This window comes from Antedon bifida, chromosome 11, assembly GCF_963402885.1.
Source record: "Antedon bifida chromosome 11, ecAntBifi1.1, whole genome shotgun sequence".
Classification (NCBI taxonomy): Eukaryota; Metazoa; Echinodermata; class Crinoidea; order Comatulida; family Antedonidae; genus Antedon; species Antedon bifida.
Genome location: NC_136236.1, coordinates 6,523,252 through 6,640,349, shown reverse-complemented (window position 1 = coordinate 6,640,349; position 117,098 = coordinate 6,523,252). Strand labels below are relative to the sequence as shown.

The following is a 117,098-nucleotide window of genomic DNA, read 5'->3' as shown; positions in this document are numbered from 1 at the left end:
TAGGCGTGGTGTGTTACCACAATATGTTCTTAACATTTTTAGTAAGCATGACAACAATTATCACAATCTTAGACACAAATATGCAATGAATGTACCTTTCTCAAGACTAACTTGCGGCCAACACTTTATTCATATAAATGGACCTAAACTTTGGAATTATTTCTGTAATAAAATTCCAAGCATGGTGCATAAGCATGGCAAAAGTTTAAAAAGGTCCATTAAAGAATATCTTTTTATTAAAGGATACCTCAGATGGTTACCTAATTAATTAAGATACTGTATTCTTTTTTTTATATACTGATATAATGTACGTAACGGCTAATTAAGATTAGCTTAAGTGTTGTATTATTATTATTTTGTACTTGTATAATGTAAAGAGGGACTACAGCGACAGGTACATCGGGCCTTTTGTAGTCTCTCGACTATATATATTATATGCCAACCATTGTTAATGTTATGTTATAATATTTTTGGTCAATAAATGTTTCTTGAATTGAAATGTATTGAAAAAGAGACCCCAGATTACTTTAGTAAAATTATTACAAATTGGTTTACAAAAACTCGGGCAATAGTACAAGTTTTGCACTAGGTCTAAAAAAGATAATAGTGGAGAAGAACAAATAGACAATTAAGTTAATTAGTTACAAAAAAAAATAATTATTTAAGAGTATTAGGCCTACAGTGTAGTTTTAAAAACTATAGTATTAGGCCTATACCATAATCTTATTTTCGAAAACAATGACGTGTATGTTATTACATACAGTGGTGTAATATATGCATTTATGTATGCGACATTTATAACATTTTGTCAAACTATTACAATTATAAACTGTAGGCCTAGGCCATAGTGAGTAAAAGAAGTAGCATTTGTCCCAAGTAGGGCCTACTTTGTTTCTGATATTGTATAATATTGCAAACATTCGATAAAAAAGGTGTTCAGTGTATAAACAGACCAAGATACTTTTATTCTAAACAATATAATCCACACATTCCTACATAGTTAAACTACCTATTGCGCATGCGCGCTTCAAAAATAATCTGTATCAGACTACATCCTTGTTGTACCAGGGAAGAGTTAACTCTTCCCTGCTTGTACAAACACCATTGTTGGTTATGATGTAGTGAATTGAAAGAGATGATTATTGATTACGCACTGTATCTAAGGTAACTTAAATTGTTTATTTAACGGTATCTTAGTTACAATGTACAACTTAATTAAACGCTTAAATAAAGTTGTCGAAAAAGCATTGTAGGTGCAATTGTTTTATATTATGTACATACATAATACACACACATGCGCGTACATATTTTAGTCTTTAACAACAAAACTGACATGGCTATAAAAACATGAAGCTGTAGATGTTTTTGTGAGCGAACACCATAAAAAATATGTTAATACGCCTAAAACGACAACTTTATTGAAAATAAACAATAACGTTGTCGGAAAACATTGTAGGCGTATTTTCATATTATGTACATATATAATACACATACATGTGCGTACATATTTTATTCTTTAACAAAAAAACTGACATGGCTATACAACATGAAGCTGTAGATGTTTATGTAAGCTGACGTTATAAAAAGTATTGCTTGGCAAAATGCAGAGAGAGTGACAGAGGGCGTGTTATTTAATATTTCCGGCCTAAACTAACAAACGTTACGTGACAAAAAAAGTGATGTGCCCAAATATGGAAATGATGATCTCATATCACTATAATAATGGGCATATCACTACTATATTTGGACACATCACAATTTGTTGTCAAACTAGTTTGATAGTGTTGACAGAGCTTATGAATATAATAAGATATTAACGTCACCGATATATCGATTTTTAATATATCAATATGAATGTTTTGTTTGTATATAAGTGCAATGCAAATGATTTGACCAATGACGACGCGTCGATTCGAAATACCATCTCAGGAGGCCAATGATCTGGGTATCGAAAATTGTATTTGTCGAGTAAGTTTCCGAGTCGACACAAAGCAATCTGGAGACACATTAGGCTGGATATCATGGAATGAAGCTAAAGCAAAAGCAAGAACTGGTTGAAGAGAATCTTGTAGCCTTATGGGACAATCTGTACAAAAAGGATATTGTTAAAGATGTATTGTCCCCCAAAACATGAAAAAAAGACTAATAAAATCTTTGGATTGGCCATTTTACAGTTTTAATAAAGTTATAAATCAAAAAAAAAAATTATTTCACTTATAAAAAGACAAAAGAAACGAATAATTTTTAATAAAATTCAGAAAAATATAATCTCGACTATATATATTATATGCCAACCATTGTTAATGTTATGCTATAATATTTTTGGTCAATAAATGTTTCTTGAATTGAAATGTATTGAAAAAGAGACCCCAGATTACTTTAGTAAAATTATTACAAATTGGTTTACAAAAACTCGGGCAATAGTACAAGTTTTGCAGTAGGTCTAAAAAAGATAATAGCGGAGAAGAACAAATAGACAATTAAGCTAATTAGTTACAAAAAAAAATAATTATTTAAGAGTATTAGGCCTACAGTGTAGTTTTAAAAACTATAGTATTAGGCCTATACCATAATCTTATTTTCGAAAACAATGACGTGTATGTTATTACATACAGTAGTGTAATATATGCATTTTTGTATGCGACATTTATAACATTTTGTCAAACTATTACAATTATAAACTGTAGGCCTAGGCCATAGTGAGTGAAAGAAGTAGCATTTGTCCCAAGTAGGGCCTACATATTGTTTTTGATATTGTATAATATTGCAAACATTCGATAAAAAAGGTGTTCAGTGTAACAGACCAAGACACTTTTATTCTAAACAATATAATCCACACATTCCTACATAGTTAAAGTCACCTATTGCGCATGCGCGCTTCAAAAATAATCTGTATCAGACTACATCCTTGTTGTACCAGGGAAGAGTTGTACAAACACCATTGTTGGTTATGATGTAGTGAATTGAAAGAGATGATTATTGATTACGCACTGTATCTAAGGTAACTTAAATTGTTTATTTAACGGTATCTTAGTTACAATGTACAACTTAATTAAACGCTTAAATAAAGTTGTCGAAAAAGCATTGTAGGTGCAATTGTTTTATATTATGTACATACATAATACACACACATGCGCGTACATATTTTAGTCTTTAACAACAAAACTGACATGGCTATAAAAACATGAAGCTGTTAGATGTTTTTGTGAGCGAACACCATAAAAAATATTTTAATACGCCTAAAACGACAACTTTATTGAAAATAAACAATAAAGTTGTCGGAAAACATTGTAGGCGCATTTTCATATTATGTACATATATAATACACATACATGTGCGTACATATTTTATTCTTTAACAAAAAAAAACTGACATGGCTATAAAACATGAAGCTGTAGATGTTTATGTAAGCAATGTTACAAAAATATTGCTTAAAAAAATGCAGAGAAAGTGACAGAGGGCGTGTTATTTAATATTTCCGGGCTAAACTAACAAACTTTACGTGACAAAAAAAGTGATGTGCCCAAATATGGAAATGATGATCTTATATCACTATAATGATGGGCATATCTATAGCATATACTATACTTGGACACATCACAATTTGTTGTCAAACTAGTTTGATAGTGTTGACAGAGCTTATGAATATAATAAGATATTAACGTCACCGATATATCGATTTTTAATATATCAATATGAATGTTTTGTTTGTATATAAGTGCAATGCAAATGATTTGACCAATGACGACGCGTCGATTCGAAATACCATCTCAGGCCAATGATCTGGGTATCGAAAATTGTATTTGTCGAGTAAGTTTCCGAGTCGACACAAAGCAATCTGGAGACACATTAGGCTGGATATCATGGAATGAAGCTAAAGCAAAAGCAAGAACTGGTTGAAAAGAACATCTTGTAGCCTTATGGGACAATCTGTACAAAAAGGATATTGTTAAAGATGTATTGTCCCCCAAAACATGAAAAAAAGACTAATGAAATCTTTGGATTGGCCATTTTACAGTTTTAATAAAGTTATAAATCAAAAAAAAAAAATATTTCACTTAGGCCTATAAAAAGACAAAAGAAACGAATAATTTTTAATAAAATTCAGAAAAATATAATCGCGACTATATATATTATATGCCAACCATTGTTAATGTTATGCTATAATATTTTTGGTCAATAAATGTTTCTTGAATTGAAATGTATTGAAAAAGAGACCCCAGATTACTTTAGTAAAATTATTACAAATTGGTTTACAAAAACTCGGGCAATAGTACAAGTTTTGCACTAGGTCTAAAAAAGATAATAGTGGAGAAGAACAAATAGACAATTAAGTTAATTAGTTACAAAAAAAAATAATTATTTAAGAGTATTAGGCCTACAGTGTAGTTTTAAAAACTATAGTATTAGGCCTATACCATAATCTTATTTTCGAAAACAATGACGTGTATGTTATTACATACAGTAGTATGCATATTGTGTATGCGACATTTATAACATTTTGTCAAACTATTACAATTATAAACTGTAGGCCTAGGCCATAGTGAGTAAAAGAAGTAGCATTTGTCGCAAGTAGGGCCTACATATTGTTTTTGATATTGTATAATATTGCAAACATTCGATAAAAAAAGGTGTTCAGTGTAACAGACCAAGACACCTTTATTCTAAACAATATAATCCACACATTCCTACATAGTTAAAGTCACCTATTGCGCATGCGCGCTTCAAAAATATTCTGTATCGGACTACATCCTTGTTGTACCAGGGAAGAGTTAACTCTTCCCTGCTTGTACAAACACCATTGTTGGTTATGATGTAGTGAATTAAAAGAGATGATTATTGATTACGCACTGTATCTAAGGTAACTTAAATTGTTTATTTAACGGTATCTTAGTTACAATGTACAACTTAATTAAACGCTTAAATAAAGTTGTCGAAAAAGCATTGTAGGTGCAATTGTTTTATATTATGTACATACATAATACACACACATGCGCGTACATATTTTAGTCTTTAACAACAAAACTGACATGGCTATAAAAACCTGAAGCTGTAGATGTTTTTGTGAGCGAACACCATAACAAATATTTTAATACGCATAAAACGACAACTTTATTGAAAATAAACAATAAAGTTGTCGGAAAACATTTTAGGCGTATTTTTATATTATGTACATATAATACACATACATGTGCGTACATATTTTATTCTTTAACAAAAAAACTGACATGGCTATAAAACATGAAGCTGTAGATGTTTATGTAAGCAATGTTATAAAAATATTGCTTGAAAAAATGCAGAGAGAGTGACAGAGGGCGTGTTATTTAATATTTCCGGCCTAAACTAACAAACGTTAAAGATGTATTGTCCCCCAAAACATGAAAAAAAGACTAATGAAATCTTTGGATTGGCCATTTTACAGTTTTAATAAAGTTATAAAAAGACAAAAGAAACGAATAATTTTTAATAAAATTCAGAAAAATATGTATATCTTTTTCGATCCAGTTTGTCAACTATTATGTGACATTAAAATGGCATACTCAACAAAAAATATTTAAAAAACACCGACATAAATGATCAAATCCAGTGATATTGATGGTACTCGATATTGGTACGTCTAGATCTATATGTTTATTTGTGTTTTTTTTTCATTCTCCTAAAATTTTGAGTAAAATGCTAAAAGTATAATTGACCAGCAATTGGCCGTCGTCGCGTGACTCCTTCAATTCAGTTTGGTATTGAATTTTGTTAATGTAGCTAATGATTTTCAAATTGCTTACATATACAGTAGGATATTTTGTTGGTCTTCTAAAATGTGTTTAAAGCGGCCTGCTTAACGATTTGTTGTCCCCCTAAAACATGAAAAATGATCTGAAGATTAATTAAATCACACTTTGAATAGGTTATTTTGTAGTTTCAATAAAGTTGATCATTTTCGTAGAAAAAAAAACAAAAAGTAAAGTTTTCACTAATAAAATGACAAAATAAATGGTTAAATTCAACCAAAAATTGGCTAGCAGCCAATTTGACCATTTTTTGTTGGCTTTAAATTACATTTTTTTTTAAAGTAAATAATTTTGTTTTGCTCCAATTTTTGGTCAAAGTGAATAACTATTGTGACATTAAAATGGAGTATTCAACAAACAATTTTATAAGAATTATTTTTTCGGGAGACAATACATCTTTAATAAATAAGCTCTAAACTTATCCAGTAATAGGCCTAAGGTAAGTTTATTAAGTTATTGATTCTGTATTTTTTGAAGACAATAAAATACTATAAAGTTTACTTGTGTGTGTTATCAAATACAAGTACAATTCTGTTGTGTTTATGTGCATATAAAGTACTTTTAAATTAGTCCGCCAATATAAAATTAATTTTAATACTAGCGTTATTGCTATTTTTTACCTAGAAATGAATACAAAATAAATTCATAACTCATTGTTATTTTCCTATTATTCCCCCGTTTCATGCACGTACATATTTTATTATTTATAAAAACTGTTATGGCTAAATAAAGTTAAAGATGCATGAGTCGAGTGAACGTCAAATGTACAATTGTGTTGTATTTATGTGCATATAAAGTACTTAATTAGTCTGCTAATGTATGAAATAAATGCGTTATTGCTATTTTAACCTAGAAATGAATAAAAATAAATTCATAACTCATTGTTATTTTCCTATTATGCACACATACATGCACGTACATATTTTATTATTTATAAAAACTGTCATGGCTAAAAAAGTTGAAGATGCATCCGAGTCGAGTGAACGCCATAAAAATTAACTCTTGGCAAAACATTTCCTTCCACGAAGATAATGTAAGAAAGACTATTATAATTTTTTTATTACGTCACCGATATATCGATTTTCATGAAAAGCAATATGAATGGTCTCTATGTATCTATATATATTAAATAATAATAATATAAAATAAAATATTGTCTTAAAAGTAATTTTATTGTGTTTATGTGAATATAAAGTATATTATTGTCAGTCTTAAATATGTATTAGATTAATTTGAATAATATAGCGTTATTAATAAACAAATCGCAACAAGATAGCGTTAGTTATAATATTGCGACCGTGTGATATACAGCATATTCGTTTTTGACGACGTAATTGAACATTGTTTATTAACAGACTGTGAAGTTAGATTGTTTCTAAAAATGGCCTGTTGGAAATTCGTCTGTTTTTTTCTGTCTGTACTTCTACATTTATGTAAAGGTATGTTAATAATATATTTTAGTATTTACCAATGCTGTAAATGTAAAGGGTATCTCCGACTAACTGCTTCTAAATTTAGGAAGAAACTTGGTGTTTTTTTTTGTTCTCTTTTGTGGCGTAAACACCACTTTATTCACATTCATATTATCTTTCATGTCATCACATAAAATCACAATTAATTAATGTCATCACAATTTGATAAACTTTATCAATAACATTTTTAAATCTTTGTATTCCGTTTTTCCTCCCTTTTTCATTAATTCCCTTATATTTTGCTATAGTAGGACCTACACTTTTTAAGAATTTTAAAAAGTTAATACAAAGACGTTTGGTCTAAATAACCTTGAAGTTTATGCTCTTCAAAGTAGGCTACTGTGTATTGTACGAATTAAATATGAATTACTTCGTTACTGTTATTATTTTAAACAAGGTTTTCCGGAATAGAGTATTATAACATTATTAAACATTTTTAATAATCACAATTTATTTACAACATTGAACTTAAAATTTCCTTGTTCTTGTTATTCGTTCACACACGGGTGACGGTAAATAAAACAAATATATCGGTAACTAGATATGATATTAAATATTTTTTCCTGAAGCATTTACATCTACCACATGTACGCATATCGAGTAAAAATATTGGCACGTCACGAGCCGCGCAAGGTGCGTCGTGAATACGAAACATTGAGAGGTGATTTCCAGGTGTGAAAGACACTTAAGGCATAACTATTATGTAGTTGATCGCGTTTGTCTGTTTGTTTGTTAGCAGTATTACTCAAAAAGTAATTACAAGATCTTTACCAAAATGAAAATACAGGTAGATATGTGGTCAAGGACCATTTCATTAAATTTTGGGACCACGGTCCCATTTCTGGACCACTTTTTAGTATACTTTTCAGACCTGCTAGTGTTAAAAGATAGGACAGAATTTGTCAAAAGCCGGCGAGCAGTCTTAAAGTAACAAGTAAACTGAAGTTGCATTTTCTCGAGAACTACTTGTCCAAAAAACTTCATTTTTGTACAAGAGGCAAGAGTTATAATTTTTGATTTGTAATTTTAAAACATAATTTGTTTTTTTATACGAGTAGTTTTAAAAAAACTTATTTCTTTTAAAATTCACCCGTTTGTTTTTGGTGTTGCTGTTCTATTGTTAGTGATTGACTGACTGATACTAGTTGAAAGACTGGTTACATAACCATTACACCAAATTCGCATACACATGCTTGTAGTGAAATTAGCCTAAATCATGCCCAACATTAAGACACACACAACCTAAGGCCAAATAGTATCCTTTAGAGGCCTTTAAAATAATATAAACATCGATTATACTTAACTTTGTTAAACTCTATACAATATAACATTCAATAAAAAAATACAATACAATATATTTTTAAAACTTAAATTTAAAGGAATTGAATGACTCGTTTAAAACAGATGGTAATACATAATATAAATGTGTCGCAAAATAACTACAAGAACGACGGAAACATCCCAATGTTAATTTCGGTACATGTAAGTCGCCTCTTAAAGCAGCTTTAGTCCTTTGGAACTTTGCAAATTCGCTTTTGTTTTTGTGCATAGGTATTGTATTTGATTTGCTCATGCGTTTATTTATGGAACAGCAAACAATTTTAACCCATTAATTAATGTTTAATAGAATAATAATTAGGACGTTAATGTTTAATTTTGTTACACTTATTGTTTATTTAGGTTATATATTCAAGTAAGCGTTTTTTTTATATTTTAATAATACAGGTGATGTTATGTTTGTAGTAAACCAGGATCCTCCTGGAATATATATGACAAACATTAGTTTCAGTGACAACGCAACTTTAATTTTTGAAGCAGTTATTCAGAATGTCGGATTAACTGAACCCTACGCTGTCGAGTATGATACCAGCACATTAACGCTGTATTGGTCTGATAACAGCAAGGACACCATTGAACGGTTTTCACTTGTCACTAACCAACATGAAGTGTTTTTGTCTTTGGGATCAACTGCTGGTAATATTCTATTCATTTTTATATGTTTTATTAGGAAAAATAAGCATCATGCATTTTTAGAGCATTTGTTTGAATTTCATTAACTTTTAATTCAAAATGTATGCAAAAGAAATGTATTTTTGCTATGTTAATTTATTTTTTAAGAATATGCCTAATTATTTGGTAGAAAGTGTATCATCATCATCATCATCATCATGTAGTCCAAATAGACCAACTCTTCAGAGTTATTTCAAGGTTGAACCAAACGTTGTTGAACTAAACGCTGTTGTTTAGGCCTAATAATCATAATTAAATGTTTGAGGATACTAAAGTAACATAATGTCGTTAGGACATTTACGTTTAACCTCTTTTTGCATAGGATGTTATAGTATAAGCACCATTTATCAATTCGTCTGATTTTTCAGAAATTGTAGATAACGGGATCGGATTTAGGATTTCTGAATCGAAAGATTTCAGTAAGCGTTGATAACAGATGTATAGGTTAGGAAAGATAGCGCCTAGTCCAAATGCGTACAGTAGCAGAAGTTAAACCATTTTACAGCATATTTATAATTTGTATAGGCAAATCTTTTATTTCCCGCTTTCGCAAAAAAAATCTTTCTTTTGTCGTTTCCTCTACATACAAGAACTAAAAAACCTGGGATAATAAAGGGTATACTATAATCAATAAATACTAGAAATCAAAACACCGAACATAATTAATAATAAAACCTACAGAAATACACGTACAAGATTATTATGAAGATCATAAACATAAACAATAAAAGTAACTATTAAAAACAACATGGAATACAATCAATATATCATGCTCTGTAAAAATAAAGACATTATCTAATTATTTTTAAATAAATTGCCACGAAATATAATTACTACTTTACTGCAATAGGATCAATGTTCTTGTAAAACCCAAGCTATATCTTGCAATGTCACTCACTAATATCTAAGGAATCCCACAAAAGCTTGTTTGTACCTAAACCTCAAAAGAGATTCTTGAAATTTATAATCTAAAATAGTGCCGGTCTTGACGACGAAATTGAAATCTTTTTTAGACCTCCGAACTTATAGGCCTATAATGTTTCCATCATAAAATGTCCAACTTTTCGAAAAGAAATTAACGTACGGTTCAATTATTATACTGCCTTGCTTTTTTAAGATACGCCTTAAATTATATATATAATAATTTTTTTCTTTATACGTGAGCAAGCATTACGAAAAAATATAATTAGTTGCGTCGAGAACCTTATTTCTGAAAAATAGCGACGTGAAAAACGTTAACCAAAGGGTATCGGAACATGGAAGATCATTACATTGCTGCAGAATAATTAAGAAAACAAAATGATAAATTTAAAGTTATGTTTTTAATTAAGTCAAACAATAAGATTTGTTCACAATATGCTATTTCTCAGCTGATTATAGGTAGGGCTAATTCTCTCAGCGGCCCAAGGCAATTGTTTTTTAATGCGAGCGGCGTATGTTGCATGCGCGATACATGCGTTGCGTTTAAATCAAAGTATGTTAAAACACCTACCGAACGCACAAATTATATAATGTTACCATCATTAAAATGTCCAACTTTTCATTTAAAATAAATATCGTACGGTTCAATTGTTATACTGCCTTGCTTTTTTAAGATACGCCTTAAATTATATATATAGGCCTAACATACTTTTTTTCTGTCTACGTGAGCAAGCATTACGAAACAATATAGTTAATTGTGTAGAAAACCTTATTTCTGAAACATAGGGACGTAAAAAACGTTAACCAAATGGTATCGAAACATTAAAGATCATTCAATAATTAAGGAAACAAAATGGTAAATTTAATTATTTTATTTTAAAAAAATAAATTGTTTTATGTTTATAAGTAAGTCAAACAATAATATTTGTTCATCGCAATATGCTATTTATCAGCTAATAATAATTATGCTAGTTAAAATGCCCAGCTAGATAGGGATAATTCTCTTGTCGGCCCAAGGCAATTATTTTGATGCGAGCGGCGTATGTTGCGTGCGCGACACATGCGTTGCGTTCAAATCAAATTTACAAACAAGTACGTTAAAACGCAACTGTTTGCTGAATTATGAACTACACTGTTATGCAAATGAGTAGTTTGACGTCATCCGTTAAAGTAAACGTTTTCGTCCTCGTGCTAAAGTTTAGTATAATATAATACATAACCTAGTAGAGGGTTGAGAATCATTATGTGTTAACACAGTTTTAGTCTTTAGCATATAAAGTAAATTTCATAGGTTGGGATTGCAGTAATTGTTTAATTGTCATCATTATTTAAGTTGTGCGTGGTTTAGCCGTTGATGGAGCTGGAAAAAAACTTTATTGGACAGATTATGGCAAAGGACTAATTGAAGTAATCAATCTGGATGGAACAAGCAGAACAATTCTGTTTAACACAGGATTACGGTGGCCATATGCAATTGAGATAGATACAGCTAACGGGTATGTCACTCTCTCTTATCGTACATCTATATATATTTTTTTACTCATCCAAAGGAGATGAACTTTGTGATCACATCGCGGTTGAACTGTATATTATTATTAATGCATCTAAACCATACATTTAAATTCGTTAAAATTTAATAATAAGAATGTTTAAAAAGAATACTTGCCTTTACGTTTAAAACATTCAATCATAATATCTCAACTTTAGTAGTTTCTATATAATCTGTCCAGTATAGGCCAATTCTATAAATACATTGCCACATGTTTCACGTGGCGTCTGTACTATGCTATGGTTAAAGTTAGGGTAGGCTTATGCAAGTGTCACATGTTATAACGTACTGTATTACACTGTATTACAGATTATACTTACCCCCCCCCCCCCTTTTTGTAATATATATATATATATTATGCACCCATTTACATACGATTTTATCAACGATTTTACAGGAAATCAACATTAAAAATCGTTAAAACCTTCAATTTTCTTTTTAAGTTGAACCGAGTTCAACTTCAACGTTACGATCTGATCTGACCAATCAATAGGCCTAGTTCATAAATTACGTCATCATAGTTTGTGAAAAAATACGTACGCGCTGACAGTTCTTGATTTTTTACAAGGCGACGATGTTTTTTGTACTCTTTTAAAGTCTGATATTTCAAAATAACAAGTGTAAAACTAAATTTTAATATAATTAAAATAATTGAATTTAATGTTTGTCTTAGTGTAAAGCCGAGATTAATATATCAGCGAAATCATGTCTTATGCGCCGGCTGGGTTGAAGCATCAAAACCCGTAACATTTTCAATTTTCACACGGGCCCGGCTGGCTGCGCGTGAACGGCCTTGGCTTTGCAAAACTTCACGTCCATGTGTACAGCAACATCGAAAAAACCAAGAAACCATTAACGATCGCGTAAAAAATTGCGGTCCGGCTCGATCATCGTTATCGTTAATTTCTTTTCAACGTTAACGATTTGAAAATTTAATGCAAGTCCTAGTCGTAACGCTTCGTCGACGGGAAAACAGGCTTTAGGCTATTGGCGCAAAAAAAAAGGCCTATATTAATGGTCTATAAAACCCACTATATTCAGATAATTATAAGAATCGACTGACCAAAACGCCTCAGATGCTATCTCCGGGCGTCTAGAAAAAAATGTTTCCGGGGTCCCCCTCTTTATCAAAATCCTACATCCGCTCCTGCCACTTGTAACATAATTTAAATTAGTAAAAGACTGGCCGCATTAAAGTAATACATCTAGATTGAACGTACAGAACAATTCTTATTAGTTATGTTTGATATATCTAACGTGTAATGTCACAGTAAACCTCTTTTCACGTTGGAGGAATATCAACTATGAACTTCACATTCCATTCTTATTCTTACTTTTTGATTTGTAAGCAAAAACGTAATAATATTACATTAATACCACTCAATAAAGGAAGTAATAAAGATTTGTTAACATTTCTTTTCACATATTCGTAAATCACTTATCTGCTTCAGTAATTTCGTAAGTTTCAATATATTTTTTATCCGTGGAAGGGATGTGAACTACTTGTAACGGAACGTTAATGTAGTAACATATATTATACTTATACTTAGATACCTGTACTGGACTGATATAGGAAACGATAGGATAGAGCGAGCGAAGTTAAATGACTTGAGTACAAGGACCGTGTTAGTAACAAGTGTACCAGACGCAGCAGGACTTGTTTTAGCAGTTCCCGGTAAGTTACTCTATGACCATGAATGCATGTACGTTATAAAATATACTACCGTATGTAATATGCGTAGACTATTACTAACTATAGCTAATGCTGATTGTTTATGCCTGTACATAAAGTCGCTTACTATAGACAACATTTCGGGCCACGTTGCTTATTTATACCTGCAACATAAGTCACTGTGTAGACTATAGTCAGACCTAGAAAATAAATGTGTACCAACTTTTGAGCCTGCAGAGCTTAATGAAAAACAAAATTATGCTTTAAGTATCGTGGCTGATATTTATGCTATACATACAAGATACAAGATGGCTTTATTGTCAAAACATTTATAATTTGAAATTCTTCCTCAAGGCAAAAACAGCATAAACAGCATCTTAGAATAAATTTTAAAAGTTATATAAAAATATACATTATGTAGTGTAAAAAATTCATATAAAACTACAGATATATAAAAAAAATAGTATAAAATACAGATATAAAAAGGTACAACAGTAAAATTAAAGGAAATATTGTCATCCACGTACCTATAATAAGGCATGGCGGTGGTTGATAAGTGCTATGGATGTTACACAATATATTCTTTATAAGTGAAACTATTGGTACCAACTAATCCCTTCTAAGTACATTTTAACATCATTTTTTTGTTGATGAAGTTTCTTTTTTAGTCGCGTGCAACGCGATTCTACAGTTCACTATGTCGGTCGGTCGGTCGGTAAACACTAACTTGTATATGGCTTTGTCTTGATATCACTTTCATTTAGCTAAGTCAATTTTTCACAGTATATTCCTTATGGCCAGGAAAGGATGTGGTTATGTTTTCACGGTGCGCAATCAAAAATTACGCAGTCTACTCACGATTTAACGAAATCACGTTTGTAATCATATCTTCACCAGCATGAATCACAATTAAATAAAATTTGGTACTCATAAATTTCAGGGCATTAATCATCATATGGCAATACAATTACGTGCGTAGCGCATGTAACGCATGCGTACGCGAGCTTAAATTTTCACAATTTATTTTCGATGAAATAAGAGTACGTTTCATACAATTTTAAGCGTTTAAAAAATTGCCATGAGTGCGCAGATTTTTGCACGCGCACTGCGCGGTAAATGTTAATATGCACTCTTTTGGCACGATTTCTGTTTTACAACCATTCTTTAATAATATCATCATTTTTATTCACTTTTCAACTCGAAATTACGTTATACAAGTGACAGGCTACGCACGTACGTGTAAGTTAACAAAATGGTGAAAATATGCTAAATTTTAAAATTAATCGTCAATGCTCGGGAACACCTATTTTGCATTTCATTTTCTTAGTGTATCATAATAATGTATGATTTATTATGAAATTAAGAGAACAAAAGTTGATTAAGTCATCACTAATTGCATATTACATTTTTTTTAAATAATTTCGACAATCAAACAAATTATGACATTTTCATAGGCCGAAATAACAAACTTTCTTCCTTAAAATGTTTATATATTACATTTAATAGTATATAGTTTGACAGTGCATCATTTTTTTTTATTTTTAAAGATTTCATCATAGTAAAAAGTTATAATTTGCAATCTGCACCAAAGTGGTTACTGCATAGTAAATACACGGAGGTTTTAGTCAGTTGTGTATGGCTCGGTGGTACCGAGATCGAGTCTCAACTTGTTAAAACTGAATAGGCGTATTCAAGTACAGTATTCAATCGTATACGTCTCTCTCTCTCTCATTTTCGTATTTCATTATTCTCAAGATGGAAAGATGTATTGGTGTGATTCCAGCAGTAGGTTAATTGAGGAAGCTAACCTCGACGGAACTAACAGAAGAACGATTATAACTGGGCTGAATCGCCCGTGGAGGATTGATATCTATGGAAGCTATCTGTACTGGACAGACAGGCACGGTGGTGTATATAGAGTTGATGGAACAACTGGAGTGTCATCAATGGAAAGTAGCGATAGTCGACTTAATAACCCACGCGGATTATATATTTTAACAAGTAAATATTCTATTTTAATATTCAAATGAAATTGCTAACTCAAATTGTAGTTAAAGATGCAAATGGCACACATTGCATTAGCGTTGCTTTATATTTCTATTTCAGTATAGGCCTAGTTAATAGTGTAAAGTATATTTGTGGTCTACAAGCCTATTTTTAGTAAAATGTACTAATAAAAACACTTATAGAACAAAACAATGTAAGACGAAATTGGACGCGATGTTCACTCAGTTCCCGAAATAATTTTAAATCGACGAAATATTTCCGTGTTGTGATTCAAAAGCATATGTGAGGATTGGAGAGTAACATATTTAACTATGAGCTGATAGAAATAAAAGATCTATTAACCTCATTATAATATTATTGGACGAAAGTTGTTTAATTTTTGGGCGAACAAGAGTTCCATCGAGTACATTTTGATAAAAGACGCATTCCCTATTATATATTGTGTATGGTTTATTTTAAAATCACAGACTACATTATTTTTGGTAAAAATGAACCCTAAATGGGCCTATATTGCGATCATTTTTGGTTTATAAACTGGTAGAAATCTGAAAAAAAGTCGAATATATTAATTTAAGCGGCTAGCATTAAATACCGGCATGCATTGCGCGCAGATTGTTTCGTTTTGCTTTTCAATGATAAACCCAAAATAGAGGCGATTGTGAATAAATTTACCGGAGCTTCCCCATTCTGTAGTAATGGATTGTGCCAAAAAATGAAAGACAACGAGAGGATGTATTTTTCTAATGGGAACCAAGCTTTAAATTAATAATGAATAATTGTTTAAAACAATCTGATTCAGATTTAAACAACTGTATTTACACATTATTGCCAACAAACTATTAGGTTGGACACAACGAAATAATTATGCAAACAAAATTAATCATTATCCTTTAGATGAGGCATTTAACTATTAAAAAACGATATAAATGTAATTGATAAATAATTAAATAATCTGATAGCAGACCATCGTATAGATACATTTATAATACACCTGATTGTATTCTTGCAATTTTATTGGTCAATTATGCCTCGTTAAATAATGCAGTCAGTTTTCCAACGAATAAACATTAATTATTTGTATAATAATTGTTCTTAATTTTATTGTTATCTAATCTAATCTATCTAATTGTTTATTGATATCGGCAACTTATACTTTCAGCTCCCATCATCATCATGGAATGAATCAATATCATCCTTTAGATGAGGCATTTAACTATCAAAAAACGCTATAAAATGTAATTGATTACAAATAATTGAAATAATCTAACAGCAGACCATCGTATAGATAAATTTATAATACACCTGCAATTTTATTGGTCAATTATGCCTCGTTAATTATAGTGTAGTCAATTTTTCAACGAATAAAGATAAATTATTTGCATAATTCTTATTATTATCTAATTGTATATTTTTACCGGCAACGTATACTTTCAGTTCCCATTATGGATGCGAGCGCAACCGTAAAAGATTCGACCTATTACGGAATTGGAGATGAAGTGATGACGGACCTCTTGGTGAACACTACTGGATTGACATTAGGAACAGTCTTTAACGTCACCCTTACAGCAGAGAATATGGAGGTAATTAACTAAAAAGATACACACATAGTATACACAGTGTTTCTGACCATGCCAATAATTTATATTTCATCAAATGTCTAGGCATATATATATATTTTTGGTTATTCTTAATTTAAGTCGGCGGCTATAGGGTGTTTATTTGGCCGTAATGGTTTCCATTTCGTTGTTTTTTGGTGGTACTGTATTCATGCAATACTTGCATGCACTTACAGCATCGGAAATAACGATTATTAGTGTTCCCAAATTTGCACATTTGTTGACCTGTGCGTCGATGATTCTCAGTTGAGAATGCATATGAATGGTATAATGAGTTATGGAATAAGTAGAATGGGAAAAACTCCGTAGTCGCATATAATGGGTGAAATTTGCATACGTCACAATGTGTGCGGGTAGTGTGACGTTAGCCGCGCGTGAGCCGGATTTTCTGTGCATTTTGCATGGATTGAATTTTACACGTTAACTATACCTTTGAGATTTAATTGTTGAAAATACATTTCTATATCATATTTCATCAGTGACACTGGTAGGTTATGAGTTATCATAAACATAAACTATTAACAAGAGAAAAAAATGTTAATTAAAGCAACAAAGAACTAAAAAAATGTTGGCCAGACGATAAAATCCACCGTAAGCCTACTGAGAACAACGGATCACATGCCTGTCCTACCGACGGACGTAAAATGAATTTGGCCTAATGAAACAAGCTACGAATTCATGTGTCGTGTGTCGACATGGATACATAGGCCTATACGTATACGTTAGTTTATCCAAGAAATAACACACGCGGAACATAATGTATATAGTACTAAATACCGGTTGGGTGTAATTATTACCCGATTCTCAGTGCTGTATCTTCCAGATATAGTTTCCAAGTATCAGAGGAATATTTGATTATGATATGACCAGGAGAAACATGTGAAACACATGTAATTTTGTATTACCAACTATTCCTATGATACTGGGAAAATATAGATACATCATCTGTAATCGGCTGGTAATTATAGTAAACATCTTTTTCAGTTCGACCTGTCTGCAGATTCTTTTATATGGACTTTAACAGGAAACGGAGACACCGACCCAACCATGACGGTATGGTTCTTTTTTATATTTTCCTAATATACGGTATTGGTTAATTTTGAGTAATGCTGTGATCATAACAAAATAAGTGTGACGTGTGATTTTAGCAGTGAAATAATTAAATATAACTTAATGTAATGGTATGTCAAACCATAGATATAGGTCTTTTCTCTATAATATAATTGGGCGTGCGGAAAAAATGAAGCAGAACATCCGACTTTAATCTCGGAGATTCTATTTACATTACTGCTTAAGATATTTACCTATTGCTGGGTTTCTTCTTCATTTGACCGATCTATTGTGTTTTGTTTTTAAGTAAGATTTGCTATGAGATGTTGTTACGGATTCATTGTATTTTTTAGAGCGACTTCACGGTCATCCGAGTCTCCGCATCAGACATTACTTTGTCTTTTAGTAATAATGATTACTTTTTATCTGACATTCAATTTGAAGGGACCATCAATTCTACTGTTAATGGTATTACTGAAATCGGTTTTTTTTTACTTAAATAAACCACAATAAATGTTGACACTCTACTCAAAACTCAAACAGATTGGTGTCGCCACCATTTAAGTGCAGATATTACCGTATCACTAGCAGTAACCGTGTTCTTTTTCTGCCTTAATATGTGGTTATATACTAATTCGCATGGGATGAGTAAGTATATTAAAAGCGCATGGATGAAAGTTACTCTGACAAATTATTAAAAAAAGAAAAACAAACTGTCAAGAATAAAATTCGGAACTATTTACGGCCACTGATTTTGTTATACACGAAGTATTCCTTCCTGTTCTTTTTTGCCCATTAGTGTGCCAAATGCGAACACGTATCATTCAGCGGTTTCGGATGAGATACGTAAACTTACGCGACCAGTTTAGTAGCATTAATATAGATTGTTGCTAACGCCACGAAATAAGCGATCAGTTTTATTTAAACTTGCCCTTATTGCATTAATTTTCTAATTTTTTTTTTAAACTACTTATTTTTAAAAAGTTTTTTTCAACGTATTTTTTTTCGAAATCATTTATAGCCAATGTGAAACCTGGAACTATTTTACGTGTAACCATTAATGCTGAGATCAATGACGCCGGTTTAGTCACGGCAGAGGGAACTACCGACGCAGTTTTCAGTAAACTACCGCATTTCGTGATGAACATCACTGAGCAGTCTGCAGATGGTAATGTTTATGTTAACGTTGGTCAAAAGGTGCATATGAACCTTATTGTTGAGTTTCCAAAAGGTACCGCTGATCCTACAATTGAAGTCACACTACCATACAACTTCACGACTAACAAGACAAGCGAGCAGTGGAGTATCAACAAAGTGTCCGTTTCGTATGTCAGTGACTCCTTATCCTGTACGTATTCGACAGAGTTCTGCTACTACGCTCCTCAGACGCAGTACATTGCTAACGATGATGATTTCGGCATCCTTAAAGACTGGTCAGTGACACAGTTTGACGGATTTATTGAAGTGAACGACCCAGATGCTTCCAATAACATATTGGCGTTAGAGGTTGAAATTGTCCTAGACGATACAGACGCGGTGGTCAATGGATCTGAGCACTGGTTAGGACTTGGAATGCAGATTGGCGACGGAGCTCACATCTGGGTTGGAGAAGTACCAGTTTATACGCTGATTAATGAAGTCCCGAAGCCTAAGATGTCGTTCAAGATAACATACGAAACTAATTCCTTTTATAAAGGGTAAGTTTGGTATCGGATACAAGCAATGTAAGAGTAATAGTTCTTATTATTCTAGAATTGTATGAATGAAAAAGGATAAATTAGAATGGTTCAAGTTGACACTAGCGAACACTATCAGAAATTGGCAAACAATTGCATTCGTCGTATTTGATCGTTTGCAATCATTGTTCATGTTTGAAGATTTTTAAATGTAACCAATTTTATACATAAGCGTTTGACATTTGGGTTGCGGCATTTGGCATTTGACGTTTTGACAAAATCAGATAACGGTATGATGAATATATAATGAGGCAGATTAATACTTTCAAGAGAAAAGCCTTTTTACAAATTACCTAATCTAAATTGCATTTATAATTTATTTCAACTAAAGTTACTAAATGTTTTGGTAAATTTTGATAAAAAATCAAACAAAAAAACTGCAAAAGTGCCCTGTTTTCGAAGTATTTCTCGCAATTATTAATTACAAATAATTTGGAAAAGGCTTTATCTGCAATTTGACCCCCAAATAAAAAAGTAATAATTGAATATTATGTCAGATATTTTTCAATAATGTACTTTGAAATATATTCATTTGAAAATAAAATATTACATGAACTTTTGTAATGAAAAACAAAAACACGTTTTAGTCAATTACTCAAAAGTAGCTCTTTGTAGATAAGCCTTTTTCTCAAAGTACGGCAGAGATGTTCACATAATCACTCTTGACATCCTATAAAGTATTGGGATATAGTGATTGTGGTACCACTCTAATTTGATTTCGATAATAGTATTTGTTGGTTGTTATTTTCAGTGATGATGTAATAATACTGATTAGTATTTGGCACGATGACGATTCAACGGGAAAAGCAGTAGATGTAACTTTCACAATATTGAAGTCGAAAAATGTGCAATATATTAAACTTGAATCAGAATACACAGAGCTGTTGCAGTCACCAGCGGTAAACCCAAGCATGCCTGGACCATCTCCTGTTCGATTTAATGTAAGTTATTCTACAATCAACCATATTCAATAATGTTTGGAAGAGTACTTTTAAGTATGTTAGGCAGGCCCGTAGCCAGGGGGGGTTTTTATGGTTCGGGCGAACCCCCCCTTTACAGCGAACCCCCCTTAACCGACTGCGAACCCCCATCCCCGACATGCCCAATACCTCACCCTCATCTCCAAAAATCCTCCAAATACGTGCCCCACACAGTACAAAAAGTTGTTCGTAAATTGAAAATTCGTAAACTCGTTCGGAATAACTCATACAGTACCTTCTTCCCTGTATGAGCGTACTTCGAGGGATACGTGTCTGTAAATTTCTAAGAGTTGCAAATGAATTGCCGATTTTAACCTGAAAAATAAATGTTTGGTCCCTGCATGTAACATGATATTGACGCGTCTCACAGCGAGCTGGGGGACGAACGATTCGTACAAAGGACACCGCCAGACAACTGCGTACCAATTGTTTAGATCATCACTGGCAGTCAGGCAGCATGCATAAAGTATATAGCCTTCCAACATACATCAGTATTTATGTGTGGCTATGAAGTATAATGTATCATAGAGGATTTTATATAACACCTAAATAAATTCCTGTCATTTGATTGGACAATTGTGGGTCACATGGCGTGCAATAGTACGCACTATTAAACGATCGTTTAATAGTACTTTTTTAAACATTTGTGTACGAAAAAAAAAAACGTTTCGCGGATGAAAAAAAATTTAGAATACAAAAATTACATTGAAATACAACAGCGCCACCTGTCGTCCTGCCTCTGTTTGTAAACACCACCGCGAGATATGCAAAAGCAGCAGATTTTTGTGTACGATTTGGAGATATATATGTACTAATGTCATTCAAAAAGGCATTTAAATTAGCTTTAGATCATTTTTAGGATTTTGATTACTTAATGGGGACATCCCTACAAGACGTGGAATCGTTGGAAAAACCATAATTAGTCAAGATAAGTTCCAATTGTCTGTCGAAGTTTTGCCTTTCAGCCAATCTAGTACTACTACAAGCCTAGCTAGGCCTGTTAGTATTACTAGGCTGGGCCTAGCCTAGGAGTTTTAGCCTTGCTAAGTATAGGATTATTTGGTTGTTTGTTGACATAATTAACACTAAAGTAGGTGTGTTTATAAAATCCATATAAATATAACATTAACATTTAATATTATAATATTACTGTTTTAATCAATCTGAATGAAATGTAGGCCTCTTGGCTAGGGCTACCTTATATTTGATTCAAATGACAGGAATCTATTTAGATGTTATATAAAACAAATAATGAATGTTTAATATTCGTGTAATGGTACAAATAATGGCATTTGGTGAATGATGAAAGGTTACATCAACTCGGCGTTGCCTCGTTGATATAACCTTTCATCATTCACCTCATGCCATTATTTGTACCATTACACTCATAAACATTCATTATTTGTATAATAGTGAATATTAATATTTTACACTCTATGGTATCATGTACTGTAGTTCACATTATGGCATCCGATTATTTTTTTCTAGACCACCAGCCGATACGTACTTAAATGTATCAATATCACCTATTTACATTGGAATATTTAATTTCCTCAACAAATTGCTGTAAATAAATATTATAGATAGAGCTATAATAAGAATTGCATTTGCCTTCACCCAGTGTGCTTTTTTCGGGGCTTCTCTTAGACGTACGTTCGCATTGAACTTATTGAACAAAACAAAATACCTAGTAAATGATAAAACAATCGGCGGTTCCGCACAGAGAGCACGCGCATCTAACATACGGAAACAAATGTTATCGTCCTTTAAATATTCCACGAGTCCAAATACGATCGTTTTGCACATTGGTAGCATGCTGCATGAGAGTGTCTTTTCCGGCCATCTAGGGGTGTCATTAACAAAATTCGCTTCGCCTCAGGCCCCACCCCCCCACAAAATTCGCTTCGCCCCAGGCCCCCCCCCCCCCCCGGGGGGGGGGGGGTGTTGTGGGAGTGGACCCAAATACTTAGTGTCCGAACCCCCCCTTGACAAATCCTGGCTACGGCCCTGTTAGGTGTTTACCTACAGCGCTGATACATTTTGAAAGATTAGGAAACGGGTGAATGGCCAGTGTAGTACCGTCAGTGTAACAAGTTCAGAATACATTAATATACCTATTAATGAAGTGTAACGTATGTCTCCAACAGGATAACAAATTCCATCTTGGCTGGGTGCGATTTTTTCAGTCTTTAGATTTGTTATCAAAGGTTTACAATTATTACAGCCCTTATTTCACTGGGTGGTGTGTTTAACTTTCTCTGTTTTAATGACTTATGACGTAAGTCGACAGGGGTTTTCTAAGTGAAATCAGACAAGCGTAGTACCATTTCTCATGTATTTCACAGCTTGGAACCATTCAGATTGCCGCAAAACCAACTTTCCGTGTACGCCTAGGAATCGACAAAAACAGAAAAACTGCTTCGGGCACTCGTCGCTTTGTTGGCGTGGCTGATTTGCTGTGGTTCTCGACTGTTAATAGCGCTAAAGTTCTTTCTTGCACAAAATCTTTTCAATTTATGTATTCGGACAGACCAGATGTTGGTGGTGGTGGTAAGTGTACGATAGTGTTTAGTTCAGTTTAATCTGAAAGAGTTATACATTGTCTGCATATATTCTAACCATGTTCAAATGAATATTAGGCGCATCTCACCAGGTTGTGAGGATTGCATGTGCCGTATTGTAACTGCTGTTTTTAAACATAAGGCACCTACAAAATTGACAATGTTTCTTTCACAACATTAAGCCATTCTTATCAAATCTGAATTATGTTTATTATGATTGTGATATCGGTAAACTATCAACAATTTGTCCTGTAACATAGAGAAGTTGTAAAGAGTGTGTCTATGATTCTTAGAAACATGAATCGGCTGATTATAATTACTCTATAACTCTTACACTGTACTTCTAGATTTATGTCGGTCTGGTTACACACCTTACAAAGAAACGTGTTACAAAGTGTTCAACGACACGCTAGAAACTTGGGATGCAGCAAAGGCGGCCTGTGAAGCAGACAATGCGCAATTAGTCATGATTGAAGATACGTGTGAACAGCAATTTCTTCGCGACCTCGTTCCAGCACTCTCGCCATACAAATACTGGATTGGGCTGAAAGACGTTGGGGTGAGTATGGCTATCAGACCCCGTTTCACTCGTAATCGCCGTAATGAACTGGCCATGCTAAACTACACGAGAAAGGGGACGTAACTTTGACAGGGCAAGTCTATGATTAATCACATGACATGCCGTTCATTATACTCCTTATGACTTCAACAATGTATATGTTCTAGGGTACTGATACTTTCAAGTGGACAAACGGGTCATCGGCGTCTTTTACAAAATGGCTACCAAACAGACCAGGAACAAGTGTGACTGAAGACTGCGGAGCAGCGGCTTTTGTAGATGTTTACGATACAAGGGATGTCAGTACTGATCTTGGTGACTGGGACATAATGGACTGTACCGCTATCCTACCAGCTATATGCGAGTATCATATGTTAGATTTTGAATGCGGTACGCTAAATCCATGGTTATTACGTACTGCACAAGACCGTTTTTATGCAGCCAAACATTAACCGATAAACCTTAACCGATAATCTTAACCGATAATTCACCGATAAAGTTCATGTGGAAACGGGGTTTAACTGATTCCGCTCCATGGAAACCACTAAAAGACCTCTGCAATTTTGTAATAAATAAACGCACAAATTTTCTATTAGAAAGAGGGTTTCAGCAAAATAAGTAAGGTTGTCCATTGTTTTAGTACGTTTTTTTTCTTCAGAAACTTCAGTACTAAGGTATGCAAAAGAAGCTGTGATGAGGTACAGCAAATGGACCGAATCTCAGACAGGCGTCTGCCATTATGACGAGGGATCTAGCCAGTGCGATGGTTGCGTGGCTGGTGCTCATAAGTGTGAAAACGGAAAACATACTGTGTGTGTCAGTGATCCTAGTAAATGCCCAGTTCCAGGTAAGTTTGGAAAAAAAGAATTCTCTATAGTATAGCTAATATTGCACAAGAAGTTCCGTCGCATCATTAGAAAAACTGTAAGAGCTTAAATATATATAATACTTCTCAATCTACAATACATGTCTCAGTAATGTTAAAACATATCTAAATTAGTCTAAACGAATATCCCCGAGCACGAATCGTTCCTATTTAACATGGTTTTATCCGTGTGACTTTTAGGAACTTGTCGAAGAATCAACCCTTAAGATAATTATTTTTCACACAATACAATCTATCGATTTTTAAAAATTATTTCAACAGATTATTATGACCGGGGTTTTGTCATTACTAAGAAGTTGGACAATCCGGATAACGACGTCATTTTTGCTTGTAACCCTTCAGTTAGACGTCTATCAGACAAGGTTGTTCCGTCGTGCTATGTACAAGATAATCCACCAGATGGACGCTGGAAAGGTAAAACAATGAGGATTGTTTTCGTAATGTCCCTCCAAGAATAGCACTGACCTGAGGCTGGCTGATATATCAAAACCTTCCATACTTAGAGCCTAACTACCACGGGTCATCATACACATCGATATGGACAGCAAGAGGAATCTCTAACTTGATAAATCAATAAGTAATAGGCCTAACACTGACATTTTCTCCCGGAGATTTTTGGATTTGCAGGCGACTATCAATGAATGGTTAGGCGTAGTGCCTACATTTCTTTTGTTAATACATCCTTCCTTGAATGCTTAATGCCCACACAACAATGACTTTCCTTTTTTTCACTTTTTTCGATATAAAAAAAAGGCACATAAACAGAACATTGCATATATTAATATTTTTCTTATGTCAAAATGAAAAATATATCCCTATACTATTATCATTATAATATGTATAAAAATATAAATATTCTTCAATAGCTCTACCAATGAACCTACACAATGTCATTGGATCTGACCAGCTCACAGGACTTATCTATGGCATTCACATGGACATGCGCAGTTACATGCGCAGTAAAGATCAAGGCGCAACGTGGGTGTTTATCAGTAAAGACGCCTGGGACTCTTTGACAAAAAGTTTGCCGGACTTCAAGACGGCTGGAACTAGTGAGGGCAACTGGCTGTGTGAGTTTATATCATTATTTAGCTCCCACTAAGGTGTCACTGTCATGTACGTCCAATGTGAGTAATTTGACGCCTCATCTGAACTGTCGCTTGTGATTGGTCAAACTTGAGCTACCTATCTTTGCTTTACACTACAGTGTGTTTTTTTAAGTGCCACAATCTTAAAGGCCCATTTACACTAAGGCGATAACGATCGACGAAAAAGATAAATATGCATTTTTCATACCTAAAACAAAAGAATTTTAAAAAGTTTTCATCCTAGAACTATAGAATTATCATCTATGATGCCTTTGATGACAATAGTATTTCCACACGTCCAATCAAATGACGTCATGATTAGTAAGAGCAATAATATCGTTACAATACAACGATTTTATTGCTTTTATTAATCATGACGTCATTTGATTAGATTTAAAAAAAATGTTTTTATCAAATACAGCATAAATGATTATCCTATAGTTCTAGAACGAAAACCCTAATTTCTTTTATTAAAGAAAAATGTATGTTTACCTATTTATCGTCGATCGTTACCACCCTAGTGTAAATGGGCCGTAAATGTTAAAAATGGGCTGATCATTGAATAGAACGAAATAACCAGTTCTACGTCATACGAAATCTACTAATCAACTGGCAAGAGTGTACTTTTGTGATAATGATTATTATGTTTTATGCCACTGTGCTTATTTAACACATTTCTATCTTTTCAACAGATGATGACAGTGGCCTGAAGTATAATGGAGTTTTGAAAATGAAAAAGGACTGCTGCTAAATCATGACATTTCAGCGGCCCGATTCTAAGTCATATTCAACTTTCGCAAATATTATGTAATTAGGCCTATAGATTTCCGTCCTATTATAGTTTTTAAATTCAATCGAAAATGTAACGAAATTTACATAGAAAATATTTTCAATTCATACTTAATTGTTTAATTGTAATATGTTTGCATTGCGTATCAGAAAGTATTGCTATAAATTATTCAAAATTCAATTTTGTTTTCTAATGAGTAAATCATTTTTTATTGTTTTTAAATATTTTGAATGTTTCGACCTAGTGTAGTACTATTAATGGCGATTCGGCCTGATAATAATAAAATAATATTTTTTGTCACGCATGACGTTTCATACATATATAAAATCTTGTTACAAAATGCCCGGGCCACTGGTGGCTCTGCGTAAAAATAATAAGAATTATATCAATTAAGAATATTTATATTTGTAGCTAGATTTTGTACATACTTAATATTTATTATTATTGTAATACTTACAGTACAGCTATTGTTATTTATCTTACGTATAATGACATTTAATAATTCGTATTTTTAATTCCTAAAAATGTATTACAATTGTAATTGCATAATTGTTTTTACTAATTATAATTTTCTTAATATTGTATATCATTCGAATGAAATATGGTTATCAGTGTAGCAGACCAAAGCACTTTTATTCTAAAAACCCCGATAATCCACACGTTCCTGCATAGTTAAAATCACGTATTGCGCATGCGCGTATCAAACTGTAATATGTATCTGTATCACTTGACGTACACCTTGATAGTTACCGCGTACGTTGGTCAGGGGTCAGGTGCAAGAAGATCAATTTTTAGCAAAGAGCGCTTTTCAACTTCAATGATGTTCAATTCATTCTTCTTAATCATGATAGGCATACGTCCGATATGTGCTCAGTCTGGCACTGATATAATTGTTTAAACAATATAACATGCAAATTGCTTAAATTTCCTCACGTTATGTTTAATAATGTTCGGTAAGAATTTGAGAGAAGAAGAATATTTTATTCTTGCTAATTGTTGTTATTGGTGCAGTGAATCGAAGGAGATGATTATTGATTACGCACTGTATCTAGGTAACTGAAATTGTTTATTTCAACGGTATCTTAACTACAATGTAAACGTAATTTAACGTTCAAATAAAGTTGTCGAAAAAACAGTCATTGTAGTCGTATTTTCATAATATATGTACATATATAATAAACATACATGCGCGTTCATATGTTGTTCTTTAACAAAAACCTGACATGGCTATAAAACATGAAGCTGTAGATGTTTATGTAAACTAACGTTATAAAAAGTATTGCTTGGCAAAATGCAGAGAGAGCGACAGAGGGCGTGTTATTTAATATATCCGCCCTACACTATCAAACTTTATGTGACAAAAAAAAGGTGATGTGCCCAAATATAGACATGATAATCTCATATCACTATAATGATTGAGATTATCACTACTATAATCATTTGGGCACATCACAATTTGTTGTCAAACTAGTTTGATAGTGTTGATAGAGCTTATGACTATAATAAGCTTTTATGACGTCACCGATATATCGATTTTCCTGGCAATCAATATGCAGTTCTGTTTGTATATAAGTGTAATGCAAATAATTTGACCAATGACGACTCGCCGATTCGAAATAGCAACTCAGACCATTGATCTGGGGATCGAAAATTGCATTTCTCGAGTAAGTTTTCGAGTCGACACAAAGCAATCTGGAGACGCACGGTGGAGAAAGAAAGAGATTAGGCTAGATATCATGGAATGAAGCTAAAGCAAAAGCTAGAAAAAAGAACTGGTTGAAAAGAACATCTTGTAGCCTTATGGGACAATCTGTCCAAAAAGGATATTGTTAAGTTAAAGATGTATTGTCCCCCAAAACATGAAAAAAGACTAATAAAATCTTTGGATTGGCCATTTTACAGTTTTAATAAAGTTATAAATAAAAAAAAAATTATTTCACTTATAAAAAGACAAAAGAAACGAATAATTTTTAATAAAATTCACAAAAATATGTATATCTTTTTCGATCCAGTTTGGTCAACTATTATGTGACATTAAAATGGCATATTCAACAAAAAATATTTTTAAAAACAGACATTTTTAGGGGACAAAAATGAGCAAATCTAGTGATATTGATGGTACTCGATATTGGTACCTCTAGATCTATATTTTTATTTGTGTTTTTTTTTTCATTCTCCTAAAATTAGAAGTAAAATGCTAAAAGTATAATTAACCAGCAGTTGGACGTCGTCGCGTGACTCCTTAAATTCAGTCTGGTATTGAATTTTGTTAACGTAGCTAATTATTTTCAAATTGCTTAGACAGTATGATATTGTGTTGGTCTTCTAAAATGTGTTTAAAGCGGCCTGCTTAACGATTCGTTGTCTATCAAAAAAAACATGAAAATGAAGATTAATTAAATCAGACTTTGAATAGGTTATTTTGTAGTTTCAATAAAGTTGATCATTTTCGTAGAAAAAAAACAAAAAAGTTATGTTATCACTAATAAAATGACAAAATAAATGGTTACATTCAACCAAAAATTGGCTGGCAGCCAATTTGACCATTTTTTGGCTTTAAATTACATTTTGTTTTCAAGTAAATGATCTTTTTTCGCTCCAATTTTTGGTCAAAGTAAATAACTATTAAAATGGAATATTTAGCAAACAATTTTTAAGAATTATTTTTTCAGGGGATAATACATCTTTAATTAAATTAGCTCTAAACTTATCCAGTATAAGGTAGGTTTATTAAGTTATTGATTATGTCTTTGTTTAAGGTAATAAAATACTATAAAGTTTACCTGTGTGTGTTATTAAATAAAAGTACAGTTTCGTTGTGCTTATGTTCATGCTCGGTAAAACATAAGATCGTTAAAATTATTCTTTTGACTACCAAAATTTAAGTTTCAATATCAACCACCATTTAAGCTGTTTTTTTAGTTTCATTCCAAAATTGTTTATATCTCTACCAAGCTACCTTAAATAGGTATAGTAGCTCACAGTGTTAACATATCGCTGATTTAATGTAATCGTAACCTTCATTATCAATGTGCGCTAGTATAATACAGCCAAAATGGGTATAGCGCGCGCACAGTGCTAAACCAAATCCTGTTTATTATCACTGTGCCCAAGTACAACCAAAATGGGTACAGTAGCGCACATCAGTGCAAAAACTAAACCCTATTTATTGTCATTGTGCTCAATTACAACCAGAATGGGTTTAGTTGCGTACAGTGCTAAACTAAATCCTATTTATTATCACTGTGCTCAAATACAACCAAAATGGGTAGGCCAATACTATAGGGCACAGTGCTAAACTAAATCCTATTTATTATCACTGTGCTCAAATACAACCAAAATGGGTAGGCCAATACTAGGGCACAGTGCTAATCTATATCCTATTTATTATCACTGTGCTCAAATACAACCAAAATAGGTAGGCCTACAGTACCCCACAGTGCTAAATCCGATTTATTATCACTGTGCAAATGATTTGACCAATGACGACGCGTCGATTCGAAATACCATCTCAGGCCATTGATCAGGGTATCGAAAATTGTATTTCTCAAGTTTCCGAGTCGACACAAAGCAATCTGGAGACGCACGATGGAGAAAGAAAGAGATTAGGCTGGATATCAGGGAATGAAGCTAAAGCAAAAGCAAGAAAAAAGAACTGGTTGAAAAGAACATCTTATAGCCTTATGGGACAATCTGTCCAAAAAGGATATTGTTAAAGATGTATTGTCCCCCAAAAACCTGAAAATTAAAGACTAATAAAATCTTTGGATTGGCCATTTTACAGTTTTAATAAAGTTACAAATCAACAAAAATAATTATATCACGTATGAAAAGACAAAAGAAACGGTTAATTTTTAATAACATTCAGAAAATATATATATATCTTTTCCGATCCAGTTTGGTCAACTATTATGTGACATTAAAATGGCATATTCAACAAAAAATATAAACAAGAAATATTTCTTACAAAAAACGCTGCTCGCTTGTTGACGTAACAGCTTTAAAGACATATTTTATTTCAAATTTGTTTTTGAATGTGCCATTTTATTGTCACATAATAGTTATTCACATTAACCAAACAATTATTTACCTGAAAAAAATGTAATTTAAACAAAAAATACTTAAATTGTCTGTCAGACAATGGTTTTGGGGTTATAATTAAACGTTTCTTTTCTGTTTTCATGAATAAATATTTTTTGTTTGTTACAGAAGTGAATAACTTTTGTATTTGAAGTAAAATACAACAAGAATTCATACTTTGATAAGTCATAATTGTGCAATTGAAAAACAAAAAAATACTGAATCTGTAAAAGATGATGTGCTTATTAAATAATTTAAATAAAAATGATGTCTAAATAATATTACTTTAATATACTAAACAGACTCAATTTCTGTCAGTTTCGTTTATTTTATTGTTAAGGGTCACTTCATCAAGCTTCAAGTGTTAACAAATTGTATCCTATTACAACCAAAAACTTTACTATTACTTCGTATGGACTGTTTTGATAATAATTCAATGATTATCTGACAGCGAATTACAGTTAATATATATATATCGGTCTAGATTGACAGTCAAATGGGACTCATTGTAAATACCAGAAATAATGTTTTGATTATTTGACCGTGTGAATTATTATAATACTGGCCTATGTTGACAGACTCTCTATTCTCCTAGCTTTGGGGTTTGTAATTTTAGCATGACCCGTCCTAGTTTACAAAGTACCAAACACGTCGGCCTCTGGAACTATAACTGCTGCTTGCTTTAGCTTCTGAATGAGTAGTCCTCTTGGGACGTACCTGGCTAAAGCAGCAGCGTGAAAAGCAAACATTTTTAGGGAACAATATATCTTTAAGTAAGGTAATTTCCGTGCAGGAACTGGTGTTTCGAGACAAATACACAAATCTAGTGATACTGCTGGTACTAGATATTGAGACGTCTACTGTAGATCTTATATTTCTTTTTTTTTCATTCTCCTAAAATTTTAAGTAAAATGCTAAAAGTATAATTAACCAGCAGTTGGCCGTCGTCGCGTGACTCCATAAATTCACTCTGGTATTGTCATTTTCAAATTGCTTACACAGTCTGATATTTTTTCAGTGGGATAATACATATTTAATAAATAAGTTCTAAACTTATCCAGTATAATGTAGGTTTATTAAGTTATTGATTATGTCTTTTCTTTAAGGTAATAAAATACTATAACGTTCACTTGTGTGTGTTATTAAATAAAAGTACAGGTTTTGTTGTGCTTGTGCATATAACGTATTTAATTAGTCAGGCCAATGTGTATGAAATTATTTTTAATACTAGCGTTCTTGCTAATTTAACCTAGAAATTAATTAAAAATAAATTAATAACTCATTGTTATTATCCATTATCATATACATGCACGTACATATTATATTCTTTATAAAAACGGTTATTGCTAAGAAAAGTTAAAGATGCATCCGAGTTGAGTGAACGCCATAAAAATTAATGCTTGGCGAAACGACAGAGGACGTGTTATTTAAAATATTTCCGTCCACGAAGATAAAGATACTGATAATAATAAACTCATCCACTTTTAAGTTATTGATTATGTCTTCGTTTAAGAGAGTCATATTAATAAAGATCGGTGTGTATGTTACTTTTTTATTGTGCTTATCATGTGCATATAAAGTACCTAACATGTCAGTCTTAATTATTAATTAATTTGAATAATATAGCGTTATTAATAAACAATTCGCAACAAGATAGCGTTAGTTATAATATTGCGACCGTGTGATATACAGCATATTCGTTTTCGACGACGTAATTGAACATTGTTGATTAACAGACTGTGAAGTTAGATTGTTTTTTAAAATGGCCTGTTTGAAATTCGTCTGTTTTTTTCTTTCCGTACTTCTACACTTAATTCAAGGTATGTTATTAATATATATATTTTAGTATTTACCAATGCTGTAAATGTAAATAGTATCTGAGAGTAACTGCTTCTACATTTAGGAAGAAACTTGATGTTTTTTTGTGCTCTTTTTGTTTCTCTAAACACCACTTTTATTCACATTCATTATTATCTTTCATGTCATCACAAAAAATCACAATCATTTATCACATTATTGTTAATTCTTAATGTCATCACAATTTGATAAACTTCATCAATAACATTTTTAAATCTTGGTATTCCGTATTACCTCGTTTTTTCATTAATTCCCTTATATTTTGCTATAGTAGGACCTACACTTTTTAAGAATTTTAAAAAGTTAATACAAAGACGTTTGGTCTAAATAACCTTGAAGTTTATGCTCTTCAAAGTAGGTTACAGTGTATTGTACGAATTTAATATGAATTACTTCGTTACTGTTATTATTTTAAACAATGTTTTCCGGAATTGAGTATTATAACATTATTAAACATTTTTAATAATCACAATTTATTTACAACATTGAACTTAAAATTTCCTTGTTCTTGTTATTCGTTCACACACGGGTGACGGTAAATTAAACAAATATATCGGTAACTAGATATGATATTAAATATTTTTTCCTGAAGCATTTACATTACCACATGTACGCATATCGAGTAACAATATTGGCACGTCACGAGCCGCGCAAGGTGCGTCGTGAAGACGAAACATTGAGAGGTGATTTCCAGGTGTGAAAGACACTTAAAGGCATAACTATTGTGTAGTTGATCGCGTTTGTCTGTTTGTTTGTTAGCAGTATTACTCAAAAAGTAATTACAAGATCTTTACCAAAATGAAAATACAGGTAGATATGTGGTCAAGGACCATTTCATTAAATTTTGGGACCACGGTCCCATTTCTGGACCACTTTTTAGTATACTTTTCAGACCTGCTAGTGTTAAAAGATAGGACAGAATTTGTCAAAAGCCGGCGAGCAGTCTTAAAGTAACAAGTAAACTGAAATTGCATTTTCTCGAGAACTACGTGTCCAAAAAACTTCATTTTTATACAAGAGACAAGAGTTATAATTTTTGATTTGTAATTTTAAAACATAATTTGTTTTTTTTATACGAGTAGTTTTAAAAAAACTTATTTCTTTTAAAATTCACCCGTTTGTTTTTGGTGTTGCTGTTCTATTGTTAGTGATTGACTGACTGATACTAGTTGAAAGACTGGTTACATAACCATTACACCAAATTCGCATACACATGCTTGTAGTGAAATTAGCCTAAATCACGCCCAACATTAAGACACACACAAATAATTATATTCCCGCCCCGGAGAAATCTTATGTAGGAGAATTTTACAGTAGGCGGAGGTATGCACTCTCGGAATGGCTTTCTTGTTTTAATATTGTGATAGTGGAACTAAACAATGCTTACAAGAAACCTGATAATATAACTGTGGAGTGAATGCTTTTAATAATTTCCTAGAGATCGGAATTGATGTTTTTCTTTTTATTTATATATTTTCACTTTAGTTAAAGAGGGTAACTCTTCTAGCTGAATCCTCAGGCCAACTAGTATCCGGAGGCCTTTAAATAATATAAACATCTATTATACTTAACTCTATACAATATAACATTCAATAAAAAAAATACTATACAATATATTTTTTAAATTTAAATTTAAAGGAATTGAAAGATTCGTTTAAAACAGATGGTAATACAAAAAATAACTACAAGAACGACGGAAACATCACAATGTTAATTTCGGTACATGTAAGTCGCCTCTTGAAGCAGCTTTTGTCCTCTGGAACAAAATCGCTTTTGTTTTTGTGCATAGGTATTATATTTGATTTGCTCATGCATTTATTTATGAATCAGCAAATAATTTTATCCCAATAATTAATGTTTAATAGAATAATAATTAGTGTGTAAATGTATATTATTATTCTTATTGTTTATTTAGGTGCTATATTCAAGTAAACGTTTTTTTTTAATATTTTAATAATACAGGTGATGTTATGTTTGTTGTTAACTGGTATCCTCCTGGAATATATATGACCAACATTAGTTCCAGTGACAACGCAACTTTAATTTTTGAAGCAGTTATTCAGAATGTCGGAATAACTCAACCCTACGCTGTCGATTGTGATACCAGGACATTAACACTGTATTGGTCTGATTTCAGCAAGGACACCATTGAACGGTTTTCACTTGTCACTAACCAACATGAAGTGTTTTTGTCTTTGGAATCAACTGCTAGTAATATTCTATTTATTTTTATATGTTTTATTAGGAAAAATAAGCATCATGCATTTTTAGAGCATTTGTTTGAATTTCATTAACTTTTAATTCAAAATGTATGCAAAAGAAATGTATTTTTGCTATGTTAATTTACTTTTTAAGAATATATGCCTAATTATTTGGTAGAAAGTGTATCATCATCATCATCATCATAGTCCAAATAGACCAACTCTTCAGAGTTATTTCAAGGTTGAACCAAACGTTGTTGAACTAAACGCTGTTGAATAGGCCTAATAATCATAATTAAATGTTTGAGGATACTAAAGTAACATAATGTCGTTAGGACATTTACGTTTAACCTCTTTTTGCATAGGATGTTATAGTATAAGCACCATTTATCAATTCTGATTTTTCAGAAATTGTAGATAACGGGATCGGATTTAGGATTTCTGAATCGAAAGATTTCAGTAAGCGTTGATAACAGATGTATAGGTTAGGAAAGATAGCGCCTAGTCCAAATGCGTACAGTAGCAGAAGTTAAACCATTTTACAGCATATTTATAATTTGTATAGGCAAATCTTTTATTTCCCGCTTTCGCAAAAAAAATCTTTCTTTTGTCGTTTCCTCTACATACAAGAACTAAAAAACCTGGGATAATAAAGGGTATAATATAATCAATAAATACTAGAAATCAAAACACCGAACATAATTAATAATAAAACCTACAGAAATACACGTACAAGATTATTATGAATATCATAAACATAAACAATAAAAGTAACTATTAAAAACAACATGGAATACAATCAATATATCATGCTCTGTAAAAATAAAGACATTATCTAATTATTTTTAAATAAATTGCCACGAAATATAATTACTACTTTACTGCAATAGGATCAATGTTCTTGTAAAACCCAAGCTATCTATTGCAATGTCACTCACTAATATCTAAGGAATCCCACAAAAGCTTGTTTGTACCTAAACCTCAAAAGAGATTCTTGAAATTTATAATCTAAAATAGTGCCGGTCTTGACGATGAAATTAAATCTTTTTTAGACCTCCGAACTTATAGGCCTATAATGTTTCCACTTTTTTTTCGAAAAGAAATTAACGTACGGTTCAATTATTATACTGCCTTGCTTTTTTAAGATACGCCTTAAATTATATATATAATAATTCTTTTCTTTATACGTGAGCAAGCATTACGAAAAAATATAATTAGTTGAATTTCTAAAAAATAGCGACGTGAAAAACGTTAACCAAAGGGTATCGGAACATAGAAGATCATTACATTGCTGCAGAATAATTAAGAAAACAAAATGATAAATTTAAAGTTATGTTTTTAATTTAGTCAAACAATAAGATTTGTTCACAATATGCTATTTCTCAGCTGATAATAGGTAGGGCTAATTCTCTCAGTGGCCCAAGGCAATTGTTTTTTAATGCGAGCGGCGTGTGTTGCATGCGCGATACATGCGTTGCGTTTAAATCAAAGTATGTTAAAACACCTACCGAACGCACAAATTATATAATGTTACCATCATTAAAATGTCCAACTTTTCATTTAAAATAAATATCGTACGGTTCAATTGTTATACTGCCTTGCTTTTTTAAGATACGCCTTAAACTATATATATAGGCCTAACATACTTTTTTTCTGTCTACGTGAGCAAGCATTACGAAACAATATAGTTAATTGTGTAGAAAACCTTATTTCTGAAACATAGGGACGTAAAAAACGTTAACCAAATGGTATCGAAACATGAAAGATCATTCAATAATTAAGGAAACAAAATGGTAAATTTAATTATTTTAATTTAAAAAAATAAATTGTTTTATGTTTATAAGTAAGTCAAACAATAATATTTGTTCATCGCAATATGCTATTTATCAGCTAATAATAATTATGCTAGTTAAAATGCCCAGCTAGATAGGGATAATTCTCTTGTCGGCCCAAGGCAATTATTTTGATGCGAGCGGCGTATGTTGCGTGCGCGACACATGCGTTGCGTTCAAATCAAATTTACAAACAAGTACGTTAAAACGCAACTGTTCGCTGAATTATGAACTACACTGTTATGTAAATGAGTAGTTTGACGTCATCCGTTAAAGTAAACGTTTTCGTCCTCGTGCTAAAGTTTAGTATAATATAATACATAACCCTAGTAGAGTGTTGAGCATCAATTGAAATGTGTTAACACAGTTATAGTCTTTAGCGTAATTTATAAAGTAAATTAGATGGTTGAGATTGCCGTAATTGTTTAATTGTCATCATTATTTAAGGTGTGTATGGTTTAGCCGTTGATGGAGCTGGAAAAAAACTTTATTGGACAGATGCTGGCGAAGACCGAATTGAAGTAATCAATCTGGATGGAACAAACAGAACAATTCTGTTTGACACAGGATTACCCTATCCATTTGCAATTGAGATAGATGCAGCTAACGGGTATGTCACTCTCTCTCGTACATCTATCTATTTTGTTTTACTCATCCAAAGGAGATGAACTGTGTGATCACATCGCGGTTGAACTGTATATTATTATTAATGCATCTAAACCATACATTTAAATTCGTTAAAATTTAATAATAAGAATGTTTAAAAAAGAATTATTGCCTTTACGTTTAAAACATTCAATGGATTGAATTTCATTCATAATATCTCAGCTTTAGTAGTTTCTATATAATCTGTCCAGTATAGGCCAATTCTATAAATACATTGCCACATGTTTCACGTGGCGTCTGTACTATGCTATGGTTAAAGTTAGGGTAGGCTTATACAGGTGTCACATGACACTGTATTACAGATTATATACGATTTTACAGGAAATCAACATTAAAAATCGTTAAAATCTTCAATTTTCTTTTTAAGTTGAACCGAGTTCAACTTCAACGTTACGATCAGTAAAACTGACTGACCAATCAAATAGGCCTAGTTCATAAATTACGTCATCATAGTTTGAGAAAAAATACGTACGCGCTGACAATTCTTGATTTTTTACAAAGCGACGATGTTTTTTGTACTCTTTTAAAGTCTGATATTTCAAAATAACAAGTGTAAAACTAAATTTTAATTAATTTGTAATATAATTAAAATAATTGAATTTAATGTTTGTCTTAGTGTAAAGCCGAGATTAATATATCAGCGAAATCATGTCTTATGCGCCGGCTGGGTTGAAGCATCAAAACCCGTAACATTTTCAATTTTCACACGGGCCTGGCTGGCTGCGCGTGAACGGCCTTGGCTTTGCAAAACTTCACCTCCATGTGTACAGCAACATCGAAAAAACCAAGAAACCATTAACTATCGCGTAAAAATTTGCGGTCCGGCTCGATCATCGTTATCGTTAATTTATTTTCAACTTGAACGATTTGAAAATTTAATGCAAGTCCTAGTCGTAACGCTTCGTCGACAAGAAAACAGGCTTTAGGCTATTGGCGCAAAAAAGGCCTATATTAAATATGGTCTATAAAACCCACTATATTCAGATAATTATATGACAAGAATCGACTGGCCAAAACGCCTCATATGCTATCTCCGGGCGTCTAGAAAAATTTTTTCCGGGGGCCCCCTCTTTATCAAAATCCTACATCCGCTCCTGCCACTTGTAACATAATTTAAATTAGTAAAAGACTGGCCGCATTAAAGTAATACATCTGGATGGAACGTACAGAACAATTCTTATTAGTTATGTTTGATATATCTAACGTGTAATGTCACAGTAAACCTCTTTTCACGTTGGAGGAATATCAACTATGAACTTCACATTCCATTCTTATTCTTACTTTTTGATTTGTAAGCAAAAACGTAATAATATTACATTAATACCACTCAATAAAGGAAGTAATAAAGATTTATTAACATTTCTTTTCACATATTCGTAAATCACTTATCTGCTTCAGTAATTTTGTAAGTTTCAATATATTTTTTTTATCTATGACAGGGCTGTGAACTACTTGTAACAGAACGTTAATGTAGTAACATATATTATACTTATACTTAGATACCTGTACTGGACTGATATAAGCAACAGAAGGATAGAGCGAGCGAAGTTAAATGACTTGAGTACAAGGACCGTGTTAGTAACAAGCGTAATAGACGCAAGAGGACTTGTTTTAGCAGTTCCCGGTAAGTTACTGTATGATCATGAATGCATGTAAGTTATATAATAGTACTACCGCATGTAATATATGTAGACTATTACTAACTATAGCTAATGCTGATTGTTGATGCCTGTACATAAAGTCGCTTACTATAGACGACATTTCGGGCCACGTTGCTTATTTATACCTGCAACATGAGTCACTGTGTAGACTATAGTCAGACCTAGAAAATAAATGTGTACCAACTTTTGAGCCTGCAGAGCTTAATGAAAAACAAAAATTATGCTTTAAGTATCGTGGCTGATATTTATGCTATACATACAAGATACAAGATAACTTTATTGTCAAACATTTATAATTTGAAATTCTTCCTCAAGGCAAAAACAGCATAAACAGCATCTTAGAATAAGTTTTAAAAGTTATATAAAAATATACATTATGTAGTGTAAAAAATTCATATAAAACTACTGATATATAAAAAAATAGTATAAAATACAGATATAAAAAGGTACAACAGCAAAATTAAAGGAAATATTGTCATCCACGTACCTATAATAATTAGGCATGGCGGTGGTTGATAAGTGCTATGGATGTTACACAATATATTCTTTATAAGTGAAACTATTGGTACCAACTAATCCCTTCTAAGTACATTTTATTTTTTTGAGATGAAGTTTCTTTTTTAGTCGCGTGCAACGCGATTCTACAGTTCACTATGTCGGTCGGTCGGTCGGTAAACACTAACTTGTATATGGCTTTGTCTTGATATCACCTTCATCTAGCTAAGTCAATTTTTCAAAGTATATTCCATATGGCCAGGAAAGGATGTGGTTATGTTTTCACGGTGCGTAATCAAAAATTACGCGGTCTACACACGATTTAACGAAATCACGTTTGTAATCATATCTTCACCAGCATGAATCACAATTAAATAAAATGTGGTACTTATAAATTTCAGGGCATTAATCATCATATGGCAATACAATTACGTGCGTAGCGCATGTAACGCATGCGTACGCGCGCTTAAAATTTTCAAAATTTATTTTCGATGAAATAAGAGTACGTTTCATACAATTTTAAGCGTTTAAAAAATTGCCATGAGTGCGCAGATTTTTGCACGCGCACTGCGCGGTAAATGTTAATATGCACTTTTACAACCATAATAATATCATCATTTTGATTCACTTTTCAACTCGAAATTACGTTATACAAGTGACAGGCTACGCACGTACGTGTAAGTTAACAAAATGGTAAAAATATGCTAAATTTTAAAATTAATCGTCAATGCTCGGGAACACCTATTTTGCATTTCATTTTCTTAGTGTATCATATGTATGATTTATTATGAAATTAAGAGAACAAAAGTTGATTAAGTCATCACTAATTGCATATTAAATTTAAAAAAAATAATTTCGACAATCAAACAAATTATGACATTTTTTTTTTTTTTTTTATTGACATGACATATTACATTTAATAGTATATAGTTTGACATTGCATCATTTTTTTATATTTTTAAAGATTTCATCATAGTAAAAAGTTATAATTCATTGCGGTATATAATAATCTATCTGCACCAAAGTGGTTAGGCCCTACTGCATAGTAAATACACGGAGGTTTTAGTCCGTTGTGTATGGCTCGGTGGTACCGAGATCGAGTCTCAACTTGTTAAAACTTAATAGGCGTATTCAAGTACAGTATTCAATCGTATACGTCTCTCTCTCTCTCTCATTTTCGTTTTTCATTATTCTCAAGATGGAAAGATGTATTGGTATGATTACAGCAGTAGGTTAATTGAGGAAGCTAACCTTAACGGAACTAACAGAAGAACGATTACAACTGTGCTGAATCGCCCAAGGGGGATAGATATTTATGGAAGCTATCTGTACTGGACATCGGGTGGTATATATCGAGTGCATAGAACAACTGGAGTATCATCAAAGGAAAGTAGCGATAGTCGACTTAATAACGCATACGGATTATATATTTTAACAAGTAAATATTCTATTTTAATATTCAAATGAAATTGCTAACTCAAATTGTAGTTAAAGATGCAAATGGCACACATTGCATTAGCGTTGCTTTTATATTTCTATTTCAGTATAGGCCTAGTATAATAGTAAAGTATATTTGTGGTCAACAAGCTCCTTTTTAATTTACCTTTTTTAAGTACCTACATTCATAATTAAGTCAAATGTGCTAGTAAAAACACTCTTTGGAACAAAACAAGGTAAGACGAAATTGGACGCGATGTTCAGTTCCCGAAATAATTTTAAGTCGATGAAATATTTTCGTGTTGTGATTCATAAGCATAAGTTGGGATCCCATGTGAAAGATAGCCGAAGTACTTCTTAAATATAACTAAACCTAACCCTCTAAATAATCTCTCTCTCACGATAAAGTAAAAGAAGTAGCTCATGGGAGTCGAACCCCATACATCGACATGTAAAGTCCATAGTCTTATCCACTCGACTACACAGACGGCTCGACAGAAATCGTTTGCATTAACGAATTGTAGTTAGCTCAATTCTTACGTCACACCTTATAATAATAATAATATTTATTTCCACAAATAATAAAGCAAAATACAAAGTAGCATAATAAGTATACAACTGATAATGAACATAAATAATATAATGCAAGAAAAGAAGTTGGTAAGTGGAAAAGGACACCACAGCCTTATGGATATGACTAATGAATATTCATGTTTATTTTGAGACGTTTCACGAGGGGTCCCCAACGAAAAGAAATATCGCGTAAAGGATTGGAGAGTAACATATTAAACTTTGACCTGATAGAAATAAGATATGTTTACCTTATCATAATATTATGGGGCGAAAGTTGTTTAATTTTTGGCGAACAAGGGTTCCATCAAGTACATTTTGATAAAAGACGCATTCCCTATATATATGGTTTATTTTAAAATCACAGACTAAATAGGCCTTACCTATATTGCGCGATCATTTTTGTTGTCTTTAAACGGGTAGAAATCTGAAAAAGAAGTCGGTTATAATAATTTAAGCAGCTAGCTTTAAATACCGGAATGCATTGCGCGCAGATTCGCGTTTCAATAATAAACCCAAAATAGAGGCGATTGTGAATAAATTTACCGGATCTTCCCCGTTTCTGCCAACAAATAAAAGAAAACGCGAGGATGTATTTTTCTAATGGGAATCAAGCTTTAAATTGATAATGAATAATTGTTTAAAACAATATGATTTAGATTCAAACAACTGTATTTACACATTATTGCCAACAAACTATTAGGTTGGACACAACGAAATAATTATGCAAACAAAATTAATCAATATCATCTTTTAGATTAGGTATTTAACTATCAAAAAAAGCTATAAAATGTAATTGATTACAAATAATTGAAATAATCTAATAGCAGACCATCGTATAGATAAATTTATAATACACCTGCAATTTTATTGGTCAATTATGCCTCGTTATATACAGTGTAGTCAATTTTTCAACGAATAAAGATAAATTATTTGCATAATTCTTATTATTATCTAATTGTATATTAATACCGGCAACGTATACTTTCAGTTCCCATTATGGATGCGAGCGCAACCGTAGAAGATTCGACCTATTACGGAATTGGAGATGAAGTGATGACGGACCTCTTGGTGAACACTACTGGATTGACATTAGGAACAGGCTTTAAAGTCACCCTTACAGCTGAGAATATGGAGGTAATTAACTAAAAAGATACACACATAGTATACACAGTGTTTCTGACCATGCCAATAATTTATATTTCATCAAATGTCTAGGCATAGGCCTATATATATATATATTTGGTTATTCTTAATTTAAGTCGGCGGCTATAGGGTGTTTATTTGGCCGTAATGGTTTCCATTTCGTTGTTTTTTGGTGGTACTGTATTCATGCAATACTTGCATACAGCATCGGAAATAACGATTATTAGTGTTCCAAAACTTGCACATTATTTTGTTGACCTGTGCGTCGATGATTCTCAGTTGAGAATGCATATGAATGGTATAATGAGTTATGGAATAAGTAGAATGGGAAAAACTCCGTAGTCGCATATAATGGGTGAAATTTGCATACGTCACAATGTGTGCGGGTAGTGTGACGTTAGCCGCGCGTGAGCCGGATTTTCTGTGCATTTTGTATGGATTGAATTTTACACGTTAACTATAGCTTTGAGATTTAATTGTTGAAAATACATTTCTATATCATATTTCATCAGTGACACTGGTAGGTTATGAGTTATCATAAACATAAACTATTAACAAGAGAAAAAAATGTTAATTAAAGCAACAACGCCTCCTCTGCCTTCAGTTCACATTCACGTGCTTTATGACTAAAATGGCTGGAAAAACTATTAAATAAATCTTGGAATCTATAGGACGTAAAGCACGTGCGGTGTAGTAGTACGATTGGTGTGTACTGCATGACGATTGGTGTGTACTGCATGATAAATGTGAACTGAAGGCAGAGGAGGCGTTCCATATAAGCCTACTGAGAACAACGGATCACATGTCTGTACTCTGTACTACCGACGGACGTAAAATGAATTTGGCCTAATGAAACAAGCTACGAATTCATGTGTCGTGTGTCGACATGGTACGGTGGCCTATAAGTGTCACGGCAACTTTCAAAAAATATCACGGCAATTTTTTCAAAAAAAGCCACGGCAATTTGAAAAAAGCCACGGCAATTTGAAAAAAGCCACGGCAATTTGAAAAAAGCCACGGCAATTTGAAAAAAGCCACGGCAAATTAAAAATAAAACATCACGGCAAATTAAAAATAAAACATCGCGGCAATTTAACAAAAATACCACGGCAACTTAAAAATGAAACACCACGGCAAATTAGTATTGAAACACCACGGCAAATTAATAATGGAACACCACGGCAAATTACAGAATGCCACGGCGGAAGTGAGTTACCACGGCGGAAGTGAAACCTTTGGAATCTTCGATTTTTTCTGAGGTAAGTAATTATTTGTGCATTGATGTAAATATTATATTTATTTATTTAACTGCAGCAGTTTACGTGTTTATTGCACTCTTCTTGAACTTTCTAGCGGGCTAGACCATAGGCCTTATTACAAGGTAGGCCTAGGCCCTATAACATTCTACAATGTTTTAATATATTTACAGTAATCTGTTTTTTATATAACAAGTTTTTTTTACAGTAGACCTAGCTACTACTGTAGGCCTAAGGCTTAGGCCTTAGGCTAGTAGTGGGCATAGCTAGGCCTAGTGCAATAAACACGTAAATGCTGCAGTTAAATAAATTAATATAATAATATTTACTTCAATGCACAAATAATTACTTACCTCAGAAAAAATCGAAGATTCTAAAGGTTTCACTTCCGCCGTGGTAACTCACTTCCGCCGTGGCATTCTGTAATTTGCCGTGGTGTTTCATTACTAATTTGCCGTGGTGTTTCAATACTAATTTGCCGTGGTGTTTTATTTTTAAGTTGCCGTGGTATTTTTGTTAAATTGCCGCGATGTTTTATTTTTAATTTGCCGTGATGTTTTATTTTTAATTTGCCGTGGCTTTTTTCAAATTGCCGTGGCTTTTTTCAAATTGCCGTGGCTTTTTTTGAAAGTTGCCGTGATATTTTTTGAAAGTTGCCGTGACACTTATAGGCCACCGTAACATGGATACATAGGCCTATACGTATACGTTAGTTTATCCAAGAAATAACACACGCGGAACATAATGTATATAGTACTAAATACCGGTTGGGTGTAATTATTACCCGATTCTTAGTGCTGTATCTTCGAGATATAGTTTCCAAGTATCAGAGGAATATTTGATTATGATATGACCAGGAGAAACATGTGAAACACATGTGATGTTGTATTACCAACTATTCCTATGATACTGTGAAAATATATATACAGTCATCATCTTTAATCGGCTGGTAATTATAGTAAACATCTTTTTCAGTTCGACCTGTCTGCAGATCCTTTTATATGGACTTTAACAGGAAACGGAGACACCGACTCAACCATGACGGTATGGTTCTTTTTTATATTTTCCTAATATACGGTATTGGTTAATTTTGAGTAATGCTGTGATCATAACAAAAATAAGTGTGACGTGTGATTTTAGCAGTGAAATAATTAAATATAACTTAATGTAATGGTATGTCAAACAATATTTTCTCTTGGGCGTGCGGAAAAAATGAAGCAGAACATCCGACTTTAATCTCAGAGATTCTATTTACATTACCGCTTAAGATATTTACCTATTGCTGTGTTTCTTCTTGATTTGACCGATCTATTGTGTTTTGTTTTTAAGTAAGATTTTCTATCAGACGTTGCTACGGATTTATTGTATTTTTCAGAGCGACTTCACGGTCATCCGAGTCTCCGCATCAGACATTACTTTGTCTTTTAGTAATAATGATTACTTTTCATCTGACATTGAATTTGAAGGGACCATCAATTCTACTGTTAATGGTATTACTGAAATCGTTTTTTTTTACTTAAATAAACCACAATAAATGTTGACACTCTACTCAAAACTCAAACAGATTGGTGTCGCCACCATTTAAGTGCAGATATAACCGTATCACTAGCAGTAACCATGTTCTTTTTCTGCCTTAATATGTGGCTATATACTAATTCGCATGGGATGAGTAAGTATAATAAAAGCGCATGGATGAAAGTTACTCTGAAAAATTATTAAAAAAAGAAAAACAAACTGTCAAGAATAAATTTCGGAACTATTTACGGCCATTGATTTTGTTATACACGAATTGTATTCCTTCCTGTTCTTTTTTGCCCATTAGTGTGCCAAATGCGAACACGTATCATTCAGCGGTTTCGGATGAGATACGTAAACTTACGCGACCAGTTTAGTAGCATTAATATAGATTGTTGCTAACGCCACGAAATAATCGATCAGTTTTATTTAAACTTGCCCTTATTGCATTAATTTTCTAATTTTTTTTTTAAACTACTTATTTTTGAAAAGTTTTTTCAACGTATTTTTTTTCGAAATCATTTATAGCCAATGTGAAACCTGGAACTATTTTACGTGTAACCATTAATGCTGAGATCAATGACGCCGGTTTAGTCACGGCAGAGGGAACTACCGACGCAGTTTTCAGTAAACTACCGCATTTCGTGATGAACATCACTGAGCAGTCTGCAGATGGTAAAGTTTATGTTAACGTTGGTCAAAAGGTGCATATGAACCTTATTGTTGAGTTTCCAAAAGGTACCGCTGATCCTACAATTGAAGTCACACTACCATACAACTTTACGACTAACAAGACAAGCGAGCAGTGGAGTATCAACAAAGTGTCGGTTTCGTATGTCAGTGACTCCTTATCCTGTACGTATTCGACAGAGTTCTGCTACTACGCTCCTCAGACGCAGTACATTGCTAGCGATGATGATTTCGGCATCCTTAAAGACTGGTCGGTGACACAGTTCGACGGATTTATTGAAGTGAAAGACCCAGATGCTACCAATAACATCTTAGTGTTAGAAGTTGAAGTTGTCCTAGACGATACAGACGCGGTGGTCAATGGATCTGAGCACTGGTTAGGACTTGGAATGCAGATTGGCGACGGAGCTCACATCTGGGTTGGAGAAGTACCAGTTTATACGCTGATTAATGAAGTCCCGAAGCCTAAGATGTCGTTCAAGATAACATACGAAACTAATTCCTTTTATAAAGGGTAAGTTTGGTATCGGATACAAGCAATGTAAGAGTAATAGTTCTTATTATTCTAGAATTGTATGAATGAAAAAGGATAAATTAGAATGGTTCAAGTTGACACTAGCGAACACTGTCAGAAATTGGCAAACAATTGCATTCGTCGTATTTGATCGTTTGCAATCATTGTTCATTTTTGACGATTTTTAAATGTAACCAATTTTATACATAAGCGTTTGACATTTGGGTTGCGGCATTTGGCATTTGACGTTTTGACAAAATCAGATAACGGTATGATGAATATATAATGAGGCAGATTAATACTTTAAGAGAAAAGCCTATTTACAAATTACCTAATCTAAATTGCATTTATAATTTATTTAAACTAAAGTTACTAAATGTTTTGGTAAATTTTGATAAATAATCAAACAAAATAACTGCAAAAGTGCCCTGTTTTCGAAGTATTTCTCGCAATTATTAATTACAAATAATTTGGAAAAGGCTTTATCTGCAATTTGACCCCCAAATAAAAAAGTAATAATTGAATATTATGTCAGATATTTTTCAATAATGTACTTTGAAATATATTCATTTGAAAATAAAATATTACATGAACTTTTGTAATGAAAAACAAAAACACGTTTTAGTCAATTACTCAAAAGTAGCTCTTTGTAGATAAGCCTTTTTCTCAAAGTACGGCAGAGATGTTCACATAATCACTCTTGACATCCTATAAAGTATTGGGATATAGTGATTGTGGTACCACTCTAATTTGATTTCGATAATAGTATTTGTTGGTTGTTATTTTCAGTGATGATGTAATAATACTGATTAGTATTTGGCACGATGACGATTCAACGGGAAAAGCAGTAGATGTAACTTTCACAATATTGAAGTCGAAAAATGTGCAATATATTAAACTTGAATCAGAATACACAGAGCTGTTGCAGTCACCAGCGGTAAACCCAAGCATGCCTGGACCATCTCCTGTTCGATTTAATGTAAGTTATTCTACAATCAACCATATTCAATAATGTTTGGAAGAGTACTTGTAAGTATGTTAGGTGTTTACCTACAGCGCTGATACATTTTGAAAGATTAGGAAACGGGTGGATGGCCAGTGTAGTACCTTCAGTAACAAGTTCAGAATACATTAATATACCTATTAATGAAGTGTAACGTATGTCTCCATCAGGATAAAAAATTCCATCTTGGCTGGGTGCGATTTTTTCAGTCTTTAGATTTGTTATTAAAGGTTTACAATTATTACAGCCTTTATTTCACTGGGTGGTGTGTTTAACTTTCTCTGTTTTAATGACTTATGACGTAAGTCGACAGGGGTTTTCTAAGTGAAATCAGACAAGCGTAGTACCATTTCTCATGTATTTCACAGCTTGGAACCATTCAGATTGCCGCAAAACCAACTTTCCGTGTACGCCTAGGAATCGACAAAAACAGAAAAACTGCTCCGGGCACTCGTCGCTTTGTTGGCGTGGCTGATTTGTTGTGGTTCTCGACTGTTAATAGCGCTAAAGTTCTTTCTTGCACAAAATCTTTTCAATTTATGTATTCGGACAGACCAGATGTTGGTGGTGGTGGTAAGTGTACGATAGTGTGTCAGTTTAATCTGAAAGAGTTATACATTGTCTGCATATATTCTAACCATGTTTAAATGAATATTAGGCGCATCTCACCAGGTTGTGAGGATTGCATGTGCCGTATTGTAACTGCTGTTTTTAAACATAAGGCACCTAAAAAATTGACAATGTTTCTTTCACAACATTAAGCCATTCTTATCAAATCTGAATTATGTTTATTATGATTGTGATATCGGTAAAGTATCAAAAATTTGTCCTGTAACATAGAGAACTTAGAAACATGAATCGGCTGATTATAATTACTCTATAACTCTTACACTGTACTTCTAGATTTATGTCGGTCTGGTTACACACCTTACAAAGAAACGTGTTACAAAGTGTTCAACGACACGCTAGAAACTTGGGATGCAGCAAAGGCGGCCTGTGAAGCAGACAATGCGCAATTAGTCATGATTGAAGATACGTGTGAACAGCAATTTCTTCGCGACCTCGTTCCAGCACTCTCACCATACAAATACTGGATTGGGCTGAAAGACGTTGGGGTGAGTATGGCTATCAGACCCCGTTTCACTCGTAATCGCCGTAATGAACTGGCCATGCTAAACTACACGAGAAAGGGGATGTAACTTTGACAGGGCAAGTCTATGATTAATCACATGACATGCCGTTTATTATACTCCTTATGACTTCAATTATAACAATGTATATGTTCTAGGGTACTGATACTTTCAAGTGGACAAACGGGTCATCGGCGTCTTTTACAAAATGGCTACCAAACAGACCCGGAACAAGTGTGACTGAAGACTGCGGAGCAGCGGCTTTTGTAGATGTCTACGATACAAGGGATGTCAGTACTGATCTTGGTGACTGGGACATAATGGACTGCACCGCTATCCTACCAGCTATATGCGAGTATCATATGTTAGATTTTGAACACGGTACGCTAATTCCATGGTTCTTACGTACTGCACAAGACCGTGTTTCTGCCGCCAAACATTACCCGATAAAACTTAACCGATAATTCACCGATAAAGTTCATGTAAATGGGGTTTAACTGATTCTGCTCTAGAAAAATGAATCGATAATTATCTCATTCAAATCGGATAATTATCGGATAAATGCAATAATGTTTGAAACTTTGACCTAAAGACAACATAATGACTACATACTATCATAAACTTGATCGCCACAATAAACCTCTAGAGTAGTTACAACTGCAATTTTGTAATAAAGTAGCACACAAATATTGTCTATTAGAAAAAGAGTTTCAGCAAAATAAGTAAGAATTTCCATTATTATATACTTTTTTCCTCAGATGAGGGAACACCAGAACCAGTATTTTATTCAGATGAGGGTACTCCAGAACCAGTACTAGGACCTGCAAAAGAAGCTGTGATGAGGTACAGCAAATGGACTAAATCTCAGACAGACGTCTGCCATTATGATGGGGGATCTAGCCAGTGTGATGCTTGCGTGGCTGGTGCTCATAAGTGTGAAAACGGGAAGCATACTGTGTGTGTCAGTGATCCTAGTAAATGCCCAGTTCCGGGTAAGTTTGAAATAAAGAGTCCTGACGGTATAGCTAATATATCACAAGAAGTTTCGTTGCTTATGAACTCAAATTACATTGTCAACACTGACGCGTAACCTATATAAAAAAGAGACACTCCTCATTCCTATTTTATCATCTTAACATGGTTTGGTTTCTATCCATGTGACTTTATCAATTTTTATCAACACGATATCAACAAGATATTTTCCACACAATGTAATTGATCGATGAATAAGGCCTCGTGGACCGCATTTGCTTTTAATTTATTGATGTGTTTTTATTATTATTCCGACAGATTATTATGACCAGGGTTTTGTCATAACTAAGAAGTTGGATGATCCGGATAAAGACGTCATTTTTGCTTGTAACCCTTCAGTTGGACGTCTATCAGACAAGATTGTTCCGTCCTGCTATGTACAAGATAATCCACCAGATGGACGCTGGAAAGGTAAAACAATGAGGATTGTTTTCGTAATGTCCCTCCAAGAATAGCACTGACCTGAGGCTGGCTGATATATCAAAACCTTCCATACTTAGAGCCTAACTACCACGGGTCATCATACACATCGATATAGACAGCAAGAGGAATCTCTAACTTGATAAATCAATAAGTAATAGGCCTAACACTGACACTTTCTCCCGGAGATTTTTGGATTTGCAGACAACTATCAGTGAATGGTTAGGCGTAGTGCCTACATTTCTTTTGTCAATACATCCTACCTTGAATGCTTAGCGTCCACACAGTAATGTTCGATTTATAAAAAAGGCACATAAACAGAACATTGCATATATTAATATTTTTCTTATGTCAAAATGAACAATATATCCCTATACTATTATCATTATAATATGTATAAAAATATAAATGTTCTTCAATAGCTCTACCAATGAACCTACACAATGTCATTGGATCTGACCAGCTCACAGGACTTATCTATGGCATTCACATGGACATGCGCAGTTACATGCGCAGTAAAGATCATGGTGCAACGTGGGTGTTTATCAGTAAAGACGCCTGGGACTCTTTGACAAAAAGTTTGCCGGACTTCAAGACGGCTGGAACTAGTGAAGGCAACTGGCTGTGTGAGTTTATATCATTATTTAGCTCCCACTAAGGTATCACTGTCATGTACGTCCAATGCGAGTAATTTGACGCCTCATCTGAACTGCCGCTTGTGATTGGTCAAACTTGAGCTACCTATCTTTGCTTTACTATATAGTGTGTTTTTTTAAGTGCCACAATCTTAAAGGCCCATTTACACTAAGGCGATAACGATGTAAAAGATAAATATGCATTTTTCATACCTAAAACAAAAGAATTTAAAAAAGTTTTAATCCTAAAACTATAGAATTATCATCTATGCTGCCTTTGATGACAATAATATTTCCACACGTCCAATAAAATGACGTCATGATTAGTAAGAGCAATAATATCGTGACAATACAACGATTTTATTGTTTTTATTGATCATGACGTCATTTGATTAGATTTAAAAAAATGTTTTTATCAAATACAGCATAAATGATTATCCTTTAGTTCTAGAACGAAAACCCTAATTTCTTTTGTTTTATTAAAGAAAAATGTATGTTTACCTATTTATCGTCGATCGTTATCACCCTAGTGTAAATGGGCCTTAAATGTTAAAAATGGGCTGACCATTGAATAGAACGAAATAACCAGTTCTACGTCATACGAAATCAATTAATCAACTGGCAAGAGTGTACTTTTGTGATAATGATGATTATGTTTTATGCCACTATGCTCATTTAACACATTTCTATCTTTTCAACAGATGATGACAGTGGCCTGAAGTATAATGGAGTTTTGAAAATGAAAAAAGACTGCTGCTAAATCATGACATTTCAGCAGCCCGATTCTAAGTCATTTTCAACTTTCGCAAATATTATGCAATTTTAGATTTCCGTCCTATTGTGGTTTTTAAATTCAATCGAAAATGTAACTTTGAAATTTACATACATTAATTCATACTTAATTGTTTAATTGTAATGTGTTTGCATTGCGTATCAGAAAGTATTGCTATAAATTATTCAAAATTCAATTTTTTTTTCACATGAGTAAATCATTTTAGATTTTTTTTTAAATATGTTGGATGTTTCGACCTAGTGTAGTACTATTAATGGCGATTCGGCCTAATAATAATAAAAACATGACGTTTCATACATATATTTGTTGTCACGCATGACGTTTCATACATATATAAAATCGTGTTACAAAATGCAGGGCCACTGGTGGCGCTGCGTAAAAATAATAAGAATTATATCAATTAAGAATATTTATATTTGTCGCTAGATTTTGTACATACTTAATATTTGTTATTATTGTAATAATTACAGTACAGCTATTGTTATTTATCTTACGTATAATGAAATTTAATAATTCCTATGGTTATATCCTAAAAATGTATTTATAATTGTAATTGCATAATTGTTTTTACTAAAATAATTATAATTTTCTTAATATTGTATATCATTCGAATGAAATATGGTTATCAGTAAACACTTTTATTCTAAAAACCAAGATAATCTACACGTTCCTACATAGTTAAAGTCACTTATTACGCATGCGCGTATCAAACTGTAATATGTATCTGCATTAGACTGTATCCTTGACGTACAAACACCATTGTTAGTTATCGTATACGTTGGTATATGCATGCAAATGGCTTAAATTATTTATTTCACGTTTTGTCTTATGATGTTCGGTAAGAATTTGCACAATCCAGCGTATGGTTGAATTGAGTGAATTTTAGCCCTACGTATAGTAGATATAAAGCATTCTTTGATCGAGTACAGGTCAAACTCGGTGCTTTCTGAGTGGGACGAAGGCTAAGCCTGTAATAGTGCAACTTGCCTGTTATTGAGAAACGTCAGCAACACTACATGGGCTTTGTGAATTATGCGGATTAAACACTACAGGCTTATTAAAGTGCACAGCCTATATTTTAGTAACGTCCCTACAGTAGTTCACATATTAGAAACATATTGAGGGCGGCCACGTGTTCCGTGACCTAACGTGCTACGGTCGGAATTTGAGTTCCCGGGAAAACATAAAAAGTTACCGTGTTTAAATAAGTATCTTATTATTGCTAATTGTAAATGGTGTAGTGAATTGAAGGAGATGATCATTGATTACGCACTGTATCTAGGTAACTTAAATTTTTTATTTCAACTGTATCTTAGTTACAATATAAATGTAATTTAACGCTTAAATAAAGTTGTCGAAAAAACAGTCATTGTATGCGTATTTTCCTATTGTGTACATACATAATACACATACATGCGCCAGGTTTCCAATACGACTCGACACAAAGAAATAAATAATTTGACCAATGACGACGCGTGGATTTGATACCATCTAATGACCACTGATCCGGACGTCGAAAATGTCATTTATCGAGTAACAAAACAATGTGGAGGCGCACAGTGGAGAAAGAAAGAGATCATGCTGGAGATGAAAAAAAAGTACTGAATGCACGGATGGCGGATCATTTTGCAACACGTGTTTTTTGCACTATACTATTTCCCCTCAATATGGCGTCTTAACTCTTAATGCACCTTTTGTAGGTAATATTTTTTATTTGTCGAGTAATAACCTGTTTAATAAAGCTGAATAGAACTAAAGATTCTGCGTAATCGCTATAATTTGTAATATTGTAATAATATACGAAGATAAAAAGCTACTGAATGCACGGATGGCGCATCATACGTTCAAGCGCCCTCATTTTGCAACACGTGTTTTTTTACACTAGCCTATATTACGTCTCAACTCAATGCACATTTTGTAGGTAATCTATTTTATTTGTCGAGTAATCAACTGTTTAATAAAGCTGAATAGGACTAAAGATTCTGCCTAAGCGCTATAATTTAATTATACCTCTAGGCTTAGAGTCTAGGCTAGGCCTAGAGTAGGGCTAGGCCTAGCCTCTAGGCTAGGCCTAGTAGTACTACTAGCCTAGTAGTACTGTAGGTAACCTACCACGCACACCAGACCGAGCAGTCAGAGAGGGCTAGGCCTAGTTAGCTAGGGCTAGGTCTAGAGCCCTACTACTAGTAGGCGCACCATGGAGGGCATAGGCCTAGGTAATATATAGTAGGCCTCTATCTATGGATGCTAGTCAAGTCGCCCCATCGCAAAGTCGCCCCTTACACAGTCGCCCCATCGCAAAGTCGCCCCAAAACAAAGTCGCCCATCGCAAAGTCGCCCCATCGCAAAGTCGCCCCAACGTAAAGTCGCCCCATCGCAAAGTCGCCCCAAAACGTTAAAATAGTTTACAAGTGCGTATTAACCCATTGACCCCCAAGTTTATTTTGCTCCCCGGGGACCCAAAAAGCATATGTCACATAATTAACCCTAACTTTTTTTCTAAACACAGACATTAAAAAAATTAAAAAAGAAAAATAATGGAAAGGACATTTTATTTCCAAATATGTTATCAAATTTGTGTTACAACTTATTTTTGCGGAGTATAGATTATGCAAATTTTAGAAATATTTTAGGAAAATTATTAAAAATTTGTAATTTATCTTTGACTACCAAATGCACAAAAAATATTAAATATTTCATAATAAAACTCATCTCTTCATCAGAACCTATTTCTTCTCTTCAAAATAAGACCAAACTTGACCATTATGAATGACCGGTTTCGAAATTATAAAGAAATTAGTAGACCGACTCATCCGAGGTTGACCATATGGGGCCTAGGCCTATCGGGAGCCGCCCCGAGAGCGTCGTCGGCGCTGTTTGTTCACCGAGAATGTTAAAAATAACATCCCGAAAGCGACTTGGAATTCGCGATTCTCACGCGCACCGGCATCCCTCGGGAGCTTAGTCCGCTATTTTAGATGTGTAGCTTGCAGAAAATTAGACGAAAATGCGTCGAAAAACAAGTTTGGTATCAAAATGTTTGTCAAAAGTTATGCTTCAATAAACTGACCTTTGCGCAGAGTTTGAACAAATATTTCATGCCCATAATGCATCTGACATGTCAGGGTTCATATTACATTCAAAGGTAAACAATATGGCGCGGCCCTCGTGAGGACATGGTCACGACTTTTCTCCGGTAGAAAAATCACATTTTTACATGGAAATATGACGATTTAGACACTGTAACTGATACATAATCTTTATTTATTATACATTTATTGTATACATGCTTCAAAATAGTGATTATTACAAATAAAGATGGATTTTAGACGATTTTATGTTGTATGTTTAGGCCTAGATTCATTCGAACAGCGTGATTCGAAAAACGGTTATATTTTCGAATTTTATTTTCAAACTAACTTCAACAATTGTTTTTATATATTTAGAAGCATATTTAAAAAAAAAAAGTTGTGAGTATTTTGTATAATTTGTTGTCACGCAAACTGCGCATGTAAATTCAATTTACTTTTTTTTTTGTTGATAATTTGTTTACAATGACCTTGAATTTTAACCTCATGAGCGCTTTAAGCGCTTATCGTGGTGAATCGGTTAAATGTCGCAATGATACACAAAATAACACGGAACGTGTAGGCATAAAATGGGAAGCCCCGCCATGTAGTCTCAGGTCACACGATCGGCACGCTCCCCCATCATCAGAGAGGAAGCCCCCGACTAATCACTCCGCGGTCGCACTAACGTGCTACCTCACCAGAGGGAAACCCCCGTAATTACTCCGCCGTTGTCGCACTACAACGCACCATCTGAAGATGGGGAAACCCCGCCGGAGTTTTACGATATCAGTCGCGTTTGAAATCGGTCGCGTTTAATTTTGGTCACGATAAAATGATGTTACGATCTAGATTATTTTTACTTTGGTCGATGAATATTTATTATTATTATTAGGGCTATATTAATAATTGATTTGTTTTTATTTTACAGGTTTATGATGAGAAAGATGTGTGCCTTAAAAAATGACAATTTGTAAACATAGTTTAAGATTATAGTATTATTCGGCATAATGTCATTTAACAGTACATAATTATTTAAATGTGAAATATTTTATAGGGAACGTAGGCTACGTCTGTACTGTGTCTTATTTTATATGCAACAAATTACGTAAAACAATTTATTTATAAACATTCAGTTTACTATTAGTATTACAATTAACATTGATTATAATCACCCGATATGAGGATATTTATTAGGCATGATAATTAGAATGTTCTACAACCAAAAGGGTTGAAAAGAATTTCTTCAGTAAAATGATCATTGTGCTGTTGAATAAAAGGCGACTCGCAATCTGAAACCAATCGGAGCTGCGCCTTCTGGTATCTGTTTCCTCACAGCTGCTACGTCTTTTTGCTGACCGTCGGGGATTCCCCTTTTTAAAAAACACGCACACGATACTGTACGATGGTTTTTCCATGGTCAAAATGTAGCGTTTTAATTTTGCTAAAATACCTGCATGTAAAAACGATCATATCGGCGATGAAATCCTTTGTTTTTTAGTATTTTTTATTTCTTCATTTTGAAAAGTCATAATAAAATTAAATAACAATAGACACATAACTTGTCAATAAATGCAAAATGATCAATAAGTAGCCTATAACACTCATTGTCTTACACAACGCTGTTATTGTTTTAACTAATAGTATACGAAGGCCTACTACACATTTATACATTTATTATATTATCCTAAAAAATGAGCTGGTATCCACGCGTAGGTTGAAGAAGGATTCGTAATTGTGGCTCTGGTAATTACCTGTAATTTTAAAATCATATTAAATTAAATTTTCGAAACTATAAATCAGGGAAAATCTTTTTAGAACTTTCAAACAAGGATTATTTTATTAATGATTTTTAAAAAGCACATCACTCCATTAAAACCTGTAAAATAAAAATTAAAACACAAATTATGTATATAATAGGATAAACATTATAATGTATACGACATTTAGCGCGATCAAAGTAACAACGCGATCGATATCAAACGCAATAACCGATATGATTAAAACAGCGTACTACTACTACTAGCGGCGGCGCTTCATAGTCATACCGAAATAAAACCATGGGCGACTTTGCGATGGGGCGACTTTGCGATGGGGCGAATTTGCGATGGGTCGACTTTGCAATGGGGCGACTTTGCGATGGGGCGACTGTGCCGGGGCGACTTTGCGATGGGGCGACTTTGTATGGGGCGACTTTGCGATGGGGCGACTTGACTGGATCCCCTATCTATGGCCTAGCTATTATAGTATTATAATAGCACTCCACTAGGCCTAGGTCTATCTAGGCTAGAGGGCGCTAGTTCCGTTTCGCACCTGTCATTTATTTTGACTCAAAATTTGTTAAATAACTTTATCGTGAGTACCACACCTTAGAATTGGGCCTCAAAAATACTTTTATGAAGGAGATCACACAAAAAGTAACAAATAAATGCTTTAAATTGATGAATTTACAGACGTGTTTCTTGCACATCGTTTCGTCAATTTCGCATACGCCATGTCCAATGTTGTCTATGGAGCGCCAAAAGAGCAATCATAATAGAGGGCTAAAAACTCAATATAATGCGTATATTTAATGCATTTATTGGTGAAAATTACGTTCAATTTTAATATATTTTGTCAATGTCAATGCAACAAAACCCTAGGCCTAAATCAGCATCACTACCACCTAGCCTAGGCCTAAGACTAAGAGGAATATTATTTAGATCATTGAGGTATAAAAACTACAGTACATGTAATATGATGATGAACTTGTCGATTTTCATTCTTAAAAGTTAACGAAAACCATGTACAGCATCAACAGTAACATTTTTGTTGCGCTCCATAGGAACAACAACATTGAACATGGCGTATGCGAAATTGACGAACCGATGTGCGCGAAACACGTCTGTAAATTCATCAATGTAAAAGCATTTATTTGTCATTTTTTGTGTGATCTCCTTCGTAAAAGTATTTTTGAAGCCTAATTCTAAGGTGTGGTAATCACGATAAAGTTTCTTAACAAATTTTGAGTCGAAATAAATGACAGGTGCGAAACGGAACTAGCGCCGGCTAGAGGCCAATGTTATGCCAGCAGGGGAGGTAACTAGTTAAGTTAGTCTAGCTCCTAGCCTAGTAGTAGTAGCCTATCTATTTGGTGAGAGATAAAATTGGTCGTGTATTAAAATAATAAGCAACGACGTTTTAATTTGATCGCAATAATGACTAATGTAATAAATAAAAGAACACTATTTATACACTATTTATCATGACATTAGTTGTAGTTGATATGAGTCTATAAAATATATATTAATTACTTTTAATTAATGTGAACATAAATATGCGTAATTTATTTATAATCAGACAGCGGTGGCGGCAGGATCTTCCCGACGCGGGGCTACATTCCCCGACGAGGGGGCTATGCGAGCGAAGCGAGCATCACTAGGCCCCGGTGGGGGTCACGGGGGCGAAGCCCCCGGAAGCAACGCGTTCTAAAATCATTTGAGGTCATTTTAATCAGATTTAGGGTAGCCATTTTTTCCATTTTTTATAATGCATAAATAAAATACTGCATGCAAAAAAACAATGCGCGATGACTGTTTCAATCCATATTTTTCAATTTAAAAAATAAATGTTCAAAGAAATTAGAAAAATAGAGTTGGAGGTCCCGGAAATTGGACTTATTATACTTCAAAACATGAAACAAAATATATAAGTCCCTATCATGGTTGTGACTGAGCTAAGAAATGTTTGAAAAATAGAGATGTTAGGTCCCGGAAAATGCACTTCTTGTACTTCGAAATATGACCAGCTTTATTGTTGGGGCTGAGCTAAGAAAATGTTTAAAACTAGAGCTGCAGGTCTTCAAACAATTGCATTTTATACTTTGGAAACATCAGGCCTAGAGGCTTAAAAAACGCAAGCGTAGACCTTTTTCAGTCGGGGAAATAAGTTTATTCCTCCCAAGTGTATGTGTGCGTACCATCTGGACTTCCGAGTGGTGAGAAATTTATGACATACAGGACATTGACAATTTAATAATTTAGCTATAATAAGATGTTGGCTAAGCGAAAATGGCATGTTTTTTTGTTTAGTAATGGATGAAATATTTATTTTAGGTGCCCCACGGTACAGAAGGTTACTTGTAAATTAAAAAATTGGTGAACATACGAACAATTAACATAATTCGCTTTTGCTGTAGTGTAGCGTACATCGACACAGTACACGACGTAACTGTCGGTAAACTTCGCCTGGAAAATAACTACAGTACACATTTTGGTCCCTGGATGGAACATGATATCACGCGTCTCGACCCAACGGTGAACGATTCGTACAAAGGGATACCGCCAAGCAAGTGCGTACCTAGCTATTGTTTAGTAGTTAGATCGCTGGCAATAATGAATGCATAAAAGTGCATAATAGCCCTCTCACGTACTCTCACGGTCAATGGAACGTCATGGTTTTCTAGGCGCTGAAGCTATATGAAGTGAAAGCGAACGTTTTTTACTGTATATTATATTACCCGACAAAAAGTGCCTGTTTTCCCCGACGGGGGGGCTAGGCTCCCCGACGAGGGGGGCTAGAGCCCCCGTAGCCCCCCCGCTGGCGCCACCACTGTAATCAGATAACAATGTTTACAAATTTAAAACCCTAAAAACACACATGTACATCTCCAAGACCTGTAAAATAACAACAAATTAGAATACGCTTAAACTCATAAACAACGAAAATGTATATTGTGCCCCATACAACTATTGATATCAAAAGTCTATTGGCCTGTCATACAAAATGCAGGAAGCTGAATTTATCGCGACCAAAATTAAAGCTCATGTTTGTGAATAAGTTCTTGTTTTTTAATTAGTTCATGTTTGTGAATTACTTTAGTTCATGTAGTTCTGAATTGATGTTTGTGAATAAGTTGATGTTTGTGAATTAGTTGATGTTTGTGAATAAGTTCATGTTTGTGAATAAGTTCATGTTTGAGAATAAGTTCATGTTTGTGAATAAGTTCATGTTTGTGAATAAGTTCATGTTTGTGAATAAGTTCATGTTTGTGAGTGAGTTCATGTTTGTGAGTGAGTTTACGTTTGTGAATGAGTTCACGTTTGTGAATGCGTGCACGTTTGTGAATAAGTTCACGTTTGTGAATGAGTTCACGTTTTTGAGTAAGTTCATGTTTTTGAATAAGTTCATGTTTTTGAATAAGCTCATGTTTGTGAATTAGTTCATGTTTGTGAATTAGTTCATATATTTGAGTAAGTTCTTGTTTTTGAGTAAGTTCATGTTTTTGAGTAAGTTCATGTTTTGAGTAAGTAATGTTTGTGAATTAGTTCATGTTATGAATACAATCATGTTAATTGTTATGAATGAATTAATTCATGTTTGTGAATTAGTTCATATATTTGAGTAAGTTCTTGTTTTTGAGTAAGTTCATGTTTTTGAGTAAGTTCATGTTTTGAGTAAGTAATGTTTGTGAATTAGTTCATGTTATGAATACAATCATGTTAATTGTTATGAATGAATTAAAAAACTAAACAACATTAATATTTTTTAATTGCTGCAGTTTGTCTGGAATTAAGTGATGGGTGCAGTGGAACAACGCCGTCTGTTTATTGGCGGACTTTTTAAAGGAATAACACAAAATGAATTGAAGGAACGATTTAACCGATACGGAGAAGTTTCGTCTGTTGAAGTCATTGTAAGATTAGATGAAAATGGTATGTGTAAGACAGTGTAGCCAATGACATCTTATCTTTTTTAACAATTATGACCAATGACATCTTATCTTTTTTAACAATAGGATCAAAAGCAGTTATTTTATACTTAACATGTAACTAAGTTATGTTCAACCCGAGGTACCAAACAATAAATATATTTTCTGTACTGTTATTGTATTGAACATGAGAAAGAAAACCTTCTTATTTGTTGTCCTAACTTGGAAAAGTGAAATATTGGAAGCAGTTATGATAGCATGGCCAAACAACAGAGGGTGCTATCAAATTGTTAAACTGCATCAAACTATAGAGGGTGATATTCAAAATACTCTTTTAGCGTTGACCGTAAGTAGTCTACAATCTTCTAGAGATATATTCACCAATGTAGTTGATGAATTAACAAAAAATATTCAATACTTTTAATTTATTAAAGATTAAAGTCCCCCAAAAACATGAAAAATGAAGATTAATTATATCAGACTTTTAATATGTTATTTTGTAGTTTTAATAAAATTAATCACTTCCATAGAAAAAAAAATGAAAAAAAATAATGTTTTCACCTATAGATTGAGAAAATAAATGGTTAAATTCAACCAAAAACCCACTGACTGGCAGCTCCAATTTGGCCATTTTTTGCTTTAAATTACAGTTTTTTATGGTAAATACATTTTTTTTCGATCCAATTTTTGTGGATGACTATTATGTTACATTAAAATGGCATATTCGACAAAAATGTTGTTAAGAATTATTTTTTCAGGGGGACAATACAGTACATCTTTAAATGTATATTTTATTTATTGGAGAAGTCTTATTGTAAATTAGGATGGGTAGACTACCAATTTCAACCCGTCTTTCCCCACACTTGTGCTACAGGCCCACGGAAATATATAGGTACCTTATAAATGTGGCATCTTCCTGTATGGAATTTAAGAGTGATCCCCCGGGATAATAACATTTACAATATTTTGGTTTATTATTTTAGGTGAAGTATACAAAACGTTTGGATATGTTGACATAAAAGCAGATGATACCAATGTTAAGAAATGTGAGTATTACATTATATAGCTTATGATATTCACTCCCCTATTTTGTTCAAAGCTCCTCTTCAATACAATTAAACAGAGATCTAAAGGCTACTTTCGTGAAATTCTTAGATTGAGAGAAATTTAATTTGCTATGTATGTTTATTATGTTTAATTAAGTGTGGTTTTCTTCTTTTTTCTGTAATATTTGTTAGGACCACAATGGAATTATAAGTTTGCCGTCTCGGTACTTTATTGTGTTTTTATCCTAAGATTTTATGTCAGATAAAGAAATAAATAAAATGTTATCACAATCACATGACCACCACTCTGAGGATCGAAAATAACATATGTTGATGTATAATTAAACACACCTTGCATCATATATTATAATGCATAGTTAACTGAAACTTTGCTCCCTAAAGACCTTTTTAAAGTTGCACAATGCATTGAAATGCAACACAAAAAATACATTTAAAAAAAATGATAAAATAAATATAATAAATAAAATAATATATAATAAATGACAAGCAAGATATTTCCATCATAAAAATAATATTCTTTTTTCATTTATAAAGGTCTTAACACTTACAATGGAAGTAAATGGAAGGGACATTGTTTGACAATACAAACTGCTAAGGAAAGTTTTCAACAAAGGTAAAGATCTTTTAAGATGATCCCTGTCAAGTGTCAGTTTAAATTGTTATTAAACGCACTAATTAGATCTGTTTTCTGGGGCAAAAATGTTTTCATCGTTGAAGGCGCTGTGTACACACGTTGTCTCTTTGCTGACATCATAGCCCAGCAACATTGTTGTTTTAATCAGAAAGTCAGAGTCGAATGTGCGTAAAATTAGCATACCTCCATGACTGGACTCACAGTCTCATGCGAAAGAATCTATATACATAATATGAGTATTTGATTCTACTATTCAGTGTGAGGCTCTCCTGTCATGGGGACAATAGGACTAAACAATGATTTATAATATTATATGAACTAACTTTTATTAATCAGACTTACTTTCATTATGGACTTATTTGGAAGATGGATGTTTTATTTTATTTTATTCAATCGAAGCCAACAACGATAATTACCGCCACTAACAAGTTTGATACAAACAAAGCCAGGACTGTTTAAAGTACCTTGATTGATCCTAACATTGATCAAGTTCTTCTCTCGTCCAGTGCCCACCTTCACCAGAGGAAAGGCAGATACTAGATGCAGGGGTTGCCATAAGAGTCAGCAATGCTGATTTCAAATGTCTAACGAGACCCCAGCTCCATATACAGCACCCGATTGATATTCCCAGATGGTTTCCCATCCAAGCTCTAACCAGGCCCAACGTCGCTTAACTTCGGTGATCTGACAAGAACCGGTGTTTCAACGTGGTAAAGCTGTACATTTATAGACTCGACAAAGCCAGATCTGTGCACTGGACCTCCTGTTTTAAGTCAGAAATACTTACAACCAGAACTGTGGTCAAGTGTATGCCAACCTATTGGCTATATATGGTTTGCGACGCCTGTTTTAACTTCCCAGCCACTCAATGTGACAAATTGAGGAAGAATAATTTTCAGTTGGATATTATATTTTATAAATTATTTTTTTGTTTCAGGCTGAAAAGAGAAAAGGAAGAGGCAAAACATAAAGAAACTCTTGTAAAAAGATCCAAGAAAACCAAAAGCGCGAAAGAGAGGTTACAAGAAAGTTTTTCAAAAGCTGGTGTGAAGGATTTCGATATCAGAAATGCTGTTCCTGGAACAGAGATCACTGGAGAAAAGGTGGACTTAGATTAAAGTTCTTGATTTTGATGGAATTTGTAATAAGTTAAGAATTAGAATTATTAAACGCACTAATTAGATCTGTTTTCTGGGGTGAAACTGTTAACATCATTGAGAGTATAGTGTACGCACATCCTCTCTTTGTTGTCATCGTAGCCCAGCAACATTGTTGTTTTAATCAGAAAGTCAGAGTCGAATGTGCGTAACATTAACATACCTCCATGACTGGACCCACAGTCTTGCATGAAAGAATCTAATATGTATATAGGTTGAGAGATTTTTATATTCAGTGCAAGGCTCTCCTGTCATGTGGATAATATGACAATTACTGTATAATTAATTATACTTCTTTTGTACTATAGATGTTATACACACATTTTTTTCACTTTGTGTTACAATTCAGTGTACAAATATGAACAAATTGTTAACAATTAATTTTTTTTTGCTTTTACAGAATTGGACTGTAACTAAATTTGGCAGAGTCGTTCCTATTGTGTACATTCGTAGCAAAACGAAAAGAAAAGTGAATAAAATAGACCCAAGCAAATACTCTCATTCTCTCAAAAGAATTAAAGATGAGAATGACAGTGGAAACGATGGATGCTCTCTGACATGGGAAATGGAGGCTGCCGAAGATAAAGTGCAGTACCAAAAAAGAATTGGAGCTTATAGCACCCCAATCAAAAAGAAAAAAAGGAAACTAAGTCAATCTGTGTATGAGGATGAATTTGAGGATGATGTTTCTAAATTTGTACCAAATCTGACAAAAGGAAATGCAATTTCTTATCAGTATGAAGATGAGAAAAATGATGATGACTTTGAAGTTGTCTCAGAAAAATTTGATTCAAAGAATTTGACGGCACATAATCTTCAACAGAAAGTTACTTGTAAGGTTTACAATTCATCAGATGATGAAGAAGAAGATGGTGACAATGTTTTGTTGCTTCCTAAATTAATACAGAAATCTAAACTTAGCTCTACATCAAAGAAAAGGCAAAGAGAAAAATTAACCTCAACGTCACAGAAAAATGTTTCTAAAAATGAAAACATTACTGAAAGAACTACTGAACTGAAAGCGGTTTCATCAAGAGTTGATAGTGAAAAACAGAAAGGCAAAGATTTTCCTAATGCTTTGTTTACACCAGAAGATATATCAATTAGCAACAGTAATGGAACCGAATCCTCATCTTCGGAATCAACTGATGCTGATACGAAAAATGATTTTAAATTAAGCAAATTACAGAAGAAGAAAGCAATTACGACAAAGTCTGAGGCAGGAGAGTCTGGTTATGACATCTTTGCCACAAGAGATCCTGTTTCTGTGGACGATCTTCTGGATGAGGTGAATTTAGATTCATCAGGAAAGTTTTATTACAAGTCGGCAGTAAATCCATTAACAAATCAGGAAATAAACTTTATTGTTTTAGAACCACAGGGTACAGAAGTAAAGAACCTAATATCTGGTAAAACATTGATGAAAGAAAGTGGTAAAAAATGTCAAAAAGTAGGAGAAAATATTAAAAAAACTGAAGAAAATACTAAAGAAATTAAATCAATTTTATGTTCTAATGAAGACTGTTCCAAGGATCAAGATTTATCTGCAATTCAACCAAACACTTTAGCAATAAAAAATAACAGTTCTGTTTCACCAGTAACAAGTAAGAGGTCTTTGACAGATGTTTGTGTACAGCCAGACAGAGATGACACAATTTCTGTCTCATCTGCTGACACTGATGAAATATGTTCCCGGAAGACAGTTAATATGTTTGCAGACATTTCTTTGAGCATGTCTGATGTAGGAGTCATTGAGTTCTATGACCAGAATGATTATAGTGATGAACCGTTAGATGATTTGATAAAACTTAAAGAGGATCAAAGACTTTGTGGGAAAGAAGCAAACAAATCAAATGGAAATTCTGACAATGAGGACAATAGTGTTGAAGAAACAGATGTTGAGCTAGATGAGGATAGTAGCGGTGAAGGTGCTAATGATGAACTTCTTAGTATCAGTGTAAACAATGTCAAAACTGTGTGTAGTAAGAACAATGAAGTTAAAAAAAATATGAGTAATAATGAAGACATAAAAAATGCCAATGGTAGTGAAGATGTTGAAAACAGTGATGAAGATTCCAGTAGCAGTGAAGAAGCTGAAAACGGTGAAGATGAAGATGCCAGTGGTTATGTTAATGTTAATAAGAGTAAAGAAAGTGCAAGTATAGGCGAATTTGCCAAAAACAGAGAAGATGCCAATGATGATGAAGAGCCACAGAGTGAAGATGTTAGTAGTGATGACGAAGATGTTGAAAGCAGTGAAGAAAAAGCTAGTAGTAACATAGAAGAAAAAATGTGTGGTGATGAAGATAGCAATGGTGTGGAAGATAACAATGGTGATGAAGATGTCAGTGGTGATGAAGATACCAGTGATGATGATGAAGATGTCAGTGGTGATGAAGATATCAGTGGTGATGATGATGAAGATGCCAAAGATGGTGATAGCAGCAGTGGTGGCAACACAGATGGAGACGGTAACTATAGCAGTGATGCTGAAATGCCAAAAGTATTATCATCAGCCTCTGTCAATGGCAAACTTTCTTCAAATAGTGTCCAGAAACCAAAGAAAGTTCTGGATCTAAGTGTCCTCAAAGGAGACCCTGCCAAGCAAGCATCGTCAAATATCAAGCGACTGGCATCGATGCAAAAAAAGACTGAAGTAATGCTAGGACAGAAGAGAGCAATACAGATGGCCTTAGCAGCTGTGGTGAGTACTTTGTGATCTAGGTGCATGCAATGTACAGAACAAAGCCAGACTTGTAAGCAGTGGCGTAACGTAGATGACTTAGCCCCCTGGCTTGCGGCCTCTGCGTTTTTAGCTTTTTCGACATTGTTTTTTCCTTTTGGCACTGCTCAGAAGCCCCCATAAGTTCTGTGGCCCTTGGGTTTAGCCGGTGAGCGCTCATAGCCGTTACGCCACTACGGACCCTAATACATGTAGTTATTAAACATTTGATATGGAGTGATGATGGTCTAGGAATTGGTTACTCCATTGACATTGGAAAGTGATACTTTTTGGTTGATTCTCTTGTTTCAAGCGATGACCAATGACACAATATGCATAGATGTTTTGATATTAAAATCAATACAGATGCTTTTTTAGAGAGGTGTGCCTGTTTCTTTTAAAATTGACTAGTTTCAAACTTATATATACTTATGTATACCTTAATATTTTTAAATGAATGATGCAATTATCTTATTTGGCAAGAGGTGAACAAGTATGCCGCTATAGATGATTGGTAAACATAAGGGATTTGATTGCCACACTTTGTTGATTAGCATACTACTAGCCCCCTCTATAAACAGGCTGATTTTTTATTTTGAATAATACATGATTTCATTACAAGTAGGGTTTATGCATGTCTTCAAAACATGCAAAGGGACTCTACAGTGAGTTTGCGATTTGCAAAAGAATTATTCTGGATTAATCTTTGCAACCGTGACTGACAGAATTAACAAAGACTAAAGTAGGCTTTATAGCGACTTATTGTATGTCTGCATTTCTTATTTAGGATACTAAAGCAGGACCGGCTCAAGGAAAGCATATTAAATTTGATTCAGATGATGAAGATGATGACCCTGCAAATATTACTATTCAGGATAAAACAAAACCATCTAATGTAAAACCGGTAAGGTTCACAAGTAATTGTTTCCAATTATGAAATAAAAACATAGTTATGTTGTAAAATTAATATAATATATTTGTAAACTTCATTTACATACATACTTTTATTTTTCAAATATAGACATATTCTTACATGAATACATGTTACTGCATTTGTTTTAGGTTTAAACATACATAATTTTATTTGTCAAATATAGACATATTCTTACATGAACACATGCTACTGCATTTGTTTTAGGTTTAAATTATAGTCTATTGTCAACGATTAAATAATATTATATGATTTCTTAACGATGTTATAAACATCCTGAACTGAATAAAAAGAACTAGGATACCCAATTTCATAATAGACTAGAATTCTACCCTTGTTCTATGGGAAACTGCCTAATTCATGTTTTCCCTTTCTGTCTTACCTGAATCTTGTCTGTGGCCTTCCCCAGGGAAAGCTTTTCCTGATGTTTGTATTTTCCCAGACAGTACCTGGATGTATTTAATAAGCAATGGTGTATTTTCAACTTATCTGTAGTTTCCATGTGTTATATTACTATGTTTCCAAGCATTTTCCATTCATAAAAGTTTATTTGTTTCTAGGTCTAGCTATTATAGTAAACAAAACATTTACTGCAGCTATAGATTAAAATCTACGTGTTGGGGTGAATTTAAGTTTAACCTGGATTTCATGAATGGTATTTTGGTCCCATACTTTGCATAAAATGTATGTCTTGCCATGGACGAATTCTTTAAATAATTCCTCCATGGTCTTTACTGTATACATATTTGCTGCTATATTTCAACTTTGTATTAAGTTATGTTTTTACTGATATTCTGTTTTATAACCAGCAACCAAATTTGTTTTTATACCTGTTTGTGAAAACACAATAAAGATAACTTGAACTTGATCTTGGAAGTTGTAAATAATTATTATTATTTATATTCAGATTTTCTCCTTGTTTTCAGAGCAATAAGGGACCGATGCTATTTGCCAGTGACGATGATGAGAGTGATGAAGATGATGACGATGCCCGTTTTCATAATAAGTCGCAATTTGAAGGAAAATCCGGTGAAAAGGTATGTTATATTGTAACTAAATCGAAAAGAAATATAATGTTTTTTTTTACAAACTTCCGGTGAAAAGGTACAGTATGTTATATTTTAACTAAATCGAAAAGAAATATGTTTTTTTTAAAACAAACTTTAGTTTTATTTTAACATCCTCAAGCACAACTGGCAATTAAGTAATAACAGGGGTTAATACCTATTAAAAAATACATAAAATCATCTAAAAACATGTGATACATATGATTGTACAGAAACTTTTTTTGCGATTTTATTTAATGGCGAGTAATTTTTATTATTTTTATCTTTGTATTTGTTTTCTAGTTGCGCAAACTTCAACAGCAGGCAGGCGGCGATGAGAGATTTTCCATGGATAAGCGATTCCTTGAAGAGGATGACAGTGGTAAAGAGTCTTTCACACATGTTCCGGTACGGTGAATCGAAAGTCAATGATGCTCCACGCGCCAATCGATATGTAAATAGCAGCGTAAAAATGAAACATTGACATTCGATTGTATTTGCCGTCGCTGGAACAGGTGTGAAAGACCCTTAAAAGCATGTTGTAGTTTGTAGAGTTGATACACTTAAATTAAAAATGAATAATGTAAAGCCTATGTTCACGTGCCCTTAATTTTCGTTATAAGATTATTTTTAAATGTTTAAAATTTACTTTAAAGAACAGTAAATCACAAACTTTATCTTTCTTAAAGATCATCCGAAAAATATAAGGTCTTAATAAAGTTTTTAATGTTTTTTTTTCATTAATATTTTATCATATTAATTGATAGTCTATAGTAAGAATGTTTTTTCTCTTTTTGTTTAATTATGAACAGAACTTGTTAAATTTAATGAAATTGGTAAATTGTAATAAAGAAACCATTTATGTACATTATATTTAATTTGTTTTTATTAAGATGGCGAAGAAGAAAATCTGAAATCATCCACAGAAAATCTGAATTCATCCACTGAAGTAGATCACAAGAATGTTGACAGCGAGGTTGATCTGAGAACGGAGAAAGAGAAGTCTTACAGCATCTTACAAGGCATTGTGGGAACTAAAGCTATGCTTTCCAAGCAAAAAGATGTGCAAACAGATAAACTGGGTTTTCTGTGAGTATTTGTTAATATTTGCAAACTTTCGCAAACTATGGATATTTATTGCGACATTTTCCCAAAATTTTGAGCAATCTCCCATCATCACGATGAAATTGTGTTCTTTTGTTTCGAAGAATAAACATATATTTGGAAACTCAAAATATCAACCTTTAAGCTTGGTTCCCATTTGGACTCAACGCAATGATGTAGGCACAATGCAAGTGAGTTAATCACAAGCAACTTGATGGTGATTGATTAAACTACCTGTCTGCACTATCAAACAATAAGTATATGCAGTAAAGAACTGAAAATACAGAAAAAAAACCCAGAAATACTGATCAATCATATTCTCGTACAGGAGAAGGTTGGTTTAACATTAAAATAAAAGCTACACTATCAAATTTGATGTCATATCACTACCATATTTGGAAATATCACTACAATATTTTGGCACATCACACATCTAATTGGGAGCCAAGCTTTTTGCAGTTCTTAGATGCCATTGTTGGTTCTGTCAAAGCAATCTAATGGCTGAACTCCGGAGATCAAAGAGTTTATCTGTGGCTGCGACACGATCAGTTCCATGCCTCTTAACAAACACTGCACCATAGGGAATATGTACATAGTACAGTACTGTTGGTTTTTGTCGCAGCCAGACATAAGATCAATGGACTGTTACGGGTTCCTATCTTGGCAAGTGTCAGCGCAGTATCCTGTTCTTGATTCTGTTGATCATTTCGCTATCTAAAATGCTTGAATATAGGTTTTGTATTTTGGATGTATTTTTTTTTATGTTCAGAGGCAAGATGATTAGGTATGATCCAACAAGAGATGAACACACCTGTTATGAAGTCAAAAGTAAAAAACCAACGTAAGTATTTTTATTCAATTCAATTTTTTTTTCGGAAGAAGTCCATATCAACAATACAAATCATCAATATAAATAAATAGTTGATTTTTAATGATATACTTTGCTATAGATGTATAAGATTAATATTTTATTTCTTTGCAATACAAAACGGGCAATCTAAAACAGTGCATTCAGTTACATTTAAATAATATACAAACAGTTTTAAATTTAAGCGACATGTTTCGAGAACCATTTCTCTTCATCATGTCACTTAAATTTGTTTTATTTGTTATTAAATGTCTTTAATGTAAATTTTTGTAGACCTTCAGTGGACATTGATAAAAAGTCTGCAAAGAAGAAAAAGGTAGACGTCCAAGAGACAACTCTGCCAGAAGTGTCAAAAGAAAAATATTTTGAAGTCAGTGGTGATCTTACAAAAGCGCTTAAAAATGATCAGATAAGTGACCTTGAGAGCAGTAAAGATAACCTTGAAGGTAATTCGCTGCTTTTACTTGATGATAGGGACTGTGTAAACATTATTCTAATGCAGTTACTGCAGTAACTGTCATTTAATTTAATCTCTAATCTGTTTGATCATTTATCAAGATTTTTCAATTGTAGTGCCTGTCTTTTATAAACATCTACATTAGAATAATCTAAAATATTTTATTTAAAAAAAATATTGTATAACAAATTAAAGAACAGTCTGGCCAAACATATTTTCAAATGCTAGACAAGACTGTACTGTACTTAATTTATTTTTAATGTTAATTTGTATATATAATTCAGATAAGGTTTTACAAAATGAGTCTACATTTCGGTTCTTCGGTGATAGCGACGAAGAGGAGACGAGCATTAAAAAGAATGATGTAATGTTAAGTCAAGCGTTACCAAAAGTAAATCCGTTTGCTCATGAGAGTTCAAAGTTCAGATTCTTTGAAAGTAGTGATGAAGAGATGGAAGAAGAGGAAGCAAAAGAAACGATGTAAGTATTAAATTGCTTGATTATGGGTGCTCTCACAGTTTTAGTACTCGGCTGTTTTTCAGGCTATTTTCAACATTTTGATTGCATTGTTACAACCTGCATTGTTATCAATGTGATTTACGTTCATCATTGGTTAGTAGTACTACATTACCATCTAGTAGAATCATATTTTTTGTTTATACATTTCTTTTGACATACCATATTTCAAATGGCTACACGCACTAATTAGATCTGTTTTCTGGGGTGAAACTGTTAACATCATTGAGAGTATAGTGTGTACGCACGTCCTCTCTTTGTTGTCATCGTAGCCCAGCAACAGTGTTGTTTTAATCAGAAAGTCAGAGTTGAATGTGCGTAACATTAACATACCTCCATGACTGGACCCACAGTCTCATGCGAAAATATATTCAGTGTGAGGCTCTCCTGTCATGGGGACAATAGGAACAATGAATTATAATAAATATACAATTTGATCATAGTATGACCTCTAGGATCGTTAAAAGCTGGTTCAGTCAACCATCCTTGCATAGAAAAAATTCTCTGAAAGTTTTAAAGGCCGTTGCTCATAGCAAGGCAATCCAACAACAGGTTGCTGAGCTCAGGAGATCAAAGGTTTATCTGTGGCTGCGACACGATCATTTCCACGCCTCTTAACAGACACCGCGTGCCACAGAGATATGTACATAATACTGTACTGTTGGTATTTGTGGCAAACAGACATAAGATCAAAGGACTGTTATGAGTTGCTCTGTTGGCAAGACAAGCTCAGTGTCCTGTTGTTAGATTACCTTGCTCATAGCGAACCTATAATTATCAATTAGATATATCTTTTCTGTTCAGTAGCACTAATACCGAATGGCACATCAAATGTCAAGGATACTCTATGTGTGTAATGATATGGAATATAATCGAGCAACCCCAGGAAAGTGGTTCTCCAAAAAATTGATTGGCAATTACTATAATTCATTTAAAAACACTTATAATAATCTTTGATTTGATAATTATGATTTGAAACAATGTGCCGTACATGATAACTATATTATTTCCAATTTTAATTTTTTTGAAGACAGAATTCTGTAGAAATGTTTAATTAGAGATCAGTTCCTTGAACTTTACCCAGTAGAAGGAAACAAATGTTGACGTTAAAACCACAAAGATGATGATATGTATATTTCATTGCATTTGGTTTCATCTGTCATAATCTATGTTGTGTTTTTTTCAAAGTCAAATTATGTAATATTATGTAATGTAATTTAATTATAATAATATAATTATGAACTTAATTAAATCATGGTTAAATTTTGATAAGATAACTTTATTTCATCAACAAAGCAAGTGGAAATACTGGTGCTTGTCTCGTTCAAAAATATCAATAACTATTCTATCCTAATAAAGTTATCGATATCAAGTCATAAAGTAAAATCCTTGACAAAATAGAAAATTAAATTATTATCTGTCTAATTAAGGAAAACCCCTCTTAAACAACCAAGTCATAATAGTTAAAGAAGTGTATCCTATTCTCTGGTTATGGAGTTCATCCTAAGCTTTGTCTACACTATCAAACTTCATGTGACATCAAAATGTGATGTGCCCAAATAAAGTAGTAATATTCCCAAATATGATAGTGATATGACATCATCATGTCCATATATGGACACATCACATTTTGTTGTCAATTCGGAAACTGACTTAAGAAAAACAAAGTTTAAGATTTTTTGTTTTATTCATGTCGATATGCACCTTACTAAAAAGACGAGTTGTGAGTTTATTGAGATTGAACATAGAAATTGTTTGTTTGTTTGTTTGTTTAGAAGGTACCCAACACCACTAATAATGTTATAATGTTATTGTTCATAAAACCTAGGAATAAAATGGTTGTGTTTGCTACTTGTATGGAGTAAGTTTAAAACAAACAAAAAATTATGTTAATTTGAAAACTGACTTAGGCAAAGTCATTTACTTAAAACAAAGTTAAGATGTGTTTGTTCTATTCATGTTGATAGGCACTTTATTAAAAATTGAGATGGGATATAGAACCAATACCACTACTAAATGTAAAACCCTATCTCCTATTGTTCATAAAATCTAGGAAAAAATTTGTTGTGTTTGCAGCTACTTGCATAGGTATCCGCTCAGTTTTTTTTTTTCAGCAAACTAGATTCTGCAATTCAGGATTCGGCATACTGGCCTAGAATCCTGCATAGGACTCTAAAGAATATTTGTTTTATTTTGCATAGCATTTTCAGTTTAGCAGTTTTCCACTTTGAGGTTTAAATCCAACTATAGCCTTTTTTAACCAGTTGAGATTGGAGACCGTATTTTTTTATAATTGAATAATCCTATGTTCAACCTAAAATGGAAGTAGGTTATGAATAAGTCACAAACCGCAGTTTATCAAATAAAATTTATCTTTTTTTGTCCTCTTCCTGATAAAGACAAGAATTTTAAAAAAAGTAGAGGTTAAATTAAGAACAGAAATATGTATATGTCTTCTTACAATGAATTATCTTAAACTTAAAATATCTTGATAACAAGTTTAACTATGGCATGAATAATATTATTATGTTTATTACCATAATACTGTATGTACTTTATTAGGTAAGAGACCCTGTCAAAAATATTCTACTGAAATTACTGTAGTAACTACATTTTAAGCAAGTTCTTTCAGTTTGCTCTACACAACATATATAGTTTTGAAAAGAACTGTTGAGTTTCTCGACGTTTCAATCAATATAATTTGATCGTCCTCCTCAAAGACACTCAACAGTTCTTTTCAGAACTATATGTGGTGTGTCGCAAACTTTATATCAACATTTTATTTTGCCATGCAAACCTTCAAACAATATAAGCCCTTTCGGTTTAAAGATACAGTCTTTGTTTATTGCAGTGACTGCCTCATAAGCATCTATTCATGTTAAATCATACGTTATTATAGTTTAAAAAGAATAATTACTGCAGTAACTGTCTAGTAGATTAATTTAGACATGATCCTTAGGAAAGATAGATAGATAGTACTGTATTTTGTAATACCTTTTTGCAACCTGTGTAATGAAATTACAAACATAATCTTTTTTCATGGAATTATACTTCCAATGAGTAACCATATCCTTCTAACCTAATTTTTTGTCGTATCTTAAAATAAATATGTTATCACGACAACTAGACAACTAGATAAATATTAAGCTTTTTATAACATCTAATTTACTTAACCCAATAAATATTTATCACGGCAAGTAGAAAAAAATTAAGCTTTTTTTAACATCTAATTCACTTAACCCAATAAATATTTATCACAGCAAGTAGAAAAAATTAAGCTTTTTATAACATCTAATTCACTTAACCCAATAAATATTTTATCACAACTAGAAAAAGATTAAGCTTTTTCAGAAAGTTTAATTCATATAACTCAGATTTGATATATAAACTCTCATAATTCTACAATTGGTAGAGATAAAAAAATGACTGGATGACTTTGTAGATTATGTTATTAAACTGTCTGTCTGTGCTTAGCAATCTGTCTAGTGCTTAGCTTTGGCTATTTTATCAGCCTGTTTGTCAAGATCAATCACCTTGTTGATATGGTGGTTATTGATCCTGGGGCCATGTATTAGGGTATGTTCAGACTCACGGCGTTAGGTTTGTTATCTACCGCAAGGCGTACGATAATCCATGGTGTTAAAAGGTGTTCAGACACAACGATCAACATTCCAATGCCTTGCCTAAAACGCTCTGATTCTTAGGTCTAAGCAGATAAAACTAACATACATTCATGACAAACGCATTACAGTTTACATTGTAAAGTTGTTTTTTGTTATTTCTATTTATATGTTGCATTCAAAATATACTGATTTGTTCTACTTGCAGAATTGCATTCTAAATCAAAATAATTTCAAACATAATTATTACACAGACAATTATCTGATTAATGTATTAATTACTAATGTGTACTAATTTATGCAAATATCATATCGCTGCAGTGATGCTAACTGTAGGCCTACTGTTCTTTAAAATTGAAAACCTGATAGTTTAACGTTTATCTATCTTGCTGTACAGGTATGCTGTTGGCATGCTAACCGTGGTCGTTTATTTTCATTGGTTAGTTACAATCACTGATGCATCACTGGATTAGCATTATTAAATCTACCCTCTCCTGCTTGGGTTATTATCGCCACTGCCGCGGCGTAACAGCCCGCTAATGCTAATCCACGGGCTAGTTCAGACACAAAAATATGGACGCCGCTTACATAACGCCGCCCTAAACGCCGTGAGTCTGAACATACCCTTACTTACTATAATAAATATTGGTTAAAGGAATTTTGTCATACTTCCATCCTACTGTATTGTGTTTTTTTTATATGTTTAGAGTTTCCAAAGGATTTTAAAGTGATGTAAACGAAAATGGTTGTGGTTTTGCAATACATCCATAACATTAATTAATAATGTTAATAAATTGTTAATATCTTACTTTCAGAGAAAAGAAGTCCAATGATTGCGACACTACACAACCAAGGCAGTCATTCTTCTTTCAACAAAATGATAACCGATTAACTGGTAATAACCTACAGTAATTAAACTTTCTAGACAAAAGTTTGGTTTCGTTTATTTATTTGATCAGCATAAAATCAATACAATATATAAAAAAAAATGACATGAAAAAATGCTGGGCAGGGGCAGTTTAAGCAAAAGACATCGTTGTAACTTAAAAGTTATTCAGAAAGGCAGTGCTCCAACTTTGGACACAGAGTAGAACAGTTTTAGATGGCGCCAGCACAAATTTATTCGCGATCATGGATCAGTCAATAACCTTACATGGCAGAAATGTTAAAAATGTTTACAAAAAGCTGAATATGCATTAAAGAACCCTAAATATCACCATTAGATATCGCTTTCCTGTTAGTTTAAACTGATTTTGAATGACACGTGATGTTTAATTAACCAATCAAATTGCAAGAATACAATCAGGTGTGATATATAGTATTTAAAAACATGCCTTTTTACCGATAATAAGGAGCTTTACATTTTTGACATAGGACCTATACATACTGTGTCATTGCCCTCCACCTAGAATCTGCCAAACATTTTTTACAGAATTTTGTGAGGCAGCACATACCAATGACCCACATGTTTATGATATGAATTAACATGACATAACTAGTTTGTAAGGTCTGTAATAATTTACATCAAATATCAGTAAATAGTTTAATTAAACCCAAATGTCCTCCTACAAGCTAAGTCTTTGTATCTCATTGTAAGTACATAATGTTTACATTACCATGCTAATTATTTTGCTTATTTTATAGACGGTCCATTGCAGTTTTATAGAAAAGAAAGCATTGAAAATATAACACAAAGGTGGCAGGATAATCGCTCACAACTTATGACGGTAAGCCATCAAAAACTATGGTCGAGATTAATTCAAGTGTGAATTTAATTAAGAAGACATAGCTATCGGCACACATGCTAATGGCAATGTCTAACAAATTTATTTTCTATTGGCACGGTTGGCAGTGCAATGAATCGATAGTTTTTCTATTGCACCTAGTTCCATGTACCAATAAAACAACAGAATTCAAAGTACCTTTGTCGACCTTGCTGATAGGACACACGCGTCAATTATAGAAAATACAAACATTTTGACTGCCAATCATGCTTATAGAATAAATTTAGATTACATGTACGATTGACCGTGCCGATAGCTTCATCCATGCCGATAGCTTCTCCATGCCGATATCCTCATTCATGCCAAAATCCTTATACATGGCGAAAGCCTCATTCATGCCGATAGCTTCATCCATGCCGATATACTCGTCCATGTCGATAGCCTATCCATGCCGATAGCTCCATCCATGCCGATAGCTCCATCCATGCCGATAACCTCTTACATGTTGATAGCCTCTTTCATGCCAATAGCCTCATCAATGCCGATAGACTCTTCCATGATTTTATAACGTTTTATTACAATTTTTATTTTAACAAATAATAAGTTTTAAACAATTAAATTAAAAAGAATTATGATACTCAACAAAACCAACTAAAGAAGTTGCACCCTCTGTTGATGAATGTTTTCAAGTACGACCCTTTAAACACACATACCATGTAATTTTATTAATCTAAGTGGGTGGCGATTGATTTTCCTGTTTAGTCTTCCTCAGCACAATATTTAATGTCTTTTTTTAGTGTAGGTGTAACTCAAAATAATCAGGCTTTATTTAACAACCTGTTTCTGACCCTTCGTGTTGGCCTGGGGTATAATGCATCTATGAAGTTGGTTACTTCATGCTTTTAGCATAGTAACATTATTTTCGTGAATGTTTTTGTTCATTCTTTTGTGAATATATGCTTTAATGTGGTTTAAAGTTGACAGTAAATATTATGAATTGAAATTTCTTGCGATGAACTAGAGGCAGTTAAATGGGCCAACTTAAATTGGTTATCAAATCATTGTCCGACTTTTTGACTATTGACGTGTAACCATGGCAAATTTATTCTAATGCAGTTACTGCAGTAACTGTATTTTGTACAGTGTACAGTATGATTACTTTGAAAAAGACTGACAAATTTAACTCATTAAACACATGTAGTTACTGGAATAACTGCAGTAGAATTATTTTGACATGAAGTGAAACTTTAAAATAGGTGTAAACTTAAATTGTTCTTATTACAGCATTAAATTAAACATGTCTCAGTTTGTTTTACACGATACAGACAAAAATGAAATTAACTGTTAATTCATCTAAGTGAAAGTTACGTATTAAAAAAAATTGTCAATACAATTTGCGATTCTTATGACACATGTTTAATGTAACAAATATGTTCAGTTTTTACTAAAATGTTTGAGAGAGATGACAGTAATAAAATAATTAAAAGCCATAACAAAACACAGTTTTGTAAAGTAAAACCTACCATTACAGACACACATGCAAAAGGCTGTTTGTTTTCCTATCTCGTTAGAGCATTTGGTACATCTTATAACGGACATCATCAAGACTTGTACAGTAAGCAGATGCGAAAAACTTTGACCGTATCATTTTTGTAATTGTGTATGGTAATTTACCTCCCATAACTAAAGCAGTTTTGTAAGTGTACTAGCCAAGCAGATACAGTTCATTGTGCACATCAGAAAGGATTGAGAACTTGTCCTTGATTGGAATGGTAGATGGGATGAGGGGTAGAGGAAGAAGAAGAAGGGTGTTTGAGTCTGACAAAGTGACTTTAAGAGACACGAGTAAACATCAGAATGGACAGCATTGAAAACTTGTCCTTAAGTGGAATGATTATGTGATGAGGGGTAGAGGAAGAAGAAGGGTGTTTGAGCCCGACAAAGTGACTTGAAGAGACACGAGTAAACATCGGAATGGACAGCATTGGCAACTTGTCCTTAAGTAGAATGATTATGTGATGAGGGGTAGAGGAAGAAGAAGGGTGTTTGAGCCCGACAAAGTGACTTGAAGAAACACGAGTAAACATCGGAATGGACAGCATTGAAAACTTGTCCTTAAGTAGAATGATTATGTGATGAGGGGTAGAGGAAGAAGAAGGGTGTTTGAGCCCGACAAAGTGACTTGAAGAAACACGAGTAAACATCGGAAAGGACAGCATTGAGGACTTGTCCAATTGATTGGAAAGATAGATGGGATAATGAGTAGGGGAAGAAGAAGGGTGTTTGAGCCAGAAAAAGTGACTTGAAGAGACACGAGTAAACATCGGAATGGACAGCATTGGAAACTTGTCCTTAAGTAGAATGATTATGTGATGAGGGGTAGAGGAAGAAGAAGGGTGTTTGAGCCCGACAAAGTGACTTGAAGAGACACGAGTAAACATCGGAATGGACAGCATTGAAAACTTGTCCTTAAGTAGAATGATTATGTGATGAGGGGTAGAGGAAGAAGAAGGGTGTTTGAGCCCGACAAAGTGACTTGAAGAGACACGAGTAAACATCGGAATGGACAGCATTGGCAACTTGTCCTTGATTGGAATGGTAGATGGGATGAAGGGTAGATGAAGAACAAGTGTGTTTGAGTCTGACAAAGTGACTTGAAGAAACATGAGAAGAAGAACAATGTCATTATGAAGAAGATGCAAACATTTGAAAATGAATAAGATTTCTATACAAAATACATACATAGTCTTCCTGAATTTTAAATGATTTATTTCAATATACATTTCAGGACAACTACGTAGTACTCTTTTTTTCTTTAAAATATTAACTATAATAATTTGATATGATTCAACAGGAAAAATATAAGTTTTTGTCTTGCATATTTTCAATGTCATATCACAACTGCTAGTCAAAATAAATGGTATATTTAGAATTTAATTGTTGATATTGAAAATGTCCTATTTCTTGGCGAGATGACATACTGTAGGGAGTTCTGATCCTAGAAATACGCAATCAATTTACGATGATTCAGACAGTGATACGATCAAAATATCCATCCTCATGCGAAGATGTTTTAATTTTAAGTAATTGGCTTTTTTGTTATTTTTTTGCTTCGAATTGAATAATTTGTTTCATTGTGAATTTAAACTTGATTTTGATTTAATGTTTTTAAATCAAATTGTTTTATTAATCCGTACGGCGTCATTCCTGACGTGCATCAGAATTCAAAGGAAGTTGATTGTTTTTCCTGTTTTTCCCCTATTGTGTACGTCTGCCACAACTTTGACCCTAGAAATTGTAGAAACTCGGTCATAATTAAAAACTTTAGCAAATGTATCGAAAGAAAAGGATATTGTTGTATGAAAAATTCTACATATTTAATTAACATTGTTTTGTCTATGCTTTCTGATGACATATTTGATAGTAATAGTTAATAATTTAGTCCTCTATGGAATATAAGGGAACTGATTAATATGGATGCTTGTGAGAATACAATTAACAATTTCAGACTATTTAAGACATTGATTTGCACATTACTAAATGTAAGGTTTTCTTCATCAGGCCTGACATGATTTGAGGGTGTTTTGGTGCCGTCCACTTGGTCCATTTTTCAAAATCTGCTGCTGAATGGTGTCATAATGTTTTTTATGTGTTGTATTATATTGTGCTTGGATAGGAGACACCCAGTCTAATTTTAAAACAGTACTCGCCGAAAGGAATCTCGGGGTGCTTGAAAATACTGTTTTATTTTTGTCTCGCCAATCAACTCGTCCACACCTCCCAGAATTTCTTTTCAGAACAAAAAGATACTCTCTTTAAATCTAATACTCTTCCTATTTAGTTTTTGACCGTATTTTTTTAATTCCTTATTTTATAAATTTGTTTCTTTTATTTATAGAACACATAGTGAAAGTTTTCCTTGACTTCACTCAACAAAACATATTTTGAAATCTGTTCTGTGGAAACCTTTTACTTATCAGCCTGTCCAGATCACTCGTTTTGCGATTTATAATTTCCTTCGTGTTTTTTTCTTATCTTTTTTTCTATCTATATTCATGGACAAACCCTAATTATTACCGTTTAGAGGTCATGTGATAGTGAAAACATACGGAAATCGTTTATTAATCTGTAATGATATTAGTAACACATCTTTGCCACCTTGGATATGCCAACTTTGATTTTTCGATTGTCATGTGACCCAAAATCGTCCAATCAAATGACAGGAATTTATTTAGGTGTTATAATGGGTTTTATTAACATGAGTATAATCTTTGCCACCTTGGATATGCACATACAGTAACTTTGATGTTTATGGACTGTTTATATAGTTTATATAGACTGATTGTTCGAAGCAGAAAATAGAGAAAAAAGTACTATGTTAACAATCGTTAAATAGTGCGTACTATTGACGCCATGTGACCCACAATCATCCAATCAAATGACAGGAATTGATTTAGGTGTTTATATAATGGGTTTTATTAACATGAATAATATAGTCTTTTGCTCTCATAACTTGTGATGTTTTTAGGCTGTATTTTCAAAGCTAGCAAATTAGTTTTAACTTGTACTGTATGACCGAGTATGAGTACATGACATTTAGCCTAAATTGGAAGGAGGGATTAGCATGGGATTGTACTCGAGCATGGGATTGTACTCGAGCATGGGATTGTACCCGAGCATGGGATTGTACCCGAGCATGGGATTGTACCCGAGCATGGGATTCTACCCGTGCATGGGATTCTACCCGAGCATGGGATTCTACCCGAGCATAGGAATGTAATCGAGCATAGGATTCGAGCTTAGATGTACTAATACTTAATTTTGTAATATGAAGTGCAGCTGTGACTGTTATAATTTCCTACTTTAGTTATAATCAGGTGCAGCTTCAGTTCAGGTTTGCATCAAATTGCGTGTAAAGCAACTTAGCATTGGCTACACGCATCTGCATAGCTGCATGAAGCATTGTGAAAATCAAGCATTGAGATGCGATTTCATTTGCCGGACCGGATCAGGTATGAAAGACGCTTTCAGCTTGGTTCCAATAGAATACAATATACAAACATTTTAGGTAATTTTATCATCCAAACTATTGCTTTTGTCCTATTGGGAACCAAATTTTATAAATAGCACCCCAAAAGTTGACTCAGAAATATACCTTTTGTGGGTGTCAAGCTAGATTTTCTAAATCTGCAGAGCATTTCAGCAAGTTAGTTACAAAATCTTCATTCTTGTGTTGTATTAATACCATCCTTGTGTGTACAACCAGAAGTTCCACAATGTCTTCTTACATGTCAAGTGAATCCTCAGAGCTAGCCAGGTGGTTGAAGTATTACGTTTGTTAAGTGACAAGCTATATTTCCAAAATCCTCCGAGTTTAGTAGACAATTACATCTATATTCTCTGGTTCTATTAAAACCATCTTTGTGTTCCAACCAGAAGTTCCACTATTGTTTCTTGCATGTCAACTGACATTGTCCGAATCGCTAGAGTAACAATACGTTACCTTTGTTAAGTGACAAGCCAGATTTTCCAAATCCGTTGAGTCTTCAGTCAGTTTCATCTTGACAAATTTTCATTTTCGTGTTGTATTAAAACCATCCTTATGTTTCAACAAGTGAAGTGTCCGAATCCTCAGAGCTAGCCAGGTGGTTGAAGTGTTATGTCCTTTAAGTGACAAACTAGATTTTCAACCAGAAGTGCCATTGTTTCTAACATGTCGAGTGACATTGTCCGAATCCTCAGAGCTAGCCAGGTGTTACGTTTTTTAAGTGACAAACTAGATTTTCTGATCCCTCTGAGCATTTTTTTTGGCAAAATCTTCATTCTTGTATTAATACTGTCCTTGATGTTTGACGACCAGAAGGGCCGTCATTGTTTCTAACATTGTCCGAATCCTCCTGAGCTGGCCAGGTGGTTAAAGACTATAAAACCTGTAGAATGTAACAACGGCACAAAATACTCCAAAATGAAAGTTCAGAAGAAAAAGGTTAATACGAACGTGCCTTAAAATAGAAACAACATCTAAATGGGTTGCGATAAGATCAAGAGTTTTGCGGATACTTACAAAGGGAAGGTGCCTGGATATATTATTGCGATGCTGTCGGATAACGTACAGTCATGGGACGGCAAATAATAAAGTTAAACAAAGGAAAGGAAACAAAGATTTCCGAACAAAGAAGAAAGAAAATTAAGTATCATCGTTCAAATTTGTATTAGGAAGAGTGCTTTGTCAGCCATTTGTCATTATTATATTATGCTATACTATCTGATTATATTTTTAATGACACTTCACATTTATTGTTGCTCATGCTTACTGATCATGATCAAGCTGTCTTTTTATGTGAATTTTAAAATGATCAAAAACAAAATAAATAAAATATCATGATCATAATCACGTCAAAATGGAGCACGTTGGAGAAACAACCTCTGGAGACATGCGATGGAAATGAAAATATTATATTTGCTCTTGTATTTGAATGAACGCGCGATTTTTTTGTCTGCGAAACGGTGAATTTGCATGAATTCTCCTAGTGGAAAACAGGCTTAAAAAGGCACATTTTTTTAGGTTATATCAAGTGACATACATTTACAAATTCTTTTACTTTCATGTTTTGTAACATACATTGTTTATTGTCCATTCATCATTATGATGACAACTGTACTGTCTTCTTTATGATAAAATCAGAAACTGATAGAAAAGATAAATTTGTGAAGATTATTGTCTTTCAGTTTCAAGGCTGTTTACTTGTCTTAGGGTTCCCCCCGAGTATAGAGCATCCCTCCCGTGCGCTCTAAATGTACCCCATGTGTATGCGATTTAAAGTACAGTTGAATTTAACCGCTATCAAGGGATATCAATTGTTGTAAAAAACTTGATGTAATATAATGGCCTGCTAACTGCCAATTTCCTGTACTTTATCCATGGACATTTAGTACGACTTCAAATTTGATTCGAAGTTTGTTGTTTGACTAAATAAAATCAAACTTTTAGTTGTGTTTCAAACGATTGAATCTTTGACCTTGAGATTGTGTCTGTATTGAAAAATTTGGTGCGTTGAGATATAGATTGTAATGTAGTGTTCAGCAACAGAGAGTTGTACCGTTGACCAATTAGAATTTGGTTTGTTTATGGTGTATCTGGTTCATTTAGCCATCTTATAAAAGACATCTGGTTCGTAGTCATTGACATAAAGTTGGCATTTGGATTAATGCTACTTTAAAGTATATATTTGTATATTTTTATAAAATACATGTGTAATGATATGAACAATAGTTTTATGATCTTCTGCTCATTCAGTAATATAGGTTTTCAGCATTTCTTTCAATAGTAATTGTAATTATCAAATTGCATTATAATACTAATAATAACATACATACTCGGGGTACAGCAAAAGAAGCTGTAATGACGCCACAATATCATAGGTAGGTTTTACTGTATATATTCTTATTCTCCAAGTCAAGACCTTTGAAATGACGCCAAACACGGCTATATTACGACGAAAATCGTTTGGCACCAAGGTAACCATCTTCGAGACGTCATATGGCTGCATCCGGTTTGAAATTTAAAAATCCAGCTCTATAGTTTGAAATTTTAAATATAGCTTTGAGGACATGTCCCTGTAGTATATTCATGCCAAATCCCAGCTCAATATTACAACGAATAAGGAAGGAGTAGTACTTTATAAATTACACTTTTTTCGATTGGTACCATGTTTATGATGTCATAATTCTGCATCCGGTTGAAGTACGAACATTTTCTCTCTATAGCTTTGTTCACCTATTACCCTAGTGTATGCATGCCATGTTTCAGAACCGTCAGACGACGCGTAAAGAACTAGTAGGACTTGAAAGTTGGCTCAATAGTGTCGGATGGAAGAGGAGAAGATGAGTAAAAATATTAAAGGTGTCATATTCAAGGAAGAACATGCTCGCCTTAAGATCGGCAATGTCAAGGCCCCCCTTGTCAATAGTTCTGGTGGTGTACAAATCTCTATAGTGACTTAAAAATCTATAAAGATCCTATATCTGCTTGTGAGCCTTTTAAAGGATCATATTTTTACAACGTATTAGGGATGTACATATGATTTCAGAACAATCGCAAGATTAAGGATATCGCTGCACACGCTCGCCGTACAGCCGTCGCAGTAAATTGCTGTGACGTCACAGTGCACATCTCGGAAGAGTAGGGGTTACGTGTGTTCAAACAATATGGTTTTATCTTAAGCAATAATATGGTTTTAATCAACGACAATCTGCAATGTTTTACACCTTTAGTTCGTTAATTGTTTGTCAGATCCTGTCTAGTCTACTAATTTTGTTTGGTTTGTACCCCTGCCAAACAGAATTCGGTTTCTCTTTCACGCTGAACAGCGATATTATTGAGAAATTGTTCTTACAAAGAAAATTAACAATTGTTTTGGTGTTCAAAAGGGAAAGTTTAGAATGATGTTATTAGCTGTTGCGGAGTAGTTGGCAAACTGTAAAAATATTTATTGGGAAGTAATTGTAGAGCTTTTGTACAACAATGTTAATACTTTGTTTGTCTTTTGACATTGATTTGTCTGGATTGGGTATACGACTTATGAAACTTAGGTTTTTTGGCCACATTAAACATAAATTAGGTGAGTTTAGGCCTTTTTACACTAGGACGATAACGATTAACGAAAGATAGATAAATATACATTTTTCTTACTACATGAAACAAAAGATAGAAAAAGTTTTCTTTCTAGTACTACAGGATAACTATTTATGCGATGTATGATAACAATAATATTTTCGCATGTCCAATCAAACGATTTTATTATTCTTATTGATCATCACATCATTTAATTGTATTTAATAAAAAAATATTATGAACAAAGACAACATAAATGGTTATAATATACAGGGTACAATAGTTCTAGAATGAAAACTTTTCTATTTTTTGTAATTGTAGTTTTGCGTCAGGGAGTTGAGTAATTAGATGTTTTGCCCTACTCTGACGTAATTTGTACTTTATACTAAGTACATTTGAGAATACTTGCGAAAATATTCGCAAGTACTACAATTACAATCCTGTTGGTGCAGTACCCGCTGCTTACTTGGGCTCGAATCTAATCACTAGCCATCAGCGCAAGCTCAGTGGTCTAGAGGTATGAACGCCAGGCTAGTGATCTGGAGGTCGTGGGTTCGATTCCCACCCGAGAACTACTTGCGAATTTTTTCTCAAAACATCTAATTTTCTATTTTTCTTTTGTTTTAATTTTGTGCAAGAAAAATGTATGTTTATTTATCGTTGATCGTTATTGTCTTAGTTTGTAGCAGTCTTTAGTATTTGAGGGACTTTTAAATCTATAGAATAGTATACACCTACTTCAAGTGTTCAGGAAAATAAGAACCCCCTGCTTGGTCACCCTGATGTGTGACAATGACATTTTAGTTTGTAAAGAAGAGGTACTGTACAATTAATTTTTTGTTGTTAACACAATTACAATGTAACCTCACTTATGATACGTAAATATAAAATCTAAACATCTATAAGTAGCCTTAGTTTTAGTTTGATAACATGTCACATAATGGCTGCCAAGTGTGTCTTGGCGTAGACGTGTGTCAATTGTAACAAAGGGTATGTGCCAATAAAAGAATAAAACACAGACATAAAGATAAACATTTTAGACTATGTATAGTGATGATGTTGATTGTATTTGACTATAAAACGAGTTTTAAAGTGGGTGTTTGTTTATAACCTTGTTAGAATCAGCTGTGGAAAAAGGTTGTATATAAACATGTGGTATCTAGGGATAGACTGAAGGTGTTTTTACCAAATTTCACTGTCATTTTAACATTATTTGATGCGTGTTGTATGTTCAATGTTTTATTATCAGTTTTAATGATGGGGTAAAAGTTTATAAGTGCTCCCAATGACAATTGTCTCTTTGTCTGGTGTTTGACTCATCTTCTCTGAGTGTCACCAAGATATCTACCATATGGTTTCCAATATTTCTATATTGATCGCAAGGCTATTTGAATGAATTATAAGCTTGTTCCTTCCCAATTGGATGCAAGGCACCTTTACACAATGCAATACAGTAGTTTGAACAATCGCAAGCAACAGCAGGCCTTGTCTTTTTAAAATTGTAGGTGTGCTACAAATTGCACTCCTCAATACATTTAGGGGTGCTGTAGGTGTGCTGTTTTACTTTGGTGTGTAGAAATTTACCAAATTTAGGCGTGTTGTAAATCGCTCTCCTCAAGGGCAGTTTAGAAGTGTGTTAGGTGAGTGGTCACACTCGCTCGCCTTAAACGACAAGGCCTGCAACAGGTCATCTTGCTTCTGATCATGGACCTATAAATTAGGTTACCTAATTTATAGGTCCATGTTCTGATTGGTAAGATTAAATTGTGTTGCATCCCAGTTGGAACCAAGCTTGCATACGGTGAAACAAACTTTTAGTTTTAGACTACTAATACTATATTCTTAAATACTTATAATAATATATAGAAAATTGCCAGAAATAAGATAAGATACATTTATCTTTTTCACCCTTTTTTATGTTCATTGTGTCTATTTGTTAAACAAGTAAAAAGTTTAGGAATCAAACTAATTTTGTTTGACAAGTGTAATCGGGCAGATTTAACTTCATTTGCTTTTTTTTAAATATTATACTTTAAATTAACGGTAATTGCTTTTGATTGTAATCGTTTATCTATTTTCAAAGAAACTGAACATTTTGAACAGTAATGCATTCATGCGGGACATTCATCAACATTCATGCGGGACATTCATCAACATTCATGCGGGACATTCATCAACATTGGCCAACATAACAAGTTGATTAAAAAAAGTTGTCATACTTTCATTTTATGGATTTTTTTTTTAGATCAGACGTTAATGGTCTTTGACAGTTAGAAAAGAAGAGAGACATTTATTATGATTTTATTTTTTGCTTATTTAGTTTCCATAGAAGTTTACATGGATAATTTTGTATTAGAAACAACAGTGAAAGAAACCATGTATCCCTGGGTAGGCTTATGTCCCTGGGTTCCTTATGTCCCTGGGTAGGCTTATGTCCCTGGGTGGGTATAAGTCCCTGGGTGGTCTTATGTCTCTGGGTGGTCTTATGTCCCTGGGTGGGCTTATGTCCCTGGGTAGGCTTATGTCCCTGGGTAGGCTTATGTCCCTGGTTAGGCTTTCCTTGTGTGGGCTTATGTCTCTAGGTAGGTTTATGTCCCTGGGTAGGCTTTTGTCCCAGCATGGGCTTATGTCCTTGGGTAGGCTTATGTCCCTGGGTGGGCTTATGTTTCTGGGTGGCTAGACCGGTATACCCGGCTAAGCTTATCTTCCTGTGTGTGCATATATGAAGATCTTGAGTGCACTTTGATACTCGTATCCCATTATGAGATATTTCAATATGGATTTATACTACTGTACCAAATCTGACATTTACTTTTGTTGGCAGTGTACCTTAAATCCCAGAGATAGCTATAGCAATAGCATAGATATAATATAGTTCACTATAATCTGCAGACTTGCTTGTATCTACCAGTAATTGTAATCAAACCATGTTGGCACATTCCTTACTTTAATTTGAAATTTCTTTTTTAACATTATCAAAAATATGAAATTGGAAAAAAAATCTAAGTAGACGTGTTCTTATATTTTATTTCTTGCAGTTATCACGGAATCGATATCGTAAGGCAATCAGACAGAAGAAGCAAACTGCACGTAGAATGAAGTTGACGTTTTGAAGTTACCGTGAGTTCTTGATGTCTGTCTGTTTCGCACCATTCAGGACTCTACGCATCAGGACGGGCGAATCGGATGAAAGTAGCTGCTGTCTTCTCTGAAGCTTGAACGTTTTGTATTTTGTATTTCTGTCGGATGACGATCCAATCTAGTACTCCATTTACTCTCCACACATCAGTTTTAACATTTACGGCAATGATAGTATTCGGAAATCAATGTGTTGTGCGCAAAATTTATTACATGTAACATGGTATTTAAAAAAGAAATCTGCAAATTGGGACATGTACTGTATAGGCAGGACTTGATGTCATCCAGCTCTTCCCTCCTGATGCGTAAAGTCCATATTGTTTAGCAAAAAGAACAAGTTGATTTTAAACATGCACTGTTTTCTTACTAACACCATCATGATGACAATGAAGAAGTTTTTCACAACTATTTTCATCTGTTCCTTGTTACCAATTCTATACATCAACATCTGCAAAATCGAACTTCTCCATTTGGTTAAGATATCTAGATGTACAATTTCTAGTTGAAAGCGACTTGGCTAGCCGATCGTTGTCTGTGCTGGGTTGGTTGGTGAAAATGTTGGACCAGTACGTATTGCATTTGACTAACAAGTATGCTTGGTTATTACCGTACGGACGAGTTCATTGTTTTTCCAAGAACGCAATACTGTTAACATCTTTTCATTGAAAACTCATGAAAAAGCGCTTGGAATCACTAGAGTTAATCGTAGAAGTATGCTCTCACTTGAATTTGAGCTACTGGGCTTGCAGAATCAGATGCCCTTGTTCCGGGACAACCAAAAATGTACATAGGGCAACTAAAGTAAAATGGGCAACCAAGTAAAATCCACAAAAAGATTACAACAGTGTTTTGCATAAACTGTACAGTCTCTCTCTCTCTCTCTCTCGTTAGATCATTTCGGCCACCATATGTTTGGCCACTGATCTGGGCAACCAATCATGATTCTACAAGGTAGAGGATAATAAAATATATAGATAAAGACTGAGAAAATTTGAATTAAATTGTTGGGAAAGTGTCCTTATCGTATCATTTACACACAATTTTTATTTACCTTTTGAAGATAAAGTCATGGAAGTCACTATTAAACCAAATTAATTAAGCCAACACAAGGTGCTTACACTTTTTTTAACACTATATTACAAGTAATAATACATGAAGGTTGATCAGTTGTCACTTGATATATAAAACAAACTTTTATTCACTGAAAATACAGGTACGTGGCATAACTATGTGCTATTTTATAAAATATTATTTTAATATTATACTACTGTACGTATAGTGTTGAAAAAAAATAAAGGGAAAGATTTTATTCTTTGCATTTATAGTGATTTTTGCGTCTGACTTCACTTAAACCCAATTCACTTCCCTTTTTTTTAAATCAATCTAACACTAATATTTAGCACTTTTCTAACTATGTTATGTAGGGCCTACAGTTACAGTCTTCCCTGCAATTACTATAGGCTTTAATTGGCTACAGTTACATATTTTTATTAACTTAATTGTTCAATTTTAATGTTTAATGCTAGTCAAAATATTTATTTTGAATATTTTGTTTTCAGTTTATATAGTAATTTTAAGTAAAAAAAGTTTTTATATAAATATGATTTTCATTAAAAAAAACATTTTTATTAATTCAAAATTATGAAATATAAAATTTATATATATAATAAAATAATAAAATAGTGAAATACTGTAGTAAATTGATAACATGAATCATGTGACATTGCTAATGTGACATGAATCATGTGACAGGCTCTTATTTTAAACAAAAAAACAAGCCATATACAAATTAAATTATAAAATCCTTTTTCAACTTGTGCTATATTTGCTTGAGTGTATAGTCATGTTTTTTTTTAATGGCCACCTGCCTGTCATATAACATCAATCAAACGAAATGTTTTTGAAACGATAATGTCATGATTTGACCATCTAATAACAGTTTAATATATTTTAAAACAGCCTGGCTGATATTATCAAAGCAAGTAATGAATATAGATGTATTCGTCGACTCGTAGACTCTTCCAATATTATAATGTAATTTGCTTGGAAACTGGTCTAAAGAAAATATTTTAATATATCCTGACTTTTTGATGAAAACATGTTTACAATTTTAAGGAGGACTAATGTTTACACTCTTGGTGTTAACATTAAAGCCATTTCCTATGTTTTTTTCGATCTGATTTAAGGTCACAAACTACACACACACACACGTGAAAGCCAAAACAAAATAGAATAATCGTATTAACTTTTCAGCGAAAATACTGGGTTTTCCCCAATTTGTATTAACAGATTCTGCCAAAAACAGAAACACATTTAATACAGCAACTAGACAATGTCAGGCTAGACCTATAGCTAGCGTACAATGTTCGTATGTTACCACTGTTTACCAGCTAGGCCTACAGAAACTAAGCCTAGCTAGCCTTTAGACAAGAGGAAATTCGACGTGAGCTACTTCGGTAGTGCATTGTTTCTTTCTTTTTATCATAAACCATTAAAACGTACATTTAAGACAAGGAATGACCTGGTTTAATGTTTTTAAAGTAATATTATAGGCATTATTTTTACAAAACGTCAAACATTGTAAGGATTTTTAGCAACTCAAGAAATCACAATTGTGAAACAAAAGTTAACATAGCAGCCTTTTAATATTCTTTAGGATCTGCTAACCTGCAGTGTATGTCTCTTTTCTCTGCAATCTTTATGTGATTCTATTTTCTTAATACGGAGTCTTCTATTTTTAGACACTGTTTATATATCACTGCCATCCATCCCAGTGGATTCATACTGAAACTATGAATCAGCAAAATATTGTGCATTCTCAACGACATGGAATAAATCGTTAAAAACTAACTAAATTTAGAACAAACTGTGGTTTAACCATTGCAATGAAGATCCATCAGATGTCGTTAGCATAACCAATTGCATGTGCCTCTCTTCTTTTGTGACCTAATTATGGGTAATTTTCTCGTAAATTTGTTGTGCACGCCCTTGGGTATGAAACCTAATGCGATTTGTTGCTTCAGTGGTTGTTTTTTAAAGCGGTGTGTGATGTACGTCTAATTGTTTCAATTAAAGTTAGTATGAAGTTCATGGTTTCTTTTGGTCTGTGCAAATGTTTTTTAACATACATTTTTGAATGATGATAGGGGAAAGAAATTCTGGCTTAATGTTGTTAATGATGTATTTTGTTCTTTTTTCCCTGCAGGAAAAAATATCTATCTTGCCAAATTCTTTGATGGAATGTTTTATAAGTTAGATTTTTTTGGTCATCAATGTTGTACAAAAAAATAAGTTTATTTAATGTTTTGTCTTGTCTAACAGAAAAAGCCAATTGCAATTGAAGTCCTGTTTCGGCTGCAAAAAAAAAATGGTTAATAACAGTTGTGAATAAATTAACCCCAATTTCTTGGCAGCAGAAACAGGACAGTTAATAACTGGTTAAATGGCTAAAAAAATGGTTAAAAACACCTAATTGATTTGAATTGATTTTAACCGGTTATCACTTTTATTTTTCATTTATACAATAAAACCCCTCTTTTGGGATATCCCTATTCAGAGGACATCCCTATTAAGAGGACATTTGTGAATTGAATAAAGGGAAATATATATTTTAAAGCTAAAACCAGCCCCTATTCAGTTGACACCCCTATTAAGGGGACACCTTCAGGCCCCAACAAAGTGTTGTGTCCTGAAGGTGTCCCGATACTTGAGGTTCTACTGTAGTTTGTTTTTCTAAACTTTCCAACACTTTTTTCTTTATAACCTCTCAAAACATCCCTACAAAGTGTAAAATACTTAGAATAGAAACAATTCAAGGGTCAGTGTTGTAGAAAATGCGACATTTGCGTTCCATGCCCACTAGACTAGGGCATACTCCTGTTGAGGGATGTGATGTCTCTCCTAAGAGTGGGTTGTTGACACTCTGTGATCCCATACAAACTTAAAGATGTATTGTCCCTTGAAACACAAAAAATGAAGGTCAAAATATTCTAAGTTTAAATTGGCCATATCAAAGTAATATTAAAGATCTAGCCAAAAACAACAAGTTTACGTAATTAACAGGTAAATTAGTTTGATTAAATTTCGTCTGGGAAAACGTCACTAGCGAAAGTAAACAGAAACAGTAAAAGATTTCAAACCACGAGTATGCATTATGCATATGCTAATTAGGATTGTTTACAACTCGTTACGGTTGAAAAGGTGTTTTCACACAGATCGCGAGGAAGTTTTATGAGTATGCATAAAGAGTAGCCAAACAAGCGCGTTGCATTATGTTTAAATCGAAAACTTTGACTGGAAGTGATTTTTTTTTTGACTAATTTTTGGTGAAAGTTAATATACTATTATGATACTTCAAAATGACCCACTTAGAAATCTTTTTTTTTTTTTTTGGAGTTAGTCAAAGGGACAATACATCTTTAACTGCCTACTAAATTCTTAAGGTCAAGTACCTGATTTCCAAGCTGTGTAAAATGTATTCATTCAGTTAATATTAATTTCCTCTTCTGAAATGCTTCTATGTTTTTTCCTGTTATAATGTTGTAATGTCAAAATGAAAGTTGATGTGAATGTGCCGGTAACTTGTGAAAATAGGTATAACAACTTCAAGTCTAATAAAAGTTATACTATACAGTTTATAGAGTCCGTATTTATTATTGTCTCTTAAATATGAATAAATAATTAACTATCAATCAATTTCAATTTCAATTCAATTTATTTTCCACATACAACTACTACAACCTAGTACATGGAGGATGCATATTTTAAGATAAGATAAGATTTATAGAGCGCACGTATCCACAAGGCGCCTTGTCTGTGCAGAGAATAGATCTAATAAGCATCCTTAGACAATAAAAATAATTACAATAAACATAAAAGCAGTGAATAAATAAGTAAATAAATAAATAAGGCAGTATACAAAAAAAGAAATTATTCCATGTTTCATATATATTGTATGATACATATAATAAAAATAAATAAGTAGAGTGGTATTTACTCACCATATATCGAGATCAGAGACAGTTTAAACGCACACTTAAAGCTATTTTCTGATGTTTTATCTAAGTTTAAATTGGAAATAAATTGCCATAATTTAGGGCCAGCATAAAAAATGGAATGTAGACCAAGATCTAGAGTGGAATCAATACTTGCAGCAGTACAGTATAGACAATTCCAAGCTGTCTTTGATTGAGATGGCCTCTCTTTTACCCCATTGTTACGTAGAAAAAAGGCACCATTTGGCCTTTGGAAATAATATTTTACAATATAACATTGCTGTTCGGACATAGCCATAGCCCCATCTATAACTATCCAGGCCTACTTATAAAGTTGTATGTCATGTCAGTTATTATACTATACTATTATACAAACTCAGTACATTTAGTGGCGTTCACAGGTTGGCTACTAGCCACCCTATTCACCCAATCCACCACTGCCAGGCTGTGGTACTTTAGACCATTGTTTGCACCTGAGTTATTCATACAGGTTTTATCATCATAGTTTTACCAAGATTTTCTATTGGTCAGGCAGTGTTTGGTAACATTACTCATCCATTTGTTTAATTTTGTAGGCAATTTAGCTGACAATTCTGTTAGATTAACAAAGTCCAGTGCAATCAAGGTATTATGTGATTAGCTAGATATTAAAAGATATACAGATGCATATTCTCATGGTTCCAGTACTTTGATCATTGCCAATATGAATGTTGATATATTCCAACAAAATACAAACCAATTTCAAGGTTGATTAAATTAGTTTTTGCTGATGAATTTGACAACTGTAGATGCTATAATTTTAACTAAATTAATTTTGTTAATAGGAACATTTTCATGAGGTATTATTTAGTTTTAATGTTTTTAGTAGTACTGTATTGTGTTTTAGCAAACTTAGATTTTTAAATAATTTATAAGACTCTCAAGGAACATCCCTATTAACACTTTCTCTGGTGGTAATATACGTTTTTAATATTTCAGCCATCCTCATTAAGGAGACTCATTGTTGTTTCATCTCAAAGGTATCTCATTAGGAAATGAACTGTATATTGTAGGCCAAGTAGTTACATGTGCTTTTATATGTGGCACATACAAGCGAAATTAAAAGGCTGAAAAATTACATTTTTTTTTACTTTTACAGAAAATGATAGCTGAAACAATATTTATTTACATTACCTTGGTTTTTTTCTATTTTGAGACAAATAAATAGATACATTTTGTGTAGTATGTTGCTTAAAAAGATGGTGTAAATTATGTAACCTATCATGTTTTATGCTTAAATTGAAAGTGTTCCATTGGGTTGATTTGAATGAAAATTTTGCATAATAATAGAACAATAGTTAATTAAGGAAGGTGCGAAGTTTCATTGAAATAAAACAATTAGAATACCCTTTTGCTAAGGCGTAAACTTAAACGCCCTCTTTATTTTTTTGTAATTGTCATTTCCTGTTAGTGTTACTTAACTTTAAAAGCTTTTTTCTCAAAACACTGATTGTAACAATCAAAACTTTAGACTGAGATATCTCTGGAAGTATAACATGGTATCAAGATATTTTTTCAGCATTTTAAATCTTGGATTATGTAGTTTCCATAATTGTGGAAATCTCAATTTTGAAAATTGCGACTTATGTCTGGTTTCCCTTGCATGTGCCACATAATTATATAGATATACATACTGTACTGTTGTTACATAATTAAGTGTTGGATAAGAATTGCATAGGTCTAAATTTTATGTACAAACATATGTGGTAAAAACAATTTAATAATGGACAAGTACATTTTTTTAGACATAATAATTGTGCCAAGTTTTATTTTTAAAACTGGCTTTCATGCCAAGTAGGTTAACATTATCACTATTCAAAGTTTATTTAACTTTGTCAACTTTTTTGTCACCATTATGCTTTTTGTGATTTTTTTTTACCATATTTAATGAGGGTGATCCATCCAGCAATTGCTGATCATTAGGGACCCTCAGACGTTCACAAGACAAACATATACACAAGATGCTCTACATAAAGTCTTAGTCTTATTACAAGTCTTTGGGAGTGGAGTTGTACCAGAAAAACATCCTGACATGTGACAGGACTTGAACCCAGGACCCTTGGAGTGGTAGCCAAGCATCATAACCACCAAACTACAAACTCCTCCTGATATGGCGTACATGAGTGCCACTGAGTGTAACTTTTGGAGATCAAGTGTACATTATTTACTTATTCACTTAAATACTCAAATTTAACATGATTTTTCCTTACAAACCTGTTCTTCATAAGGTGTTCCTTTGGTACACCAGTGTCTGTCTCTAAGGTGTCAATCTAATGTGTACAGTACTGGGCTATATTCTTTTCTTCAGTGACAGATCAAGGATTTGCCATTTTTAGGCCCTGGGCCCCCTATTTCAAAATCCTGGATCCGCCACTGTTGGCAGCAAGAACACGGGAAAAGAAAATGATATAAATGGCAAATTTTAGGTGCCAAACTGAAATTAGTGTCCTATCCTATTAGTGTCCTATCTTTTGCATTACAATTAGCAAAGATTAGGGGGAACCCGGACACCCCACAACCCCCCCCCCCCCTCTTGAAAATACAACATAGACCCCCTTAAGGTGTCCCCTCAATAATGGATGAATTGTAATAACTTTTTAATTAAATGAATATTTAACTTTTGGTGACTTTGAAGGGTAAATGTTAAATTAGTGACATTATCTTTTAATTTCAAGTGACAATTTACAAGGCCATTACCAGCTGTCAGTGGCAATATCCTGTAATAAAACTACTATCATCTTTCCAAGAATTATGTAAGAAAACTTATCAAAACATACACATGTCTGACAATATTTTTTACATAGTTTTGCCAAAAATGTCAACCACCCATAAAATGTCAACTCTTTAAAGCCAATTGCCTAAAATGTTAAATCCTTTATAATATTGTTGTCTCCTATATTTGACATTAAGTAAATTAATAATCGTACAGTAGGCTATCAGAGTTCTCCATTTGCCATAATTCATTTCAGCAGTCTTGATAAAAAATGTCCGTAGTATATACCAAAGTAATAGTAGTTTTGAATGCGTCATTCTGACTATGGCCACATGTTGGTGTATTTTAAATCTGTTAACACTAGAAAAAGTTGCATGACGAACGTACCTAAATCTGCGTTCAAATTTCAATCATTTTCTGTACACCAATAAGCGATAAAAATAAATGTAAATCAATTGAAGCATTTAAAAAAAATTGGTAATACCATAAATTTTAGTGAACTTAAACAAAGAGGGTTAATAATTCCCTTGGGTAAATGTACCCTACTTAATATACATGTGACCTATATCCATTAAAAGGAAACAGGATAATCTTAAAAGTACCCACTTCCCATGTAAACAAATTATTATACTATTAACATTTTTCAGCTATATTTATTTTTTGTTAGTAAATAAGTTAGATCTACGAAATTATACCAAAAAGTAATAAAGGACTGGTTAAGGACTGTTGTGGATTGCCACAACATGGAACCATTCCCTGATTTTAAGGTCTTTATGGATTGCCACAACATGGAACCATTCCCTGATTTTAATGTCTTTTATGAAATGGCACAATATGGAACCATTCTCTGATTTTAAGGTTTTATGGATTGCCACAACATGGAACCATTCCCTGATTTTAAGGTCTTATGGATTGCCACAACATGGAACCATTCCCTGATTTTAATGTCTTTTATGAAATGGCACAATATGGAACCATTCTCTGATTTTAAGGTTTTATGGATTGCCACAACATGGAACCATTCCCTGATTTTAAGGTCTTTTGGATTGCCACAACATGGAACCATTCCCTGATTTTAAGGTCTTATGGATTGCCACAACATGGAACCATTCCCTGATTTTAATGTCTTTTATGGAATGGCACAATATGGAACCATTCCCTGATTTTAAGGTCTTATGGATTGCCACAACATGGAACCATTCCCTGATTTTAAGGTCTTTTGGATTGCCACAACATGGAACCATTCCCTGATTTTAAGGTCTTATGGATTGCCACAACATGGAACCATTCCCTGATTTTAATGTCTTTTATGAAATGGCACAATATGGAACCATTCTCTGATTTTAAGGTTTTATGGATTGCCACAACATGGAACCATTCCCTGATTTTAAGGTCTTATGGATTGCCACAACATGGAACCATTCCCTGATTTTAAGATCTTATGGATTGCCACAACATGGAACCATTCCCTGATTTTAAGGTCTTATGTATTGCCACAACATGGAACCATTCCCTGATTTTAAGGTCTTTTGGATTGCCACAACATGGAACCATTCCCTGATTTTAAGGTCTTTTATGGATTGCCACAACATGGAACCATTCCCTGATTTTAAGGTCTTATGGATTGCCACAACATGGAACTATTCCCTGATTTTAAGGTCTTATGGATTGCCACAACATGGAACCATTCCCTGATTTTAATGTCTTTTATGGAATGGCACAATATGGAACCATTCCCTGATTTTAAGGTCTTATGGATTGCCACAACATGGAACCATTCCCTGATTTTAAGGTCTTTTGGATTGCCACAACATGGAACCATTCCCTGATTTTAAGGTCTTATGGATTGCCACAACATGGAACCATTCCCTGATTTTAATGTCTTTTATAGAATGGCACAATATGGAACCATTCCCTGATTTTAAGGTCTTATGGATTGCCACAACATGGAACCATTCACTGATTTTATGGTCTTATGGATTGCCTCAACATGGAACAATTCCCTGATTTTAAGGTATTATGGAATACCATGGAACCATCTCTTCATCCATTGCTCCTTTTCGTCTCTCTGTTTCCAGTCAATGCAATGTTTTCTAGTCCTTTCTGGACCTCCAACAAACGTTTTACAATTTACAGGCATACAATAATGACATATATAAATTTAAATGTTTGTGCATTCTCTTTATGTATATTTATAATATAATATCATAAAGAATATAAAGCAAAATAATTATTAACATAGATATATTTTAGTTATTTTGTTTTCCACTTTCAATATTTAATACAAATTCTTTTATTTTGTCCATATACATATTTTATATTCTGTTACCTTTTAGAAATGTAATATTAGATAAATTGATGACTGGCGTTTTGATGCCAACCGACAAAATATTAACAATCTAGCCCTTTTGCCAAAAGTGTTCATAACTTTCAAATTCCTAATAGGTCAATTATATAGGTTGGCCATGCTTATTTGTTGTTATTGTGAAGGTATTTGTGACTATATGTTGCCAAATCTATTAAAATGACCAATACTTGCCAGCTATTGTTTGTGTATTATATGTTTTGCAAAAAGTAAATAAATTTAAATTTTGGATAGGCAATTTTGCAGTTATTTTGTGTTTCGTCTTTTTGCGAAAAGAAAAAAATAATACTTTCTTTTATTTAAAAAAAAGAAAAATAAACATTTATGCTTAACCTGAAACCTTACATACTATGAGCCTGTGGTCATTTTTGTTTCCACGTGAACAAAATGTGATATTAAAATAGCCTACAAAAACACATTTTAATACTTGGTATTTTTTCAGGTGGACAATACATCTTTATATGGACTTATGGAATGCCACAACATGGAACCATTTTCTATATTTGGTGGTATTTTTTCAGGCGGGCAATACATCTTTAAGAGGTATACGAAAATGGGTCAATAATTAATATGACTCACCCTGTACAGTTCCTAAGTGGTAACCTTTCCAAGGTATTCCATTATCCCGTCAATCTAATTTTCCTGATACTCGGACATACATGACTCTATTACTTCCTATTATTCCTATTTATCCGTGATACAACGTTGAACTTTTTTTTAGATGATCAATTACAGTAGTTTTTTTATGTTCTCTCGAGACAAAATGATCTAATCTTTTCCCACATCTATTAATAACTTTTTAATTTCTTCTGTAAGGAAACGATACTAATGTTGTATTTTGTTTTTGTTATTATATAAATGACCACTAAGTCGCACCACACTTGTTGTTTGCCCGATGAGCCTGAAATAGAATTGTCCATATGTGTGATGCAATGTAATTTGGGTTTTGTGCACAGTAACCTCTAGGTCGAAATACAAAGACGGATATCTTCCGAAATGTTGCTTGTGATTGGTCAAAGTACTTGCCTTTTACGTACAACCTTACAAAACTGTTTTACTTTCCGACTTTGCTAAATTTGTGAAGAAACAGGTTCATTGCTTGCGAAAGTAGATTATAAAAACAAAACCATGTAAATTTGTGTTGGGACTATTGCTGGAAAAGTTCTCTTTGTTCTTCATTGTACCCCAACAAATCACAATTTTGCTACCTGATTTATTTTTTTCAGGGTGACATCTTTAACTATAATTTTAACTTTTGCTTAATGTTTGCTATATTTGGTGGTATTTTTTCAGGGGGGCAATACATCTTTAAGAGGTATACGAAAATGGGTCAATAATTAATATGACTCACCCTGTACAGTTCCTAAGTGGTAACCTTTCCAAGGTATTCCATTATCCCGTCAATCTAATTTTCCTGATACTCGGACATACATGACTCTATTACTTCCTATTATTCCTATTTATCCGTGATACAACGTTGAACTTTTTTTTAGATGATCAATTACAGTAGTTTTTTTATGTTCTCTCGAGACAAAATGATCTAATCTTTTCCCACATCTATTAATAACTTTTTAATTTCTTCTGTAAGGAAACGATACTAATGTTGTATTTTGTTTTTGTTATTATATAAATGACCACTAAGTCGCACCACACTTGTTGTTTGCTCGATGAGCCTGAAATAGAATTGTCCATATGTGTGATGCAATGTAATTTGGGTTTTGTGCACAGTAACCTCTGTGTATAACTTGGGTCCCACTAGGTCGAAATACAAAGACGGATATCTTCCGAAATGTTGCTTGTGATTGGTCAAAGTACTTGCCTTTTACGTACAACCTTACAAAACTGTTTTACTTTCCGACTTTGCTAAATTTGTGAAGAAACAGGTTCATTGCTTGCGAAAGTAGATTATAAAAACAAAACCATGTAAATTTGTGTTGGGACTATTGCTGGAAAAGTTCTCTTTGTTCTTCATTGTACCCCAACAAATCACAATTTTGCTACCTGATTTATTTTTTTCAGGGTGACATCTTTAACTATAATTTTAACTTTTGCTTAAAGGTAATAATGCTATTCAATATTTATTTTAAAGCCTGGAATATGACATTTAATATTACTGATATCTTTATTATTTATAAACATTTTTTTATCATGCCAAAAGGGCAAACTAATATTTCTATCAGATGATTTCAACAAAGACCTTTCCATACCTCAAAAAATTCTAAAAATATATAATGACAACAAAAGTTATCCTGAAAGTAGTAAATGTCTGTTAGAAATCCCCAAAGTTATAGCATTTGTCAATTTAAAGTTCAAAGGTCAACCACTAATTTAGTTTACAGAAAGTCGAACAAGAAATTATCTAATTTAGAATTTTGACAGGGATGATGTTCCTAAAGGAATACTGTAACTTTACCAATAGAAATGCATTTTGTATTTTAGAAGTAGATGTTTCTGAGCAAGTTGTCTAACTATAAGGATACAATATTGTGCTGAGCAGAGGTGAGAGTAGGCCTTTCAAAGTATTCCACCCTCTGCCTAAAAAGGCCAGCTACAAAACACCGTGCACTCACCACCGAATACCTACAGTAACAGCCTACCAGAAAAACAAACTTTTACTTCCACGCAGCTTGGAATTGCTTAATAATGACAGTATATATATTACAATATGTTTATTTTATTACATTGTTCGTTTCTATTCTGTTCGTTTCTGAAATCCAACTTTTAACTTGGTTTTTTCAGTTTCTGAAAGTATTATTCTGACATGTTCTGTTCTGTTTTTCTTTTTTACTGCATCGCATATTGTGAGTGCCACAAAATAAGAAAAATATAATTTTAGGATAAGTCGAAGCAACTGGCTGCTCTCTGGTAGGCTCTGTTTGTGTCCAGTTGTATCGGATGGTATGTGGTGGTGTTTAAGGACCACTGTCTAAAGCCTTCCACCCAGCCTGGGACTGCTGACTCTTAAGCTCTGTCTAAACTATCAAACTAGTTTGACAAAAAAGTGTTTGCTGTGCCTAAATATGGTAGTGATATGATGTCATCATGGGCACATCATTTTTTTTTCACATAAAGTTTGATAGTGTAGACAGAGCTTTATAATTATAGTAATCTTATTAACTTTAGCAGTCCCTGAACAATTCAATTTACATTATGGTCAAGTAAATAAATGAAATGAAACCTAGATATCCCAGAAAATTATTCATTACATAATGCAGTAAACACAAAATACAGTGTCTGCAGGACATGTATTAGGAAAACCCTTCTTTTGTATTATGATTGGTAACTTTATAATTATTTGTTAAATAATGCATGTGTACATGAAAATGACTTTGTGATTTTCATATTTTAAGGTTTCGTTGTTCGTTATAAATATTTCTTAAATTAAGTCTGATTGTTGTTAAATGTCTAGACTAAAACTCCTAGGAGAAAAAGATAATCGTGAGTGTTAAGTTTGAGAAAAGAATAAGCTGTTGAGTTATATTGTTAGCAATTTGAATAAATAGGGGAGGGTGGCTTTAGGAGTATTTTGAAATGACTAAGTCTCACAATTTCTTCAACTGATTTATCATACATTTGATAATCTTATTAAGCTTTGGTTATTTCAATATATATCCATACTTCACCATCCCATTTGATTGTTACAATCATTTTTGTCGTCAATATCATCTTCATTATAATAATATAACGTGACAATTACAGTATATAGTGGTATTTCGTAAGGGTTAGAGTGCTTTTGAGTATTTGATTGTTCAAAATTATCTTGATTCTGGACAAGAATTTTATTCTTGGACAGGATTGTTTTTGTTTTGACTTTGTTTTTGTTTCAATTTCCTTTTTTAACTTCCATGATCTATGTAGATTCCTCTAACTTATCTGTTTACTGTAATTGATTTAGTGCAATTTTTACCATCATTTTTGTGTGGTAATATCTTATCAACTTATTTCTAGTCTTTGGTAATAATAATAATATCCTGGATTTATATAGCACCTAATGTTGTGAAACCTCTAAGCTCTGAACATTGTTATCCCAGTCATTTTTTGGATCAAAAACATATGGAAACATACTCCCATAATTCAGCTAGTAATCAACACAAAGTTGTGTCTTGATGGTAGAGAGAGGCAAATAAGTAAAATATCTTGCCTAAGGATACAAGCAATGTGGTGAGAGTTGGATTTGAACTTTGATCTCACGATAAGTAGTTGAACGTCCAACAGACTGCGCCACATGCCCTTACCATTTTCTCATTCATAACCAGTTTCAGAACGATCATAATATTTCAATATATAATTAATATATATCCAATCGAGTTCGAACACGCGCAACAGAGATCAAATTGATACGCCCTCATCTTTCAGTATTTTTATTCACGAGGCGGGATAGTGCTGTTCCGCCGTACCACGCCGAGAATGTTAAAGAGTCGTTATCCAATCGAGTTCGAACAATACCATGAAAGCCCCAGTGGTCTAATGGTTAGGACAACTGCATATCAAGCAGACGGTCCGAGTTCGAGTCTCGGTTGGGGCGACTTTTTCTCATTCTCACAGATTTCCTCATCTTTATCATTTCAAATTAATTAATTAAATTTCAGTATATCACTGGGCGGTTTAGAATTAATGTTCTTTGCCTGATTTGTTAATATATAATATATATATATAAATCAAATGTGATGTAAGTTTTTGTTCATTTCATTTTGACAAGCAAATGAAAGCAATAATTAATGCTATTTTTGAAACTTATGAATCATATCTTGGTGTTTCACATTTGCAAAATGTTTCCTAATGTCGTTCACATATCTTTATCTTGAATCAAATATTAGCAGGCTACAGTTATTATATTTCTGGAAACAACATTATTAAGTATAATGTTATAAATAGTGTAAAAACAGTATTTTATATTTGTTGCCCAAATCACGTTCCAGCCAATCAATTTACCCTAGAGAAAGACAAAAACAATCATATATCTTGGTGCAAGACATCAAAATTGTATATGGGAAGAAATAATAGGGATTAGTCCCTTATTTAAGCATTGATTGGTCAATTGTAGTGTAATATTTGCCATAGTGTTGCCATCGGAAGAGGGTACCAGCAAGGAAACCACCGAAGGCTAGGGCATTTTTGCGTTGTTGTTTCCTCTGAAACAAAGGCTGAGGTTGACATTGTGGTAACTTTCATTACCTTAACCCGCAGAACACTTCATTAAGATACATAGTTTATTCAATTATCGTTGACTTCAAAAACAGGATGGCCTTTATCTAGTTCATGATGAATTTAAATGAAATATGAAATATTAATGTTTTTTTTATTTATATTATCTTATAGTTACTTCTAGTACAGCAACATTGAACGTGTGCCCAAGGGAATCAATGCTATCATAGCCTTTTATGAATAACAAAGATTATATTTAATAGTCAATTATAATTGATAGATCATGTTCTTTAGCATAATTATCTTATATAAAATATTGCATTGATGATGTAGCACTTTCAGTATTATACAGAAACTTTCATTTATACAAGCGGGCCAGCACAAAGTTATATTCCAAGTATGAATAAAGCCCGGTTTTCCTGAAATGCCCTAGAGACAGTAGTCTGTAACAAATTTGTGATTTGCCATTGATTCTGCCTGGCGTGCAGGCATAAATATACCGACTTAAAACAATCTTTTGAGGAAAAGTTAATTATTAGTTAATTATTAAGAAAGGTATTGTGTAGGGGCCTGACAAAACTGTTATAGTTGACAGTGTGTGAACAACACATACAACAACTTCCTTCTCTCTGGTCCATTTGTGTTGTACAATTACCACCAAACGGCGTTCATTCGTCTGTCCACAATAACAGAGAGTGCGATGGATCAGTACATCAGGGTAACTAATTCCTACCTTTCCAAAAGATGAACTGGGTTCTTTAAAATTTACAAAAGGGCCAAGATGTGTACACTGGATCCCCAGTTTTAAGTCTTTATTTGAGAAGACTTGTTCTACCACCACAACAATGATCGAGAAGTTACTTGAATCTGGGCCGATTGTATAGCTTTGGTTTGAAATGCCCCTGCATTAACCTCTCGGCCACTGAAACTGCAACTGTTTTCCATACATTCTTCCAAAATAAAAACCAAAACCTCCTTTTAAAAATATTTTCTTTAGAGGTATTTAAATAAAAAATGGGTTTCAAAAATAGAATCACTAAATCCTAATCATTTGAAGATTAGAAGTTCAACCCTACACGTTTTCTGTTTCTTGTTTCATTGATTCTTTAATCTATAGAAACTGTACATGGTCACATAATTAGTTTATTTATAGTTTATCAATTTGTTATCTATATTATTTTTGTCAATGCATAAATTAAGTCTAATTGCGATCATGTGTGTTGCAATGCCCTTTAAATCTCTCCCAAAAAATGTTATCAATAAATTGTATACAAACTTTAAGCAAAAATATTCATTAATTAGATATTATAAGAGCATTTACCATTCAGTAAAAGTTGATTGGGGTATGTTTGAAAACTATTAATAATTCATTTTATTTTAAATTTGAATCCAATTTTGTATTTCTTTAAATTCATTTATTATTAAATCTTTGTTTTTAATTTATATTAAATGATTATTTTATAGGCCTATTATGTTTATTTATGTTAACGAGGAAAAGCTTTATACAATGAACAATTTTCGCTTTTGACAATCCTGGAAATTTTGTTTACTTTTATTGTTTTTTTTGCTCTGTAATTTTAAAAAGTTGAATAAATCAAAATCACTAATGTTCCTCTGCTAGAAAATGACTAATTTGTCAGTATGTTGAAATTATCAATTACAAAATGTGGTTTTTAATATTTAAAACAATATTTTTAGATTGATTTCCCTGGTGATAAGACCCACACATAACAGGAATCGCATTTAATTGATTTGTTTTGTGAATGTCATGTGACAGAAAGCATGTCATGTGACGGAAACCAATACAAAAGTAGTACAGTATGTACTGTCGTTTTCACATTTTTATTGATTTAAAAATGAAGTTTATTTTGTTTTTTTGTTTTAATTTATTTTTCACAGAGTTGTGTCAACAACTCGAGATGTGGTTAGTTAGTTTTATGTTGTTTATTGTCTTGCTGCTATAGCAACTGATCATGTGACAGGACTTCCAGTTTGTTAATTAATGGTGAGATGTGGTTTATTTCCTTGATTTTTTGCTTGTTGAATGTCAGATTGTTTGCCATAACGACCTGTCATGTGACAGGGACTCTAGAGAAATACTTTTCACACTTGAAGGATGTGGTAAGGGGTAATTGCTTGCTAGGCCTACTCATGAGGGTTCCAGTGACAAGACTAAACATCATGTGAAAGTCAATCTACAGTAGAACCCCTATTAAGAGGCCTAGCTATTGGCCTTGCTCATGATGATTTATCCCCTGTTGTGAAAAAAGGAACCCCCTGTAAAAACTCCTGGCTACAGGCTGGCTTTGGACTCTTCTCCTTAATAGAGAATGGACATATAGTTAAAACACATGTATGTTAGTTTTACAAGTGTACTCTTAATAGGAGTGTCCGCTGAAGAGTGTGTGCCAAAAGAAGTCAGTCAGTATTCTCTGTAAATGTCAAAATAACCCTATCAATTTTCTATCAGCTAAGCCCGGCACTTCTGTGGTAACATCAATTAACCCCCAGTAAAAATCCTGGCTATGGGCTTGGGACTCAGCGTGTCCCCTTCTTAGATTGACCATAAAAATACTATTTGGATGGACAACATGCCTGTAATTTATTAATTTCTATTGGCACATGCAGTGCTGACAAGACAACTGAGAGTATAATTTAACAGTCAACCAAGCTTGTCCAGTGTATACCTTGCTGATAAGAAACAGGGAATTTTACCCTTGGTCGACTGTGCTGATAGCCTTAACATATTGGCTATCAGTATGGTCAACTGTGCCAATAGAACATACTAATTTAAGTATACAGCATTTCATGTCGGGCTAGGTAGTCTTGTCCCTATGTAACATGCATGTCTTATGATAAGGTATTATCTTCTGGTATGTTTAAAATGTAATAAAGATAGCGATAATGTAAATATTCGTTTTTTATAGGTTTAAACCATCTTCTTTAAGATTTATTTATTTTGATAACATTGCACCTGTTTGAAGGAAGTAATTATTGATGAGGGTGCTGGAGTTGCATTAAAAAAGATAAAAATCCAAATAAATCTCTAACAGTTTAAAGGCAAGTCTTTTGGAGAGGCCGGATAGCCACATTATGCTATAGTAGCAAGAAGAAGTAGTCTTCTCCTTAAATAATCTGACCAACTTTCTGCATCTTACTCTTCTTTCAGATTTTTCCTCAAACCATCTCGTGCTTGTTAATTGCTTCCTATCCTGTCTTTTCTCTCTGAGATTGCCAATTTTATTTTGATTCTTATTTGTTTTAAATTAATTTAAATTCTATTTATTTTAATTCAATTTCTAATTGTATGTTAAGGTCTTGTCAAACCGTATTTTTGTGAGGGTCCCTAACGATCAGCTTCGACTGGATGGACCACCCTCGTAAAATATAGTGAATATACGAACAAAGTCTTATTATAAGTTTTTGGGAGAGGAATTTTTCTGTCATGAGAAAAACACTACAAAATTAATCAAGTTGTTTTGTATTGCAGCCATGGACCTATACATTAGTTTAGTCTAAGTTATAGGTCCATTGCAACTAAAGGGAGCATAGTGATAACCAGTTAAATGACATTTGAGAGAGAGAATGTAATTTAACCAAATTTGAAATTGCTGCCAAAAAATGGTATAAAATAACTTTTTCTTTCACACATTAATTAACCAGTTATTTCCTTACCACAATACAGAGGCATGAATACAGTTTGATAAATCAACATTTTGTGGTTTATATTGAGAACACTTTTTAATATTTATTCATCCTTTTTTATTTTTTTCAAAAACAATACTTCCCATTCATCACATAAATTAATGTTGATGTTTTCTGTATACTCTACCCCAACTGTGGTAAAATGTTAGAAAAAGCATGTAGGTTATTTCAGGTCATAGAATGTGTAAAAAACAACTTTTATTAGATTTAAAGGACAGACAGGGGCCAGTTTGTATAAAGGACATTTTTTTATGTAGGAAGAGTCCACACAAAAAAAAACACTTTTAAAAACGTTATCAAGACTCAGTGGCGTAATGCAGAGGCCTGGGACCCCTGGCTTAGGAACCCTAAGTGGCCCTCCAACACTGGACGCCTCAGGTGTTTTTAACCTTTTTCAACATATTTTATTGTCTGTTTTTCTTCTGGACACTCTGGACACACCCTATAAGATCCGGGGCCCCTGGGTTTAGCCAGTGAGCGCTCATAGCCGTTACGCCACTGTCAAGACTCCAATTGATTCCAGTCGACTGAATTTAATCATGATCTCAATTTGACCTCAAGCTAAATAGAAATCTATGCAATGCAAATCATTCTACTTCAGTGTAAATTTTTTTTTAAATCTTTAATTTAAAAATCAATTTAAAAATTGTTATCCGGCTGACAAGTTTTGAGGATGTTCTCTGGTGCCAGTATGTTCTGGGTGTTTACAAATTTCGTAAACACAGCCTAAATTTCAGCTACTTTTCTTTAAAAGTACAGTTACCTCAAAGAGATAACCTTGACAAGAGTGATGTTCACTCATACAACTGTGATTATACAGACTGTGGTTTATGTTGCATAATACTAACACATACACTGTTAACTTCCTGTCTATAAACAAGAAGTTTATTTACCACTTGCCAATCAAGATTTCAAAGAAAATAATAATAATTGATTGCACTTTTTTTAAAGTAAAGGTGCTTCAAAAGAAACACAAAACTTCCTGTCTATAAACAAGAAGTTTATTTACCACTTGCCAATCAAGATTTCAAGGAAAATAATAATAATTGATTGGCACTGCACTTTTTTTAAAGTAAAGGTGCTTCAAAAGAAACACAAAAAAAGGAGAAAAATACAGTACAACAATGACAGTCTTACTAAGAAAACAAAAGACTACTTTAACTAACTTCACAATAAGTATATATAGTATAGTATACTATAGTACCAAAACAAATATTAGATAAATAAAATAATAATAAAATAAATAAATAAAAAAGTTACAAAATGAAATACACAAACATTTTTACTATGTAATTACAGATATTTTATAATCCCTTGAAAAATATAGTTTACTCGAAGGGTCTCAAATGTATTTTCATCCGATAGGCAATATCTCTAAATCGCAGGGTGGGCCTATAGCATGGTAGTAGGAAAACTGATAAAATTTAACTGTAATTTGCAAGTAAAGCCTGTTTTCCTGTCGACGTCATTCGACGCTATCGTTAACAATAATCGGCGATCTCCTACGTAAACATTGAAATGTTAACGATTTACTGGAAAAGGTACTCGCTATCGTTATCATTTCAACTTGATAGTTTTCAAACAATCGTCGTTGAACTGGTAATGATCAACGACGATAGCATCGAATAACGTCGACAGGAAAACAGGCTTTAGCTATATTGGTGAGCTTTGTTTTGGGATGGTAGATGAAGAAGATAGTATCAGCGCGAGACAATGATGAGAGTGTATTCCGTCCATAAGGTAAAGATGTTATGGTTCATTTAAATTACCTTCTTCGACTCTTGTAGCCTCTAGAATATTCTAATGATTCAAGATTGAAGAAATGTTATTGGTCCACTTAAAATAAAAATTGATAATCATTTTATGGGTGGATGTAGGGTGTAGCTACTATTTCCCATCAAGAGCTATAGAGCCCTAGATACCAAAATCCCACATCACTAGTGTGACGTCAGAGTAGGTTTGTGGCTAGCCAGGTCTGATGAGAACAAAAGCCAAAACATATCCCATGAGAAATCCCATTAGATGAATCATTTAGCCTATATAACTATATTCTTCTATTAGATACTTTTTCTTGTATTCAGGGTTCATAACTACAAGGGTTATTCTGAGTGACCTTAATGTCAATCAATCGGCCAATCAGTCAACGGTTTAATTTCTCCAATACTCAAAACATAATTCCATCAGTCGTTGGCCATTAGTCAGTTGCAGTAAAGAGTACTCTTTAAGAATCAGAAGAATTATGATTTTATTATGATATTAAGATTTCAAATGTTACAGTAATTCAGATGAATTATGATGAACTACTTTTTGATCTATTTTTGAAAAAGTATTAATATTATATGTTATATCCTGGATCTTCCTCTGAAAGGGAGAATGCATTCCCCCATGGGAAGAGTTGATACAGGATCTAGTGAAAGGAGGAGCCTAAATCGCAGGGTGGCCCTAACAATTTTTTTGTGAGGTGAGTGACTCGCCAATTGCAGGAAGGATAAACTATTTTATAATAAACTAAGCCTCATATACATGGCTTACGAAGAAGAGTCGTGAATTACAACCCTGGAACTAGATCAGGATTGAACTTTATACCCTGGGATTGGAAGACAACCATATTAACCACCAAGCTACTGCTTCACTACCTTTTCGATATATATTTACCAAAACATTTAGTTTTTAGTCCGTCCAAACGTCAAAATCAAATTATGTTTTGTATATCTTTGGTACTGGCTTAACTTTATAAAAAGTTGAAAAATTAAAATACCCGGTCATCTTTCCTGCTTGAAACAAAACAATACAAATGAGTTCAAAGGGTAAACTGTCCAGAAAAATTACAGTTGTTTTTAATTATTATTTTGTCATTTCATTTTCAAAACTTGGCAAACGTTTTAAAAATAAATAGCATGTCAATGATATCATTGAAATGTCCAAGGTAGTACTAAAATAAAATTATTTATTCATGAACAATTAAAGTACTTGAATCAGTAAATTATAGATAAATAAATGCCTAAAGCTGAAATTTTAGATTATTATAGGTTGGTTTTTTATATATCTCTTCAATGTTGGACAATATTCTAATAAATGACAGAATCTAGAATCAATTAATATGACCTCATGGTTGTCAATTTTTTTTTTATTTGCGAGTATTTCCGGTGGATCTTTTCTTGTGATAAACATAATACAGAGCTTCATTTAACAGAATATTAATAATCTTAAATAATTTTCTTAGTAAAATGTTCATCTGGATCTATGTATAATATTCAAGTAGTAATTCTTTTGGATGATTCAAAGTCAAATAAAAATCGTAAAACTTACGTTTTTACTCTAGCTTTCGCTGGTCAACGACGCAGCTTAATCATGAGTGAGTGAGCTATATCAAATACGAGATCTAATGGTAACAAGTCCAAGTCACAGAGACTCACTCATGATTAAGCTGCGTCGTTGACCAGTGAAAGCTAGAGTAAAAACGTAAGTTTTACGATTTTTTATTTGACTTTGGATCATCCAAAAGAATTACTACTTAAATAGATTTCTTAGGTTAGGTCGTCTGAGCTGCATTATCAATTAACAATTACTATATTTTAGATGTAATTTCTTGTGTTTTCAACCTGTATTATTGAAATTAGAAATCAGTAATAATGTTTATGCCATTTTTCAAAGTTTTAAATTTTAGAATGCAAATTGGTTTATTAAAGTACAACATGATTTCTTTTTCTATTTTTTCACAATCGCAATACAATTAAAAAGATGGTAAAACAAAACAGAAAAACAAGACTTTTACTATTTTGTTCCCTTTTTGTACCTTTGAATATAATCGTTCAAAAAATGATGTCATTGATGACCTAAACCTTTTAGAAAGCAAATTGGTTCAACATGATTTCATTTTTTGTACTTTTGAATATAATAATGGTACAGTCCCATATCATTCAAAATGATGTCATTTATGACCCCATCACAAGACCCCTGCTTGTTTAAACCAACAGGTGGATAAAATAAAGTTATCATATCAATGATCATATTCAATAATCAGGGACACTAGGACACAGTTATTCATTGTTTTACTATAACTATGTCATTGTTTATGCTACAATTTAGTAACCCTTTTAAATGACAATTTAATTATTTGACTCATGGGGTTTTATTTTCCTGTGGTCTTCCACAGCTGGTTCTCTAATTGCCCATTTCATTCCAGAGTTTCCTCAAATAGTGAGATCATTCCTACTGATGATGTCATCAAGAGATTGTCTGGTGTCCTCAATTTGCACCACCCAACCACGTTACAGAGCTAAGTGCTTCGTTTGGCTCACTGCCAAGATGAACTTAAACTGGACTAAAATTACTGGTTTCAACATACCTTAACTAACTTTTCAAAGTCACTGGTTCGATCTTTATTATGTTCTTGAATCTTTAAAATCATTCTCCCATTTCATATATTTTTTTAGAAAAATGATAAATAATTTCTTATTCTTTTGATTTTAAATCAATTTGAATGACAAAAAAAGGTTTTTTTTCTAGTTTATATAGAGGATATTGGTTAAATATGTTTCAAGTTTTTAAAAAATTATGCATATTAATTTAAAAAAATGTTTTTTTTCTTCATAAATCGAATATGAAAAGTTAATTCCACATGATAAAAAGAACTGCTTTGATAAATAAAGCTTGTTTTTACAAAGCACTTCTTATAACTCTCTTGACTTAACCAAAAATCATACCAATAAAAAAAGACTTTAGTATTTTAAGTTAATTCATTCATTTGTTAAGCCATTTACAATACAAGAAAAGAAAAAGAATGTTGTCGTCTGCTATGGGCGGCAAAAGTAAACTCAGTTACTATATAGCCCACGGGCCTGACAGTCCAAACTAAGAAATTGAAATATAAAAATACTATAATACTATATAAAGCGGTATAAAAATAATGCACATAAAAACAATTCTGACACTTTTATTTGTATTTTTCGTGCATTGAGACTTTGTATAATAATAATAATAATAACTGGTACTTGATATAGTGCATTATGCTGAAAGCCTCAATGGGCTTTACATAGACAGAAAAATTTGGAAAATTTAAAATTCAAAAGGTGGGTTTTGAGGAAAGATTTGAAGACACTGGTGGAAGTTGCCTGACGGATGTCAATAGGCAACGCATTCCAAAGAGAAACGGATGCAGATAAAAAGAACGATTTCCATAAAACTTAGTGGAAGGATGAAATATAATGCGCTTAGCCCGAATTATTATTATTGGTCCATACTTTGCAGAAAATCAAACAAATCAAAGCTTGACTAAGTGTAAGTTTGTCAAAAAGTCCATCTAACAAAATAGAAATTTCATTATAATCTGAAACTGCAGTGTTTCTGTGAGCAAATCAGAGAATGAATTAGTTCCAATTTTAATGTATTTCTTTCTATTGAGAGTTGAATGCATAATCTGTGAGGACACAAGAGGCCAAGTCCAAATCCCAGTCCAAATGGATAATTTAATTTAACTTAACTTATTAGCAAAATGTTATTATAGGTTGCTGTCGCACGTCAATGTGTAGACATTATATTACTAATGGGCAGTTTTTAATTATTATTATTACGTCAAGAAATAATATTTCAAATTATTATTATTACCCACGTTATCTACGTTATGATTAAGGTTACGAATTAAGGTGAAAACAAACATATTTCAATATTATTATTACATCAAGAAATAAAATTGCAAATTATTATTATTAATTATTGTCCCACGTTAGCAACGTTATGATGAAAACAAAGTAAGGTGAAAACAAACATATTTAAATTATTATTACATCAAGAAATGAAAACAAACATATTTTATTTATGCCTAGATTGAAACAACTGTAATGATAGGGTTCTAAAGTTCTACTAAATGTCCATAATTACTATCAATTTCAGCCCAAATTCGAATTTACGGAAGTTGAAATAGATGTCATACAAACTACGCAAAATTATATTTTGGCCTAAGTTATGGAAAAACCCTGCTAAATCACAAAGGAGGGATGAATTAATGACCCACACAACAAATGGCCGTGATTCCAGATTCCTGCACACTATGTCAAAACATGGACCTTTTGTTTTCATGATGCGATTTGACTACACACTGCAGTTGTCAAGTCAAAAAACCATTATCTTCATGTTAAGAAACATTTTGCATGCGGAATGACCGTTTGATGCATAAAGAAATACATAAATTTAGGTGTTGACAATTTTTATCAACACTGTATACAATTATAGAAGTTGAAAACTGGTTATATAAGCCATGACTCACCAATTTTAAATATTAAACATTACATGCTTTGCTACATGTAATAAATCATTTTTTTTATCATCCATGCAATTCAACGCAAGGCATGTCTCACCATTGTGATGCAACTCAATATACTCATTTTTGGTAACCTCGTGGTGTATATCACCTAAACAAATGAGAGAGCAAGGGGAAATCGACAGTTAAATAGAGGTGAATCTACTGACTTGAAACCTAGTTTTTGGGTTACATAAGCGCGCCAATGACAACCAATTGGGTTATGTTAACCTGCATCGCACCAAGAATGAAACGAGTCTGTCGTTGGGATATTTGGTCGTTGGCGCACTTTTAGGTCTGCCCTGTGTGTGAAACATTGACACTTATTCATTCTGTCAGTCAATGTAACAGGATACAAGTAAATTTTCCAAAAGGATATTTTTTTGTGGTTTTCTTATGGGGACTAAATGACTAGACTTGGTCATGGTACGGAACCAAGAGCTGAAATTCTATTTCCAGCCTAGAATTAATGACGGTTATTAGTTCCTTGGTTTGTTTATTTTTCTTTTGAAATACCATCATCATCAAATAAAAATATCCGTTTCTTAAAGTTCAAACTACTATTTACAGTAACAGATTGTTTGTAATAATTTTTTTGTACAGTGTACGTGTTTCCTTGCTTCCTTTCCATACCATGTTCCTAGTGGCGGATCCAGGATTTTGAGTTTACTGAAGTGGAACATTTCTGTACTGCATGTGCAAGTGTTTTTTTGGCTAATCGAAATTTAAAATATCTTGGATTTAATAATGTCCATGGATATGAAGTGCATAATATTAATGTGAAACCTCTAAAAGCTCTGTACAAGACATTGAGAAAAAAAAAATCTAACCCAAACTGGAGTATGAGGATACGTCCTCATCGCTAACCAGGGTTCAGTCTAAAATTGAACCCTGATCATCACCAGTGTGTGTCTGGCATCCCAGACTTATGCACCAAAAGGTAACTTTCCCTTTCATGTGTGAATTTAGCATTAAAACATTTTAATTTTAAAATAAATTTTCAATATCTTTATATTCCACAACAGGAATAGCATTATTAAAAATCTAAAGAAAGCAAAAAACCAAATTAGAACTCCACCTCTGTGGCCATATTCACAAAAAAATTTAGAAAAATCTCCTACCTAAAGTGAATACAATTTAAGGGAAATACTTAAAGTCAAAATACTTAATATTTAAGGGAAAAATCTCACTTAAGTGTGATTGGAGTGGATCGTCCCCAGTCTATTGCTCTCTCCACTTCCTAATGGCTATGGTCTTGCAGTGTTTTATTATGTTATGACAAAATTTGAATATTTTAAAAACATGCACTTTGTAGCTCTCTGCCATTTGCCAAGTATTTCTCTAACTTTCTGGGTGCTTTAATGTATAATAATTTGTATCATTAAACACTGTTTTGAATGATTGCATTTAACTGTACATGTGATATCAATTATCCTTATTATTTCAATTATTGTAACTAATTTACAAGTTATTGTAATTCCCAAACCGTTTCGATGAGACATTTGAAAAATGTTGTGTTTAATACCATATTTGGAAATGATTTCGTTATATAGCGCTTTTTGTTAAACTTGTCGCTTGATTTTCCTACTTTTTTATTTTTATTTTGTTTTACTTTGTCTACAATTCTTCCTCGTTTTGCAATGAACACTCATATATGATTCAATGTCAACCTAGCATATTGCATGGAGGGAAATTGATTGAAACATGCAAAAAATACTTTTCAAAAGTGCAGGAATTACATTCAAAGAAGTAGTCAAATTTTCATAACTCAAATTACCAAATTTATTTGAACTTCAAAAATGTTTCCTTTCATCATTTACACTGTTTGTAATGTATTCATGTGACAAGTGTGGGCGTACCTGTACCCTCGTTCTTTCTTATACCAAGTTTGAAGACTGTGTGACCCCTAGTCTAGAATAAAGCAGGACAGACATCCAGAGATTTTATCTTAAAAGAAATTCAATAGCCGTGTAATAATAATCTTTATAAAATTGGAATAAAGTAGTAAAAAATAAAACCATTAGACACTAATACACACTTTAAAGACTTTAATTTGTTTTGTGAATGGATTTGTCACTTGGAAAGCGAATTCACCTTTTACAATCAATTGCGTGTTACAGTACCTCCCACACATCAAACACCTTACTTATTAATTTATTGTTCTGAATTTATTGTTTGTGACCCTTATTATTACACCTACATTAATGTTTGTAAGATTATAACACCTACATATTGTTGTCGTTGAAGTTATTTATATAAATAAATGTTACATGTTTATTTGAAATAATTAATTCAATTTCAGTGTAATTGTTTTCATGTGACAATGATTTTAATCAGAACTTCTCTGGCGACGCGAGTCTGTTTACTGACAGGTTTCACTTCTACGCAAACTGTCTATTCAATATAGTCTAGTTTATTTGCCCTTGATGGCCGCAATTCAGAGTATATTTGTTTTTTTATTTCTTGTGATCTTAAGCTTCAAACTTCCAAAAGTGATTACCATATCTGAGGGGGGCAAAGTGAATATTTGAGGGGGCTGATGGCCGCAATTCAGAGTATATTTGTTTTTTTATTTCTTGTGATCTTAAGCTTCAACCTTCCAAAAGTGATTACCGTATCTGAGGGGGGCAAAGTGAATATTTGAGGGGGCTGAAACCAACACTTAAGGTAACCACTAACTAGATGTCTGAAAGAGAAGGCCTTGAGTTTAGACCTTAGGCCTATAACTCTACAATCTGAAATATTCTTAAGGTAGGCGTATGTCGACCTAGATCTGAAAGCTACTTAATTCAATTCAACTCCGTTGAATGAATGGAACTTCGACTTATCGACTTTCAAGCAACTGAACGGGAATGAAAGCGCTTATGTCGACAATGGACCTGACTGCAACAGTCATGGTATCCTACCCCGCACGTGACACAATTCTTAGTTGAATTGGAATCTGAATGTGCAACAGTAACGATTTTACTTAAATGCATAAAAAAAAAATTTTGGAATTAAGTCTTTTCCAACAAATATAAAAAGGAAGCATGTAAATAATGTAGTTTTTGTGAAATATAGGCCAAATGTTTATTGAAATAAAGTCATGTCTCTGTGGGTAAAAAGTGGAATTTTTTTCTACTTATAGTGTTTATATTTTGGCAATAGAATTGTTATTTAAAACATTCACAAAAAAACTTTTTTTATTTCTTTTTGTCAATTTTTTGTCACATTTTTATAGTTTTTTTTACTGATATTGAAAAGCTTAGTCTCGGAGCCAAGGGATTTGGCTAAGATAAGTTTTTTTAACAAATAACTATTTGTTAACAGTTTAATTGTATACTTTATACGTGACATTCTTGCAGTATTAAAATATAAAACAAATAATCCTACTATAACAAGGGAATTATAATTTTTTCTAAAAAAAGCTGGCAATCCTTTAAAGGTTTTTAAATATAGACAAAATATTTTTTTAAATGTCAGATTTAAAATTGTGATCACCACAGCTTTCCATTTTTCCATAATTTAAGCAAACTTATAATATGTAAAAACTCTGTATTCAATACACAATGAAATTAAATAATCACTGTTTGGGACAGTTTATCAAAATTAGTCATATGTGTGTATATAGTTTTAATACCACAATAACCTAAGAACAAATTAATTATGGTAAAACCTACCTTTGTTTAACAAGTCAAGTTTAATAACCTTATAGAAAATAATCTCTGTGAAAAAAACACTTTGATGTACCCTTATTTGTATAATAGATCAGTCTAAAACTTCTGTGTAGTCTGTCTTCTGGCTGTAAATAGCATTGTCTAATGGAGACGTTTACTGTGAAAAGTTTAATAACCTATAGAAGAGTAATCCCATAAGAAACATTTATATC

At 33.1% G+C, this 117,098-nt stretch overlaps 4 protein-coding genes and 1 pseudogene across 8 annotated transcripts; 4 read left to right on the top strand and 1 right to left on the bottom strand.

Annotated features, from left to right (window-relative positions):
• Nucleotides 1-16,859: 16,859 nt before the first annotated feature.
• LOC144856082 (uncharacterized) lies at nt 16,860-26,847 on the top strand. Its single transcript, XM_078714054.1, has 11 exons — nt 16,860-16,997; nt 18,437-18,551; nt 19,105-19,780; nt 20,571-20,760; nt 23,145-23,349; nt 23,708-23,919; nt 24,087-24,309; nt 24,578-24,766; nt 25,067-25,219; nt 25,672-25,875; nt 26,586-26,847. Exons 1-11 carry the CDS (start codon nt 16,860-16,862, stop codon nt 26,642-26,644), a joined length of 2,364 nt encoding a protein of 787 aa, XP_078570180.1. The 3' UTR covers nt 26,645-26,847.
• Nucleotides 26,848-34,626: 7,779 nt separating this feature from the next.
• LOC144856081 (uncharacterized) lies at nt 34,627-48,976 on the top strand. The gene is made up of 10 exons (XM_078714053.1): nt 34,627-34,831; nt 37,101-37,263; nt 38,819-38,943; nt 42,474-42,619; nt 45,260-45,374; nt 45,928-46,603; nt 47,393-47,582; nt 47,975-48,179; nt 48,510-48,801; nt 48,895-48,976. The coding sequence occupies exons 1-10, from the start codon at nt 34,627-34,629 to the stop codon at nt 48,974-48,976; spliced, it is 2,199 nt and encodes a 732-aa protein (XP_078570179.1).
• On the top strand, nt 48,802-51,598 carry LOC144856472 (uncharacterized). Its single transcript, XM_078714487.1, has 5 exons — nt 48,802-49,117; nt 49,495-49,728; nt 50,027-50,179; nt 50,611-50,814; nt 51,525-51,598. The coding sequence occupies exons 1-5, from the start codon at nt 49,057-49,059 to the stop codon at nt 51,581-51,583; spliced, it is 711 nt and encodes a 236-aa protein (XP_078570613.1). The 5' UTR covers nt 48,802-49,056; the 3' UTR covers nt 51,584-51,598.
• A 623-nt stretch (nt 51,599-52,221) lies between these two features.
• Nucleotides 52,222-111,137, top strand: LOC144856411 (uncharacterized). Of its 5 annotated transcripts, XM_078714417.1 has the most exons (17): nt 53,466-53,533; nt 60,224-60,377; nt 61,357-61,419; nt 61,975-62,053; nt 63,012-63,177; nt 63,632-65,935; nt 66,741-66,857; nt 67,811-67,921; nt 68,234-68,312; nt 68,824-69,019; nt 69,804-69,875; nt 70,176-70,348; nt 70,644-70,839; nt 75,311-75,390; nt 76,140-76,222; nt 87,872-87,953; nt 111,119-111,137. In XM_078714417.1, exons 2-16 carry the CDS (start codon nt 60,242-60,244, stop codon nt 87,944-87,946), a joined length of 3,930 nt encoding a protein of 1,309 aa, XP_078570543.1. In that variant the 5' UTR covers nt 53,466-53,533; nt 60,224-60,241; the 3' UTR covers nt 87,947-87,953; nt 111,119-111,137. The 5 variants fall into 5 exon arrangements, with proteins under 5 accessions (XP_078570541.1, XP_078570543.1, XP_078570539.1 ...); XM_078714415.1 differs by lacking the exons at nt 53,466-53,533; nt 111,119-111,137 and adding an exon at nt 52,222-52,454 and having other exon boundaries at nt 87,872-89,280; XM_078714413.1 differs by lacking the exon at nt 111,119-111,137 and having other exon boundaries at nt 53,467-53,533; nt 87,872-89,280.
• LOC144856610 (5S ribosomal RNA) lies at nt 62,677-62,798 on the bottom strand (annotated as a pseudogene).
• Nucleotides 111,138-117,098: the final 5,961 nt, after the last annotated feature.

What these genes read in the sequence shown, in the direction of transcription:
- LOC144856082 (XM_078714054.1), top strand. Translation starts at nt 16,860, where the DNA reads ATGGATGCGAGCGCAACCGTAAAAGATTCGACCTATTACGGAATTGGA. An exon ending in CATCTCCTGTTCGATTTAAT is followed by an intron (nt 20,761 to 23,144) that starts GTAAGTTATTCT and finishes TGTATTTCACAG; the next exon opens with CTTGGAACCATTCAGATTGC. An exon ending in ACCAGATGGACGCTGGAAAG is followed by an intron (nt 25,220 to 25,671) that starts GTAAAACAATGA and finishes ATTCTTCAATAG; the next exon opens with CTCTACCAATGAACCTACAC.
- LOC144856081 (XM_078714053.1), top strand. Translation starts at nt 34,627, where the DNA reads ATGACCAACATTAGTTCCAGTGACAACGCAACTTTAATTTTTGAAGCA. An exon ending in GTCTTTGGAATCAACTGCTA is followed by an intron (nt 34,832 to 37,100) that starts GTAATATTCTAT and finishes TCATTATTTAAG; the next exon opens with GTGTGTATGGTTTAGCCGTT. An exon ending in AACTACACGAGAAAGGGGAT is followed by an intron (nt 48,802 to 48,894) that starts GTAACTTTGACA and finishes TATATGTTCTAG; the next exon opens with GGTACTGATACTTTCAAGTG.
- LOC144856411 (XM_078714417.1), top strand. Translation starts at nt 60,242, where the DNA reads ATGGGTGCAGTGGAACAACGCCGTCTGTTTATTGGCGGACTTTTTAAA. An exon ending in AAGGAAAGTTTTCAACAAAG is followed by an intron (nt 62,054 to 63,011) that starts GTAAAGATCTTT and finishes TTTTTGTTTCAG; the next exon opens with GCTGAAAAGAGAAAAGGAAG. An exon ending in AGATGGCCTTAGCAGCTGTG is followed by an intron (nt 65,936 to 66,740) that starts GTGAGTACTTTG and finishes TTTCTTATTTAG; the next exon opens with GATACTAAAGCAGGACCGGC.
- LOC144856472 (XM_078714487.1), top strand. Translation starts at nt 49,057, where the DNA reads ATGGACTGCACCGCTATCCTACCAGCTATATGCGAGTATCATATGTTA. An exon ending in ACCAGATGGACGCTGGAAAG is followed by an intron (nt 50,180 to 50,610) that starts GTAAAACAATGA and finishes GTTCTTCAATAG; the next exon opens with CTCTACCAATGAACCTACAC. An exon ending in TAGTGAAGGCAACTGGCTGT is followed by an intron (nt 50,815 to 51,524) that starts GTGAGTTTATAT and finishes TCTTTTCAACAG; the next exon opens with ATGATGACAGTGGCCTGAAG.